General features: G+C 42.6%; 2 protein-coding genes across 6 annotated transcripts; both read right to left on the bottom strand.

Annotated features, from left to right (window-relative positions):
- Nucleotides 1-589: 589 nt before the first annotated feature.
- pkn1b (protein kinase N1b) lies at nucleotides 590-61,265 on the bottom strand. 3 transcript variants are annotated; one of them, XM_061711080.1, is made up of 22 exons: nucleotides 60,824-61,265; nucleotides 29,192-29,492; nucleotides 22,823-22,968; nucleotides 22,602-22,722; nucleotides 20,551-20,696; nucleotides 18,737-18,950; nucleotides 18,050-18,244; nucleotides 17,119-17,228; nucleotides 15,853-15,996; nucleotides 15,632-15,707; nucleotides 14,994-15,135; nucleotides 13,684-13,774; nucleotides 10,976-11,067; nucleotides 10,578-10,650; nucleotides 7,402-7,493; nucleotides 7,130-7,306; nucleotides 5,864-5,926; nucleotides 5,686-5,762; nucleotides 5,430-5,572; nucleotides 2,662-2,769; nucleotides 2,431-2,511; nucleotides 590-1,629 (listed from the first exon to the last, which is right to left on the bottom strand). In XM_061711080.1, exons 1-22 carry the CDS (start codon nucleotides 60,845-60,847, stop codon nucleotides 1,426-1,428), a joined length of 2,820 nt encoding a protein of 939 aa, XP_061567064.1. In that variant the 5' UTR covers nucleotides 60,848-61,265; the 3' UTR covers nucleotides 590-1,425. The 3 variants fall into 3 exon arrangements, with proteins under 3 accessions (XP_061567064.1, XP_061567063.1, XP_061567062.1); XM_061711079.1 differs by lacking the exon at nucleotides 60,824-61,265 and adding an exon at nucleotides 35,988-36,139; XM_061711078.1 differs by lacking the exon at nucleotides 60,824-61,265 and adding an exon at nucleotides 34,148-34,481.
- A 15,048-nt stretch (nucleotides 61,266-76,313) lies between these two features.
- Nucleotides 76,314-127,976, bottom strand: prr36b (proline rich 36b). Of its 3 annotated transcripts, none has more exons than XM_061712627.1 (6): nucleotides 127,716-127,976; nucleotides 104,663-105,400; nucleotides 103,693-103,780; nucleotides 92,483-92,682; nucleotides 81,959-85,360; nucleotides 76,314-77,332 (listed from the first exon to the last, which is right to left on the bottom strand). In XM_061712627.1, exons 2-6 carry the CDS (start codon nucleotides 105,291-105,293, stop codon nucleotides 76,344-76,346), a joined length of 5,310 nt encoding a protein of 1,769 aa, XP_061568611.1. In that variant the 5' UTR covers nucleotides 105,294-105,400; nucleotides 127,716-127,976; the 3' UTR covers nucleotides 76,314-76,343. The 3 variants fall into 3 exon arrangements, with proteins under 3 accessions (XP_061568611.1, XP_061568612.1, XP_061568613.1); XM_061712628.1 differs by lacking the exon at nucleotides 127,716-127,976 and adding an exon at nucleotides 122,207-122,439; XM_061712629.1 differs by lacking the exon at nucleotides 76,314-77,332 and having other exon boundaries at nucleotides 81,788-85,360.
- Between the last annotated feature and the right edge of the window lie 325 nt (nucleotides 127,977-128,301).

Below are 128,301 nucleotides of genomic sequence, written 5' to 3' on the forward strand. Positions count from 1 at the left end.
TGAATAATTTTGCAAAATACTGTATATGGTACAATCTGAACCGAGTTAGGGAAGTCTGGGCATTTCTGCTAAGACTTCCCCGGCAACCTGGTAACGGATGAGCGGAAGAAATGGATGGATGGATGGATGGATGAACAGAGTTAAAGCATATTACTACTCTGATGCCAGAAGCTAATTGTAAATGATCTATATACTGTATACAGGACTGTCTCAGAAAATTAGATTATTATGATAAAGTTCTTTATTTCCTGTAATGCAATTAAAAAAACAAAAATGTCATACATTCTGAATTCTTTACAAATCAACTGAAATATTGCAAGCCTTTTATTATTTTAATATCGCTGATTATGGTTTACAGTTTAAGATTAAGATTCCCAGAATATTAAAATTTTTTGAGATAGGATATTTGAGTTTTCTTAAGCTGTAAGCCATGATCAGCAATATTAAAATAATAAAAGGCTTGCAATATTTCAGTTGATTTGTAATGAATCCAGAATGTATGACATTTTTGCATTACAGAAAATAAAGGACTTTATCACAATATTCAAATTTTCTGAGACAGTCCTGTATATAAGAAAGGAATCAATGAAGACTATATTGTAATAAATGATTGATGCTTCAGTTGGTTTCACATCTTTACTGAGTCACAGTCACATATCACCAACCAATAACAGAAAAGGAAACACAAATGGGGAAAAAATAAAATCCATATCACAAAATTTGTAAAAGCTCTTGCCGCCGAAAAATGATTGGTCGTTTAAAAATATGTGATGTATCGAAAGACAGCAGAGAGAAAAGATGACGGTGTCCTGTGATGAGCGGGTGAATCCAGTGTTTGCTCTGCCTGTTGTTTGGCCTAATCAGCAGGCGACAGGTCACACACAGGCAGGGCTGCTCTCTCTCTGGCGCCCCCCGGCGGCCGCTCACACGTAATGCACCATTGCAACAGATTGGGCTATATTCATGACTGACACAGGGCAGATGGGTCACAAATAAAAGCACACATAGCAGCGACAAGCAGCAGGGATACAACGACGACAGCACGGAGAAAAATGAGGCGAGGAATAAGAAAAACTGCTTCCTGTCAGGAGAATCAACTCTCACTTTTTGCATCTGTGATTGTGAGGATTTCAAACAAAACAGCAGGATCCACCATCATAATCTGGGTGGTCTTTTCTCTAAAAGCCACATCAGAAAGTGTGTCTCTCGGTAGATATGTGGCACTGCAGGTTCAGGCCAGCCAGTGCTTCGTCCCATCAGTGACACGCAGAGATACGGAGATCAGAGCGTCACCGGTCCTCGTCTTTCATCCCCGTTAACTTCCTGTGTGTCTTTACGGCCCGGTAGTCAGCGTTCCCAGTCTCCTCTCAGAGTCTTGGGCTGTCTGTGGGCGGCTCGGGACCCTTTGAATCCCGACGCCGGACCCTAGCACAGGTCAGAGACATAGTCAAAATCCTGGAAGTAGTCCTGCTCCTTACGGGAGAGGGTGCGGCGCTCGCGCGGAGGCGTGAGGGCGGGCGGCTCGGCCGTGAACTCCGTGTCGAAGTTGCTGACGTCTTCTTTTCCTACGATGGTCGGGATGAAGGGGGGCAGGACTTTCCTCTGCAGAAGCGCCTCCCAGTCCATACCCTAAATGAACAATTTATCTTTAGTCTGTGGTACAATTAAGTCTCTGTTATTGTTATCATTTGCTATAGTCCTCTTACAAAAACAAGCCATACGTATTATTAATAGGGAGGGATACTATGAACATACAAATCCATTGTTTATAAAGTCCCATGTTATGAAATTTTATGATTTGGTTTATTATAAAATAATGCAAATAATGTATAAAGCTAGATTAAAGTTACTCCCTGTCTGTGTACAACGGTTTTTCTCAATACATGAGTCAAAATTTATATAATTTGCGTGATGTTTGTAAATTTGTTGTACAAAAAGCTAGAAAAGAGTCTAAAAGGAGATGTATATCTGTTGTGGGAGTTAAACTATGGAATGACGCTAACCTAGATTTACGAATGTGCAGCTCATTTTCGGTTTACAAAAAAAAAATTTGTAGAGCAATCTTGTTCTATGATATTTATATATATATATATATATATATATATATATATATATATGTATATATGAAAAAAAAGTCTTTACTATTATATATGTAAACCTTATTGGTCCTCCTTTTCTGGTTTAGTTTTGCTATTGTTTGTTTGTTTGTATGTAGGACAGGCATTAATATAAGCACTATGCTTCTGCCTGTGCCTTTTCAGTCGCTATTTTTTGATAATGTTTGTGTGTTTAATGTTTGTAGTGTGATGTGACTGAATAAAGAACTTCAATCAATCAATTTAGATGCATTGGAGAAGAGCTTGAAAAAATGAGAACGGAAGAAAATGTGATAATAACAGCCACCGAGCAGCAGAGAAAACTCACACTCACCTTGAAAAATGGTTGTTTCTTGACATCTTCTGCATCCTTTTCTCCAGAACCGAGACGCCTCTCAGGATTTCTTCTTAACAACTAGTAACGAGATCAAAACAAAACCACTATCAGAGTTCATTTCTTTCTTTAATGGAGCTTCCTCAGTAACATGAGGACATTTGGAAGAATTGCCTTTTCCAGCTTAATCACACAAACAAAAGAAGAGGAAATGAGGAGAGTCAGACGAACCCGTCTCATGATGGCGATGGCCTCGGTGGAGAGGTAGCGCGGGTAGCGCACCTCGTCGTTCACGATGCTGTCGAAAACCTCCTCCTCATCGTCACCTGGGAACGGAGACTGAAGCAGACACAGGGTTTATTGCCAATTACACTTCTGTGAAAGGACAAAGATGCAAGTTTCATAACAGATGTTTTTTAGTGACTGAGACACGTAAATGGCATCAACTCTTGAATCTTCTCTCGTGGGGTTTTTGGCCGATGTGACAAACATACGGCAGAAATGAAAGTGCATCCAGATGAAGTGAAACACATCATATTCATTACTGCAAAGGTACAATAAAACCTTAGGAGTCTGACACTTGGGGCCAAATGCATGAAAGGAAAACAACTACGGTAATAATGCAAATGCTTTTTTTTTCTAGCACAGTAACTCCTATTTATCTAACTTGGTTCAAAAACTGACAATTGTATATAGAATGGTGTAATGATTTTATTTTGATAGCATACTCTTATTTAAGTTGTGTGGTCCATATAGAACTGCAGAAACAAGGCTGCGTGAGAATAAAATGTTTTTACTTTCGGTTTTTTAGCATCACTGCATCTTTAAAAGGATTGTTTTTGACTGAACTGATTTACTTGTTTGTATTAAAACCATTTCTTTTCACTGTTGCAGGATCCCAACCTCTCGATAAAGTAATTTCTCTATTCTCTCAATTCAGTCATTTTAGTTTTCTGCAACTTGGAGAACCGACACAACAACTAAAACAGACTTCCTTGTTTCAGCTTCAGTGCTGACGTTTTCTTTTCACATATGGAAAAAGTCACTTCTTCTTTCCTGCTGCTGTCGTTGCTAAATGTATTTATTCTTGGAGCAAACATTGTTGCCATATTTAAATGATTAGTCAGCTTGGGCTCTGATGAAGGCGGAAGTAAACGCCGAAACATGTCAGGTATTTAAAAATCTAAATATTCTTGTCCGACGAAAAGAAACAGCAAGTTAAATTGTAAAGCCATGGACAAAATGAACTTTATTAAATCAGTCAGCACCAAGTGATGGCTAACGAAGCTGGCAGGAAAACAGGCTGCTGCTGTGCGTGCAACGTCACGATGGCGTCTCTGTAGACGCCTCCCTTTTATAAGGGTCAGTGAAAACTTATAAACATGTTGGTTTTGTGCAAACACGCAGTTTTAGTCACGAAAAGCACTGTGATTAGTTATATTAGTTATGTCCTGATCCAATCACGTGATCTCTGAACGATCAGCATCAGCTGGAAATGATCAGATTGTTTTCATCTTTATTTCTCTTAATTACATTATTTCAATAATAATTAAATATGTTATTTATTTACCAGTCTATTACCAATTTTCATCGTCAACAATTACAGATTACGTCAGGCGGAAGAGAGGCGTAACCTTCAACGTAGAGTAGCAGTTGTAGTAAATGAACTGACGTCAGTGTTGCCAACTTATCGACTTTGTTGCTTTAGCGAGTTTTCAGACCCATTTCTTCTTCAAAAAAGCGACCAGCAACAGATCTAGTGACTTTTTTCAGGTGTCACTGAACGACTTTTGCAGACTCTAACTTGAAGATTTGTATCGTTCTCACTCTGGCTGATCTTACACTGGACCAGCACCATGAATAATAAATAATAGTGATTATAAACATATAATTATAATGAATGTGATCATTCAATGGTGATGCACCGGCCTATAGTCAGGACAAAGGAGGAGGGTTGGACTTGTGACATAAAAAAATAAGGAATCGACAAAAGAACGTTAATTTGTAGTTCTTAACAAAGTTTGAGTGTTTTTTTACTCCCTTTTTACTTCAAACGACTTTATTCCCTCTCCAAAAGCTATGATTCACATAACAAGCCAATAGCTACCTCCCTCACTGAGGAGTTGACATCGCTGGGTGACGTAGACGTGGAGGAGACTTGGACAGCGACCACAGCGCTACAGCAGCTTCTACACTTTGGACATTTTTTTTGTTGTTTTCTCTTTTTTTCCCCTTTTTGTGGATTGCCAAAGTATCGTAGTACTGTAGGACTCAAATGAATCGGATTCAGGAGCAAAATAAATGTGATCAGGACATCCCTAATTGTAATATTTTCCAACAACCAAAGGTTGAAACTCTACAGGACTGTCTCAGAAAATTAGAATATTGTGATAAAGTTCTTTATTTTCTGTAATGCAATTAAAAAAACAAAAATGTCATACATTCTGGATATATTACAAATCAACTGAAATATTGCAAGCCTTTTATTATTTTAATATTGCTGATTATGGCTTACAGTTTAAGATTAAGATTCCCAGGCCAGAATATTCTAATTTTTTGAGATAGGATATTTGAGTTTTCTTAAGCTCTAAGCCATGATCAGCAATATTAAAATAATAAAGGGCTTGCAATATTTCAGTTGATTTGTAATGAATCCAGAATGTATGACATTTTTGTTTTTGTAATTGCATTACAGAAAATCACAATATTCTAATTTTCTGAGACAGTCCTGTAATAAAAACCATTTCACTGAGTGGCCTATAAAAGGTTAAAAGTGTAAGAAAAAACAAGCTATATTTGCAGCTTCTCCCGTCCATTAATGAGGTGGAGGGTTTATAAAAATCCATATTGTGTCTGAAAACAGCTGCTGATCCGTTACAAGATGCTGCTAAGCTAATTTAGTAACTTATGGACCCTCCAGCTCACCGGCTGGTGCTTTACAGTTGCAGAACTTTAACATCCTCTGCAAGAATATTGGGAATAAAGTCCTTTATTCTCACCTCTCCAACCAGCATCTCATAAATGAGCACCCCGAGGCCCCACCAGTCCACCGCTCTGGTGTAGGACGTGTCCGTCAGCACCTCCGGGGCCAGGAACTCCGGAGTACCACAGAACGTGCTGGTTCTGTCCCCATAGTCCATGCCTGGGCCAGAAAGGGAGGGAGAATTACTGATTGAGAGGATGAAGACACACATTAATGCTTCACATGCTGAGAAAAAGACACTAGTGTCTGTACTATTGTGGGTGAACACACACCTTCTTTACAGAGACCAAAGTCTGCTATCTTCACAAACCCCTCCGTGTCCAGGAGCAGGTTGTCCAATTTCAGGTCCCTGACGAGAACAGGAATGTGAATTACATCCAGTGCCAGGAAAAGAGAGGAAGTTTGTCGCTGATGTTTGTGTCATCAGTGGAATACGGTCCTGGTACTCACCGATACACGATCTTGTGATCGTGAAGGAACTGCAGGCCCAGCACCACACAGGCAGAGTAGAACCTAGCGATCATCACACAGACAAGTACAGGGCGTCATCTCTCTCCAAAAAACCGTCCATTTTCAACGCCGGTGACGGCTAGGGGTGTAACAATATATCATGCCACGAAATTTTGCGATACAAAAACGTCACGATACGTGTCGTGGAGGTGACAAACTGTATCGGGATATTGGATTATTAATATTAATAGCCTATATTGTGTTGACTAGTAACGCGGAGTGTATTGGTGCTGACCGAGGCTCGACCCGCAGACCAAAATCTGACTCCGCTCAGAAGAAACTAGTACCGTTTTGCGGTCCCGATCACGGGACTCTTGCAGGGTTTTGAGCTCTGAACTTTTACTTATGTAAGGCTGGTGTAGAGTTAAGCCTTACCTTATTAAATTAAACCTTTTTGGGGTCGTGAGTAGGATAAACACGGAGACAACTTCTGCTGAGTTCCAGTGTACTTTAATGTCCCTCAACAGTGTAGGATTTTAGAACATCAACACAGCACCTAGTGCCGTACTGTGGCGTATCACTCCGCCCAATCTAAAACAGACTAATCACTACAGATAAACTGACTAGTGTCATTATAGTCCCTGATTTACATCAGAATATAAAGAATATATTTATAAAATAATGAACCCTGAATTACCAAAATTACCTTCTTAACAAAAATAAATCTCCTCTTACACTTATAAGGTGAGCATGAATCAATCTTTTTTATGATGTAAAATTGTATGTGTTTATTTACTTTTATTTATTTATTTAATTTTAGTTGTTAAATTTCTGAAAAAGAAAAAAGTAAAATCATACATGAGAGAAACTATTCAGTTTGTGTCTAAATATTTGTGCTTGTATGAAACTGAAGATGCATAATGCAAACCTGACATTTACTTTTAGTTCAGTTTGTGGAAAATGGTTGGCCTGGCTTTCTCTTTAAAACTTAAACAGTTATAAAGCATTACAAACTGGAACAATAGGGCAAACGCACAGCATTGTTTTGTATTTTGTGTTTTTCAAATAAAAGACCATGTTTTCCAGTCATATGTTCCTCATTCAAGGTTGTTAAAAAAATACTGCTATAATATTGTATCGTATCGTTATCGTGACCTCAATATCGTGTATCGTACCGTATCGTGAGATTAGTGTATCGTTACACCCCTACTGACGGCACAGACGGAGCGTGGAGCGTTTTTGTCCGTCCCCCTCACACATACTCACATGGCACGAGGCTCAGAGAAGACGTCGGCATGTATGTGCATCATGAGGTCTCCTCCCGCCGTGTACTCCATGACGAAACACACGTGTTCCGGCGTCTGGAAGCACGCAAACAGGTTGACCAGGAAGGGGTGGTGGGAGCCGTTGACGGTCTCAAAGATCCGCTTCTCACACATCAGACTGCACACAGACGTGAACGAGACAGTCACCACACCAGGAGCAACGTGGAGGAACCAGCTGATTCTGTGCAGCAGAAATGTCGGAGACTCAGTTACCTCTCTACCTCGTCCCTGGACACAATATCGCCTTTCTTCAGGGCTTTGATGGCGTACAGGCTGCCCGTCCCTTTGTACTTTGACAGCAGCACCTGAACAGAGAACAGAAGTGTAAAATAGTCAAGAACGAACCAAAGACTGTTCGATCTGTGAGTTAAAGAATCTTTATCAGTGATGTGCAGCACATTAAGCTGGAAAGAGACATTTGAAAGATGAGCAACATCAGGGTTTTGTTTATCTTGTCTGGGAAACTAAACTGTAGTTTCCATTATCTCCAGATTTGCACAGAAACCTAAATATATAAACGTGTAATGGAAACGCCTGTAATAAAAAAAAAAAAACAGTTTCACAAGGTGGTTTTTCCGACCTGTCAATAACCCAGTTTATTGCAGAAGTGTAATGTTTCTGCATTTGCACGTCTCTGGCAGCACTGGATGTGACGTAGTCGTCAACATCTAGTTTCCAGCTGTTTTTGACCTTTTGCAAAAGTGTAATGGAAATCCTGCTCATGAATCACAGCACCTGTAGTTGTGGGGAGCTTTGCCTTGCATATCTTTATTGAATATACTGAAGTTTTTCTTACTCTTAAAGACGTATAAATCCACAATTTGAAAGCAATGACACCTCACTTCCTGGTTGATTATGTTCTATAGCAAATAAAAACACATCAGCTCCTCTGCTCGCCTCCACACAATCCTGAATGCTTTTTTTTTCTTCCTGTAAATTGTTTCACTGACGGGGTTGCCAGATTTGACTGACAGTTTCCAGCCCAAACACAATGTAAAACCTGCCCAACTGGATGAAAACAATCCCAAACCAGAACGTATCTACAAACCACAAAACCTGCATGTACTAAATAGCCGAAGACCAAACAACCAAATACCCAACAGAGATCGTCCCCCGGATTATGGCGTCATGGCAACCACAAAGATGGATCAGAGTCAATGACTCTACAGCGCATGGATTGCGTGCTCCCTACTTTTCACCAAATGAGCAACATCTTTTGATGGAGGCTTATGAAGATCCCCATGAGGGAACTTGTGAAATATCTGAGCCCAACACACATCACCTGTGTAACGGTGGGGGTGGCTTCACTCGCTGCAGCTGAGGTTTGGGACCAATAGTCTGCACAGGTAGTGGATTGTATCTGGCGCTCATGAGGGAAATTGTCTGGTAAAGCCAACGGGTCGGACCCGTCCCAAAACACTCCTCCTGGCCTGAAAGCCATTCTCAATATAAGTGCTTCATCATCGACAACGTCATTCAAAAATGGGACTTTGTTTTATTTTTAAAGCCCAAAACAGACAGATAAAAAAACTGAATTAATGAGAAAACACATGTGTTTCTGAACGGTGGGACGGCTGACTGAACCACTGAGGCCCCAGGCTTAACTCAGCCTGGTCTGGAGCAGGCTAGCTGCACAGGATATATCGCCATGGTAACCTATGTGTTACTGCCTTTGTGTAACTCAATCCAGGCTTAATTCAACCAGGATATCCGGAAAATCCCGGCTTAATCCGCAACCCTGGTTTTGTGAAACACTCCTGCTTTGTAGTGTTTTTTTTTAATAATAAGGGATTTTTGTTTATACTCCTGTCGCAGCACTTAGCTCCTGTAACGGCAACTCAAAACAGCAACTGTCTTAAAGAAGCTACTGTTGTGGAAAAGTGTATTAAAATCTTTCCAGAAGAATTTGGAGTTTTAACATTGTATAGTAAAAAGATAATTCCAAAGTGCATACAGTAGCATCCAAGACTCTCGATGGTGCAAAACTCAGAAGTACGTACATACACACACATATACATATATATATATATATATATATATATATATATATAGTAAGTATGACCCGAGAAGTGTCCCAGACTGTGACAAATACTCCATGAAGTCCATGACATCACAGAAAGACACATTTGTTTAACTTGGAAGCATTTGCAGAAGTGCATCTGAATAAATCACGAGACTACCGCGAAAATGTCCGATTACCAGACGAGACCAAGGTGGACTTGTTTGGCATTCATGTCCAGAACCGTGTCTGATGGAACCAAACACAGCACCATTTCAGCAGGAACACCTCACCCAACGGGCCACGATCCAAAACACACCAGCAAACCTACATCTGTGTGACTGGCAGCAGGAGAATACGGGTTTTAAGACTCTTCTGGTGTAAGACCAGACCTCAAACTGACTGAGATGCTGGACAGAACTGAAACAATGTTGTAAAGAAGTAAAGTCTTCCACAACCTTGCAGCAATGACGGTTCTGGGTCAATGACGAATAAGGATTTTCAACAGGTCAATCTTAAAATAATTTAAAAAAAGAATATCTATTGCAGTAGTGCAGTAGTTAAGAATGTTGTGTACACATAAATTCATATAAAACTTTTAAATTAATTGATTTTTGTCAAGATGAATTGGCACTAGCCTTAAAAAAAGTCATGTGGTGCAACCATGATTCATATTAAAATAAATGAATTTCCTTAACATCTTGACATCTTTTTTTTTTATTTTATTTTTTTACAAATTTTCAGTATTATACAGAAATGGTTATTTTAATGGTCGCGCCACATGATATTTCATAAAATGGACATCAGTCAAACTTTGTTTGTATATTATGATGGAAATATAAATATAAATGTGTATAAATCTTACACACATTTTGGAAATCATGCCAGATAGGGAAGAAGATTGATTTAAATACATTTAGAGTGATTTCAAAAAAGTTTTCAAAACAAGAGTCATGGTCGGACGGTCGCATCACATGACATTTTGACACTTAAAACAACAACAAAATCCCAAATAACTAGTATTTTTTGTAAAATTCAAGTGAGTCCATATGTTTTTTATCCATTTAAACCTTTTTTGAATTGAAAAAAAATCAGTTTTTCGGAAAATATAGGCGTCACATCATTGACCCTTGTACACTAACTGAATCAGGGGTTACTTATTATTTCCCATATGATCATTCTTCTGGTTTCATTTTTGGAAAATAAATAATGTTACAGTGAAAAAAGTCAAATGTTGCCAAATATTAAGATGATCGTTGCTATTTTACACGGTAAAGCACGGGACTGTGAAAGGGGACACGACTGTAACATGACTCGTGCTGCTCTGCAGACTGGGATGTGTGAATGTGTGACATTGTTTTAATCATTTGTTAATCACAAACACTCGTACCTTCCCAAAGTGGCCCCGGCCCAGAACCGCCAGGAGCCTGAAGTCCTGCAGGCTGAGAGGATCTCTGCTGGCTCTGAGAGAGATTATCAGATGATTATTCACATGTAACAACTTTAGTGATCATCCAAAATAAATAATGACTCCAGTCTGTTTCCACAGCAAAGCTCAACAGAGTGTTAACATATGCTGCAATCCCCAGTAGCAATGACTGGGCTTCATCTCCGTCCATATTGGCTGTGGGGGCGTGTTCCTGGTGTGTTCCTGGTGTGTTCCTGGTGTCGTGCTGGGACGGCCAGCTTGCATAAGGAATGCTTGGGTGTGCATTCACAGCACCAGTGTGTATGTAGGTGAGACAGAGAGAGAGACGGAGAGAGGGCTGCCCTCGTCTGCTTCCTCACCTCCTTAAAGAGTTCTGGGACACGGATCGGGGCGGCTGCTCGTGAGCAGGGGCGTCCGGCGTGGCCGGGGGTTCGATGACCGCCGTCTGCTCCTGAGGACACGGGGACAGAGAAGAAGAGTGAATGGAAGCACGCGGTAACGAGGATGAAGCGCCTGCTGACGTCATGGACAGCTGTCACTCATCATGCCTGACTGCCAGACCCCCCCCCCATATCCTCTCCACTCCCCCCTCACTGGTAATTAGTCAGCTCAAAAACATCATGTAATTAATCCCATAATACTTCTACCCCATTGAACGCGCCATCTGCCGCCGGCCCTCGGCCCCTCCAGCTCCCTCTCTGCTCCTCCTCTCCTGTCCTCTGATCGCATGTTTGAGCTCTAACGGTCAAAGTTGCAGATCATTAAAAAAACACTTTGAACCGACTCTTCCCAATGGTGGCTCAGTTTCCTCTCTGGTTCCTCTGCGCTCATCCTTTTTTTTATTATCATGATGTTGTGCTTATGCGGGGGAGAGGGGTTTGTGTGATGGGTGGTTGGGCCTTGTTTTAACTTTTTAAATTGAACAATTTTTAAACATGTAAAGCACTTTGTGCTTCATATAATGTATGAAAAGTGCTTCATAAATAAAGTTTGATTGACTGATTGATCGCACAAGCACAGAGGAGGCCTCCGCTCTCCAAACTAATTTAAAAAGAAGTTGGGAATTGAAATAAATGGGCTACTCGGTGGTGCAGTGGGTTAAGCAAGCGGCTCATATACTGAGCCTACAGACCTGCAGCGGTGGCAGGTTCAAATCCTAGCCTGTGCACCTTTACTTCATGTCATCCCCATTCTCTCTCTCTACCCCCTTCCTGTCTGCAACTTGAATAAAGGGCCACTAGAGCCACAAAAAAAATCTTTAAAAAAAAAGGTTTGAAATAAATACAAATTGATGTGGGTTTAAATTTTGTCAAAGAACACCTGAGCAAGCTTCAGCGCTGCCGGGGAAATGTTTTGTGCCCTGATGAAATGAAAGGTGAGAATACCCAGCAGTAAACCTGACAAAAACTCATTTATAGTCACATTTCATGTATTTATTTCTGGTGGAGGAAGCATTGTGACCTGGCATTGCTTTGCTTCCATCATTGAAGGGAAAATCAGTTCCCAAGTTCACCAAAACGCCCAGCTAGAGAATGTCAGGATGGCTGTGTGGCAGCTGAAGCTCGGGGGGGCCTTAACGTAAACCCACCACCGACTGACGGAGCCCGGGCCCGAACCTCTTCAAGGTGCTGCAGAGGGACGTCGGTAGAGCCGTTCGCTTCACACGGGTCTGAGCTGAAGCAGCTCTGCAACCAGGAACGCTCATGAACGCCATCTCTGAGGGCTCGCTTGTGTTTCTGTCTAGCGCCGTGAAAGTTAGACAGGGTTGCACAACAAAGATGTAGTGTTGTTTTTGGCTGCCTGTTTCAATTTTAGTCTCGTCTTAGGGTAAAGCTATCATTTTAGTTTTTATTAGTTTTAGTCACGTTCATTCTCCTTTTAGTCGTGTCAAGTTTCAGTCGACTAAAAGTCATTTTAGTCTTATTTTAGTCAGAATTCTCCAGGACCATTTTAGTCTAGTTTTAGGCAAAGATTGTATTTAGCCAAACCCATTTTACAATTCAAACAAGGTTATCTTATTATTATATTATTGTTACCTTATAGACTCAAGAATACATTCATTCCAGATACAGAAGACTCTAATTTACAAGTTTACAACATATTTATTTTTCCACATTTCTCCCCATCTTTGTCTTTTTCCACGACACATTTGGTTTTCTTTTCCACATCTATGTAGGAAAGTGTATCCAAAGGTAATCTCTTCTTCTTCTCCAGCCCCAGAGAAGATCCCTGCGTTTCTCTATGTAACTTTGTTTTTAATTGACGTGAACCTAGAGCTCTGCGTTAACGGCATCAGCCTCTAACTCTGCAGCTGCATCTTCTGGATCTGATTCCCCGCTGCAGCGACTGGGATTGAGGACTAACGTCACCCAGCAGAACTAAACCAGAGGAAACTACTGAAAACATGGACATTAAGGATCTTTCTTAGAACATTTCGTCTTGTCTCGGTCAATGAAAATGAAGACACATTTTAGCAGTTTTTATTTTGTAATCTATATTTTAGTTTCGTTTTTATTCGTCTATGATATTACATTATATATTTAATTATCGTTATCGTCACATGACCAGCATTTTCGTTGCGTCACGTCTCGTTTTCCTCAGGTGATAAAGGTTCATTGATGACGATATTTAAACATTATTTTCATTGACGAAACCAACTTTATAAAGATGCAGACATTAGTTTGTGTGTCATCAGCTCAAACAAACTGCTTTTTCAAACGCAATTTCCACGAAGTTCATACATTTTCTATTGCTACTCTATAAATACTCTGAATAAATGATGCCCTCAGAGTTGTGCACGGTCACCACGCCGTGTATATAAACCCTCTTTTGCATGTAACATACTTGTTACACAGCTGCAGTATGTTATATGCTTGTTATTTTGGCGCTGCTGCGTCTGCTGTGTTCCTGCTAGATTCCTCTGAGCGGCACAATAACTGGAGTGTTGTTTCCAGGACAGAGGCTGCAGGTTGGATGTGAGCCATGCAGTAACATGATAACTCCCCTCCCCGTCAGAAAATCCCCAGTCTGGTTCCCGTTCTCTCGGGCCTGTGTTCGTCCCACTCACCGAGGGCGTGGGCGCGTCCACCACGTCTCTCCTGACTTCTGCTTTGGGGAGAGAGTCGCAATCTATACTCAGCTTCTCCACCGAGATTTCTCTACGGAGGACACAAACAGAGGAGGTTTACAGTCGCAGAGCTACATCTGTGCAGACATCTGGGAAGCCAAAGTCGTATCTGGGAAAAAAAGAACACATTTACTGGCTGATCTAAAAGTTTGAGCTGGACTGTAAACCCCGCAGCGATACCCTGATACCCCGATACCCCGATGCCCTGCTGCAGACGGACGTGGAGAGACTGACATGAACGTCTACAACTGATTTACAGTTAGGAGAAGGAAATTAGTTAAATGCCTTTGTCTACTTTGTACAGATCAGGAAAAACTCTTTTTGATGAAATGCATAAAAGTTATAGACTTGCCACCCGTCCCTTGAAATACGGAATTGTTCCGTAATTGGGAATTAAAAGTTGCGTTCTGTATTGAACCAATAAGGACATATATTATGCTCTTATTTATTGATGTCATAATATACAGGTGAAGGTCGGAAAATTTGAATATATCGCAAAACTTCATTCGTAGTAAATTCAACTTAAGGTGAAACAAATATATTATTTCCCACTACATGCAAAGTGAGATATTTCAAGCCTTTATTAATTATAATTTTGGTGATTATGGCTCACAGTTTATGAAAACCCCAAATAAAAAATCTCTATATTATGAAATCAATAAACAATTCAATCATCATAATTATAACAAATAAAGGTTTAACATGTCTTGCTTTGCCTGTAATGAGACTATGTAATTTATTATTTTTTACCTTTTAAGTTGAATTATTGAAATAAATTAACTTTTTTTCATAACATTAACATATTCTTCACCTGTAGGCTATATTCTACATCTGGGCTGATGTGGACATACATAGCATAGGAGGATATTTTAGTTGCTATATGGTTGGCTGTCTGTACAGTAATGCAAGTTCAATGCTATTAAAGCACTTTAAACTTTAAATCAAAGCATTTAGTTTTTTCATATAAAATAAATACATTTCTATGCAGTTTAGAAGTTTTGGGGACGTCCCTTTTTTTGGCGCCTGCGCTGCTGAAATCAGGGCGTCCCTTATTTCTATTTCTGAAAAGTGGCAACCCTACAAAGTTACCAGCTTTGCATTACAATATAAACTTACTCATCTTTAATTCATCAAAAATTGTCAAAATATTGATGAATTCAGTTCTCAAAACTAGTTAATGACTCCAGGTTGTAATTTCTGTTTGTAACAGTGACGTGAATGTACAAACAGACTTTGAAACTTCCACGTACCCTGTGCTCTGTGTGAGCGTGTTGCTTGTGAAACTGGGAGAGAACGCAGACGTGTTGCTCCCGGTGGGGATGGCGTTCCTCAGCAGGCGGACCCAGGTGGCGATGTCCACGTTCATCTGACGAGCGCGCAGGAATGCTTTATCTGCAACAGCAAAACAGCGTGTGAACGCTGACCTGCCACATGACCTGCATGTCGGGACCGATACGTCCTCTCTCCGCCCCTCCGGGTTAGAAACCCTTTGGGGTGCAGAAAGCAGACTGTGAGCACCACCACTCCGAAGATGCAGATCAGGATGTGACAAACTGAGTATAAATCCTGTTCTGGGGCCACTGATGGCCCCAGAACGCTTTTCCGACAAGGAGATGGCGCTGTAGAGCAACGCTCTCGTAACATTTAAGGCCTTGTTTCATATTATTATTATTATATTTTTAAATATCACTCATCTGAAGATTTCTAAACACATTCAGGGTTCAGAAAAAGAAAATATAAAGAGTTAAACTTTATTTTTTTCCCTTTGCTGCTGTCTTTGACAATCTTTGAGCTGAAGGAATCTTTCCAGATTACAAAAACAAAGTTGTGAATTAATAAATAAATCGATAATTTGCACGTACATGGGTTTGGTGTCGGCTGAACGTACCGTGCTGTTTGGAAAAGACTTTCTTCTGCCGCTGCAGCCGCCGGCCTCGCTCTATAACCGGGTTGAAGAAGGTCACCTGATGCGTGAACACTCACATTAACACAACTGTAATCACACTGCACTTGTTTGTCTGCATGCAAACAAGCAGCAGGGGTGTGTGTGTGTGTGTGTGTGTGTGTGTGTGTGTGTGTGTGTGTGTGTGTGTGTGTGCGTGTGCGCACCTCAGCCAGCAGCAGCCCCTGCGGCTCCAGCTCCAGCTGGACCTGGTGTCTCTGGTTGTCCAGGAACTCCTCCAGCTTCAGGTACTTGAGAGCGCAGAGCGAGCGGTAATCCCTCCAGTGCACGGCGATCTCCATCTCCCGGGACTGAACACAACACACGGCAGAGTTCATCACTGTGAGCAGTCAGAGTAGCACGACTACAGCTCCATCTCTGGATCACTCTCTTAAAAAAAACAGATCCAAGCTGTTCCATGTTTATGAGGGACGTTTATTTGAAATTTAATGACAGTTAAACCGTTTCATCCATCCTTATATGTATTTATTTACAAGAGCTTTGGTGTATTCTGCATAATTATTAGCTCATTTGCATTTTCTCTCTGAATCTGCTCCAGTGGCGGGAAGTTACTGAGTGAGATGACCCGAAACTTTTAAAGAAAAGTAGGCCCATGACCCCATGGCCGGTAAAAACAAGGCAATGGCCTGGTGAATGGAGACCAGCGACCCGCTGAAAACAGGCCCACGACCTCCTAAAAACAGGCCGGTGACCCCTGAAAACAGGGCGGCAAACCTTTTGAAAACCTGCTGAGAGCAGCCCCCGACTCCTGAACGCAGGCCTGCGATCTGCTGAGCCAGCAGTTGAGAATCACTGCTTTACACCAGCCATGTACCTGTTTTTGTTTTGTTGCTCTTGGAGTGATTTAAGCAAATATCGAGGAGTGCAAATTCAATAATAGGCAGACAAATTAAACATAAACTTTTAAAAAAATTCCCAGTTTGACTATTGTTTTTTTTTATAAATGCATTTCCTTTAGTAGCAGGTTGTAACGCTTGTAAAGATTGTTTTAGAAAACAGCCTCCATTTGTGTCCTGATCACTTCTGAGCAAAGCTAACAGTCAGGTGCTTGTGGGCCTCATTGATTATAATCAAATCATTTCATTGATTTACTTCTGCAGAGACTTTTTCCCAGAGCTGAAACAGCTGACGCGTACACATCCATTCATGGCTTAAAGTGCGAGAGGAAATCAAGTTTGCATGTTGGATGTATGTTGCCACAACAAATGGGTTTCAATTACACAAACGGCAGCTTCGTAAATCTAGTTTCAGTCATCAGGCTACAGTTTCTCAGAACTTTTCACGCTGCAGACACACAGATCACCTGATGTAGTTGGAGCTGTGTTGTCATATACACAAAAACAGGAGGTTGCTTTTCTTTATTTTCCTATCCAACCACCCCCGTCTCCCAGTGAGCGTGTGCTGGATCTTACTCTCTCCAGCTCCACGGTGAAGGTCTGGTCCCAGGCCTGCTCCCCCACCATCCTCCAGGCCGTCTGCCCCACCACCGTGTTCTCCAGCTTCAGCACCGCGCTCACCTCCACTGTTGGTACACATGAATACTGGGGGAACCGCTCGTGCAGGGGGAAGTAAAACACACTCAACACGCTTGATTCTGGCTGTGAAATTAATAAATGAGGGTGAAGCAGGAATATTTTGCGTGCATGCCGTCAACTACAGAGAGACCCTATCAATCAATCAATCAAATTGTATTTGTATAGCACCTTTCATCCAGGTACATGAAATACAAGTGCTTTGACATTTTGACTGAAAAATAAGCATAATAAAAACTAAAATAAAAACTGGGAGAACAATGCACACTGACATACAATATAGTTAATTAAAATGAAATAATGATAAAAGTTTAAGTTTAATTAAGGCTAAAAAATAATCAGTCCACAACAATAAAATATAATAATGATAATAATAATAATAATAATAATAATAATAATAATAATAATAATAATAATAATAATAATAATAATAAAAAAAAACATTACAAGAAATAGATAAATAAATAAAACAAATACCTCTAAACAGAATAAAACTATAAAATGTAATGCTACATAAAAGCCAGACCAAAGAGATGAGTTTTTAGTCTATGTTTAAAAATGTCCACATTTCCAGCTCCTCTCAGATCCTCCGGCAGGCTGTTCCACAGTTTTGGAGCATAATAGTGGCTAAAAGCAGCATCACCAAATGTCTTAGTTCTACTTTGTGGAACAGTAAAAAAGGAAGAGCCAGAGGATCTGAGGGGCCTTCCTGGTTCATAGAATAAAAACATCTCTGAAATATACTCTGGTGCAAACCCATGTAGCGCTTTATAAACTAATAAAAGAACCGAGAGCGTGAGCAGAGACTCACAGGAGGGCTCGTCGTTCTTGCCGGGGATCTTGAGGCTCATGCTGCTGGTGCTGCGGCTGTAGAGGCCGCTCAGTTTGAAGGAGGAGCGTCCGTCTGCTGTGGAGTAGGACGGCAGAACCAGCGGGGTGCCCTTGTTTCGCCCGGGGACGACCTCCAGCAGCCCCACGCAGCCCATCAGATGCACCTGCAGAGTACCTGGACGCAGAGGAGCACATCATCACAATGCAAAAACTCAAAATCTTAACCAGAATATTTGTCTTATTTCTAGTTAAAATGTCTCATTCTTAGTCAAAAAAATCTCATTACACTTAAAACAAGACTCATCACTGGAAAAAAAGAACAATTTTCACCTGTTTCAAGTAGATTTTCACTTAAAAGTAGAAAAATCTGCCAGTGGAACAAGAATTTTTTGCTTGTAATGAGAAGATAAATCTTGTCCCACTGGCAGATTTTTCTACTTATTTCAAGGGAAAATTTACTTGAAACAGGTGAAAATTGTCAAATAAGTTATTTTTCTGGTAATTACTCTTGTTTTAAGTGTAATGAGATTTTGTGACTAAAAATTAGACATTTTAACTAGAAATAAGACAAATATTCCTGGTAAGATTTTGAGTTTTTGCAGTGCAGTCTCGCTCTGACAGGAACACGGTGGCGGCTGAGATGTTCTTCACCAACGTCTGCACGTACCGGTGAGCGGCGACGGCTTGCTCAGCGTGCTGTACTGGTTGTGCACGTAGGGGGTGCTGTGGCGGGAGCTGAAGGCCGAGGAGGAGGCCAGCACCAGCTCCTCCTTGATGAGGCAGGCCTTGGGGTGGTCCTCCGGCAGCTCCTGCAGCCGCTGCTCCAGAGCCAGGCGCAGCAGGTCCAGGCGCTGGCTGGACTCGCTCAGGCCGCACTGGGCCTGCGGGCGGAGAGGGTCACGTGACTCACGGGAAGATCAGGAAATACATTTACTGAACTTGATGGGTGAATTAAATTACTTCAAATGAAAAGGGAAGCTAAAAACAAAGAAATGAATGAATAACGTATCAGGACAACAACAACAAGGATAAAAAACTGCCTCCAGTTCTTTCATTTTCTTGAAGTTTGCTTTTGTTTATTAAATGCTGACTCATAAATTCCAGTCTCACATTTTTAGACAACAACACAAAAGTTTCTTTCTTATTTGACTTTCACTTCAGTTTGCACTGAAGTGAAAGTAAAGTTATTAGTCATATTTAAACTTGCAGACAGGAAACTTACTCTGAAATACGAACTACAAATAACATTTCTGAGTTTAGTCTAAAATTAAAATATGTCAAAGATGTGCATTAAAAACAGAAAGACAACTCATGGATAACGTATAACCTGGTCATGTTGAAGCATAAATATGGCACGCTGTCATTTATTGATTGATTAGTCAGCAGCAATAACATGTAACATGTTCAGTAACTGTCGATCAGTGATTTTCACTGAGTTGTAGCAACTTCTTCCTGCAGAAACGCTTCAGTTCTGATAAGTTGTTTGGTTGTCGCACGTGAACAAATCTCTGAAGATGAACATCGGTAATTAACCTTTTCTCTCGACTCCTCTCGTTTAGAACCCTATAGACAATAAAACCTTCATTCTTTTGAAATAATTAGAAGAGTAAAGCACCAAAAATAATAATAACACGCTGTGGCAGGGTGGAGGAGCTGCAGCCACTCAGGTTGATTAGGGCACAGGTGGCCCAATCAACCTCTCCACTCTGCCTGGCTTGATAAGTCATGGCTGCACAGCAGAAAGGGGCTGCTGCTGCTGGGAGAAGGTTCTGCACGTGTGTCTTGGGTGTGTCTGGAGAAAATAAACGGAGTTCCTGCACTGAAACCTGTGTCCTCTGTCCTGTCGGTCGGCCCCGTAGCACTCGCCGTGCTACACACGCCATGAACAGAAAGTTACTTCTGTTCAGTTACTTTTACACACAATTTGCCTCTTTTGATTTTACTATTTCAGCCAACTGGATCATTTTTCCACTGCTCGTCTTGGTTAATTATTACAAGCGTACTGAGAATCAGTTCCCATGACGCATCAGTGACGGTACGCCGTCTGGTTCTGGATGCAGCACAACAGCTGCGCTGGGACCTCAACGTCTGAACCAGAAAGTTCTGTCCTGGTCATTTTTAGCGAACTGCTGATCTGCAGCAGCGGTCTCCTTTGTGACTCTATTACAGCATCAGTGATATTAGCTGGTCGGCTGCTCCAGGGGAGAGAAACAGTTACCCTGAACTTCCCACGTTTGTTCTACAGCCCGATAAACATCAACAAGTGTTTTTCTGACGTCGCTGTGAAACATCTTTGTCTGAGTCATAGAAAATTAGACTTTGATATGTTCATGGTACGTAATGAAAAAGTCCTTTTTCTTGTGAAATTAAAGACCAGGTGACATACTTGTGTCTCAGGTGGGTCCTTTTTTTTTTTGTTGAGATTAAAAAAAAAAAAGATGACACTTGGTGTATAATCATGCAGAGAAGCAGCTCTCTGACCTCAGCGATGGCCTTCTTGTCCTGCACCTTCCCGGCCCCCAGCAGCCGCAGCATGTTCTTGGCTCCCTCGGCCATGGCGTGCTCCACGCGGTAGTGATGCCAGAGCTCCTCCACGCGCAGCTCCACCCCACACTGGTCCGGCTTGCCTGGGACACGGGTCACACTTAGCCCACAGCAACGAGTACAGTCACATGAACGCACCACAGAAACAAGCTGGGCAAATCAAAACTCAAAAATAATTAAAGCTGCAAGCAGCGATGAACGGGCCCTCGCGCATACAATTTTCACCAATAAAAGGTCAAGGACTCAAAACTAAGTCAAATGTGGACCAATCAGATGAAGGGGGGGCGCGCTTTTTGGCGTCTATCGTCGCCACGGTAACGCTTTTGACTGACAAAAGTAATGCCCATCAACGCAGGATTGAGACGCACATTTTGATGTATAACACACCTGGGTGCACGTTACGGTTCGGGCGAAGAAGCGGCCGAAGAAATGGCATAGATTGCGCCAAAATTACACATTAATTCAAAATGGACGACTTCCTGTTCTCAGTTCCAAGAGACTTTTCTTTAAGTTGCGACATGATACAGGTGTGTACCGATTTTCGTGCATGTACGTCAAACCGTATTGTGGGGCTTGAGGCACAAAGTTTTCTAGAGGACGCTGTTGAGCCATTTTGCCACGCCCATTAATGCAAACCATTAAATATCACATTTTTCGCCAGGCCTGACTTAAACATGTGTGTTAACTTTCATAAAGCTGTCTGCTCCACCTTCTCTTTTTCCAAGAGGATGATTGAAGTAACTGTCATATCACACTGCACATTTCATCTCCACTAACCTACGTTCATTTGTCAGGTGGTAAATGCATTCACTGGGTTTTAAAGTTATGTGTTCGTTCAGATAACTGGAAGGTAAACACGTATCGTGACTGTGTTTACTTGCAGTCAATAACCCTTTTAAAACCCGAATATTAGCAATAACCCGGTTTTGCATGGCCATGTAAACACCAATAACCCCTTTGAATAACCCGAATTTGCTCTTATTCCAGTTTTTAAAAACCTGAATATGACCCCTGGGTTACTCCTTTTAAAACCCGAATATTCGGTTATGTAATCACTTAACGGAATATCCCCATCAAACGGAACATAAATTTGTTTTCTGCACATGCTCTGTTCACAAGGAATCCTGGTCTTTTGAGTCCAGGAAGTTCTTATAAACACGGAGAAACCAAGACCAGGAGGAGACTAATCACTTCATAAATGTAATGAAGGATATGAACATTTTGGCATTTGATTTGATTTGGAATCATTCAGATTTACAAGAAGATGAGCAAAAAGTTGCGCGAAGCAGCATTTGTTTTGAATTTGGATACAGGAAGTAGAAGCGGAAATGACGGGAATTGTGTCATGATGTTCTCCGCGCGTCGCTGGTTTGATCCAGATATCCCGAATGATTTATTACCATGTAAACGGAATATTCTGAATGTTTCAGTAACCGGATTATTAGCAATAACCCGAATTTAGACTGCATGTAAACGTAGTCATAGTTTTTAGGTTATTACTCATTTATTACTACTACTAAGACATATGTGCAGATGTCTGTGAGCTGGGACTCTGCTGCAGCCCTGAGTTGTGTTCTCTCTTTCATCTCTGACTTCCTGGACCATGGACTGGCCTCGGTTGTCATCTCCCCCCCCGGCCCCCCGCGTGGGCCCTGCCCCCCGCGCGGGCCCTGCCCCCCGCGCGGGCCCTGCCCCCCGCGCGGGCCCTGCCCCCCGCGCGGGCCCTGCCTCAGCTCTACGCTCTGCCACGCCACGAGTGGCTTTTAGTAGTCGGGCAACATCAAGGGGAGGCAGGGACATCAATAAGGCTGTAACCTCAGAGGGCGAGAGGCCTGTAATGGACGCCGGGCGTGAGCGTCTGACCGGAAGACCCAACGCTGCCAAGCTCTGAAGCCAGAATTGATCCGATTACCACTGGCCTTATAAAATATGCAGCGTTATTGGGCTGGGAGGGTGACAGGTGGGAGGAGAGAGGGAACGGTAGCTACTTTGGTTGTCCTCGGACTGCTCCGTGGCCTGCATGGCCTTCCGGATCTGCATGCGGATGATGTCGATCTTGGTCTTGCTGTCCTGCAGCATCTGCTGGGCGGTCTGGAGAAGCTTCTTGTCCTGCAAACAGGAGATCAGAACAGAAACAAGTCGGTGTTGAGCGTGAGGATGAGGGTGGGTATGAGAGAGAGCTGCGGTCGTGGCGGTCATGCGTCCCCACCTTGGTGCCCCCGCTGGTGTATATGGGGATCATGTTCTCCGCCCCCTGCTTCACCTTCACCTCGATGTTCAGCTGCCGCTCCAGCGCGGCGATGCGCTGCTGCGTGGCCGACGTCCGGCCGACGGAGCCGGGAGACTTGGAGGAATCTGGACACAAGAGCAGAAATGTATTTTATTTATTTATTTTATTCATATGCACAATGATAAAACGGTAATTATATTAACAATACAAGGACAAATAATTGTGCAGGAGAGGAAAAGATACCCGAAGGGCTTATAAAAAATCCTCCCCCTCAATACAAAATCACAAAAACAAATCAATCAATAGAAAAAGAAAAAAGAAAAGGTAAAAGAAACAAAGAATAATACAATAAACACACAAACAAAAAATATCCATAAAATGGCAATTTCATTTCAATTAGAATAGCCTATTAATTTTTTTTTTTAGATAAGAGATTCCCCACCAAGCTGATCCTAAACATTTTTAAGGATGATACAAACTTAAGAGACCTATCTAAAGAGTTCCAGAGTTGAGGGTGTGAGGAAGTGAGCAACCCCTCCCCTTCTCACCGTCACCGGACTTTTTTAATGTGTGGCAGGGTGGAGGATTGGGCGTGGTCTGCGGGGGAGCAGCACACAGGTGTACCTGGTTCTGCTGATTGGGCCCACCTGTGCCCAATCAACCTCCCCACCCTGCCTGGCTTCATAACCAGTGGCTGCATACCAGAAAGGGGGCTGCTGAGTGGAGGTAGCTTGCTGAGAGGCTATGCTCAATGTGCCATTTTTTTAGAATACTGATTTTTGCCTTCGCCTGTATTTGTGCTTTTTTGCATACGACAAAAAGCCTTATTTTTTGGCATTCCACGCTCTGCGGGGTCTCTCCTTTACACCTCATCACCCAAGTCCAGTTTGCCTGATCCCCTTGTACGTGGGGAGGCCGCTCTGGTGCTTCACAGAGGGCCATGAAATTTGATAAAGAATTTGTGACTGCAGGTACGACAAAGGGGTAAATGAAAGTTCTTCCAACCTCTAACTGAATAAGAATGAATATCTGATGATAACAGAAAAAAAATATGAAAAGTGCCTGGAATGTCTTGTTTCGAATGAATGAACTTAAACATAAATAGGCATGTTTGAAACATATTAATAGAAAAAATTGATAATAATTTAAATTTGCTAAATAAGGCTGCAGAAGGTGCTTGATGAGTAGAATATGAAATCATTCTCAAAAATCTTTTCTGAATTAAAAATAATTTATTAAGGTACGAAGAATAAGAAGCGCCCCAAACAATGTTGCAATATGTCAAGTATGGATAAATTAGACTATAATATCATGAGACAGGACTGATTAACTAAGAAAGAAACTCTTCTAATAATGCCATAGGACTTCATATTTTTTTTGCATACATACTCAATATGTTTTCCCCAGGACAATCTTTCATCCACTAGTACACCAAGAAATTTTACACATGAAACTTGTTGGATTTCAATATTATTAATTTGGAGCTTAAATCCTGCTCAGAGAATACCATGGTCAACAGTGTCAAAAGGTCAGATTACCTTTGCTGCATTAGTTTATCACGCTTTAAAAAGATGAAGTTAATGGAAGTGATTTGTGTGTACTTTAGCCTATAAAGTGCAAATTATAACTGCGTCCAAAAGCAGCTGTTTTCAAATTGATTTCCTGTCTTTAAAAAAAGTTGCTTTTGTGGTTTGAGCTCACGCCAGTCTTGGATGGACTGTAAGAGACGGATTTAGTCATCGTTTGTCAGCTGGGGAGCAGAAAAGGGGGCGTAAAGGAGACGGATTCTAGGGGCCCATGATTGAGGGGGCCCAGAGAGGCCCCTAATGATGATGAAACGATATACAGAAAAAAAATAATGACACTCAGTTATTAACTAACATACAGGACTGTCTCAGAAAATTAGAATATTGTGATAAAGTTCTTTATTTTCTGTAATGCAATTTAAAAAAAAAAAGAAAAAAAAAGTCATACATTCTGGATTCATTACAAATCAACTGAAATATTACAAGCCTTTTATTATTTTAATATTGCTGATTATGGTTTACAGTTTAAGATTAAGATTCCCAGAATATTCAAATTTTTTGAGATAGGATATTTGAGTTTTCTTAAGCTGTAAACCATGATCAGCAATATTAGTAATGAATCCAGAATGTATGACATTTTTGTTTTTGTAATTACATTACAGAAAATCACAATATTCTAATTTTCTGAGACAGTCCTGTATATTCACAAATGTTTTATTTTCAATGTAACAATAACCTTGTTTGTTTTGGAAACATTAACCCCCCCTCTATTTATGTAAAATGGTTCAGTCCGACTGGATCATTGACGGTTTGTCACAGAGAGTATTCAGTTCCTCCCCTGCTGTACATGTAGACTGTCATGTTGTTTTTCTTCCACAAATATGGTAATGACAGTCAAAAATACCATTCAAATGGAGAATTTTATGTAAAATCCCATCAAAATGCCTGTAAAGATACTTTTCACGGGGCCCGAAATCCCTAGCGGCGCCCATGTTGTTCAGCAGGGAAACTATTGCAGAAGAAGCTTCACGTGCAACGTTCTGGATCCTGAACATCTCCTGCTCTCACACTCCACCCTCCAGAGAGAACTAACGTCTCTTATTAAACCCAGCGTAAAATGATATTTCACACCAGTTCTTATGGAGGAATGAGTTAGATTCCCTCCTTGTGACCAGTTCTCTGCTGGTTCATCAGAGAAACACACAGAAATCAGATCGTAACCTGCTCCATCTTCACCAAGAGGATCATTGAAGTAAGTGTCATATCACACTGAACATTTCATCTCCACTAACCTACGTTCATGGTGGTAAATGCTTTCACTGGGTTTTAAAGGTATTTGTTTGTTCAGATAACTGAAAGGTAAACAAGTGTCCCACATAAAACTGATGGAAAACTCTCCCAACTGACAGACTCTCACTCCAGATTACTATATAAACTCAGGGGATGTTTAAGGTTATTACTCAGTTATTACCACTACGGAAATTAGTATTATAATTTATTAGTCAATGTAGAGAAAAAATTATATTACGGGATTATTGAGCTAAATTAATCAGCAAAATATAAATGCTTCAGGCCGTCATCTCCAGCAGCATGTGACGCTCACACACACCTAGTGTCAATCCCATCCTGGGAAATTTGAAAAGGTGGGAACTTCCTGTTTGAATTTAAAGGGAATGCATATATATACATATACAGATATGGGTATGAATGGAAGCGGATTGGAAATTTAGGATTGGAAATGTGCTGAACTAGCTGTTAACATGTCTGGGATCACACTGTGTTGCGCAGAAATCTGCCACGTTGGCAGTGACGTGTTTGGTCGTGTACATCAGTGACAGAGAGTAGCTACACGTCAGTCTGTCCATCCGTGTTTTATGTACTATTTGTTTTTTGTACTATTTGTAACTTAATTGTGTTGTAAATTAATTGTGTTGAGATGCTGTTCTGTAAGACATTTCTGCCAAAAAATAGAAGACTTGTATAGAAGACGTGTAAATATCACTAAAAATTGGATGGTTAATTTACTTTCCTAAAGAGGAGCAGGATGGGGCTCAGACCGATGTCCCTCAGCAGCACCAGCGCTGTGTAATAATCAGTCAGTGAATGCCAGAGAGCCACATGAGTGAAAATGACAAATTAAGAGAAAATGTAAATATTTCGCAATGTGTATATAAACTGAAAATAGGTAAAAAAAATAAATAAATGTGCTTTAATCCCCCTCCGTGTTTTCATTTAGGCTCTATTTTAGGAATTACATACATAGGAATGTCCACAGCATTTCAGCGTCAACAAAGGTCGGATTATCAGATTCTGAGCTCATAATTGTAGTTTGTAAGTGGTTGACGGGTAGTTATTTTAGATTTCTTGTATGTACAATGTCATTCGCAGTGTAACACTGTATGTGACTGCACCAACTGTTCACTTAAACTCTTGATTTCAGTGAACAGTTAGGAGAAGCTCTTCCCCATCCTATATACATATGCAAATGAGAACACGGCAGGAGTTTGGACGACGACTTTGGCGCAGCGATGAATGACATCGCTTGAATTCTTCATCTTTCACCTCCCTGCAGTGTGAAGACGGCATGACATTCGAAAAAACTGCACAGGAAACTCTCAATCTGCTCGCCCGGTGATAAGAAAACCTGTCGGTGGACATAGCAGGTGGGATCAGCTGTCCGCTCTACCAGATCTGATGTAGATCTAATCCTTCAGAAGATCCATCTTCTCCAAACAGAGTTATGTCGCCTCGGCTGATAACTTGTCACGGAAAACCAATTTTCTTTTTCCCCGTCCCCTGTCTGTCTGTGTGTGTGTTTTAAAAAAAATACACATTTTAGCTTCTTGTGCTTCTTTCTTCTCTCAACTTGTTTTTTACCATCCACCTCTGTAGACATGGCAACCACACCCCACAATGCAACAGCAACCACAGCTCTATAACAGGAGCCTCAAATGTATTCAGAAAAAAAAAGCACAACTCGTAGTTGACACCAGATTTAATGCAGATGAAGGTGGATGTTCACGCTGTACTTTACCCTTCACACACCTCTGACTGCCACGTAGGACCAGGTCATTAAAGCCGCACTACTGGAGTTAGAGTTAAAGAGCTGCATCCAGTTAAGTAAGGTTTAATAATAATACTGGGGTAAGCTGTTAAAGGGCATCATGTGTTTATACCGTGCCCTCGTCCCCAGTAGATCAGATATGTGAAACGCAAGAACACTTGAGGAAACTAGCAACCCCGGTGCTGGTTATCTCTACATGGCGTTGCATCTCTATTTTTAGAAGCCTTTTTTTCCCCCCAATCTCACTCTCCAGCACAATGCTTCACCATTTTATTAGTTACACAACTGTAACTTCCCTTGTGGAAGGTCTCCAGGAAAAAAAAAAACAAAACAAAAGCACCCCTTTGCAACTAACTACAATTACACAACCTACAATTACACATTTACGCAACTGTGAGTTCATTAGTCAACTTGAGAAAAACAAAGCAGCGCCCTGGTGTGTCACTGATGCTGCTAAAGCTTTGCTGCAGCTAGAGAGCTGCACCACCACCACCACCACAGCAGCAGCTCCATCTGCAGACCCTAAGCCTAAGGATCAGTACGGGGGGATGGGGGGGACCAACATGGAAATGTAAGTCTAATCTGCAGTGAATAAGCCTAGAAGCCAAATTATAAGTATATGCAATAATAACTGCACCATATAATTATTGCATGACTTGATTGAAGTAATTTTTCTAGGTATTGCTCATTTAAAAAGGGTCGGAAACTAAATTGCATGACTTTACTTTGATTATAAAACCAAATTTTACCAAAATCTGTCTTTTGAATATTGTAAATGGCCCAACGTGCCATGTCATGTTTGCTGTGCACCTCCCGCTGCCAACACTAACACACAGCCAGACATGTAGGAGCTGCGGATGTCATGAACTTGAAACGAAAACAGAAAGTTACCAGCTCTACTCAGAGGAGGTCGGCTCCCCTTCGCCAGCCCTCGCCGCGGTGTGGGAGTTTCTGAGACGCGCTGCTCAGTTTCAAATAGATTCTGGTGATTCACAGAACCAGAGACGGTTTCCAGCGTAATTACTCTTACTTGTGTTTTTAAAGGTGACGGGAAAAAGAGATTTCTTGATTGTTTCACATATTCAATCAATGAAGCTGTAATTACTGTGTTATAATACTTTATAAAGGAAGGTTTGCTAATTATATATATATATATATATATATATATATATATATACATACATATATATATACACACATATATACAGATATATGTAGGTATGTATGGGTACATGCGTATGTATGGGTATACATATATATGTGTGGTGTGATTATGTGTGTAAGAAGATATATACATAGATATAGAGCAGATACAGTATAGTATAAATAAGTATATTTATATAAATATTTATATGGGCATGTGGTACAAATATATTGAAATATTCAACTATGTGTGTGTATGTATGCATGTATGTGTGTGAGTATAATTACAGTATATAATAATAATAATAATAATAATAATAATAATAATAATACTGTTAATTAGCAGTGTGAGTACAGTGTGTGAATATTTATAAATACAGGTTAAATGATCAGTGAATGGGGGTAGGACTAAATAAGTTTACACTTCTTCCTACTTCTTTTTTGGCACATTTAAATCAAGATAGCAAGTTTTAAAGGATGAAATTCTTCGTTTTGTTTTCTTAAACTTCTCATGAAGTGTTGTTTCTTTTTTTTTACATGTACAAAAATAAAATAAATAAAATCAAATCAAAAATTCCCAGTGAGCTTGTCAGTTGTGTCTCCATGCTGCGGTACCTTCGTTTTCATCGGGGCCCTTGACCACGATGTGAGCGTCCAGCTCCTGCAGCTGAGCCTGCAGGGACTCCAGCTTGCGCTTGGAGCTGCGCAGCTGCGAGTCCACCTGCTGGGCATTCCTCTTGTCGGTCGTGGCCCTGCGCAGATTCTCCGCGCCCTCCTTGATCTTCAGCTCCTTGCGGATCTCCCTGCGGATCCTCTCGCGGTGCTCGTCCAGACGCTGCTGCACGCTGGAGTCGGAGAAGTCAGAGTTCTGGTCCAGACCCAGCTGCTGGAGCACCGACAGCCCGTCTGCATCAGTCTGGGGGGGGGGCGAGAGAGGAAGGGGGTGATGGTTGAGCAAACCAGAGAAAACCAAAGGCAAAGGAAGCCCCCTTGAAAAAATGTGTTACTCTCTGCTCTGAGAAGTCAACACAAACAACCAGATCTGTTACCAGGGTGAGTGTCGTGGACCCCAATGCAAAACTGCATAGTTATCATTCTCCTGTATTGCAATGACTCAATGGAATACTCTGCCAGCAGACATTATTTCATGTACAAACTCAAAATCTTAACAAGAATATTTGTCTTATTTCTAGTTAAAATGTCTAATTCTTAGTCAAAAAATCTCATTACACTTAAAACAAGACTCATCACCAGAAAAATAACTTGTTATTTGACAATTTTCACCTGTTTCAAGTAAATTTTCACTTGAAATAAGTAGAAAAAAATCTGCCAGTGGAACAAGATTTATCTTCTCATTACAAGCAAAAAAATCTTGTTCCACTGGCAGATTTTTCTACTTATTTTAAGAGAAAATTTACTTGAAACAGGTGAAAATTGTGCTCTGTTGAATCTGCTTCCATGTTTCTATTTATCTATTTTTTCTATTGTCTTATGCTTTTTTCTGCTCTTTTACTTATTTTTTCTTTTTCTATACTAATTTTTATGTACTATTCCATCAACCTGCCCTGGGACTACAGGTGGAAAATAGCAAGCTCCTACAACCTGGCACAATGCATATTCTCTTGTACAAGATTAATGTCTTATTGTGCACTGTCCCTGTTTTGAAATAAATACATTACAGATTACAAGCCTGTAGGCTTTGTGAAGTAGTTGTTATGTGGGCAAAACATCAGATCGAGCTGGGAACTGTCACCTTGCACGGCGACGCTGTTTGGGACGGAGATCAATGGAGAACCTGGCGCGTTGGGGCCTCTGCTCCGACGCTGCACTTAAGTGGGTAAAGAGCTGAGTGCTCACATCAGCTCTCCAGCTGATCAACACTAACCAGATTACAGCCGATTAGAACGGTACGGGAACAGACCAAATCAATCAGGGTCTCGTCTGCTTCTGGACGGGTCCCGAGCAGGTAAACACAGCGCCAGCATTTGTTTAAAACCAAACCGTTAATGTGGAAAATATACATATCTTACATCATAGTAAGCTCAAAAGTCATATTCTTATGAAAAACAAAGAGGAAGTCTTTTACTTTGGTGGGGGTCGCGATGCCACCGGCCCGGCTGGAATGGCAACAGACCCGGGTCATTCTGCAAGTGAAACTTTCCGAGGAAGAAACTAACTCATTTATGTTTCTACAATGGCTGGGGGGAGGGGATGCTTTTGTTTGTGATGACACAATGATATTTTCCATTTGCTGTATTTCTTTTAGTGCCAACCACAACAGAGACGTTAACGTGTAATCTTTTGTTCTTACATAAGTAATCTCTTGCGGTTCAGTTTACCGTAGTTTTGTGTTCCCTTCACGATCTGATGGCCCGTTGATTGGGCCCAACCTCCCCCTCGCAGAAAAGCTTACAGAAAAGTCACCAATAATAAGAAACTTACCATCCTCTAGACAATTCACCCCTCTATACTTTCTTATTGCTCTGAAGTGATTACAAACTGTCTGATATTACGATGGGTGCTAAACAAACGTAGAAACATCCTTGATTGGTAAACAGAAACTGGACTTCTGCTGATATTGTAATCCTGTAGATGATCATGTGAAGGAGCATGTCTGCACCCTTAATATTGGACAGGTGGCTCTAAGTTTCTACCAAGAGACTCGCATTACACTGTAAAAACTCAAAATCTTACCAGGAATATTTGTCTTATTTCTTGTTAAAATATCTCCTTTTTAGTCAAAAAATCTCATTGCACTTAAAACAAGAGTCATTACCAGAAAAATTACTTGTTATTTGACAATTTTCACCTGTTTCAAGTAAATTTTCACTTGAAATAAGTAGAAAAATCTGCCAGTGGGACAAGATTTATCTTCTCATTACAAGCAAAAAAATCTTGTTCCACTGGCAGATTTTTCTACTAATTTTAAGTGAAAATCTACTTGAAACAGGTGAAAAATTTTGTTTTTTTCCAGTGATGAGTCTTGTTTTAAGTGTAATGAGATTTTTTTTTTACTAAAAATGAGGCATTTTAACTAGAAATAAGACGAATATTCTTGTTAAGATTTTGAGTTTTTGCAGTGTACCCGCCGATGCTGTTACACCATCTCTGTTGACCCCTGTCTTTCTCCTAATGATTACATTTCTGTAAAAAAAATATGAACAGAATTTGAAGTTTGTCTTTAATAGAGCTGAATATATAAAAATACATATTTTAAAGGAGCAATTCAAAGTTAAAACAACTCAAGGGCTATTATTAGATGGTAAAGAGAGTAAAGTTTGGGCCAAAACCAAAACAACTTGAATCTTTAGCTTTAAGGTTGAACTAAATATATTTTTGCAGGAAACTGGCAATTAATGTTACCACACGGGGTAATTTACTTCAATTCAATACTTATTGTCAATTGCAAAGTGCAATAAATTAGCAGCAGACATGAATGCACGGCAGCGTATATTCCCTCTGCTTTAACTTTCATCTATTTTGCCATAAATATATAAATATGATCCACTTCCATGGAAGCACAGGCCATGAACTCTCCTCCTTTTGCATCTGTCAACATACTTTGTGCAACATTGATGGTGGACAGACTGATGACAGCATAGCAGCGCAGGGAAGAAATTCCAGTATAAACATTTTTTGTGCAGATTTTGTAAACACACAAAGTTAAAATGACCTGGGTTTTTCTGCAGGAGCCTCTTCCACATGATCTCTTAAGTGGAATGACATTTTTGAGTCTTGTCAGAGGCTTTAAAGAGCAATCTTAATCTTATTTTCCATTTTGCTACAAACACATTTTCCATCTTAACTCAAAACTTATTTTATTTGTGTCCTTATTGGTCTTTAACATCTAACAATAGACCTGGAGTTGTTTTAACTTGGGAATGTTCCTTCAAAATCCAATTCATCATCATCAAACACCAATATGAATCTGAAACCCCCAAAACCACGGAGTTGAAGGTGTGAGGATATTCCTACTGACACATTACCTTTCAGACACCAAACATTAAAACATTTTCTCTCCAGCCTCTGATATTCGTGCATGTTCACATACTCTCCATCTTTCTACTGAAACATCCCCAAGGTCACAGGTGTCAAGTAACAAAGTACAAATACTTCGTTTCCTTACTTAAGTAGAAATTTTGGTTATCTATACTTCACTGGAGTCATTATTTTTCAGACGACTTTTTACTTTTACTTTACATTTTCATGCAATTATCTGTACTTCTTACTCCTTACATTTTAAAAACAGCCTCGTTACTCTATTTCATTTCGGCCTTTAAAAAAAAACTATCCAGTTAAATTGCTCCATCCGGATAGAGTGAATTTGGTTGTGGTTGTTTCAGATGTTCTTGTCCAGTTTTGTTCTTACATCCGTTCCCTCAGATTCCTGCAACTAAACTTGGATGTACATTCCAATAAAGGTTAGGATAAATGATAACATGCCTCTGAAGTTTGACTTTTTGCACCATTACAATACTTATAGGCAACTAGTCATCATATCTCCTGCTCTCTGAAACACATGTTAATGCTCAATAGTACACATATATGGTTCTTTAATATATTTGCATTATACTAAGATGCATCATTTTCAATGGCTTTTGTCCTTAATGGCTTTTTTCCCCCTTACATTACTTTTACTTTTATACTTTAAGTAGTTTTGAAACCAGTACTTTTATACTTTTACTTGAGTAAAAAACTTGAGTTGATACTTCAACTTCTACAGGAGTATTTTTAAACTCTAGTATCTATACTTCTACCTGAGTAATGAATGTGAATACTTTTGACACATCTGCCCAGGATTGTGAGATTTCATGCCTCCATTCACTGCCGTGACACCAGATCTCATCGGGTCCTTCTCCCCCGTCAGATACCCGGGCGAGGAGCGCTGTCCCCTCCCCTCGGCGGCAGCATAAAGGCAGCAAAATCGGGGCCTTTCCCTGCACCGTGCAGCCGGCAGATCTGATTACAACTTCTTAGACCTCTTTGTCCGTCCAGCGACATGTGGGCTCAGAACACAGTTGTGTTCTCAGCGAGGCCCGTAATCCACCGGCAGCACAAAGCGCTACAGCAGCCGGGCACAGGCCGAGCAGCCCGCCGGGCCTCACAACTATGCAGCCACGAAACCCGACGGGCTTCACGTGCTGATAGAGGGATATGTTCTTGAAGATAAATGTGCCTGCAAAACGTTGTTTTATCATGAGGTAGGTTGTGTAAAAGCGCCGTCGTTCGTGGCAGAAGAGAAGGTAGAGCCGGAGAACGCAGCATGTATGACAGGAAGGGAGAGTTTTTGGCTCTGACGCACTCCTGCTCAACACAATACAACTTAATCCCTGGTGTTTTCCAACAAAGACCCTCTGAAGCGAGGTGCAAGACAACACACACTGCAGGGTGAAATCACCACAGCACAGAAGCACCAAAACCCACAAGTGATTTGCTGTCTGAGAACAGATGATGGGTTTTTTTTAACAGGAAGTGAACTAGGAAGCTGACAGTAAAGGCTGCCATAGTTATGGTTAAGAAAAAGAAGAAAAAATGGCCGTGTGGAGGCCTGTCTGGCCACGGTTTGCCTACCGAAGACTCGGCGTCGCTCTGCTCGGCGGGCACCGGGGAGTCAATGTCCCCTAGTAGGTCCTCTAATACGTCCTCACTGGCCATTGTTGGCCTCCGGCTGGCCGACGTCCCCCACACACACACACACACACACACACACACACACACACTGTCACAGACAGACTCAGCACTGTCAGCAGCGCCAATCAGGAAGGCCCGATCTCTATTCCTGCCTCCTCAAAATCCAGGATGTCCTTCCCGCCAGGAATCAAAAGCCGGTCTAAATCTGGAGCGAGTGAACGAGGTGGAGGAGAGGAAGAGAGAACAGCAGAGGCTGCGCCCCACCTCGCTACTTCCTGTTCTGCTCTTTGCCAGATAGAGACCGAGGCGTCATGCACTTTGTACAGACGCGCGCGCACACATTTGGTTGGTTTTGCAAGCGAAGGGAGATCACAGTGGCCCTGCTTCCTGCTGCCGGGTCTCTGAGAGGCAGCAGCCCTGACAGGAGAGACCCCGTGACACGGACCGTCAGACGGGCCGCCTCGCGGATGCCGGTGTCACAAATACAGTTAGTGAAGCACCGATTATTCAAGCTAAGTGTGTATGCTCATATTTGAGAACACAGTGTGGAAAGATGTGGCCCAAGAGGATAAATTGCCCTGACAGATGAGGTCAAAAGGGGAAATCAGACCACAAAGACACATGAAATAAACAGTTACAAATAGTTTCACTGCAAAAACTCTAAATCTTACAAGGAATATTTGTCTTATTTCTAATTAAAATATCTAATTTTTAGTCAAAAGAAATCTCATTACACTTAAAACAAGAGTAATCACCAGATAAATAACTTGTTATTTGACCATTTTCTCCTGTTTCAAGTAAATTTTCACTTGAAATAAGTAGAAAAATCTGCCAGTGGGACAAGATTTATCTTCTTATTACAAGCAAAAAAATCTTGTTCCACTGGCAGATTTTTCTACTTATTTTAAGTGAAAATCTACTTGAAACAGGTGAAAATTGTTGTTTTTTCCAGTGATGAGTCTTGTTTTAAGTGTAGTGAGATTCTTTTTTACTAAAAATGAGACATTTTAACGAGAAATACGACAAATATTCTTGTTAAGATTTTGAATTTTTGCAGTGCACGTCTGTAGTCTAAGCTTGGATACTTGTTAGCTGTTGTTCCCTGTATGTTAAACACGGTGACAGAGCAAATTAAGCACATATTATTTGAGTTGGAGCTGGTAAATGTGGAGCATGTTTGTTCTGGAGATTTTTTTTGACTAAAAATTTGACATTTTAACTATAAATAAGACAAATATTCTTGTTAAGATTTAGAGTTTTTGCAGTATTCTGCTTTCAAGCATCAAAATAACAACTAAGAAACACCTGTTCACGATGTAACGTTCCCTACGAAGATGCAAACGAGCACCGGATCTACAAAGCCGTGTGGTCACTCCCAAGCTGAGATCCCACATCAGCAGAGCCGACTGACGGCAACATCCTGTGGTGAATTTCAGGGGTTGCAGACAGTCTCGTTCCTGCCTGACTTGCTCCCATTCCTGCCGGTGACAGACAGGCGGGTGGTGAGCTAGTCTGTGGGCCACGGACCCTGCGAGCCCTGGCTGTGCAGCAGATGGCCCTCCCCGCCTCCCAACGGCTACACAGATCGACACGCAGTTGCAGAGCGAGGATGGACAAGTACACACAGCGTGATGGGCTGGGAGGCAGAGAGCACATCCCGTTCTTCTCTGCGCTGCTAGAATAGGAAGTGAAATAACATGAAGTTGTTGCCAGTTTGTTACAAACACAACCAGTTGGTTTGGATTAGAACAAGTTAGACATAAATGTTGGATTTCCTTACCGGGCAGCTGTGACGCTTGATACTGGCTTTATAACGTGGGCCGGTGGCTGCAGAGATAGCAGCCCCCATGCATCCATACTGCCCCCCCACCTCCTGCAGAAAATGCTGTCCTCCACAATATCCACGATGACAAACTCAGTCCCGAAGCTTCACAACTGTCCAAGAACGGCTTTTATACCTGTAGTGACTGAAGCTGGCTCACACATATTGTACCAGCAGCTAAAACTGTGCTGACCACAGTACCAGGAACTAAGATCACTATCACTTTACAGCTCTTAAAGTCACAGTATTACACCACCACCTATTAGGATGGAACTGGAATAAACAGACATCTAACAATCAAGCAACAAACCCCTTTCTACTCCTGCTGCGCGTTGCCTGGTGCTGTGAATCAATCGGTCCCGGTCCCACTGACGGCTGCGCTGCAGGAGATAGTCAACCCCGGGCCGTCACGTGAACGATATGCAAATATGATAAACATTTACAACATAATACCTGACCACTGCAAACCCCTCCCACCCGTGAACGAGATGAGGAAGACACTAGGGCGAGCACCTGTTTGGTCCAAGCCTGTTTAGTCACAGCCGCTTAGAAAAGAAGGTTAACGCTACCTGGATTCATAGTCTTATTAAAATAGAGAGGAACTAAAATCATCCCAACAAGTTCACTTTGAGGTCAGATCGTCTTAATGCTCAGAAAAACAGCAAAAAAAACCCACAAAAGCTACATCTCTTTACAGACGTCAGTTAAATCGTCAGGTTAAAATACATGACGGCACAATTAGACAAGCAGGTGTTGGGAGGATTACCGAGATAAAGTCTCTCCTCTCTACAAAGAACATGGCAGCATGGCTTAGTTTTGCATATCAACTAACCACAAGAGTTGAAACATGGTTCAAATTAAGTCAGCAGTGTGTCCAATGTATTTCTGGAGGACGTCGGGCTCCACCAGATCTGTCCTTTTGTTCATAACCTTTATTGAAAGAATTTCCATAAGGTTGAGTTTCCAGTTCGGACAGTGCAAGTCTGCATCTGTAGCTGCTCTTTGCAGATGATGTGGTCTTGTTTACTTCCTTGAGTAGAGACCTTCAGCAATAACTAAGACAGTTTTTGGATGTTGTGCTGGTTGGTGAAAAGAGGCCGGAGTAAGTCACTTGGTTAATGTTAATGTGGTGGGCATCCTGGTCAGGATGAGGAGTTTCAAATATGTCTCATCAGTACTTGAGTTAAAAAATCAGGGGGGATGGTGGATTTTATCATATGGGGACAGATCATTTGTGCTGATTACAAATAATATAATATATTACAAATAATAGCAGTGACCAAAACACCTGCAGAAATACTGCAGGAATGACATAGCAGCAGTTAAATGCAGCCGTCTGTAAGCTTTAAATATCCACTGGGCTTACATCAAATACATCAAAACACAACAATAAAAAACACTTTTCTGAACTTATCAATATGACTCTGTCCTTCACAGGATAAGTAAAATGGATCACTGCAAAAACTCAAAATCTTAAGAATATTTGTCTTATTTCTAGTTAAAATGTCTCATTTTAGTAAAAAAAAAATCTCAAAAAGATTCACCTGTTTCAAGTTCTATTTCACTTGAAATAAGTAGAAAAATCTGCCAGTGGAACAAGATTTTTTTTGCTTGTAATAAGAAGATAAATATTGTCCCACTGGCAGATTTTTCTACTTATTTTAAGTGAAAATGTACTTGAAACAGGTGAAAATTGTCAAATAAATTATTTTTCTGGTGTTATTTTTCTAGTGATGACTCTAAATGTTGAAATAGCAGTAAAACCACATTCATTGATGAAATGACATAAGGGATGGAAAGGGGGGTGGCAGTTTTACAGGGGGGATGATTTGGACCATTTTTATTTAAGGGGGAATGCCATCCCCCCTCATCTCCCCTCAACTCGAGTACTGTGGCTTCGGGACAAACCCAGGACTCACTGGAGAGATTATATTTCCTGGCTGGCTTGGGAACAGCTCGCTGTGTCTCCTGCAGAGCTGGAAGAGGTGGCAGGGTGAGGGAGGTCTGGGGATCCCTCTGCAAAACCCTGGACCTTCCAACTGAGAGGATTTACTTTCCTTCATGCATGACTTCATCTCAGTCGCTTCTGTATTTCTGACTAATATTCATTTGTACCAAGAAAATCACAAAGGATGATTGTTTTGGTCTGAGCAGGAAATACAGTAATGCATTGTTCAAACATTAATAATATAGTTCAGTACAATGGAGGAGGAAGTATTCACAAATAGAGTAGGAGAGTTCCATTATTTAATAAAAAACCTCACTACTTCTGCAAAAGATGCTCTGTCAGGAAGAATCTATTAATCTATTAAAACTAAACTAAAAAACTAAAAACTAAAACTAAAATGTACTCTAAATAATGTATCTATAAAAAAGTATATTTCTTCTTGAAGAAATGTGGTAGAAATAAAGTGGCTTCAGTAAAGTCCTCATTTCGGATCATTTTTTATCTCTGACCTGGGCTCTGTTTTTACATCTTCAGGGCTCCAGGTTATCAATGCCAACAAAAATATTTAGAGCTGCCTCAAGACTGAGCGTAAACTTCCAAGTAAGACTTTGCAATGACGATTCTGGTTACGGTCAAACATGGGAAGAAGTCCCACACCGAAGCTCCCACTCCTGCAGCAGGATGCTTTTCTGAGAGAGGAGGTGGTTTTTATGTTAAACCCAAATCAGTACACAGAAACCCTTTTAGGATAACTGTAAAAACAAACACTTTTAATTTGATTTGGGCAACTGCCCCTGCCCCACTGCAGCTATTTCCTGGTTACTTTTCCCACTAAACACTGACCTGCTTCATTTTTACTCCAAAGGTTCAACCCTGAATAATGTGGGGAGCTGGCTTTACAAACAACCGTGTTTCATCAAATTGTCTGAGTATCATTCGTCTACTGGACAGGCTCGCCTCGCTTTTCACAACAAAAACCAAACAAGTCCACTAGGATTGTTGGTGGGTGTTTAAGACTTTCCTCAGTGTAGCTGTATCCAGTAGGACGTTCTGCTTCAGTGGTTCCTGAACCACACACACCCACAGACACAAACACAGACACAAACACAATCTCCACAATCTTATCGGCACTCCTTTCCAGAACAATCAAACGCACATTTGCTTCCATTAAAACGTTAACAGTCACCCCGGGGGTTGCATATCTCCGTATCTCTGTCTGGGACATTTGTGACAACCTGTTGCAGAATTTTTGTTTTTACGTTTGAGAAAAAGTTGAGGTGCATCTTCAGTGTATCCTAAGATGCTGGTGAGTACACCTGATTGACTCCTTCCAAGGGACGTCTTAAAATACAGGACTGTATCAGAAAATTTGAATATTGTGATAAAGTTCTTTATTTTCTGTAATGCAATTAAAAAAACAAAAATGTCATACATTCTGGATTCATTACAAATCAACTGAAATATTGAAAGCTTTATATTATTTTAATATTGCCGATTATGGCTTACATTTTAAGATTAAGATTCCCAGAATATTCTAATTTTTGGAGATTTGAGTTTTCTTAAGCTGTAAGCCATGATCAGCAATATTCAAATAATAAAAGGCTTGCAATATTTCAGTTGATTTGTAATGAATCCAGAATGTATGACATTTTTGTTTTTGTAATTGCATTACAGAAAATCACAATATTCAAATTTTCTAAAACAGTGTTGTCCTGAATGTCTCATTGGAAGTCGGCCTCAGGACAAACCCAGGACTCACTGGAGAGGTTATATTTCCTGGCAGTCTTGGGAACAGCTCGCTGTGTCTCCTGCAGAGCTGGAAGAGGTGTGCAGGGTGAGGGAGGTCTGGGGATCCCTGCTCAAGCCTGGACAGTAAAACTGAACTTTCTTTAACACATGACTTTACTTCATGTTTTCTTTTTCTTTTTTCCTTTTTTTAATAAAAATTCCATCAACAATTACAGTGTCAGGTTTTACATACTTCACAAAGCAATTGTCCAGTGGTGATGGCGGTGTCCTCTTGCTGTGCTCTATAAAACTGTCAATTTTTCCAATTTTTCCTGAAATTGTGTCTCTTGTAAATGGTAGTTTATATGTCATTTTTTCCATTACAAATATTTCTTCCACAGTGCTCAGCCACTGCCCCACAGTCGGCGGTTCTGCTTTATACCATAACCTTGTTATTGCTTTTTTACTTGCCAATAGCAGAACTTTAACAAGATATTCATCCTCCTTTTGTATTATATCTTGTGTCAAATTTCCCAAATAAAGTATCTTACAAGATTTGGGAATCTCATATCCTATTATTTTTCTTAAACACCAGCACATTTTATCCCAATATCCTATTAACTTCTGGCAAGACCAGAAAATATGCACATGTGCCACATCCATGTGTCCACATAGTCTCCAGCACGGCTGCTGGTTACATACAGGTTCCTTCCTGATGTTTGGAGTTATAAAATTACTTCATGTTTTCGTGCAAGTTTGTGTTAGAGCAGGGATTGATCACACAGACTAATCCGGTAAATGTGTCTGTATGGTCGGGAGAAATGTGGGGTGGCGATTCAGGATTCAGGAACAGTGTTAGAAGAGAGTAATCGTCACAGCTTCGGTAAATTCGTAATCTATCCGTGTTGTTTATACTTTTACAGCGGAGACTGACCATGTCACAAGAAGTTTTAGACAAAATGACCACTTCTAATCAAGTAGAATTCAAATGAGCATTAAATATGCCTAAATATGTTTGAAATCTAAAAATAGATACTATTAGTAATAAGGGTTAAATAGAGGCGAGTGTTTGCAGATCACAGTGAAAACCTGAGAGGCCTCAACATTCAGGATCAACTCTATTTATGCACCACAGTGTAAATTATTCAAAAATATTAAATAATACATTCAGAAGGAGGCTGTGGTCTGGTGTTAATAAGTTATTAGAAGAGATTCAACTTAGTTTATCTTTTTGACATGATACTATGTTTTAGTATCTCACTTAGTTTTTTTTTGTAATGGTCTACATTTGCACAGTTTGACCGTCAAAATGCTCAAGGAACCACATATAGCCACATATAACAACTTTTAACTTCAGTCCGTCTGAAATCTACAATATAAAGGTTTAAATATTACAGCATACTCGTGAATTACAGAGGGGGGAAATGGAGGAGTTTTGCAACACGACTGAATAAAACAGGGGTTTCCATAGGTACATACAGGACTGTCTATCAATATTGTGATAAAGTTCTTTATTTTCTGTAATGCAATTAAAAAGACAAAAATGTCATACATTCTGGATTCATTACAAATCAACTGAAATATTGCAAGCCTTTTATTATTTTAATATTGCTGATCATGGCTTACAGTTTAAGATTAAGATTCCCAGAATATTCTAATTTTTTGAGATAGGATATTTGAGTTTTCTTAAGCTGTAAACCCTGATCAGCAAATATTAGAATAATAAAAGGCTTGTAATATTTCAGTTGATTTGTAATGAATCCAGAATGTATGACATTTTTGTTTTTGTAATTGCATTACAGAAAATCACAATATTCTAATTTTCTGAGACAGTCCTGTAAATGGAAATATGGAAATGAGGTGTTTGATACAAATATTGTCTTTCTTGTCTGTATCACGTACAAACCATTACATTTTACAAAGTTGCTCCCTCTCTCCCATTGTTCTTAATCTGCTTTCCCACCTGTCAGGCACCAACCTGCTCACTATCACACATTCCTCCTAACAGAAGGCACCGCTGTGCTGACAGCGTGTGACGGAGAGCCTTCCCTGTGATTACATTTTAATGGTCTCCTGCTTCATCTTGACTCAGCCCAAATTAAAAATAAAGAACAGGTCCATTTTTTTAAAGCAGGAGGTGCAACGGCTCAGTTGTGAGTCCTCAATTATTTAGTTTTTTACAATCATTCACTTGGACATTAAAACCTAAAAATCATATGCAGTCACTAAAATTATGAAGCATAGAAGCATAGAAGATTTCTAAATGATCACTCTAATCCATCCATCCACCTGTCCATGCATCCATCCATCCATCCATCCATCCATCCATCCATCCATCCATGCATGCATGCATCCATCCATCCATCCATCCATCCATCCATCCATCCATGCATCCATCCATCCATCCATCCATCCATCCATGCATGCATGCATGCATGCATGCATCCATCCATCCATCCATCCATGCATCCATCCATCCATCCATCCATCCATGCATCCATCCATGCATCCATCCATCCATCCATCCATCCATCCATCCATCCATGCATCCATCCATCCATCCATCCATCCATGCATGCATGCATGCATGCATCCATCCATCCATCCATCCATGCATCCATCCATCCATCCATCCATCCATGCATGCATGCATGCATGCATCCATCCATCCATCCATCCATCCATCCATGCATCCATCCATGCATCCATCCATCCATCCATCCATCCATCCATCCATCCATGCATCCATCCATGCATCCATCCATCCATCCATCCATCCATCCATCCATGCATCCATCCATCCATCCATCCATCCATCCATCCATGCATCCATCCATCCATGCATCCATCCATGCATCCATCCATCCATCCATCCATCCCTGCATCCATCCATCCATCCATCCATCCATCCATCCATCCATCCATCCATCCATCCGTCCATCCATCCATCCATGCATCCATCCATGCATCCATGCATCCATCCATGCATCCATCCATCCATCCATCCATCCATCCATGCATCCATCCATCCCTGCATCCATCCATCCATCCATCCATCCATCCATCCATCCATCCATCCGTCCATCCATCCATCCATGCATCCATCCATGCATCCATGCATCCATCCATGCATCCATCCATCCATCCATCCCTGCATCCATCCATCCATCCATCCATCCCTGCATCCATCCCTGCATCCATCCATCCATCCATCCATCCCTGCATCCATCCATCCATCCATCCATTCATCCATCCATCCATCCATCCATCCATCCATCCACGCATCCATCCATGCATCCATCCATCCATCCATCCATCCATCCATCCCTGCATCCATCCATCCATCCATCCATCCATCCCTGCATCCATCCATCCATCCATCCATCCCTGCATCCATCCATCCATCCATCCATCCATCCCTGCATCCATCCATCCATCCATCCATCCATTCATCCATCCATCCATCCATCCATCCATCCACGCATCCATCCATGCATCCATCCATCCATCCATCCATGCATCCATCCATGCATCCATCCAGCCATTCATCCATCCGTCCATCTATCCATCCTTCATCCTCCATCCGTCTGTCCGTCCATCTGTCCATCCATCGATTCATTCCTGCATTCATTGATTGATCCATCCATCCATCCATCCATCCATCCATCCATCCATCCATCCATCCATCCATCATCCATCCATCCATCCATCATCCTTCCATCCATCATCCATCCATCCATCCATCCATCCATGTTTGTCTCCGTTCTGTCTCTGTTCAGACAGACACACACACGTGTCTTCTCCCAACGAGCACATGGATGATGGATACAAGATAAAATAAAAGAATAAAAAAACCTGGATAATACACTTTAACATGCAAGGCATCCACAACTTCACGTACTATAACAGGTCGATGATGAATACATCAGCTGGAGGTTTAAAGTACATACAGGAGGAAATGTTGCCAGCAGTGTTAAAGAGTGAAGCCTGCAGCTTCAGACAGCCAGAGTTGACTCGAGGACAAAGTGAGCAGACCGAGCTGACTCATAAGGGCCACTTTCACAGCAGAGCAGCTGATGAAACTGCAAAGCTGCCTTCAACAGGAGCGTCAGAAGAATACGCCCAGTAATCCACTTTAAATCTGCTGTTTGACATTTAGAGTTGCAGGATTGATACAACTCACATGCCTCTGCTAAATATACGGCCACGGCCTATAACTGGTTATCTTATTACAGAGAAAAGACTGGAAACAGCAGCAAATGCTATTAAGCTTGATAGCATTATGAGGTCCGGACTCTCCGCCAGCGCTGTGCAGGGATGGACTCGGCTCAATATTCCTCTTTTCATCTGCCTTTTTTAATTCACACAAAAAAGCAACTCTGGAACTCTGCAGGATCAACATCACAGCCTGATCAAGCCCTTTTCATGACCAGACCTCTGTTTCTGCCCCTCGGTGAACGGGTTAACAGTTTACACAATGTACCTTGGACTGTGTGTGTATGTGCGTGTGTGTGTGTTTCTGCTGGCCGGTAATCCCTACAATCCCTCACATTCTGAGAAATTCTGTTGCCAAATCTCCTTTTGCTATTTTACAAACTGCCGCGCCGCTTCGCGGATACGTGCCACCCGGCAAAAACGCTGGACGGAGGCGTCACATGCCCGAGTCTGTGCAAACAGCGGTGAGAAAGAGGGTCTTGTGAGTGCTGGAGTGCACATCTGTCTGTGCGCGTCTGAGTGTGTGATGCAGCAGTGTCCGCTCCACAGCTGGGGAGGAGCGGGCCGACATGAATGGCATCTTTGTGAGGGAGTCTATCTTCTCAAGAGACGGCGGTAAATGGCTGCGTGTTTGTGTACGCAGCTTTGTGCATTGTGAGGGCTCCTGTGACAAGCAGGCGCTCTGTTCAGCCGTCTGACGAATAGGAAAACATGAAACCCAGGGGAGAAGAGAGAAGCTCAGCTATTCACCTACTTAATCTGCCTCTGTCATGCACGTAAAAAGCAGCTTAAGAAAATAAATATTGAAACCAATGACGGCTGAAGTGACTGTGAGACAATCCCGGAATATCTTAGAGGAGATGTCTTCTCAAGCGGCAAAGTGGTTCCTCGGGCGGGAAAGTGATGGAAAACTAGAGAGCACCAGCCAGCTGAGAGGTAAAAAGGCTCTTTGGACTTTAATCCAACAGACGTAACCTACTTTGCTCTGAATGCTCCATCGAGCTCCACCTGCATACTTAAGAGCCAGAAAACTAAGTTGAAGACCTGCAACAGTCAACCTGCTCAAGAGTTATACAAACGAGCAGCTTCGTGGCTCTGCAGGCTCATCCTGGTTGAGACTGAGACTCCCAAAGAGCTGCCAAAGAGTTGAGGAATAAATGCAAATTAGAAAATGTTTAATCTGAATATTTTAATAAAACTCCTGCTGAGCAACCACAGAAAGGCTTTCATGCAGTGAACCAAGAAAAAAAAAAAACAAGACGTCGACTGGACATCATGACGAGATGGGATATCAATTAAATTAAAGATAAAAACAAACTCAGCTCTCCTAAATGTCCACTGTCCACATGTCACAGATTATTAAATAAATGATGGTTTAACTGGATTAAAAAGACTTTTTCCTTTACAAAGATGACGACAGCCAAACCAATCATCTGCGTGCGGAGCGTGCATGTTCCCACCACGTGCACTGCAAAAACTCAAAATCTTAAAGGAGCATGAGGCAGGATTGAGGCAGGATTTATGAAAAAAATTCGTATACGTTTTAAGTTTTCTAGTAATAATATCAGATGAAGCGTTCCAAACCAAAAAGAATGAGCCGTCTAGCGTATCTCTCCGTTGCCTTGAACAGGCTGTGTGCTGCAAAATGTGCTGCAATTCCGGGCCGGAGTTTCCCACGCTGTCCTGCGGATGTGACGTCACATGACGCTGCATGCGCATTCTCCCCGTTCTCCCGTGCCGGCTTCGCTGTTGGTCGCAGTACCCCCGGCGGCCGTCGTGGTGAAGGGTGGCGCTAATGAGTCTCATTTATTAAAAGGAGCCTCATGCTCCTTTAACAAGAATATTTGTCTCATTACACTTAAAACAAGACTCATCACTGGAAAAAACAACAATTTTCACCTGTTTCAAGTAAAATTTCACTTGAAATAAGTAGAAAAATCTGCCAGTGGAACAAGATTTTCTTGCTTGTAATGAGAATATAAATATTGTCCCACTGGCAGATTTTTCTACTTATTTCAAGTGAAAATTTACTTAAAACAGGTGAAAATTGTCAAATAACACATTATTTATCTGGTGATGACTCTTGTTTTAAGTGCAATGAGATTGTGTGACTAAAAATGAGACATTTTAACTAGAAATAAGACAAATATTCCTGGTAAGATTTTGAGTTTTTGCAGTGTGCTTTTATCCAAAGCGACTTAGACAGAGGAGAACAATCAAGCCAAAGCAAACCTGGTAAACTGTAGAGTCAGAGCCGTTAATGGCACTTTTCCACTAGCACCTACTCACTCTACTCATCATGAGCTCTTTCGGGCTGATTGGAGACCAGATGTGACACGCTGTCGCGGTTTGGATCTTTTATAGAGGGTTTAATGCACAAGCTGGTAGGTGGGTGAGGGGGACATTGCAGTAATCAAGGTGGGACACAACTACAGCCTGTAGTAAGAGTTGAGTTGCATATTGAGTCAGGTATGGGCTGATTTAAAGTATACTGTAAAGTGCAAAGTGGCACGGAATGGAATATTACCTCAAAATATTTTTGGACCGTGGGAAGAAGCCAGGTACTCAACATCCGGCTGGTTTGTGATTTTAAAGTGTGCATAGGTGTAAGGAAGCGTGCATTGTTGCTTGTCACGTTTGTCTCTTGGACAGGTGACCTGTCTAGGTTTTACTCAGCCACTTACCGGGTGAAAACTGGGAATCTAGCCTCAATGTACCCGTGAAGAGGATAACTAGGAAAACTAGAGAGTCACTGACTGACCGGTCAGCTTGAAAGCGTTTACTGACGTACTGTTGGACAGACGATTTATAGCCTACTGTTTCTATAATAATGAAAAAGGTTATACATAGCAGCAAAATTATTATACGACTACTATGTCTATCACAAATTGTACAATAACAATATAAAAAAAATCATATAATATGTTCTGCCCCCGCGACCGGGGAACGGACAAGCGGAAGAAGATGAGTGAGTGAGTGAGTGAATATGTGCCAAATAATAGAAACAAAAAACTTTAGGGCATTGGAGCAATGACAAAAGTGGATGTCAGCGAAATTGGCCAAGAAGATTGCATCGGTGCGTCTCCAGATAAACAGTTTTACACACATAAAGTTGTTCAGACGCTTCTGCTGGGAGTAATCTTAGTGACACAGATTTGCAAAAGGTTGGTTCACTTATCAATTAACACTTTGCAAACTTTAGTTTATGCGCAACCTTTAATGGCACTGCTGGAGATAAGCAGATCATTAGTACCTCTTTTCCACCAAACCGGTTCCAGAACTGGTTCCGGGCCAGGGCTGGTTCTGGTTCACAACTCGTTCAACTTGCCAACCAGCTGAGAACCGGTTTGCTTTTCCACAGCTCGGGTGCTTAGGGGAGCCACGTCATTACGTCGCTGCAAATGTCAGTTACGTCACTGCGTTTGCACTGGCGGGAAAATTGAAGCAACAACAACGTATTTCTCTAATAAGGACTTGGTCCGCGTAGTGCCCTCCGTGGACCATATCGCTCAAAGACAGGCTGTCTCCTCTTCAGACCACTGCTGCTTTGCTGCATCCAGATTCATTCATCACTTATTTGAAAATACCACTGTTTCCCAGTCTTGCTATTGCCGTTGGTCTTAATAACTCCGCCCCCTCCGCTTACGTAAGTGGTTCTTTCCTCTAGCCCAGCAAAGAGTTGGTGCTACCTTGGAACCGGTTTTTCTGACCCGGAGCCAGTTCTTTGTCATTGGAAACAGAAAGCCCGGTTCCAAACTCAGCCCTGGCCCAGAACCAGAACCAGCCCTGGAACCAGGTTTGGTGGGAAAGGGTTATAGTTGATGTTTAAAGCGCAGAGTGGCCGCTGTTTTCAGCATGAAACTAACCGAACATGGCAGGTTTACCAGGAACACCAGCAAATCCAGCTCAATAGTCCAGTGAAAGAAACGTCTAAAGAAATGTTTTAGTGAGATCTGTGCAACAAAAGAATGAAAAATCCTCTTTATTAAGTTATTGCTGCCAAAGGTGGCCCTGAAGGGCGTTGGTGGACAGTATGTACTAGGTGAAACCTGATTCTTTCTGTTTCTTTTAAGTAAACAATAGCCCCGTATTATATTTCATGTGTTGTTGTTTGGTTGTTGTTATATTTGAAGACTTTGTCTTGATTATGTACAACCTTAGAACGTGACCGTATGGGAGATCCGTATAGCAAAGAAGGAAAGTCATTTCAAGCAGAGACGTAAGATGGTTATTAAAGAGGGTTATAATGTAGAAAAAGATCAGGTTTCATATGAACCTGTTAGAGTAAGACGTGATATCTGCTGAGTGATAAATGAACCCAGCCATCCATCCCAGGCTCCTTCTGCACGCTTTTTTGACTTTATTTTATTAGAAACTAAGACAGAAAACCCACAAGGGAAACTTTTCACCGTAATAAAAAAGAATTCAGGTTTTTCTTTTCTTTTTCTGTCATGGATGTTTCATAACTGCTTTGAAACCTCAGTGGGAGCAGACAGACATCCTAAAACATGAATGAGCTCACATCTACTACAGGATTTGAGCGGTCCCTACACCCCCCTCCCCTCCCTTCCTGCTCCTTGGGACAAATCCAAACTCATATGTTGCATAAATCATGCATGGATGTTCAGGAGAGATTTCCCCGGAAAAATCAAACACATGCGTTTAAATCTGCAGTTATTAAGATGTCCTCCCACTGCGCCCGTCTGTGTATTCCTGCCCCCTCTAATAAGTCAGCGACCTACTTTAATGCAGACACTTTACGCTAATGCAACATCCCGGCGAGTGACGGACAGAGGTTGGTGCTGGACGCGCTGTGTGATGGAGCGATTGTGCAGCCACGACGCTAATGGACGAGGAAGATTAAAAATGATTATGGCAGAAAGGCTGGGGGGGGGGATAAGAGTCCACTCTAAAATGCAGGCGATTATCCCTCTTTACTGATTCTGTTGATTACGAGAGCGCTCGCAAGACGAGGAACAACACTCAGGCAGCATGAGCGCCGGCCGTTTGTTGTTATCTTCATGACAGTGTGACAATGACTTGAAAACAAGACCCTGCTAACGAGCAAGCTTCGGGTTTATCTAACTAGTCATCCAGGTTTACTAAACTTCTATTCACTTTTTTATTCTCGCTTTCTTCGCATCACACGCTCGCCTCCCACCACGTGGACAGAGCGGTTGTGAAGTTAATGCAGTCGCTCCACGCAGCACAGCTGCATGCAAGCTACTTAGGGGGTTACTTAGTGAACTTGTTGGGCTGTTGTACTGAAACGTAACACCACACTAGGGCTGGGCGATATGACTTCAAATCTTCAAATCTATAACACGATAAATTGGGCAGGTTTACCTTGATAATGATAAATGTACGATAACTCTTAGCTGGCAACAAAAATGTCTATTTTCAGATTGGTTGATTGGTCGGTAACTCCAGACAGCTGCTCTGAGTTTACAGCTCAGTTTGTACTCCTTTGTAAGATGGCCCGTTGGCGTTACTGTTACGCTAAAGTTAATTTCTCAGCGTGAGAAATGCTATGTCTGGCGTGAGAGTGTGTGAAGTTGTTGAAATGTGCGAGTCTCACACTACACAGCCCTGTTATGTCAGTCGCTTCTTCGTTTGAACCATTTTCATGGGTTTCCCTTCTCGTTCAGACTGGATGGGTGGAGTCACGTGATTACAGACACGCCGTCATAAATGGGAATGTAACTAGTCTATGAGCACACAGTCAAAAAGATCTTTATTTTCCTTATTTTACCAAAACACAGAATTTCGCAGTGAATGTGTCATCGCAGTGAATGTCGGTAACAGTACATTTTTGGTTTATCGCCCAGGCCTACACCACACAATGTACATCTGGCTTCTTTGGGATCGTTAATTCGTTTAAAATGGTCCCACACTACGCTTCGTTTGGACCATAGACTGTGTAGGTTTAGACCAAGCGCCAAACACCTTATTTCGCATTGAGGCTCCTGCAGAAGTAATGTCAGTTACAGTTCCTCAAATGTCTACTAGAGGGCAGCTGCAAAAACCGAGTCAATCGCCACCAACTCGCACTTTCAAACTTTAGAGCAAAAAACTGCAAAAAACTGTTCTGGTCTCAATAGTTTGATTCCACACCCATGACAATTCTGAAGGGGGTGGGGGTTTTCTTCTACCAGGCCAGAAGAGTTTAGATAAAGCATTAAGTTGATGTCTGAAATGATTGATTGACAGTCGGCTCAGCAAATGGCTAGCCGTTATCGCTTCCTCATCCGGCACGTTCGTATCAACTTCCCAACCCACACGGTTGCGGCCCCTATGAAGAAAAATGGGCTTCAAAACCGGTCTTCATTAGCCAGTGGGTCACGTGACCTAATGTTTTGTCCATTGTTTTATACAGTCAGGTTTTGACCACGTCATGTTTGTGGGCTGGGCGTCTTCTGGGCTTGACGAGGGAATTCCACTAGTAGAAAGGACAATTAACTGGCAATTAATTTAATTTAACCAAGCAACCTTTTATTCACAGTTAATTGTCATTTAATAGTTTAATTAAAATATGTTTGAACATTAATGTTTCCTTTCCAGATGACCAAGCTGCTCAGTCCATCTGCACTTACCCAACCACATCCCATAATGTATGGGTTATGAAGCTGCCAACAACTCCAGGAGGAGTGATTATTCCTCATGAAATGGCAACATTTCTCCCTTCTAGCACTTGGTATGCTTTCTGTGCTCTATGGTGAATATAATATGGGTTCATAAGATTTGAAAATTATAGTTTTTTCTATTTTCATTTACATTTAAAATAGTATCCCAACTTTTCCTGGGGTTCGAGGTTGTATATTTGTAAGGGGAGGCAACACACAGAAGATGCTTTTCCATTTTTGGTTGAGTTGAACACTGTTAGACTGTTCCTCATTATTGTTTATTTGGCCTATATGCTGGATATAATTGTCTCCCACCATGCTGCTCTTTGTGAATGATCAAGATGGTGATCCAAATGATCAAGAGACTTAGTAGCCAATAGAGCAGATGCCGCTAGGTAGAGAGTATTTTCCATTTTATCATGTCTACATGCCTAAATGCATTGAGCTGCTGCCATGTGATTGGCTGGTGTGAAATGTGCGTTAACGAGCAGTTGGACAGGTGTACTTAATAAAGTGGCCGGTAAGTGAAGGTCTGATCATAATGATAATTAAAGCTGCAAGCAGCGATGAACAGGCCCTCGCGCGTGCAATTTTCACCAATAAAAGGTCAAGGACTCAAAACTAAGTCTGATGACACCACCAATGACTCTATGTCAAACCATTGAATAGTTATGGCAGAAAGAAGTAACTATCAAATATGGACCAATCAGATGAAGGGGGGGTGCGCTTTTTGGCGTCTATCGTTGCCAAGGTAACGCTTTTGACTGAGAAAAGTAATGCGCATTGTCGCAGGATTGAGACAAACATTTTGATGTATAACACACCTGGGTGCACGTTACGGTTCGGGCCGTATTAACGGCCGAAGAAATGACATAAATTGCACCAAAATTACACGATTCTTTCAAAATGGCCGACTTCCTGTTGGGTTTCGGCCATAGCGCCAAGAGACTTTTCTTTAAGTTGCGACATGATACAGGTGTGTACCGATTTTCGTGCATGTAGGTCAAACCGTATTGTGGGGCTTGAGGCACAAAGTTTTCTAGGGGGCGCTTTTGAGCCATTAGGCCACACCCATTAATGCAAACCATTAAATATCACATTTTTCGCCAGGCCTGGCTTGCGTGCAAAATTTGGTGACTGTTGGGGCACGTTTAGGGGGCAAAAAGACCCTCATTTCGTCGGAAAAATAAAAACGAGAACAATTCCTACAGATACAATAGGGCCTTCGCACTGTCAGTGCTCGGGCCCTAATAAAGAGCCTGCAGACTTTGGGCAGATAATGCATGTGTATTGCTTTTTGTTGTTGTTGTCGATACAAAAAACAAAAGGAGGTCTTGAACAGAAGCTTGGCTGCAAATACGCCAAACTTAATCTAACAACACGTGAACATAATAGTTTGTAATCTAGTTTGTGAAGCAACAAAACAATGATTCTGGGAACCCTGGATTCTCCCTGACGAATCACAAATCAGCAGCAGGAAGCCGGAGCAGGAGTAGCTCCTCACAACTTTCCCCTTCTTTGCTTTTATCTGGAATTCCCCCTGGTAGAGGCTTCTTTCTGCTCTTTAATGACTATTTATTCTCCTCCGGTTACAGCCCATCATATCCCGTACATTGTTAACAGTGGGAGAAAAACCCAGAGCTCATTATATCACTGTTCCAGTAATTCAGCCTCAGACTTAATATTAACAAAAGCAGCAGCTTGGGTTACAGCTTGAAGAGTGCGCTTGTACCCGGGCTGCCCCACGACTATCCCTGTCCCTGCTGCAGCGGGTAATAATAGCTGGGTTTTTTAAAACTTTTATTGCCTCTGGGTTGACAGAACAGACCGTGCACTGTTGAGGGCGACATCATGGGCAAACATGCCGCTTTTCCCCAAGAAGCCTCGGCTCTGGGTGTCCTCTTAAACCCAACGCTGCCTCTGCAGCAGAACACCAGTGGGTGTCACATGACCCGCCAATGGAGGTGGGGTAACTCGTAGCAAGGCCTCGCGTAACCACAATCGGGTCACACAGCTCGTTCTCCTCTTTCTGGCTCGAGTCAAACAGAGAATGTCGACCTGCAGGTTTGTTCTTTTATCCGACACAAACAGCTCTGCAGAGCTGTGGTAAAGCAGCGGCACAGGTTCAAGACAACCCAACCAATGTTAGTCTGTAAAAAAACAACCTTTTTGTCGTCTATGTTGATGCAAGAGCCGCTGGCGATACTGTAACTATGTAGTACCTTGTATTACCACCGGAGGGGATATAAATCACTGTGGGGTTCAGTCTACCTGCCATACACTCAATTACGCTACGCTGCCTGAAGGCTACGCGGCCAGTATATCTCAAATCATGTTGAGATACTGGCCGGAGTGACCAGTCGGACCAGGGCCGAGCTACTCAGGTCCTCGAGGGCCGCTGTCCAGTATGCTTCAGATGTTTCCCCGCTTCAACAAACCCTCGTACAGATGGCTGCGTTATTAACTATTGTGCACTATTGTGACCTAAAGAATAGACTGTCGAAAGCGAGAGCAGCATTTGTCAGACTTGGGAAGACCTGGAGCTCTAACAGCATCACCAGAAGAACAAAGCTGAGGTTGTACAAGACACTAGTAGTACCAGTATTACTATACAGATGTGAGACCTGGAAAATGAACAAAGAAGACAACAAGGCTGTCGACGTATTTCACAATAGATGCCTAGGAAGAATACTCTGAATAAGTTGGCAGGATCACATCAGTAATATACAACTGCTGGAAAGAGCTGATATGAGACCACTCAGCAATGAGGTGAAGTTGCGCAGATGGAAGATGATTGGGCACATACTGCGGCAGGACCACAACAACGACTGCAACACAGCAATGACTTGGGCACCAGAAGGGAAGAGAAGACAGGGAAGACCAAAGACCACCTGGAGACGCACCGTCGAGAAGGAGAAAAGGGAATAGGATGGAAATCATGGCTGGAAGTGAGGACTGCAGCAGCCGACCGTCAGAAGTGGAGTTGAGGCCTTATGTGCCACAAGGCACGAAGTGGATAGGTAACAGGTAACAGACTTTTATGACAAGCTGATGATGATCTGTTCATTTGGCCCCTCATCGACACACGTGGACATCGAAAAGCCCCTGAGCCGTCTCTGATCCTGACAAATATTTTCAAATGTTGAGATGAGTTGAAGAATGAGCAAGAAAAACGGCGAGATAGGAAAGAAAAGGCTGACGTGGAAGGTAACTATGGTTTCATTACAAATGATTTCGACCTGTCTGCTCCCCGCTTGCACTGGTGACCTGTCCAGGGTGTAACCCCTGTCTTTCACCTGTGAAGAGCTGGGATAGGCTCCAGCAGACCCCCCCGTGGTTCAGGTCAAAAACACATTAAAAGGCTAAAAGGAGGGACTGCAGTGGCGCTGCTTTCCCCCAACAGAGATCAGTAAGACACGTAATATAACGCCGGACTGACAACCTTTACTCTGGATTAGTAAAAAGTGGGTGTTTTTATTTCTATGGTTCAGAATCAGACAGCAAGTTACTGAGGGGAGTATTTTAAACTAAAATATATTTTTTCTTGCACCTGTAGCATGTTTTTAGTTACTTGACAGAGATGCAGGACAAAACCGCCTCTTCCACCTATAACTTTGCACATATGTTCATAGCAGCCAGTTTTTCAGCGGTGAAGCCTTTTTTGCTTAAACATCTCTCTAAACATCTCTTTTGAAATCATTTGTCAACATAAATCAAAGACAACGCAGCTAAGTGTCAGAGTGTGACAATTAAACTACCTAACAAGGGCTAACCATGAAGAGCCGTCACACGTCTCGGTGCAGCAGCTGTTGCATAACTCCTGCAGATCATCTCAGATTTCCTTTAATTACAAATAATCCATTCTAGACCCTTTATACCAGGCGTCCCAAATACATTTACCCGACAGGAGGAACCATTTCTCCACATGGTCGCTCCTCCTGCATGGGGGTTTTCGTAACATCTTTGTGACTTCGGGACAATAAATGGTTAAAAAAACTATACAATATTACAATTCATCTTTTGAAATAAATACTTAATAATCCAAACTCTGAGACTAAATTCAGTATATTAGTGTCTCAGCAAAGCTGCTAAATCAAAATGTCATTTCTAACCCAATATAAAGCCTTTGTTTGTTCTTCCCTTTTTTTTCTTGCTGTGTCAAACACGGGCCTCAAAAAAACTCCAGTCTAAGCTATTTCACAACGCCGCTCGCTCGGCCTCGGTAGCCTCTGACATTACCAAACTGCTTCGGTGACCAATCAAAGGCCAACTTCTCAGGGCAGCACACTGAGCTCCCTTCCCGTGTGCTTTCCTATCCCCGAAACCGCAGCGACAGATTCAGAGTTTCCAGATTAAATTTAACTGCAAATGTCAAACCACGGCTTTCCTGGGCAGCTCATTCTTCAATGGTATAACATCACACATACGCTGAGACTAAAGGGCAACATAAGGGGACGCAAGTAGGGAGGATATCAGCAGTTTGAGCCACCAGGACCTCATAGTATTTCCGTCTTGTTCCATCTTTTGGCATCAGTGATGGATAATCCTCTGGCGGGCTAACGGGGGGGACAGCTTGTGTTTTGGGCTGGTCAGCTGAATAAAGGTAGACGGAGCCACGATGATAAAAGTCCTGGAGATTTCCTTTGCTCCACTGACATCTACGAGGTCTGCATCCGTCACCGAGACACTAGGGCTGGGGATCGATTCAAATGTCAAGAATCGATTCGATTCCAATTCTTAAGATTCAGAATCGATTATCAAGATTTGATTCGATCTGATTCGATTCCGATATTGATATTGGTTTTTTGAGCTGTTGCATGAATTATATGACTGTAGTTATGCAAAATATTACTACTAGTATTATATTGAGATTAAACAGCAAGTATTGGCAGCTAATGATGCTGTAAGGACCAATCAGCTCCCAGAATGCTGATAGAACTGCTTTCAGAAACATCATGTGGGTCAGAATTACCAAACAGATCCAGCGCAGCAAACAGAGACGGATGAAATCGTTTTTTTTTCCCACATTCCGTTTTTATTTGTTCCATTTTCGGTCTATTTTGGTTTTTAATTTTTTAACATTTGGTTTTTAGCATTTTTTGCAAATGTAACCCCAACACAGTATATAAAGTAATGAAATATAGACAATTTATGCAATTATAACCTAACACGTTAATGTTTTCATACCTTTAAACATATTTAAAGGCAAAAACATGGCACCAGTTATTCTCGTGTCCAACAAAACATTCCTTTTTTGGGGATAAACAAAAAAAATAACCAAAAGTTGTAACCAAAAGTTGTAATTATGAAAAAAAAAATACATAAATAAATAAATAAAAAAATAAAAATAACCCCCCCCCAAAAAAAAATATCGATCTTTAGACATATGAATCGATTTTTAGGAATTAATATGAGAATCAATTTAGAAATGGGGAATCGATTTTTTCAACACAGGCCTACGAGACACAGCTGCTTGTTTTCCAGACTAACCCCGTCAAGACGTCTCAGATTCATCAAAGCTCTGATGCAGCAGTCATAAGCTCGTCTCCCGGGGTGTCCATGGGACAGACAGATTTGTGCACATACAGTGTAATCCTGGCTCCAGGCGGGAGGTACTGGGTGGTATATGTGAGCGTGAGCACTAATGCCACCCTCCTAGGAGGTCAGACACACACTGAAGGCCGGTCTCCTAATCCTATTATCCGTTACAGCGGCAGCTGGAGACGCAAATTATTGCATGCGCCGTGTAAAGACACCACTGCTCAGCGTAACGCGTTTGCGAGGCAAACCGTGAGTTGCCTCCATTCTCTTGGAGGATCGATAAAAAAGTCATTTGGATTCTCAGCTGAGCGCAGAAAACAACTCCTCTGATGCACCTCTTACACATAATAACTACAGGAAACCAGCAGGAATTAAGAATTCATGAGCGTGCGGGGCTCCCACTGAGTGGATCTCGTGTTATGCATCGACACAGAGTACGAAACCCTCGGCTGGGGGCCCAATTTACAGCCTGATGGAGGGCCTGACCCACACATAAACAGGCTGCAAATCAATGAGCGCAGGAGGAGCAGCCAGACAGAGCAGACAGGCTTCACTCCGTGCACCAGGGGGTAGGAATGGGTGATATTTTACCGTTCACGATATACCGTCAAAAAAATTCCCCACGGTAAGAATTTGTCATCTCGCGGTAAAAATGATAAATTCCCGTTGATGACGTTTTTGTGTAAAGCTGATTTATGGTTCTGCGTTAAATCCACGCACAACGTACGTGAAGGAAGGAAGGAAGGAAGGAAGGAAGGAAGGAAGGAAGGAAGGAAGGAAGGAAGGAAGGAAATGAGCCAGAAAGAAAGAAAGAAAGAAAGAAAGAAAGAAAGAAAGAAAGAAAGAAAGAAAGAAAGAAAGAAATAAATAAAGAAAGAAAGAAATGAGCCTGAAAGAAAGAAAGAAAGAAAGAAAGAAAGAAAGAAAGAAAGAAAGAAAGAAAGAAAGAAAGAAAGAAAGAAAGAAAGAAATGAGCCTGAAAGAAAGAAAGAAAGAAAGAAAGAAAGAAAGAAAGAAAGAAAGAAAGAAAGAAAGAAAGAAAGAAAGAAAGAAAGAAAGAAAGAAAGAAAGAAAGAAAGAAAGAAAGAAAGAAAGAAAGAAATGAGCCTGAAAGAAAGAAAGAAAGAAAGAAAGAAAGAAAGAAAGAAAGAAAGAAACAAAGAAACAAAAGAAAGAAAGAAAGAAATGAGCCTGAAAGAAAGAAACAAAGAAACAAAAGAAAGAAAGAAAGAAATGAGCCTGAAAGAAAGAAAGAAAGAAAGAAAGAAAGAAAGAAAGAAAGAAAGAAAGAAAGAAAGAAAGAAAGAAAGAAAGAAAGAAAGAAAGAAAGAAAGAAAGAAAGAAAGAAAGAAAGAAAGAAAGAAAGAAAGAAAGAAAGAAAGAAAGAAAGAACTAATAATTTAATTTAATTGGTTTTTATTAATTCAATTTAATTGGTGTAGTTTAGTAGTATTCAGTATTCTTTTAGAGCAGTTTTTTGGGAGCTCCAAAGACTGAATGTGGTGATAGATTTATAGTTACAAAGGTGGAGTTGAATTGGTATTTTTTTTATCGTCATTTTTATTGTTATCGGGATAAATGCCAGAAATTATCGTGATACATTTTTTAGTCCATACCGCCCATCCCTAGCAAGGGGTAATGGCTTCTTAACAGACGGCAAGGGAGAACTGGGTCATTTCAGTTCTTTTCCCCGACAGGTCCAGCCGGCGTGGGCCTCAGCGAGGCGACGCCGGGCCTCAGCTCCGCGGTGATGAGGCATCAAGGAGGCACAAATGAAGCAGAACGCCATCAAGTGAGTGCAATCAGCGCACTCACTTCTTCACAGGTCACTGTGAAGATTCCTCCCGTCATCACCGGCCATGGCCCCCGATCTGAGCCAGCCTCCCTCCCTCCCTCGCTCCCTGCCTACCTGCCGGCCTGCAGGGATGATGACTGAGGCTCTACCGGCACGGGAGGAGGCCGCGCTCAACGTTCTGGGCAGAAACTGTTCACAAGGAGCTCTCGTCTGTATAGATTCAGTCAGGCGGCTGCAGACAATAAAAGGTGCCATCAACCCAGCGGGGCGAGAGGTCCCCACTGCCCGCTGTGCTGCCAATGGCTCCTCGACTATTGTGCAAAGTGCTTACAGGAAAGCTTCGAAACTGGAACCCTGAACAAAGATTTGAAATAAAATAAACCCCGCAGTGCCACTTCAGCACTTCAGGAAGGTTTTTAGTTCATGTTCCCTGAAGGAAACTGGAGTTGCTGCTTCATCCTTTTATCCTTTGATCATACATACATACATTATATATACTGTATAGGACGCCTTGATAAACAAAGCTGTTTAAGGATATATGCTGTAATGTGTTCGGCTGCTGTTATAACCGCAGTGTACTAATGGTACGCACATGGTGGAAATGTAATGTCATTAAAACTATCAGCTTCAGCTGAAGTAAGCATGATGTGTCTCTAACTGAGTTAAACTCCCTGTCAGGAACATTTGAACTCAAACACTAAAACAACAGCACATCCTCTGCAGAAAGTGTCAGAGTTCCAGAGGACTCCTACGCACCAGGTTAAATTTAAAATAAATAAATAAATTTTTATAATTTTTAAATCATTGAAGAGGAACTGAGCCAAAGCCTTCCGAGCCAGTTAAGGCCTCCACCTAGACAGCAGGCAGCAGCAGCGCTGGTCAATCTCTGGCACCTGATGAACTGATCATTACACCTCCGTAAAAGCAGATGTTTTGGCAGTACGCTGGTCCTGAGCACTCAAGAGATAAGACAACGCCGAGAGGGAACGACATAAGCAGCGGTCTTAGAGAATCAGCTGTCGCCGTCCATCAATCAATCAGAGAAAGGTTTGCAATCGGTTTGTAAATATTACGGAGTTCATTATTCTACAGTTGAAATATTAAAATCAGTTTGCAGTTTTCTCAGGCGTGGACATGCTAGCGAGTTCACCTCCATGCTTAAAAGGAAAAAAGAGCTGCATCTGAGGCGTGACAGGACTCATGTTATACACTGAAGTTCACGACAGTCTAGCTGGAAATAAGCTTCACAAACATGGCAGGACAGGAGCCCAGGAAGCTCTGAACGGGGGGGGGCGGGGCCTCAACCTGTCGACAAAATGACTTAATGTTCCGATACCACTTTATCTTTCCGATACTGATACTGATACTTGGGCTTTGGGCATCGGTCGATACAGAGTACTGTTTTGAGACCAGTGTTGGTTTGAATTTTTTGCAGAAATAGCATCAGATAACAAAATAACTATTAAATACGGAGCAGTTAAGAGTCGTACTTGTGGCCACGGCTCCAGATGTTCAGTCACACAACGACCAGCAGGGGCTGGTCATCAAGATCAACCAATTCTTGTTTCAGTCTGGAAACCACAGCCTTGCACAACGTCCCATTTTTCCTGGTGGGACTTTTCAGTTTAAAATAACGAATTATGGGATGGTGCATGGACGTAAATACTCACCGATACGCTCATTTTTGGCGGCATCTGCCAGTATTTCTGATACTGGCGTCAGTGTGGGAACAACTCTAGTTGGAGCCTCGCTCCCATCAGAAGTAGAGAGAAGTTCAGTAAGTCTGATTGGTGGTTTATTGGTAGGATTGTCAAGAGTTACCACGTGGTGCTCCTGCACCGCTGGACGTCCAGGCGTCCACTGCTACCATTTCACCAGATAATATCTGTTATTAGGGTTAGGGTTAGGGTTAGGGTTAGCATCGGCCCAGGCCCACATCGGCCCTGACCAGCATCGGACCGTGTTGATCGTCAGGCACATAGACAGCAGCTTTCCAAGAAGCCCTACAGGAACCGTCCTCATTCAGGGAAACACCCCACCACCCAAGACCTGGGTTGTCATTGACAACAAGTCATTAAGCAGTGTTTTCTGACCAATGGAGTCCGACTGAAGCAAGTTCTGAGGAAAGCGCTTAAACAGCTTCCCATTTCCAGCTCGCTGGCCACAGGAAGCCAATAGATGTGAAACCCAATCAGAAAATAGTTTGTGGTCATCATGATCGACTGGCACAGATCGATCAGAAGCCTTTCTCTTAACTTCTCTAATCTGTATGCAGGCCAAAGTGTTTTATATTTACTAAACAAACCCTGCTGCTCGTGACCCGGGTTTCCACCAGCTCCTGCCGTGATCTGACCTGAACCACCGCTTTAATTTTTAACACCTCTCTCCTCCAGTGAGTCCAGCGTTGATCTGACACCGGGGTAACTGAGCACCAGCCGTGGCCCCGGCCCCACAAACACCCCCCTCCATGGCTCCTGGAGGACAGGATACTCATCCTCAAATGGGATGCATTGAGATTAAATTTGGCAAACCTGATTTGCTGCCAGACTTTTGCGGAAGAGCAGATGCGGTTATTTCATCTCTGGTTATTTTTACCCGACAGCCACTTCTCGAGTGGGACGTGCTGAGAAGTCCCATGAATAATGTAAACGCAGCCTTTGGTCCAAGAAAGGTCGATCACGTGATGGCACTAAGTGAACTGATCGTTAGGATGATGCAGTATCACGGCCCACTGAGGTGACATCTGTCAGATTTACAGGTGGAAACGCTCTTTAATGAAAAATGTCATTATGAGATGATAATAAGACCGAATTTGCAGGAATGCCCCCTCCCTCATTACATCGTTTCATCCATGCATACTGTATATACATAAAAGACAGTTCAATCGTTAAGTTTAGATAAACACAGCAGCTTTAAGGCGGGTGGGAAAAGTTGTGGAACTCACTTGTAGCTCGTTGTTATTGGCCATGGCAGCAGCAGCTTTACTGATGTGTCGCTGCGTTACAGCCGTCGGGTCATCGCTCAACTCCAGCTTAAGTCTCCAGGTGATGCTATGAAAATACAGGTAAGATGCAACAGGAATCAAAGAAAGAGTCCCGGTGGATGTTGTGGATGCGTCATGAGGTCCTGCAGGATGACAGGAGGTTCAGCAGGTGAGCAGAGACGGAGCATCAGCAACTCCTGCAGCGCGGCGCGCCCGCGCAGCGCAGCCTGGGGCGTGCACGGGGCTTCCTCCTCATAGTCCGCTGGGGGAGAGCAGGGAGAGCAGGGGGACCAGGGACCGAGACAAGAGCCGACACCAGCCCGGGCTCACAGCTGCTCCCCGGAGGCCATGTTCCCCCGCCGGCGGTGAAGCGCGTCCTCGGCTCCAGTGAGCCGGTGAGTGATGCTGGCGCCGGGAGCGCGCAGGGGACCGGCGCGCTGCTTCCGCATCACCCCTTCAAAATAAAATCACACACTTGTTGCTTCTACTTCCCTCTGGAAGAGTATTTAGGGCCAGGCAGGAGAAAAATAAAAATAATATTTTAGTGGAGGAAGGTTTTTTTTTCATTATGCACTTGCATTTATTATGCACAATGTCGAAAAAAGGTCGAAATGTCGAGATTAATGTTGAAGTACAATTTCGAGAAAAAAGTCGAAATGTCGAGATTAATGTTGAAGTACAATTTCGAGAAAAAAGTCGAAATGTTGAGAAAAAAGTCGAAATGTTGAGAAAAAAGTCGAAATGTTGAGAAAAAAGTAAAAGATTTGTGAATATATATAATTATATATATTTTTTCTGTTACTTTTAAGCCCGTAGTTTATCGTTACTATTATTTCACAATCCATTACATTGTGTTCATAACATAAGATGTGCAATAATCATGTGTGCAATATCTGCCAATCTGCCAGTCTACCTCACAACACTCTACCTGCTTTTTTTGCAATTTTCTTTTCTTTCAATCGACTGTATATAGTGCTCATATTTCTGTAATTATACATATTTTTTGTATTTTATATATATTTTTTACTTTTTAAGTCCCTTTTTACCCCTCCCCTGCATGTGTGTGCTAAGTGTACTGCTGCCAACAAAATAAGTTTCCCCACTGAGGGAGAAAATAAAGGATTATCTTATTTTATCTTAATCTGTCTAATACAGTATCTTGCAAAAGTATTTGGTCCCCTTGAACTTTGTGACCTTTTGCCACATTTCAGGCTTCAAACAAAGATATTAAACTTGGCTGCATCTCTGATCAGTCTTCTCCTTGTATGAGCTGAAAGTGTAGAGGGACGGCCAGGTCTTGGTAGATTTGCAGTGGTCTGATGCTCCTTCCATTTCAATATTATCGCTTGCACACTGCTCCTTGGGATGTTTAAAGCTTGGGAAATCTTTTTGTATCCAAATCCAGCTTTTAACTTCTCCACAACAGTATCTTGGACCTGCCTGGTGTGTTCCTTGTTCTTCATGATGCTCTCTGCGCTTTAAACAGACCTCTGAGACGATCACAGTGCAGGTGCATTTATACGGAGACGTGATTACACACAGGTGGATTCCATTTATCATCATTAGTCATTTAGGTCAACACTGGATCATTCAGAGATCCTCACTGAACGTCTGGACAGAGTTTGCTGCACTGAAAGTAAAGGGGCTGAATAATTTTGTACGCCCACTTTTTCAGTTTTTTATTTGTTAAAAAAGTTTGAAATATCCAATACATTTCGTTCCACTTCATGATTGTGTCCCACTTGTTGTTAATTCTTCACAAAAAGTTACAGTTTTATATCTTTACGTTTGAAGCCTGAAATGTGGCAAAAGGTCACAAAGTTCAAGGGGGCCAAATACCTTCGCAAGGCACTGTAACAAGAGAAGCATATTGTTCATTCTGTGTTTTTATTGTGATTGTTTTGTTTTAAACTGTGTTTTTGCTATATTTGGCAGCTAATCTATAAGAAATGACATATGGCCGTGACTAGGCTATACATATCATGATTGTTTGTACTGTGATTATTTTGTGCTGCTATAAAACTCAAATAAAGATATTGTGGAAAAAATAAATCGTGAATAAAGTTGAAATGTTGAGAAAAAAAAGGCGAAATCTCGATTTTATTCACGAAATTTCGACTTTATTCTTGAAATTGTATTTCAACATTAATCTTGACATTTCAACTTTTTTCTCGACATTTCGACTTTTTTCTCGAAGTGCATAATAAAATAAAATTTCCCAGATATTTTTTCTCCTGCATGGCCCTAATACTCTTCCGTAAATCACAACTTTAGCTCTGGATGGAAAGACATCCTCCTGATAGGGTGTCGTCACAAGAATAGAATAGAAAGATTTTATTGGCATTGGATGTCAGACATAAAATGAAATTTGGAACGCGTCTCCATTTTGTAACACAATAAATAAAATGCCATAAATACAAATACAATAAGATAAGACTTAAGACAAGCTTTTCTACCATTATTCTGAAGTAAGCTCTGGGAAAAAAATCATAAAACAAACATTTTTAATAATATTATTATTGTGTACAATAATATAATTGATCAATTTTAACTGTAGAATTATTTGGTAAGTTTGGATTTCATTTTTGTAAAGATTACAAGTTATAGGATTTGTGTCTTGTGAAATTAATTACTTCACCGAGTGGTTTATTTTGAAATGTCCACTGAGATCCTGTGTTGTGATTGGAGGATTCCTTGTGCAGCTTGATGGAGCTGGATGTTACTGCGGTGGCGGAGCGCCCTCCTGCTTCAACTGCCTCAACCTGTTGATCTCCATTTAAAGGGGACATTACTTTTCTTTAGTTTATTTTATTCTCTGGTGATTAAGTGCAAAAGTTAGCGGTATGCGATTAAAACATTAAAAGCGTGAGTTTTGCACTGCATTGCAATGGTTTTTGTATTTGGCAAATATTCCCTCAGATGAACAAAAGTATAACTTTTTTTTTACTGTGCCATAATTTGTTCAAAATGAAGCCAAAATAAGGACAAACGTGATGTTTCGTTTATTTGTGTGATGTTTTGCTTATTGTTTTTTTGTTTATTTGTGTAGCAAACAACGACAGACCCATTTTAATTCTCAAGGAAGAGACAGTGCAGGTGGAAGAGGAAGAGATGGTGGAAGAGGAAGAGACGGTGCAGGTGGGAGAGGAAGAGACGGTGCAGGTGGAAGAGGAAGAGACGGTGCAGGTGGAAGAGGAAGAGGCGGTGCAGGTGGAAGAGGAAGAGACGGTGCAGGTGGAAGAGGAAGAGACGGTGCAGGTGGAAGAGGAAGAGACGGTGCAGGTGGAAGAGGAAGAGGCGGTGCAGGTGGAAGAGGAAGAGACGGTGCAGGTGGAAGAGGAAGAGACGGTGCAGGTGGAAGAGGAAGAGACGGTGCAGGTGGAAGAGGCGGTACAGGTGGAAGAGGAAGAGGAAGTGAAGGTGGAAGAGGAAGAGACGGTGCAGGTGGAAGAGGAAGAGACGGTGCAAGTGGAAGAGGAAGAGGCGGTGCAGGTGGAAGAGGAAGAGACGGTGCAGGTGGAAGAGGAAGAGACGGTGCAGGTGGAAGAGGAAGAGACGGTGCAAGTGGAAGAGGAAGAGACGGTGCAGCTGGAAGAGGCGGTGCAGGTGGAAGAGGAAGAGACGGTGCAGGTGGAGGAGGAAGAGACGGTGCAGGTGGAAGAGGAAGAGACGGTGCAGGTGGAAGAGGAAGAGACGGTGCAGGTGGAAGAGGAAGAGACGGTGCAGGTGGAGGAGGAAGAGACGGTGCAGGTGGAAGAGGAAGAGACGGTGCAGGTGGAAGAGGAAGAGACGGTGCAGGTGGAAGAGGAAGAGACGGTGCAGGTGGAAGAGGAAGAGGCAGTGCAGGTGGAAGAGGAAGAGACGGTGCAGGTGGAAGAGGAAGAGACGGTGCAGGTGGAAGAGGCGGTGCAGGTGGAAGAGGAAGAGACGGTGCAGGTGGAAGAGGAAGAGATGGTGCAGGTGGAAGAGGAAGAGATGGTGCAGGTGGAGGAGGATGAGACAGTGCAGGTGGAGGAGGAAGAGACGGTGCAGGTGGAAGAGGAAGAGACGGTGCAGGTGGAAGAGGAAGAGACGGTGCAGGTGGAAGAGGAAGAGATGGTGCAGGTGGAAGAGGAAGAGATGGTGCAGGTGGAAGAGGAAGAGATGGTGCAGGTGGAGGAGGAAGAGACGGTGCAGGTGGAAGAGGAAGAGACGGTGCAGGTGGAGGAGGAAGAGACGGTGCAGGTGGAGGAGGAAGAGACGGTGCAGGTGGAAGAGGAAGAGACGGTGCAGGTGGAAGAGGAAGAGACGGTGCAGGTGGAAGAGGAAGAGACGGTGCAGGTGGAAGAGGAAGAGACGGTGCAGATGGAAGAGACGGTGCAGGTGGAAGAGGAAGAGACGGTGCAGGTGGAAGAGGAAGAGGCAGTGCAGTTGGAAGAGGAAGAGACGGTGCAGGTGGAAGAGGAAGAGACGGTGCAGGTGGAAGAGGCGGTGCAGGTGGAAGAGGAAGAGACGGTGCAGGTGGAGGAGGAAGAGGCGGTGCAGGTGGAAGAGGAAGAGATGGTGCAGGTGGAAGAGGAAGAGATGGTGCAGATGGAGGAGGATGAGACAGTGCAGGTGGAGGAGGAAGAGACGGTGCAGGTGGAGGAGGAAGAGACGGTGCAGGTGGAAGAGGAAGAGACGGTGCAGGTGGAAGAGAAAGAGACGGTGCAGGTGGAAGAGGAAGAGACGGTGCAGGTGGAAGAGACGGTGCAGGTGGAAGAGGAAGAGACGGTGCAGGTGGAAGAGGAAGAGACGGTGCAGGTGGAAGAGGAAGAGACGGTGCAGGTGGAAGAGGAAGAGACGGTGCAGGTGGAAGAGGAAGAGGCAGTGCAGGTGGAAGAGGAAGAGACGGTGCAGGTGGAGGAGGAAGAGACGGTGCAGGTGGAAGAGGAAGAGGCAGTGCAGGTGGAAGAGGAAGAGACGGTGCAGGTGGAGGAGGAAGAGACGGTGCAGGTGGAAGAGGAAGAGATGGTGCAGGTGGAAGAGGAAGAGATGGTGCAGGTGGAAGAGGAAGAGATGGTGCAGGTGGGAGAGGAAGAGATGGTGCAGGTGGAGGAGGATGAGACAGTGGAAGAGATGGTGGAAGAAACAGTGGAGGAAATGGCTAGAACATAAGGGAGAAAAGTCCCAGGAGCAGCCACCTACAAGACCTCTTTTAATAATGAATGGACCTCTAATGTCCATTTATAACTGTAAGAAGCACCAGCTCATATTATTGGTGCTCTATCTGCCGCCAAGAGAACTCCTGTGCCCATCAAGGCCCATCAAATCCCCTGACGGAAGTTTACTGTACCCCCTGTTCCTTCAGGCCACTTTCCCTGTGGTCACAACAGTCAACCTCCTTCTCCAGAGAGAGAAATCTTTCATTTTCCAGCTGCATGAAGAGGTAAATGGGAAGGTTTTTTGATGTCTCCTTTCTTAAGTGCAACACCCATGTGAAATATAGGTTGTGCTACTTTGTCAAGGAAGACAATTAAATTATCCAAAGCTATCTAATTTAAAAACAGATGGCATATTTATTGATTCTGTGCATTAGATGTGTTCCTTGATACATTATTTCTACAGAGAGATACAATAAATGAATGATCTAAACTTAAGTCTACTCATAGTCATTTAACTGAGTAGCAATTGCATTTCATAATGCATTTGAATCTTTTTGGACATTACATTTTGCAGATGACGAAATTCATCAGGAAGCTGTGTTGGAGGTTCATGGCACCAGCAGCACTTGGAGGAGACGTCCTGGACATCCCTACAGGATCCACAACACCAACTGCCAGGTATTGCTTTGAACTAACCTGCATACTTATTATTGACAAGTACACCTTGTATATGGATTGAGTGGTCTTTTTGATGATGGGAAAATGAATACAGAATTGTAAAAAGTATGGTATCCCAGTTATTCACCCCTCTGCCATCTACACGATTCAGAGACAGCTTTTATTTTCAAGCCACCAGGAGGATTCATTCAAAAGTTGAATGCTTCAACTTAAATTAATCCTTTTTTATTATTATTTCACCTCTACTATTTATCTACTTTCTGTTTAAATTCTATTCTGTAAAGTTGATTACTTCGAGCACAACACATATGAGTATTCAATGTTATTCATGAGTATATGACAATAAACTTGAAACTTGCATAACTCTGAGTTATCCTAAGAGATCATAGGTGCCTGTATTTGACTAGCTTAGTTTATGTCTCACTGATTAAGAGAAAAACTCAATGTGGGTTTCACCACCAGAGGGACAGTAAACAGGTTCCTTGAGGCTGGAGATGCTCCTTCAGACCAGGCACAACAATTTATTCAGGCAGCACTGGCCTTTTTGGTCGGAGCTGTGGAGTATGCCATGGCAAAGCTCCAAGTTTTGTTGAAAGTTTAGTTTTCTTTTTGACGGCAGTTTTGTTTCTTGTGTTTTTACCAGCTGGAGGACAGACCTTTGCAACAGTCTGTCTCTTATTGCAGCATGGACGGTTGGAGCATTTACCAACTAACTCTAATTTTGACTCCTTTTGATGACACATCTTCATGGTCTTGTGAGTTTTGTTTGAGTCTAAATGTTTTTTTTTATTTTTATTTAATAACATACAGTGCAAACAACTACAAAAGACGACATCAGTTTGTGTGTGTGTGTGTGTGTGTGTGTGTGTGTGTGTGTGTGTGTGTGTGTGTGTGTGTGTGTGTGTGTGTGTAAATAAGATGATGAAAGTAGATACATAAGTTAATAATTATCATATAGAGTGGTGTAGCACGATATAATATATATATAGCATAATAATATAGTAATATCCTAATATAACATAATTTTTATAAAATATTATAACATATAACCAAATGATATCACCATACTATAATATATAACAATATAATAATACTATAGTTTAACATCCCATGAGATTTCATAACTTAATATAATAAAACACTATGAAACAATATATCATGATAATGCCAGGAATGATTATTAGAGTTAGAATGTTTTTTCACTTTGATGGAAGGAACATCTTTACTACTTTCAGGAAATTGTTGACATGTTCTAGTTGCTGTTGTGCTTTTATCGACTTTAATTGCTACCTTTTCTTTTTTATTAGATCTTTCTTTATTATTTAGATTAGATCTGTCAAAATTTCCTTCGGCTGGTTCGATACCTGAACAACGTGGCTTCACAATTATAAAAGTCCCATTCTACTCTGCAGCATTTGAACATTTTCCTGCCAACTTTCATTTTGACTCCTTGTGATGACACATCTTCGTGGTCTTGTGAGTTTTGTTTGAATCTAAACATGTTTCCACTTTGATGGAAGGAGCATCTTTACTACTTTCAGGAAGTTGTTGACATGTTCCAGCTGCTGTGGTGCTTTTATCAACTTGTATTGATGTTTTTTTCCTTTTTGTTGGATGTAGATCTGTCAAAAGTTCCTTCGGGTGGTTCAACACATGAATAACGCGTCTTCACAATTATACAAGTCCCTTTCCACTCTGCATCATTTAAACATTTTCTTGTTATCCTTTCTTTTACCTTCTTGTGATCACATATTTTCTTAGACGTGTGCGTTAACCTTTGATCAGAAGCTCCTTCCTCTTTGGATTCAGTAACTTCATTTGTTTCAAGAAGTTCTTCAGAGATTGCAGAACTTTTTGTGTTGTTAGCTACTGTTTGTGATGATTTATCTTTACTTTCTGTTGTTATTTTTTCTTTTTTTTCTCTCAGGGGATTTTACAAACGGCTCATCTGCAGACTTCCTAAGCTCTGCCAGTTCCATAGTTTCATGAGCTGATTTTGCATAGGGGCCATTACAACCAGAGAGGTGTTTCATTGTAACAAAACTGTGATTGAGAGCTTCTCCGGGGGTGATCCGTTCCCTCGGATCCACAAACAGCATCTTCTTTATCAGGTCTATAAATGCCTGTGTATCCTGCGATTCATCTGGATCCTTAATAGCATGTGGATCCTTAATAAATGGTCTTATCTTTGGCAGGTCATCAAGACTGTTGATGAACTGATAAATGCTCTTAGAGGTATTTGGATTAAGGTACGATCTTTTATAATCCTCGTCTGATGGTTTTAGTATAAAGTTAAAGTTTGGAGGCACTTGACACTTGTAAAAAAAACGGTTTGTTTTAATTCCTCTTTCCAGTACATCATCTGGAAGCATTCCTTGCATCTGTACTATGGCCTTAATGATCTCATATTCAGAACCTTTTGGGTAAAGATGGTTTCTAATGTACATGAAAACCAAAACGCATCCAAGAGACCACATGTCCACACTTTCATCCAATGGAAGACCCAGGATCACCTCAGGGGCCCTATAACGAAGAGGCTGAATGGCTTTTCCCAAGTATAGCTGTAGCTCAGATGAATTTAAAGCCAATCCAAAATCGATCAGTTTCACCCTGAAGGGCTGTGACCGATGGTTTACCAGCATGACGTTGTCTGGCTTGATGTCAGTATGAACTAAACCTACACTTTTCAGGGCATCCAAAGCCACCAGCATCTGTCGAGCAACGACTCTTATTCCAGACACAGAGACTGATTTATTTTCTATCATAAACATATGAAGAGTTGTATCTAGCATTTCAGAGACCAAACAAAGGTTGTTTTCGTATTCAAAGTCTTCTATAAACGTTAACAGGTTTTTCTTGTCAGAGTCAAACTGGTTTAGTTTCTTCAGGATTTCAGCCTCTTTATATCCTTTGCCATCTTGCTGTCTCAGAACCTTGACTGCAACACTTTGGTTTGTGTCCTTCTTTGTGCATTGGAACACTTCTCCAAAACATCCCTCACCTAAAACTTTTACCGTTGTGTACTTATCTGAAAACTGAAGTAGAGTTTTACTTCTGTTGGACTTTTTTGAATTTTCCATTTCCAAATATTAAAAGTAAGAAAAAACAAACAAACAAACATAAAAAACAAGGAATAAACAGATGTTGCTACTTCGGAGAACAATTGTAAAATGTTTCTTGCCGTAGATAACAGAGACTATGATGTCATCAAAGCCAAAACCACGCCCACCTCCTATGACGTCAAACCCAGAGCAGTGGAGAAAAAAGAGTGGCGACACCATGTAACGATTAGAACAAAGCCAAAAGAAACATTTATTATTAATTTGTTGATTATCCTTGCAAAATTCCACATCCACAAATCCAAATTCTTACACAAAAAACCCTCTTTTTTAACTTTTAATTGTGAATTCAATCAGTATCTGGACTCTATTAAGTTTTCTACGAATTCAAAAGCAATCAAAACCGTAAATGTATGTAAATGTTTTGGCTTTCTGTTATAATTTAACCCCCCCTGGCTGGTTATAATGTGTTGTGCTTTTTGTTTAGTTTTTTATTTGATTTATACTCTTTATATGTTATAATTCAACTTGAAATTGAATAATGTGAAGATTTGTAATCATTGTACTTTTTGCAAATGTTAAATAAAAATAAAACAGAGTGGCGACACTTCCATAGGACTCCGTTGTAAACCGCACTTCCGGGTTATGGAGCCTCTGTAGTTCCACAAGTGGCGTTGATCCCGTTAGATCCATGGTTGGATCCCGTTGATTTCAGGTAAGGCGATGAAATACCGACCAATTTTAAGTCATTATGTGTAGTTATTATATCGGAGGCGCTTTTTATGTTAGATGTGATTTTTTTCCATTTTTAAAATTCATACATTTAATAGCCCAACACATTGCACAGTAGATCACTGGTTACCACTGAATGAATTATATTGTTAACCTCTGATTTAAAATAAATATTACATGTTTATATGAGATGTTGAGTTTAATTATTTTAAAGATAATCCCGGAAAGAGCCTTGTGAAGTTTCTGCTGTCAATAGACTCCACAAGTGGGGTAGCTATAAATTACATGAGCAGCAAAATCATTTTGTGGCTGTTCCTTTTCTTAGTTGTGTATGTGAGTCATGTTTTCTTCTTGCAGGGTTTGCTGTTCCTAAAGCGATACCTTTTCCATCTCCAGGAATGGGAACAAAGTCACCACCCTTTTCTGAGTCACCTTTTGATTTAAAAGCATATGTCATCATCTGCTTGCCTTGCTTTTCTTTTATCAGAGTACAGTGGATGTATTTGAATGTGTGTGTCTCCCTCACAGGTCCCAGGTTCTCCGGCCCAAGATTTCTTGTCATTCAATTCAATTCAATTTATTTGAACAGACAAAAATCAACAGATTATTAAAGTCAGTTTCCGCAGATACTCCTTGGAAAGATGAGGATCCTGCATGTCAGACCTCACCTTGATTATTATTAATATTTCGGATTGACTGAGAGCACTGGAGTTGTTAAATAATACAATTAAACCTCAAAAATACAACTTGCCTAATAAATTGTGCACACAGTGTAGATGAATACTTTGTAGTGGTGTATATATTTAGTTGACACTTTTATTTTGTTGCCATTGATGAATATATAGACATTAAGATAGTGAATGCTCAGATGCTAGATTACTTTTTCTCACTCTTCCTTCTGTTTCCCACAGGTTTGGTTGATGTGCACAGATGATATTGCTAGAGGATATTGTAATAAAGCCAACTTTTACATCAGATACGCCTCTTTTTTTCAAATTGTTCCCCTTTGGAGAAGTCAGTGGGTCAAACACTACACTGATGAGCAGGATGTGGCATCAGGCACTTTTCAGAGTATTCTAATAAAATATATGCTCATATTCTCTGTAAGTGTGTAAAAGGAGCTTGTGTTCCACTTTAAGAAATGTAAGACATTTCGTAGCCCCACCTTTGTTCTGCTGTCCTAATGCTGGAATACAGTCTCTGTTAAATAAAATTGTTCTTCCGTAATGCCAAACATATTTTTCTGTGATTTAAGAGCCTTCATACATTGTCTTTTAATTACAGTATTTTACTTGTTATCAAAGACAGACACTTGCTCTTATTGTCACATTCATCATTAAAATACATAAGACTGTATTTGTGTCTGATTCCTCCCCAGCAGATGCAGCATAAAACAACACACTGACCACAGACTGATAAACATCTGCAGCATCGTACTACAGATGTCAATAGATCTGGATCATAAAATATTTAACTGAAAACCATAATTTATCATTGTCCAATGTAAGGGAGTATTAATAAATCGTTTACATTAATCTTTAATTAATCTTTAAATTTTTGACAATACGTCACATTCATAATGGGCCCTTCTGTTAAAGGACACATGGACACGTGAACAAGGAAAGTTGGGGATCAAACTAGCAGGGTCTGATTGAAATATAACCACTTTTCCTCCTCGTCCGCCGTGCTATCATCAGTTATTTATATCCTCCCTCCTTTCCTATCTATTCAGGGCCACAGACGTCCCCAGACACATCACAGCAGATGACAGGAGATAAAGGGATGAATGAAAACATTACCTGTATATTTGCTGGATTGATTCGCTGCGCGTGAGGTTCCCCCCGTATCAATATGACCACTGGGTCACTAAACCCTCAAGTCACATGTAGACAAGGGAAATGTAACTCACTCGGTTTAATTTATTTATTCCTCGTTCTGTGGGGGAAACGTTTCACATTTCTGTGTAGAAAGCCAAGTTTAATAGCTGGAAGTGGTCGTTAATGTCTAACTCCAGGCCTGTTCGTCACAATTATGGGTTTAAGTTTGGTAGCGACTCTTTATTATCATCGTGATCATCACTGAACATCATGCATTTCTATAATGGACTCTTAATATTAAAGTTGAAAAAAGAAAGAAGGAAATGGGACCGACTAATTGAGATGGATGATGAATGTATATCCTGTGGAAGTGAAAACAGAGAGCTCTGTGACTTCACATCTGCAGCCTTGAAGATGCCACGTCCCAATAAAACATCTGCAAGTGTCTCACTATGTTTTGTTTAAAGAGTCAAATGAGTGTTTTTGAACAATTGGTGCTAAAGGCTAACCATTAAAACACAAATGTATACAACAGGGTTTCAGATAAATTTATTTTAAATGAGATACAGATCTTTGTTTTTAACTGCATACTGAAAACGGTTTGAGCACTGACACGACGTACAAACTCAGAGAAACATGACTAAAATACTTCAAATGTAAACAGTGACTTTGCATTCTCACTACATTAAATGATATTTGAAGGTAAATAAAACATAGTAAGACCTGTGTAAAGGAGCTCCAGGCACTGTGGACGGAATTAAAACAACATACAGGAGGTGCACATGTACATCATAGTTGCATGCATGAGAACTGTGTTGTGATAAACTGGTAAAAACTCTTAATAATATGAAATGGAGCAGCAAACATAGGAGCTACATGATTTATATAAACATAATGCGATATGTCATGCATAGTCCATCTACAGGACTGTCTCAGAAAATTAGAATATTGTGGATAAAATTCTTTATTTTCTGTAATGCAATTAAAAAAACAAAAATGTCATACATTCTGGATTCATAAAAAATCAACTGAAATATTGCAAGCCTTTTATTATTTTAATATTGCTGATCATGGCTTATAGTTTAAGATTAAGATTCCCAGAATATTCTAATTTTGTGAGATAGGATATTTGAGTTTTCTTAAACTGTAAGCCATGATCAGCAATATTAAAATAATAAAAGTCTTGCAATATTTCAGTTGATTTGTAATGAATCCAGAATGTATGAAATTTTTGTTTTTATAATTGCATTACAGAAAATCACAATATTCTAATTTTGACTGAGACAGTCCTGTATAGCATAAATACTTTAGAAAACTAGAATCTATTCTCAGATATTCCTTTGTGAATAATGTAAATCATCACTCTCATAAAAAGTGCTTTTAACTAAAACGAACAGCAGCTACATGATATGATTAAAACATATTGAAACATATTATAGATACCAAACAGACATGTCATAGAGATATTTGTCTTTAAATCGGGTTGTAGTTCTCTCGTGTGGCCGACAGGCGGCAGTGTTGTTCACTCCTATAATCTCAGACTGCCATTATCTATCTGGTCCAGACACAAAGAGAAAAACAGGTGCTTTTTTTTTCCACTAGTGACATAAAAATATCACATTCTGCTGATTTTTTTACCGACACAAGTACCAAAGCATTTAGAACATATTGCACAAATGACAAAATATGAAACGAAACAGGAAAATCTTCATAAAAATGACAACCTGTAGAATAAGATTCACTTAAAGAAATGTATTATTAAGCCCCCCCCCCCCCCGGCCCCCTACACCCTCAGCTCCACCCTGGTGTGCCCATCCAGACTGGTGCGTTGCCTCATCCTCTCTTCCGCACCATGACATCATCCGTAACCTCGGCGACTCCCTGGATGCTGGCTGACCCGGGAAGTGAGGCAACTATCCTGGAATGTGAGAGGGTGAAGGCTAAATCTGCACCCCCTCACCCTCTCATCCCCCCCACGCCAGTTCACCACCCTCAAAGTCTTTCCTCAAAGCTCAACAAGGAGGCCCTTCTCCTCTGCATCCCCCTCCTCCTCTGCAATGACCAATGGCTCCATTGAGTCCATGAAAACCTGGGGCCGGATTCACAAAACATTCTTAAGAAAAAAAATCTTAAGTGTCTTTTATTTCTTAAGTTCAGTCTTAAGAAGAAAAAAGAGAAGTCATATTCTCCAAAAAAGTTCTAAGTATTTTCTCAACTTTCTTCTTAAGTTTCTTTTTAAGAAAAAACTTAAGAATAAATGGTATTCTTGAAATAAAAGTTCTCAAATTTGTTCTTGACTTTTTTCTTAACTTTAAGACAACCTTGACCTGTCTTAAAATTTCTTCCGTGAAAAGGTAAAACTCTAATATCACCTTTTTCAACACGTTTTAGACAAGTTTAGACTAGTAGGTCATAGTTTGAGGATATACTTTGTAATTAATTACACAAAGAGCCTGTTAACTGTTTGTTAATAAGTTAGTTAGCGTGGTAGTTAATTATTATTAATTTTCCCCAATAGTATTTTGTTTCGCACATTAATCTCTTCCACCATAACCTCAAGCTCCTGCCTTGAAAAGTTCCTTTTTTTCTCCTTCTCCATGTTTAGTGAGTGACTGACGGTTAAGACACAAACTACCTGTATAAATGTTGTTTGTTGGCACCTGCAATGCAATGACATATTTTAAGAAGTTCTTAACTAGGAAAAATAAGAAATTCGTAAGAAATGACAGTTCTTAAGACGGTTCTTAAGAAAATATTGAGGAATTGCACTTAAGAATTTTCTTATGAACTTCTTAATTTTAGATCTTAAGACATTTCTTAAGATTGTTCTTAAGAACATATTGGTGAATCTGGCCCCTGGTTGTCCAGGATGTCACACCAACACTGGTGAGGGGGGGTGTTTCTTTTTCTTTTCATCATATTAAAGTACACAAACATATTCCACTTACCTGCAAAAATACTTCCCACATAATAAATAAATAAATAAGTATAAATAAGTGCAATTTTGTCATAGCTTGACCCCTCGTTCAGGAGGGCGGCCGGCGTTTGGCCGGTTCCTCAGAGCGATGGGTAGAATACCGGCCCACTCAGCACATGACAGCTACAGACCATTAACGCTGCATTTCAGACCATGATGGATGGGGAGTACAGTACTAGCAAGTGTTTCTGGGAAGGAAACAGTGAAATGTGAGTGCACGGTACAAGAGAAGCACGTCTGACAGACAGTAATCAATCACACCGGGGAGTTGGTCTGAAATCAATCATGCAGTGACCAAACTGTGATAAAACTAAACAATACTTTTTTGAGTCTGATCCTTTTAGATTCACGTATGTTAATATTGATTTTAAATATATTTACACACTTTGGGATGAATTCAGTGTTGAGACATTAAGCTTATTGATGATAAAAAGATTAGATGGCCATTTTGAAGCTATGTAATGTGCTGCACTGCAAAAACTCAGTCTTAACAAGAATATTTGTCTTATTTCTTGTTAAAATGTCTCATTTTTAGTAAAAAAAAAGAATCTAATTACACTTAAAACAAGACTTGTCACTGGAAAAAAAAACAATTTTCATCTGTTTTAAGTAGATTTTCATTTAAAATAAGTAGAAAAATCTGCCAGTAGAACAAGATTTTTTTGCTTGTAATGAGAAGATAAATCTTGTCCCACTGGCAGATTTTTCTACTTATTTCAAGTGAAAATGTATTTGAAACAGGGGAAACTTGTCAAATAAATTATTTTTCTGGTAATGACTCTTCTTGTTTTAGAGAAACAAGAAAAATACAATTTTCACCCGTTTCAAATACATTTTCACTTGAAATAAGTAGAAAAAAAATCTGCCAGTGGGACAAGATTTATCTTCTCATTACATGCAAAAAAATCTTGTTCCACCAGCAGATTTTTCTACTTATTTTAAGTGAAAATCTACTTGAAACAGGTGAAAATGGTTGTTTTTTCCAGTGATGACTCTTGTTTTAAGTGTAATTAGATTCTTTGATTAAAAATGAGACATTTTAACTAGAAATAAGACAAATCTTCCTGGTAAGATTGAGTTTTTGCAGTGTGGTGTCTAGTGCTGGGTCTCCACCTCCACCACGGTCCAGTCCCCGGAGGGGGAGCTGCCCCGGCTGTCCGGGGAGTAGCTGCTGACGGAGGTGACGGTGGCGGAGGGGGGGCTGAACTGTGCCGGCAGATGGGGCCACATGCTGCTCTCCAAGGGGCTCAGGGTGCCCCCCGTCCCCACGGGCAGCAGCAGCAGGGGCGGGCAGCTCCCGTCTCCGGACAGGATCAGGGTCTGATTGATGAGCTGCTGGACCATGTCCACCTTCTGGTTCCACTGCAGCTCCTGCGGGGGTACGGGCCTCAGCTGCCTCTGGAGGCCCTGCACGTCTAGAGGGGGTCGGCTCTTCCTCCGGGCCAAGCGTGCATTCCTGTTCCGCTCCCCTCCGACCTCGTCGTCCTCCTCCTCGCTGGTTTCCATGGCTTCGTAGATGGTGCAGAGCCCGGATGACGGGGACAGCATGACTCCGGTGGGGCTCCTCCTCAGCTGCTGCTGCTGCTGCTGGATGTGTTTCTGCTGCAGCCGGTACTGGTGCTCCAGCTCCAGCTGCCACTGCAGGACGTGCCGGCGGTGGCGCTGCTCCTGCTGCTGCTGCTGCATCTGCAGCTGCAGGAGCTCCCGCCGCTGCTGTTCCAGCTGCTTCTGCTGCTCCAGCCTGAGCCGCTCTTCCTCCAGCCACTGCCTCTTCTGCCTCTCCTGCTCCTGCCGATGCTGGGCCGCCCTCAGCTGGTCCTGATGCTGCTGCAGCCTCCTCATCTGTTCCTCAGTGGGACGGCTGCATTGCACGGCGTCGGCCTCCGTCAGAGCCAGAGGGGGCGCCATCGTGGCAAAGTGCTCGGCCAGAGTGGGATCAATGGGCCTCCTGTTGCCCGGAACCAAGGCCAGGTAATGGCCGCAGGCTACGGGAGAGGTGGCGGCCTGGTTCTGGTTCCGGTTGTCTTCCTGGGAGTGGGTTTGCCACGTGTAATCTTCGGCCTCTTCAGAGCTCTTCTCGTCTCCTGTGAGACAGTGAAGGTCACTTGGAGCATCCATCAGATGCAGAGATGCATGCATGAAACAGAACGGGGCCAACAAGGAGAAGTTTAACACGAAGGGGGAAAAAGAAAAAAGAAAAAAAGGGGGCAGAGTACCATAAACTACATCTACAAAACAGCCAAAAGAAAAACAAAAAAAACTCAAAAATATTTAGGCCCGGACACCTACTGTGAGATATTAAAGTTATAGTATGCAATGTTTGAGAGCTAGCAAGATTTGAAAGTGGCACCTCCTCTAAGCCCCGCCCCCTCCTCCCGCTCCCAGGTTAAATCATGTAAAAACTCTAACCAATCCGTTTCATTCGGTCCGAATGAAACGGATTGGTCCAGGACCAGAGGCTTGGCAGCGGGGGAAAGAACCAATGAGATGCCTTCATGCTGCCCACGCTCCCCCTCCCCTTCCCATGCGCGCACTCGCTTCCAGCCCGACGTGTCCACTTCCCACGGATCCTCCTGGGCTCACAGTGTCCCAGTGTAACCCCCTCTCCCTCCCCTCTGCCACGGACCCCCAGTATGTAGTTATTATGTAGTTATTTCCATAGCGGCTTGGTCCCCGCTGTGTGTGTGTGAGAGCGGGGAGCAGAGCGGTCCGGGCTGCTGCTGCAGGACTCTCCGCCCAGCAGCAGCAGCCCGCGGGGACACGTGAAGCCGCAATGAAGCTCTGCAGCAGCTCCGGCTCGGAAGCTGTATGGGGGTCCGTGGGGATGTAGGCGTCTCCATCCCGGCGAGAGCGGAGAGCGCCGGTGCGGCTGGCGGAGCGCTGCGGTGCCGTGCAGGCTCTGTTGCCACAGCTACGCCGTAGGGTACGCCGTAGGGTACACCGTAGCTCTAGAGCCTGCAGCGCACCGCCAGCCGTTCTCTGCTCTCCACTCTCGCCGGGATGGAGACGCCGGTGGGCAGGATGCACGTTTGGGCGGGCACAGCCCACCCCTGCCCCCCCTAAAACCGGCCTCGCTTACAGGTGAATGAGACATGGGGTAGTTTTGTTGAAAATATGCTGTCCAAAATGTCCTGGAAAACTCGACTCCCGCAAATGCGCGTTCCCCAAAGTTTGTGGGGGCGTGGCTTTGGACGGAGCGCTGACGGGAGGGGGAGGAGGGGGCGGGGCTTAGATGAGGGGGCGGGGCTTAGAGGAGGGGCCACTTTCAAATCTTGCTAGCTCTTTAAAATCATGGATAATACCTTTAACACTCTCAGGTGACATTTGTCCTAGTAGAGAGCGATATTCTGGTGTTTCGATCATTCAAACTAAACTATGGAGGCCATGACTGTAGTTTTATGCACTGTACTATGATTGGTACCAAAATAAATATAAAAACAAGGTACTTGAGGAGACAAATGAACACATGAGGGATAAAACCGACAAAAAGATCACAGAAAATACTCACAGGCCACTTTATTAGGTAAACCAGGTGTACCCAATAATGTGGCCAGTGAGCTACTTTGAAGATGTGAAAAATATTATGGTGTTTTATATCTGTTTTTATATCAGTTTAATGCACATGGACATTACATGGATGGTCCCACTTGTGTTTGTGGAACAGATAAAGTAAAGTGTTATCGTCATTTAAAGGTAGATTTAGTTTTTTTTAAACCACTTTCAGTCTTATGGATGAATATTTTCAGGCAGTGGTTAACGAGTGTCGATCAGACTGATCTGGATCCAAACATGTCAGGAAGCATCAGTGTGCTGGATAACACACCGCTTTCTCCTTTCATTTGAACAAATACCTCCTTAAGACACAACACCATCGTACAATGTTGCATCACTTCCTGTTTCCCAGTCGTTCCCACGGTGAAGATGAAGGGACGTCGGGGGAAATATTGTTGGAAAAACCAGATATTGATCGATGAGAACTTCTCTGAGGCTGATGCTCATTTTCAGCTTATATCTTTGTTTTTCTCCAAATGATAAGTTATAACAGTTTGAAAATAGCAAATTGTGCAAAAATAGACTTAATATGTATGGCTAAGCCTTATCAAATAAATGTTATAATTATGAGTTTTAAATAAAGCAAAGGGCAGTGTCAGGCTTTAACAGAGCTGCCGGGAGATATACCTGCTTCATGTATCAAAGCTGACGCCAATTTTTGAAGAAAACGGACAATAATATGCTCGGTTAATTGGTATATCTCAATCATAGACATAAATACACAAACACACAGCAACAGGAACACAAAGACAACAAATTCAGGCATGCTGGATCCATTGGGAAAGTAAGAAACAGGAACAAAATGCCTTGCAATGATGTTTTAATGGAATTTTGAAAGGTAACCTAGTGTGAACCATTCAACTCTGAACATGTCTACTGTCAAACTGCTTCAAATTTCAGGTAGTACACAGTCTTTTTGTTAGTTAAACATGCAATATACTGTTGGAATATTAAACCAAAAAACCTGCTACGAAAGAATATTCAAAGTGTAAAGCTGAAACTGTAATAACCAGTGGGATTATGTTTGGTCTTCTTAAATAATAGGCTTGTTGTTATTCTCTTCTGGAGCACAAACGATCAGCTAACTGAGGCCTGAAGCTCGGCCATATGCTTTAAATACTCAGAACCAAATGCTTGAAACACATACTGTACGTTACTGCACGGTTTATACCTTAACAATCTATGCAAAGTAAGCAGAACCTCTTGAAGCGCACATTAAAAACGTCATCAACTGCAATCTATTAGGGCTGCCCCAAATACTGGTTTTTGGGAGGCTTCAAAGCTTCGGGTGGGGCTGGAACGTAAAAGCTGGATGCATTTACGAGCACAGAAATAAGCAACAGGATGTGACCTTGTGTAATGCTTCGTTAGCGTTAGCGAGGGACCTGGAGATTTGGAAAGTTTGGTACGTCCCCAAAAATTCTGAAGCGACTCGACTTCCTACTGAAAACTGATGACAGTAATTATGGTAATATACTTGTCATTAAGTGTTTGGGACATTGTGGTGTTAATACACAGTTTTAATCATGCACGTGCAGAGGGGGGGCTCAGATGCCCAAAGTGCCCTTCCGTCAAAGGCCTTTTTTTTTTCCAAAGGCCTTTAAAAAAAGATTTTTTCATTTTTCCATTTCCATTTCCATTTTCCATTTTCAAATGTGGACCTATCATGCCATTTATTCACCAATATCATCTAACAAATAATAATAATTCAGCTAAATAAAATGATATGATGAACATGCGCCTACAGGCCCTCATCACGTGACCTGCCCCGCACTTTAAATTACTTTGCAGAAGGTTGACGCTTCAACTAAGGAGATATTTTCACTTCCCGGTCTGGTTTGCAGCAGTAGCATTAAGTGCACATTACTTGTGAGTGTTGTTGTTGTTGTTGTAAGGCACTTGGCGAATTTCACTTACTACAGCAACAACAATGCTTTGCAACTGCGCAACATGTATATTATTAATAATTAGTCGCCATTAACCGCTTGCTAACAGAGAGAGAGGGATGGCAATGCAGCTACTCGTCTCTCTAGGTCTATTTGCCCACCGTTTTAGAGATCATGTCATTTTAATTTAAAGTAATTTAAATTAAGTTGCAATCCCCCACTTGGCTGCGTGTGTGCGTTGTTCAGAGCAGGTATTACAATACAACACACAACAGTGTTTTGTATTGTAATGTAACAAAGTCACAAATGTAACTTATTTTTGAAAAGTATTAAATTCGTGTTCCGTGTGTCCCTTTCTAAATTTCAGCACCTGCCTCTCCAAAGGTCTCTGCATGTCCCTGGTTTTAATAGACGAGAAAAGCAAGAAAGAAAGAAACAAACAAAAAAACCCCAGTGGTAATGTTCTTGGTCACCATGGCGACGACTGAAGCGTAGAAGCTTTGAAGCATTTGGGTCAGCCCTAAATCTAATCCTCCCAGTCCTACCTCAACGAACTTGTTAAGACAAAAACAGCTGTATTAATATCTAGCCTTTATTTTGAAAGCTAAAAAACGTCCTGCAACAAGAACATAAACCCCTAAAAGGAAATCGTGTGACTAGCGCTATGGTTGGTGCTGAGCGTGGAGCGTTGTGTACACGGGGTAGGGAGGACCAGGTCTGAACGGAAACAAACAAAATAACAAGCAAATACAAAAAACAAAAAAAAAATCATAATTTGACATTTGTTCGGTAAAAACAGTAGGATAAATACACAATGAGTCCATTTCATTCAATCAGTGTTTTTTTTTGTTTTCTTTTTTTCCTCCTTTTCAGTTTAAAGGCTCAGTCACGTCGGACCAATCAGTCAATACCCCCCCGGGGGCGACAGAATATGCAGTGTTACTGGAGAAGAACATTCGACTACAAAACGGTAGTAGCTATTGTACATAACAGAGTTTAGCCAAACACTCAACCATGACCAGAACAGTAAGAAAGAGGAAGGCTTAATTTAAAAATTGCTACAGTCAATTTTCCCATCTCCTTTGTTTATTTTTAAAAATCTTTTTCTACAATCTTGCGCTCCTTTTTTTTTCTTCTTCTTTTTTCCTTTTTTTCTCCTTTCTTTGCTAAGACATCTAACCCAAGTGGGGAGAAAAACGAACGACGGGGCGAAGGGGGTGGTTGCGGGGAAAAGGTGCATTCCAGGGAAAGTGGGAGGGGCTTATACGTTACCTTCCAGGAAACTATCAGTCTTATCACATATGGTGGAGTAGTAGGCCGGCTGGCTCTCCGCGGCCTCCTGGGAGTCGTGGCCGGCCCCCAGGGGGTCCGCCTCCTCCAGCTTCCCCCCCAGCAGGTAGCGGTGGTCGTCCCAGCTGGCATAGCTGTCCTCGGGGTGGCCCAGGGGCATCAGGTCCACGGAGCTGCCCAGCAGGTCCTCGGCCTGCGCGGCGGCGGCCGACGGCAGCGTCAGCTCCTTGATGAGCGACGGGTCTTTGGCCTCCTCTGGAAGCTGCTCCTCGTTCTCCAGGGAGAAGATGCCGGGGCTCTTCCCGCAGCTTTCGGCCATGGAGTGGGCGTTGGAGTTGGAGTTGGTGCAGTCGAAGCCGTAGGATGCCACCGAGTTGGCCGACTGGGGCGTGGCCCCGCCTCCGTCCTCCTCGCAGTCTCCGGCGAGAGCGTCCCCGACCTCCTCGTCCTCGTCCAGAGCCGCCAGGCCGCTGGTGGGGGTGGTGCTCTCGAATCCGGCACCGTCATCCACCACCATGGGAGCCTCCGGGTCGTTGATCTGCATCTCGCCCTCCGTGTCGCTGGCCTCGTCGCCCGAAGTGGACGGGGAGGAAGGATTGGAGGCCGGAGCGGTCGGGGGTCCCGTCCCCAGGACCTCGTCGGCGGGCAGGGTCTCCGCCTCCTCCTCCTCTCCGTCCCCCTTCTCCAGGTGGATGCCCAGGTCCTGCTCCATGTCCGGCTGCAGGGGGGCGGGCACCGGGGTCTGCTGCTTGTCCGAGTGGGACTCCACCCCGGAGCTGCTGTCGTAGTCGCGCAGCTCCTCGGGCGTGCTGGTCTCGCTGCTGCTGTGGGCGGCCAGGGCCGTGCCGCTCAGGGTGCTGGACTGGGACATGCCCACGGCTGGGGCGGCCAGCAGCTCGCCGCCATCTCCGGGGGCCGCGCCCTGAGCGAGCTGCGGCTCGTGCTCCGACTCGGGGGCAAAGGGGGGGGCGCTGCCGTCCAAACGCGCCTGGGCGGGGGGCTGGGTGGGCGTCTCGGAGTCGGCGGCGCCGTGGTCCGACATGGGGCTGGGGGAGGAGCCCGACAGCAGGGAGGCTGTCTGGGCCCACGGGTCGGAGAAGGGGTTGCTCTGACCCCAGGAAGAGGCCGGGGGCATGAACGCTGCAGGACCAGCGTGACTAAGGTTTAAATTCTCCTCCTGAGTAAAGTCTTCTTCTACATTCCCACAGGCCTCCGTCACTCCCTCGCTGTGCATCTCAACATCCTCGTCCTCCTCATCATCCTGCTCCTCCCCGCGGAACACCTTGTGATGCTCCTCCACTCGCTCCGAGCTCATGTCCATGTCATCCACCCGCTCTTCATCTTCGTCCTCATCCTCCTCCTCGTTGGCCAGGGTCTCCACGTTGGGGGAGCCCATGAGGTTGCAGTCCCCCTCCGAGCCCCGGAGGCTGGAGTCCACCAGGGCGTCCGAGCTCTGGGTGCCCTCCAGGATGGCGGTGTGCTGCGTGCTGCTGACGTCCGACACGCCCTGCTGCCGGCTGCTGGTGCAGCTGCTGATGTCCTCCGAGTCCATCCCGGAGAGCACGTCGTCGCCGTGCCACCCGGCCGAGCCCCCGAAGCCCGAGGACCGGGCCTGCAGCTCGTCGGAGGGCTGAGACATGCTCATGTCCGTGATCATGGAGGACAGCTGATGGCCCAGCCTCCTCTGTTCGTCCTCTTCGTCGTAATCCTCGTCGTAGTCAACGTCCTCGTTGATCTCCTGGTCCGCCTTCTCCACCGCCTCCTCTTTGTCGTGAGGGGAAATCAGGCCTTGAGGGGTGAAATCCTCCAGAGGTGAAGTCCCCAGAAAGTGAGGTTGGGCAGCGGCATCGAACGCCCTCGGAGCGGCTGTTGGCAGAAACATGTTCTCCTTATCCTCCTCTTCCTCCTCTTCTTTCTGCCATGTCTCCTGTGCTTGATACCCCTCGTCGCTTTTCACATCCATCTCCAACAGATAAGAGGCATTGTGTGGTTGTCTGACGGGGGAGGCGGGGCCTGTGGGGGAGCAGGGCGGAGACATGACGGTGGTTCCCAGGGAAGGAACCGAGTCGTTGCCAGACTCTTCAAATCTGTAACAATCCATCTGGGATGACATCTGTACCCTGGAGGCGGGGTGGTGGACTAGATCGGCTCCCAGTTCGGCATCTACGGAGGGCTGAGAAAGTTCTGCTGGGGACTCTGGAGACGTTTCCCAGGACTGCTGGGAACTTGGCTCATGAGCAGGTTCTGCTGCATGGAACGGCTTCACTTCCGTGGTTAGTTCTCGCAGGTATTCTGGTTCCTGCAGAAATCCGGCTGTTGGTCGACACACTGGTTCTGGGCTTAGTTCCCGTAAGGGTTCTGGGCTTGGTTCCCTTAAATATTCTGGGCTTGGTTCCCTTAAGGGTTCTGGGCTTGGTTCCCTTAAGGGTTCTGGGCTTAGTTCCCTTAAGGGTTCTGGGCTTGGTTGCCACATGGGTTCAGGTGTTGGTTCCCTTAAGGATTCTGGGGTTGGTTCCCGTAGTGATTCTGGGGTTGGTACCCGCATGGGTTCAGGTGTTGGTACCCGCATGGGTTCAGGTGTTGGTACCCGCATGGGTTCAGGTGTTGGTACCCGCATGGGTTCAGGTGTCGGTTCCCGCGGGGGTTCAGGTGTCGGTTCCCGCGGGGGTTCAGGTGTCGGTTCCCGCGGGGGTTCAGGTGTCGGTTCCCGGACGGGTTCAGGTGTCGGTTCCCGTGGGGGTTCAGGTGTCGGTTCCCGGACGGGTTCAGGTGTCGGTTCCCGTGGGGGTTCAGGTGTCGGTTCCCGGACGGGTTCAGGTGTCGGTTCCCGTACTGATTGCACAGTTACCTGCTGTACAAGTTCTTGTTCGGGCTCACGTACAGATTCTGGTTTAGGACCGGGCTCTCCTGAGGTCTCTGGTACCTTATCCTGCACCGCTTCAAGCATTGGGACCGATGGCTCCACAGGTACCTCCCCTGGTCCAGCGATGGCCGCTGCCGCAGTAGCGATGGCCGCCGCAGCGGCAACTGATGCCGCGATTTCCTTAGCAGGCTCAGCCGCGGTGCTGGGTTTGGGGCCGCGCTTCACAGGGGTGGGGGTGCTGCTCCCCACCGTCTTCTTGGGGCTGGACTTGGTTGCAGCTGTTTTGGTGCTAGTGGTCTTGGAGGCATCCTTGGACGGTGTGGGCCTACTGTCCTGGGTTTTGGAGCGGGTGGGCGTCTTTGTCTCTGCACCCTTAGTTGCAGAAGGCTTTTTGGCAGCGGTTTCTGTTTTCGAAGATGATTTAGGCGTTTCAGGTTTAGCCGACTTCGTTGTGGAGGAAGGACGGGAAAGGGGGGAGTCTGTGGGCTTCTTGGCTCCTGGAGTGGATGGTTTGGTGACATCTAGAAAAACAGAAGGACTAATTAAACACTGCAAATGAACAAAACTGGAGCATACTACCTTCATAGTGCCAAAACTGAAAATGTCACATATACAAGTTTTCTTTGTTTAGCCCCTTGTTCTTGTAGTGGAAACAGAGGGGCACGAGGGGCTGAAGATGTCACCACTCTATTTTTTAGGCTATTTTTTTAAATCAGCTTTTTGTGGCTCTAGTGGCCCTTTATTCAAGTTGCAGACAGGAAGGGGGTAAAGAGAGAGAGAATGGGGATGACATGCAGCAAAGGTGCGCAGGCCGGGATTTGAACCTGCGACCGCTGCAGGAGGACTGTAGCCTCAGTATATGAGGCGCTTGCTTAACCCACTGCACCACCGAGCAGCCCTTTGTCACCACTTGTTACGTGTACGTGAATACAACAGTCCTCGTCAGGTTCTTCATCAAACCCTTCACAACCAAAAGCTGTGAGTCTGATTAGAACTGTTCCAGGGTCCTCTACAGAGGCTCCTCCCCCTCATCAGGCATTAGATGCTTGTTTCAGGCCTTTCATCTTTAAAGGTTTGGTCTCTCTTACTGGGGATACTAAAGACCAGAAGCCAGTTAGAATTTTGAGGGATACTGGAGGGTCACAGTCCTTTATCCTCGCTGATGTTTTGCCACTGTCTGAAGGTTCCTCTTGCCAGTCTAATGCAATTGTGCAAGGTATTGAAATGGGGTTTGTTCCAGTACCCCTGCATAATGTCCATATTCAATCTGCTTTGGTGAGTGGAGTTTTCAACGTTGCAGTCTGCCATGCTTTACCTGTGAAAGGTGTAGACTTCATAATGTCTAACGATATTGGTGGGGGTAAAGTAGTACCAGTGCCAGAGGTGATAGACAAGCCAGCCCTTGATTCACTGTCTGATGTGTTTCAGCAATGCCCTGATGGTGTCTTTCCGGCATGTGTAGTTACCAGAGCTCAGAGAAAGAAATTTGGTGTGGATTTGTCTGAGTCTTTCCTATTGTCTGACCCAGAGGAGGCCATGGTAGAAAAAACACAGACCACAGTTAATGTTGAGCCTGAAGGAGCGGGAGCTCAAGATGTCCGTGATTTAAACCTGCCTGTTGACCGTGCACAGTACATAGCAGAGCAACAGTGGGATGTCACCCTTGCAAAGTGTCTGGCTGCCGTGCTAGGCAAAGAGGAAGCAAAAGCCAAGAAAATAGCTTACTATCTGGAAGATGGTTTGCTAATGCGTGCCTGGTCTAACCCTGCTGCAGAAGGAATGGACTGGGGTGTATGCCACCAAGTGGTGGTACCTCAACAACATTGTCAGCAAGTGCTGTTCCTGGCTCACGAGCACCCCTGGTCCGGTCATCTTGGTGTCACCAAGACATATGATTGGGTCCTGAAAAACTTCTACTGGCCAAGGTTGAAACGTGATGTTGCTCAGTACTGTCGTGCTTGCCATGCCTGTCAACTTGTGGGTAAGCCAAACCAAGTTATTCCGCCTGCTCCTCTCCACCCTATCCCGGTGATGGGAGAACCGTTTGAGTCTGTCATAGTTGACTGTGTGGGTCCTTTACCCAAAACCAAGTCGGGGAATCAGTTTCTCTTGACTATTGTGTGTGCCGCAACCAGGTTTCTAGAAGCCATTCCCTTGCGCACCATTACTGCTAAAGGGGTCATTAAAGCTTTAGTTAAGTTCTTTACTACTTTCGGCCTGGATCAAGAAGTGCGAACACCAGGGCACTCATTTCAAATCGAGACTGTTTGCACAAGTCCTAAAAACCTTAGGCATTAAACATAGGGTGTCCAGTGCCTACCACCCTCAGACACAAGGGGCATTAGAGAGATTTCATCAGACACTGAAATCAATGCTGTGTAAACATTGCTTTGAGTCTAGAACAAGTTGGGATGAGAGTGTTCCTCTTGTTAGGGCCCGAGCACTTACAGTGCTAAGGCCCTATTGTATCTGTAGGAATTATTCTTTATTCTTTATCCTTCTTTCTTTCTTCTGACAAAAGGAGGGCCTTTTTGCCCCCCTAAACGTGCCCCAAAAGTCACCAAATTTTGCACGCAAGCCAGGCCTGTCAGTTCCTGAGTATGTTACCCAGTTTAATGAGCGTTTAAAGCAGGCTTGTGCCTTAGCCAAGAAGGCATTAGTCTCTTCTCAGGTGACCATGAAACAACATTATGATAAGAAGGGTTCTGAGAATGTTATGGCAGATGCTCTGTCTCGCTGTTGGGGCTAATTTTGGTTTAATTTGTGATTAATTGTGGAGTCACAAACATTTTGTTTGTGTCTTTTGGGTGGGAGGTGTTACGTGTACTAGTATGGGGGGGCAGTTTGGTGTTTTCTGCTCTTTGCTCCTGCTCCCCTCTCTCTCTCCACCCCTCTCCACCGGTTGGGCCACCACTCAGCGGTCCCACCAATCATCTCAGCTCGTCACAATATATAAAGCACCTGTGTCCTAGCCATCAGGCTCTTCTCCTCCAGCTGCAACCCTCCTGTGCTCCAAACAGCCAACAGTCTCAGTACTTTGTTCAGTTTTCAGTTCTTAGTTTGTTCAGTCCTCAGTTAAACTTCCCCAGCAGTACATTTTCAGTTTGCTGCCTTTTCCACTCAGTTCTTTACGGGAAGGGACAGGGTAAGATGGGGTACCCTGTACACCTAGCATCACGTAAGTAACATTCTGTTATATACACCAGGTTAGAGGTGAGTGCCACATGTTGCAACTTCTTTTTTTAGGTAGATTAGGAAGTTTTGTTTTCGCTAGGTAGGTTAGATTTTGTTGATTATTAGAATAGCATTGTTTGATTGTACTCTTTATTTGGCACCACCAGTCCCTTCCCTTAACCTTTTGTGTTGTTGGATTTTCAGTTGTTTTAGTTAATCAAGTCTTTTCTGTTCACTTTAACCATTTGTCAGTATTCCATTTCTTTCATTTTTGGGTATACACATGTTATGTCCCTATTGAGCTAATTACCACCACCATGGGACATTACACCACTCTTTAAGGATGTTAATTTAAGTGTTGTAGAATAAAAAACCTTTTGATACACAAAAATAAACTGATGACAAAATGTAAGGAAATTAATGTTTGGAAGATTATTTCTTTGTTGTAGCTGCTCTGCAATAAATCGTACACAACTGGAAAACCTGTTTATGTCCCTTTTTAAATGGAGCCACATTTGTAAGGAACCTGATGAGCAGCAGAGCAAGTTTGTGGGTTGCACCAGTGGAAAATGTTACCAAATCTTCTCTGCCAGTGCCAACCAACCTATTTTGCTGTAGCTATTGACTCTTGTGTTGAGCTTCTGGTTGCTGCAAAACAGGCACTTGCACACTGTACCATAGGCCAGTAGTCTTCAACCCTGGTCCTTGGGCCCACTGTCCTGCATGTTGCCTTGCCTCAACACAGGTTATTCTAATTACTGGTCATCATCAGTGGGTCAGTAAGGTCTGCCCAAGGCTGTTAACGACACAGCCACGTCTATCAGTGTCTGCTGGAGTTGAGGAACATCTAAAACATGCAGTGGGTCCTGGGGGCCCACCTTTTACATATTTACAGTCAAGGTTTGCAGGACTATATGGGCGATGGCTCTGTCCACGCCCATTATTGGAGGCAATCCCAATGCAGAGAGACGTCGAGATGAGGTTCTGCAACTAGTGGCAATCCCAGATCTCCTCAGTCTGGGACTGAACTCTATCCTCCAAGATGACAACCCTCACACCCACAGAGCAGGTTTATCAGAGACCACCTCCAGAATTGGAGAGTGGAGAGGATGGAGACCTGCCAGCAGTTCTGACCTCAACCTCATTGAACTCTTGGGATCAGCTTGGGTGTGATGTTCGTACCAGAGTGACCAACACAACAACGATGGTTGAAGAACGGGATCCATCCCACAGCAGTGTGAGACCAGCGTGATGAGGAGCCAGGCTGTTGTGGTTCTTCCACTCACTACTGAGGGCCGTGTTAGTTAAATGGATCAATTGTCAAATTACCAATGCGTCATCTTCAAATTTGAATCATCTAATCCATCAAACAAGAGACAATGGTAAAATAAGTGGTTTGGCATTAGCAATTTTTTCACTGGTGCAACCCACAAACTCAGCTCTGCTGCTCATCACACAAATACTGGTTCCTTACAGATGAGGCTCCATTTAAAAAGGGAAATAAACAGGCTTTTTAACGGTATAAGATTTATTGCAGAGAAGCATTGTTAAAACAAGAAAATCTACCAAACACAAATTTCCTTTTTTGCGTTAAGTTTATTTTATTTAAAAGTGAAACATTCTGGCTTTTGCAAATATCAAAAGTGTCTTAGGGTGCTTTTCCACTAGCACCTACTCAGGCTGGCTCGGCTTGCCTGCACTCGGTTTGGCGTTTTCCCACTAGGGGTCTAGCCATGCCGAGTAGATGTATCTATTCTGCCGAGGTTCTAAGTGGCTGAGTCGGCTGTATCTGACATCATCACACTACAGGCCACCGATTGGTCGGGGGGGTTGGAGTCAGACGTCTGAGTCAGGATGTGACATCAGCGAAAGAGCGACTCTGACGGCTTCTTGTTCATTTTACTCGACCAGCAACGGCAGCAAAAGTCTGTTTCCTGATCCAACTCTGAGGTGCAGATGTTTATAAACCTGGTGCTGAGGAGAGAATTAAAAAGGGATCTAGACCAGTGATTCTTAACCATAGGGCTGCGGCCCACACTTGGGCCGCGAGCGCCATCTAGTGGGCCGCCAAAAAAAATTCAGTTTTGTACATGTGGGCCGCGAGGGCCGCGGGACTGCATAGCAACTCCCAACCAAATGAGGAGAAGAAGACACTCAGCTAGCTGTACGTGTAATAGTAAGAGAAATGGTGTGTATTTACAGAGTAAATCCTTCATTTTGCACAGAGTAGGTTTAGATCCGCCAGGATTAGGGATCGATTAATTGGGTCTGCGCCCAGAGCGAGCGAGCGCGGCGTGCTCATTTATCCCGGCGCGTGCCCGCGGCCGGGGAGGTCGGCTGAGGCTGCCGCTCGGGCGGTGGGCTCCGTCGTTACTGCTGAAGGATGGTAGATGTAGATGCGTGGGCTGTCGTGTCTGCTGGACTGGACTGTTCGGGCTTTCGAAAAAGCATCGGAAAGTAACTGCTGCAGCGCGACCAGAGAGCTGCGGTGCGGGCTGTGCCCGTCGCAGCTGATCAGGCTCGGATGAACCCGACACACTGAGTCCTGACAACTTATTAATGTAAATAACTTAAAGTAAAATCAAACTAAGTTTTGTCCTCGCTGTATTTTTAAATATGCAACCCGGAATGGACAAATTCATCCTGTTCAGTCTTCCCACTGGGACAAAACCAGTGTCTCATACGTTCAGAGACCGTGGCGTTCAAAGTGCGAAAGTGAAACGCCACTGAAACAAAACACAACGTTTTTCATCAAACATATCCACTCAAGTCTGAACTGAAGTCACAGAAAATAAACTGACCATCTTAAAACATCCTGCCCATGTTTGGGTCCAGATACAGCTGTGAAGCAGCTTTCTCCACAGTGAACATAATTAAAACTAAATATCGTTTCAGGCTCATCAATGAGCACCTCCACATGCATATGAGAACCTGAACCTGAACCTTAAATTGTTAAGATGTGTTTATATTAATTTAGTATAAAAATGTGTTGAGACAATTAACAAAGAAAAGGGGAAATTCAAACTGCTGGTAGAGAAATAAAATAAGATAGCATTTGAAAAATAAAATAAAATCTACTTTATTTTTAAGAGAAAAAAATATGTTTAATTCAAGTTAAACATGTTAATTGGCAAATATGTACTTTTTTAATATAACAGTCAGATGCAGATGTTGATACAACTATGAGGCTACTTGAATATATATACACACACACACATATATATATATATATATATATATATATATATATATATATATATATATATATATATATTATGATGTTCTGGACCTTCGCTTGAGTAAATTTTCTCTAAATGGACCTCTTAAAGTTGAATACCCCTGCTATACAGTGTTTATATTTAATGGGCCCCGGGCCACTCTGTACTGAAAAAATTGGGCCCCAAGGTCAGAAAGGTTAAGAACCCCTGATCTAGACGATAAGGAACGACCAGATCCACCAGGAGCTCTGTCACTTCATAGCGGCTCCAGCTGACTTTTCAGCAGCGCAGAGACAAACGCGACAAAAGATAAAAAGTGCCACCGCTTGAAGCTTCTCTCGCTCTCAATTTTTAACTTGGTATCAAACACAAGCCACAGACCCAGCAGCACATCTATCATCTCCTCCAGGTTCTACATCTTTAGTGTTGTTGTCTTCTTCGTTTAGATCACACAATCAAATACGTCACAGCAGCTTTGCTCCAACCTCCTACTTCTGCTCCAGGTGATGAATGTTATGGAAAAGAAACCAGGCCGAGCTGAGATGAGTAGAGCCGAGTAGGTACTAGTGGAAAAGTGCCATTAATCACGACAAAAGATTCTTTTATGTACATCCTCCGGCTTTTATGAGGGCCTGGATTCTTTGAGACACAGACTTTACTTGTGAAAAACAACCTTCTTAATCAATGGACTCATTTTCTCACATAGCCATTGAAATATATCAGTTCTGAAGAATGGAGCCTTGACATGTGCCCTCTTCTTTGCTGGCCATGTCATTAATATGTTTTAGTTTTAATGCTCTTTGCTCTGTACCAACATATGTCATCCTAACAAATCTGTTTGGATTTTTTTCTGCCATCTGCTCAGATGTACATTTATGTTTCCTTTGTACATTCTTTCCATTTTGCTTGTACTTCCTCCAAATTCTGCACACAGCTAACTGGAAACAAGTATCTTTGCCACACTACGTGTTGAATAAATTTCCCGAGGGAGTTTTATAATCTTTTCCATTATTTCTACTCATAGCCGCCTTGCTGCATCATATGTCCCCATCATTCCAGGTGCAATAGCTTTAAGGTCGGCAAACACTCTTAACTGCAGATTCATTTTCATATTATGACTTATGCAAATCCTCCAAGGGTGGCGAGTCCATCATTTTACCAGGACTTGTAGCCCAGGCTTTTATCATCTTTCGTGCGTCTTTAATCCATCGTTGAATTCTTATCTAGTCATTTCATTATTTACTAGCTTACCTTTTTTCACGGGGGTCGTGGTCCTGGAAGTCTGTGATGCTGGAGCTTTGCCACCAGAGGGGGTGGTGGAGGAGGATTTGGGAGTAGGAGGCTTGGCAGCGCTGGTTTTTGGGGCCGCAGGTCTTGATGTAGCTGAGGTTTTGGCTGCCAGAGACGATCCAGTTGCAGGACGAGACGGTGCCGATGTGCCCGTCGTGGGTCTGGAACAACACGACACAGAAAAGTGAGATGCTGCAGAGCTCTGCTGAGAGCACATGACACCTTTACATTACAATTACCAGCCAGTGATGTATCAGGGTTCAGACTGCTGTGCAATTACTTGATATCTCACTGTGACGAACATATAAAAGTATCTCTGGGGGAAGGTCACTCTTCTTCTAGGCAACATGATGAATTAAGTGAAACTGACTTAATTCTCACCATGGCACCAACAACTGACATCTTTCCTTGACCATGCGATGATCAACACCACACTGTTAGTGCCTCAGAGTGGCCGTGATAAGGCAGGATTTCACAAGTGTTATCACAAGTCACTTCCATTGCTGGGAGGGAGGATAAGAAGCTGGACAAACACAGCCGATACTGAGCAGATTGCTGGGCAAACAGGTCGGTCAGTATAAGATCATGTTTCCATCTTCTGCAGTATCAGTGACTTCCAAGTCACCTCACAAGATTACTTTGTTGCTTTTTCATTCCTGTTTTCTCTACATTTGTCTCACTCTGCTTTATGCATTCAGGCATTGTGACCTAGAATTGTCAAATTGAACCGATTCACCGCACGAATCAGCAGAGATTACTTTTGTAATACTGTATTTGACCCGTTCTTTGTACGCTTTGACCGTATAGAAATGTAATTCTCTTCAGTTGTGTGAAATAAGACCTGGAAACAGGCATTGTGGCATAGAACTGTCAAATTGGTTTAATTCACCGTACGAATTGTTACAGATTACTTTTTTAATACTGTATTTGACCCGGTCTTTGTACGTTTTGACCGTTTTAAACGTAATTCTTGCCATTGTAAGAATTAGATGTACCTGCTGTACTCTACTGCCCTTACTTTTTAACAACTTGTGCTTTTTATTATTTTACCTCTTTTCTTATCATTTTATTTGTTATTTACTGTTTAATTGTGTATTGCTGCTTTTAATGTTGATGTAATTCACATTAAATGACCTTGTGTTGAATTGTGCTCTACAAATAAACTTGCCGTGCCTTTATAGACCAACAATCAGGTTGTTTTGTCATCTATAAAGCCTTTTATATTCAAACCACAGTTTGAGAGATTGCTTGGAGCGAACTACAACACGTCATGAGGAATTCTGTCTCAAGTTTAAAAGCATCCGAAATACTAATAAAAACAGGTCAAGCAGTAGTCCAAAGAAAGTCATCGTAACCCCAAGTCACTCTCCATCTTTCATGTATTTGTCCGCTGCTCCGGCCCGTGAGAGAAGGACACCGGGGCGAGCATGCATCACCCGGCCTGCTCGCGCTGCTCCGGCCCAGAAGCGGCTTTATGTGTCACATCTGAAGGAAAGTGAAGTGAATAACCTACATCGAGTCATCCTGACAGGGCTGTGGTGTGCAATCTCCAGGGTCCACGCTACACTAACTGCCTGATTCTAAATAAAGAATTGAGTTAGTAGTGGCAGAAAGAGAACAAGCAACGGGGGTAAAAGGTACGGAGGGAGTGATAACGACTGGAACCACGTTCATTTTTAATACTGAGATGAGAACAAAAATAACTTCTCCAAATCCCTCCAGCTGGAAACACAAGCGGAGATGAAAGCGCACGCATCGGGGCGAGGGCACGGAAGCAGTTACTGCTATTCACGGTCGGGCGAAAGAAAGCAGTCAAATACACTTTTCAACTTGAAGTATTGAACTCAGAGAACAAAATAGAGCTGCGTTTATTTCAGGGGGTTCAAACAAGCTTCCACAGCTGAGCCAAATCCTTCAGTATTGGGGTTTCCACGTTGCGTCACTGACACTGAGACTGCTGGATCTGCTGAAATCTGGCCGTGCAAAAGCAAAGATAAACTGTCCTGTGACACATGATTTTAGCGTGTTTGAAACAGACTTGTTACTGCAAAGTCACTGCGTTTGAAAGATGCTGACGGGAAACCTTGAAAGCTTCTCAAAAGCTCTCGCAGTTCCCGTTAACTTTGAATCAAATGCAAATTCCCATGCGGCGAGAGAGTAAGACGTTTAGATTACGAACTCGAGAGTGAAGCTAAATTTTGAATTAGTGACATCTGATTAGACTGTAAAAGACAGGAATTAGGAGGGAGGGAGAATGAGGAGAATTGAAAGATAAAGAGTGGCATGAGAAATGAAGTTAGTTAATGGGATATTCAGACAGAGCGTAATCTGTCTGATAGGAAGAATACAGATAATCCATAAAGGCAGGAGGAGCGTAGCAAGCGTTGGAAATTAACCAGGTCACAGACAAAGAAAGAGCCGAGAGGCTTGCGAGAGGGAACCACAAAAGAGAAGTTCTGTCCTTTAAATCGGCATAAATACTGTAGCTGTTCATTTGTATACTTGCTTTGCTTGTTCCTTTTTACTGCATTCGTTAGGCAGAATTTCCAATTATAATCACAGAAAACGGATCATAGAAACGGAAAAATAAACTGTACTTTGTTTTGTTTTCTAAACGAAGACCAGCGCTGCAATCAAGTGAACTTAAATTTAAAAAAAAAAGAGAGATGGCTGGCAAAGAAAATCCATGTTTTCTTCATGATTACCCAGAAAAAGAGGCCATGGAGGTCCTGGCTGTGACGTTTCATTGGCTTTAATGCGTTACAGAGAAGCCTGTAAGAATAATGGGCCTTCTGTTTACTCAAGGAGAACATAATAAACTTATTACACTTCAGGCTTTGCTTATAAAAACACTACGAATTAGGGTTAAAGCTAATAATGTTACACAGAACACCCAGATATGCACTGGAGCTGAAGAATCAGATGACTCTGACAGCAAGTTGCTGCGAGCGCAGTGATGCGGGCGGCAGAACAGTGAACGTTGGCCCGCGCCGCCGGAGGATCATCAGACAACATTTTAGCTTCGTTACGGATGCATGTGTCCTCAATTAGAGCCGTGGATGAATTTCTGATTTTATACATGGCTGCCTGCTGGTGCTCCTTTGTTGTGTCGAAACAAGACCCAGGCTATAATTTAAAAGACGTGACCCCCCGAAAAGGCCAAATGAGTGGTTAAAGAGACCAGCAGGCGTGAAGGGTGACGTCTTCCCTGCAGCTACAAGTTATGATGACGGACATCCGTGCTCTAAAGTCAAATATAACTCGCTAAGCTTTGAAAGCTTTAGTGATTCATGTTTTCTCAAATTAATTTTTAAGTGTATAAACCACTTAGCACCTGAGCCACTTTGTCGATTTGTTGAGAGACAAAACAGCAACCGAGTCACCAGAACCTCCTCAAACCACTGTTGCAAAATCCCGTTCTGCAGGACAACTTTGGGACAGTCAGTCTTCTCCTATCAGAGCTGTGAACTCTGGAACTCACTGCCATCAGGAGTTTAACATGTTCATCACCAAAACTAAAACCTGGTTAAAGAAAAATCCAAACTGTACTCATCTGTAAATAGTGTGTATATTTGTGAGGGAGAGTGAGTGAGGGAAGGTTTTATATCATGTAAATGCAATATTGCATCATTGTATTATTGAATTGTATGGTCTTTTTAATTGATGTACATGAATTCTATATTGTACTGCAATGTTGTGGAAGAACTGGGGACTGGAGTTGAGAATTAGCACTAGCTATAAACTCTACATGGATCACATCAGCTGCAAGCTTTTATCTACACTGCAAAAACTCAAAATCTTAACAAGAATATTCGTCTTATTTCTAGTTAAAATGTCTCATTTTTAGTCAAAAAAATCTCATTACACTTAAAACAAGACTCATCACTGGAAAAAAACAACAATTTTCACCTGTTTCAAGTAGATTTTCACTTAAAATAAGCAGAAAAATCTGCCAGTGGAACAAAATTCTTTTGCTTGTAATGAGAAAATAAATCTTGTCCCACTGGCAGATTTTTCTACTTATTTCAAGTGAAAATTTACTTGAAACAGGTGAAAATTGTCAAATAACAAGTTATTTCTCTGGTAATGACTCTTGTTTTAAGTGTAATGAGATTGATTTGACTAAAAATGAGACATTTTAACTAGAAATAAGACAAATATTCCTGGTAAGCTTTTGAGTTTTTGCAGTGTATGTTTGACTGCATTATCCCTGTCAAATAAATACAAATACAAAAGAAAAGCACAACAGTAAAGATGATGCTGCCTTCATTCAGTTAATTAATTAATGCTGCTCAAGCTGTCAAATGAGGCCGATCAGAGTCTCAGTGATGGGGAGTGTTAGGGCTGACCACAGTGGCGTACTCTCACTGCTCTGTAAGAAAATATCTGCAGCAAAGTGCCCTGACCAATTTCCATCTGGTACAGAAGCGATGCAGTGGGCATCTACAGAACCAGTGACACGCCCACGTACATTTTTGTCTGGCAGTCACACGTGTCTCCCTCCCTCCCTCCCTCCCTCCCTCCCTCCCTCCAACTCCTTCCCACCAAACCCATTTAGTAATTGGCTCTGCAGCTGCACCCCAATATAATCATGCCGTCGGAAGACTGCATCAGTGTTGGCCACACCCACGGCAGGACGGATGATTTACAGCCTGCGCAACATGTCGTCTGCTTTGTGCCCGAGCCGCTCAAACGTCCGTCTGGTACGAGGGCTCCACTTAACGGCAGCTCGCCCTGCACTCACCAGGATTGGGCAGTTACGTCAGCTGTCATTCGCTAGATCACGGGGGCTGCATCCAATTCACTGCTATAAAAACCTATCATCCCTGAGGGGCCATCACCGGGAGAAATAGCTTGACTAATGTGGGAACACGGGCGGCTATGTTTGTCAATTAAGGGCCGAATAAACCCACAATCTACAACTGGGGAATAAAATCCTCCTTTTTCACACGGAGGTTCACTCAGGTTTTCACTTTGCTTCTTCCAGCTCTTTGTGCCTTTGTGTCTGGTGTCTGCGCTCGCAGCGCCAACACCAACTCTGGCAGCAGTGATGCGGCTCAGCAGGGACTTGATAACTTATTCAACTATGCAGCTTCCACTCTCCCCTGCAACCATTTTGGGTTCCAGTTACTCTCCCGTATCCACATGAAACCCACTCAGTGTCACGTCCAGTGAGTCAGTGTGTATTTACCTGCACATCATATTAAATATTATGTTAGCAAATGAACACATGCCCTGCATGCTAATAGGCTTCTGCTGCTCCAGAGCAGCGTATGTACATAGAATAATGTCTGCATACACGAAATACACGCTTTGCATGTTGTGTATCAGCACTGTGTTGTATTTTATGGCCACAAAACATCAAAAACTGATCAACAGTCACGTAAATGCTTGAATCACTAGCATACACAGCTGCACATGCTGACTGATGCAATATCACACAAAAGAACAGTCTCACAAATAACCTTTACTTCTGGATCTGGACCCCTATCAGGCTAAAAACAAATAAATATGTATTTTCATTTATAATGGAGTCTTAACATAATTTAAATGGACAAGGAATATGTGCTTAAAGCATATGTTTGAATTTTTGAAGCAGCCGTCAACTGAAAAGGCTGCTTTTGTACTGGATCTGAGGGGAATTTCAATCAGAACAGTCACAGGTATTTCCTTCAAGACATAAAGACTCAGCTTTAAAAGAAATGCACAACACGTAAGTAATTGGAGATGTATTAAGGTATAAATCCATACTTTTGCTGTTTTTGTACGTCAAATTACCATTGAAGTGCTCTGTACACAATGGTGCTAGCAGGTTTGTTGTTAAATGTGTCAATGGAAATAGCAATCGCTGTGTGTTCATTTAAAAAAAAGTATCATAGGAAATGAAGTTCAGTGTATTTCTTAAAAGATAGTACACAAAGAAAATCACTGGTTAGGATATTTCAGACAAAAAAAAGGTGTTGGGATTATTTATATGGAAACCTTTGGCTTGTTAAGAGGCCATGTTTCATTATTCCTTGTTTCACCAATAACAACATCTACAACGATAATGATGTAACAACGCTGCTGTGACAACAGGCCAGTGAAGAGTGAAGCCTTGATACAGCTCAACATTTTAACAAGAAATCTCTACCACCGTCTTTGTGGATCCAGGCAATCTTTAAAAATTATTTTTGACCTTTAATCATGTTTCCTGTTATTAGTGTGCAGAAGTGGCAGCGTAGATCTGAGTTGGGATAGTATCAGTTGGAGCTGTCCATGTTTCAGCACCACAGCTCGTCTCCAGTAGCTTTGACCCAGACGGTATCGTTTCACAATCTTTGTTCATGTTTTACTTTGGACCAAGTGACATATCTCTTGGCTTGAATGTTTATTTTATTTAAATAAAGCAGCAGGATTGACTAGATTAATTTGGTAGATTACATCGCTGATAGGCAACTGTTTACAGTTACAACCGATATCCCATGTGTCGTTTATCTTTTTAATGAGGCTTATCAGATTAAACAAGCTCCTGTCAGGAAGAAAAATATTTTTAAAAATCCCCCTCCAAAAAATCAGCAGAAGTCTGAATCTTGCAATGAAAGTTCAAGTATGAAGACTAGTTCAGCACTGATGAGTTTCCCTAATATTTGAGAAGGTTTATCAGTATTTTCTGTGCTAGTTTTTTTTCTTTTCTTCCCCTGTACTGTATTATCTCAAATGCTATCGGTTCTTGCAGTGACAGTTTAATTAAACTAAACCAAATAAACATGTTTTTTTATTCCACTGAGAAGAAAAGCGGCCTGTTTATTTTGTGTACGGTGGCAAAGTGCACATATGTGAGCGTTTAACCTAGATGTCTGTGCTTTACTATAAACACTGAATAACTATGAGATAGTTGAGAAAACAACAATCGTCATTTTCAAAAGATGCTGGAAGATCTTGTGGTCACACTGCAGTTGTTCTGTTGTGGGAGAGTCGTTGAGGCTTTTCGTTTCAGTGTACCGTTACTTTTACACCAGTAAGGCATGAATGTGAGTCATCTTTCCCTCATTTCTGGCTCTATAGACTCATTTCTGTGTTCTGGTGCAATACAGGAGATCCGCTTTGGTTTGCATGGATTGATTTCACACCGATTCCCCGATCATCTCTGCTGTCACTAGATAACTCATGTGAACCAAAGCTCAGCTCTGTAGCCAACAAACCACATGACTTTAACACTGACGGAGCTAAACTTGACGGCTTATTATTTAAACCCAGTTTCTCTGACTGTCCGGTCACTGTAAGGATACTTGAGAGCCCAGCTCACAAAATACTTCATGTAGTGTTTCATTTCATCTCTAAAAAGGAACAAATGAACAAAAGAAAAAAACTTAAGACAAAGAGCCACTTCGAGCGTCAACTATAAACGCATAATTACATTTTGCTAAAACGACTGGCCAAATAGGAAGAACATTTGTGTCACTTTAAATCAGACTGATGCCACTTAGTGAACCTGCGTCTGCTCTGCACTTTCATTCGTCTAATAACCGGAACGTGCTTTGACTGAGTAAATTAAGAAACACAATGAATGCAAATTTAGATAGGAAAAAGGCTAAATCTAATTAAAGCAGAAATCTTTGGCTCCACCGGAGCTCGTGCCGGATACAAACGCATGCAGGACTCCTGCAGCCAATCCTTCTTTGGGTCGTGTATTCACTCAATGGAAGAAAACTGTTAATGTTAGAGGGATCTTAGCAGGTGTTGTGGCTTCTAAACGCTGCATGACTTTGGGCTGCCGCAGACAAGTCTGGTTGTGAAAGCATCATGTCTAAACGGTAGGTCCAAATCCGTTGTCCCACTTTGCCGAATATAACTTTCCAAAAGTGCCAGATAGCCTACAACTGTCTCCCGATTAGTCTATTCAAACTTGAAATGACGTCTTCATGCGACCCAGCGCGATTCCTCAGAGGAAAGAACGAAAAAGCAAGTTTCATGGGACTGAGAGAAAGTATTGATGAAGTGGTGGAGTTGTGGGAACGGAGGTCAACACCATGAAGGCGTTGCGCGTTACGCACATCATGATTGTACGTGCAGCCCGAGTTATATTACAGTTATTGTGATTATTTACCTCAGACTGCAAAAGAGGCATCCTAACCTATCATGACTGGGATGACGTCCTCCTCCTCTGCTTTTATTTAAAGCATTACTGCCAATTAAAAGCGGGTCATTATGAAGTTTTGCTGATGACACAGTCCTACGCCCGTCCTCGTCAGGTCGTAGCTACAGCTCACGGCACGCATCACGCCAACACTCCATTTCTTCTCCAAGATCAAGCAGATCCAAGTCTAGCGGCGTGAGGTGTATACGACTATAGAAATGATGCCGTGTATAGATACGCACCAACAATCTGATCTAGATTTGATAACAATAATTACCTGAGCAACAGTTTACTTGTATTACGTACTTCTTGTTCAATTACCATAACAAACCTGGTTGCTTTCCTCATTCTGTTTATCTGTTTTTTAGAAGGTTTAACCCTTGTACTGTCTTTGGGTCAAAATGACCCAATTCTTCCTTCCTTCTTTCCTCCTGCTCTCTCCTTCCTTCTTCCTTTCCTCTTTTCCTCCTTTTTTACCCTCCTTTACTCCTTTTTCTTCCTACCTCCCTTCCGCCATTCGTTCCTTTATTACCTTATTTGCCCTTCCTTCCTTCCTTCCTTCCTTCCTTCCTTCCTTCCTTCCTTCCTTCCTTCCTTCCTTCCTTCCTTCCTTCCTTCCTTCCTTCCTTCCTTCCTTCCTTCCTTCCTTCCTTCCTTCCTTCCTTCCTTCCTTCCTTCCTTCCTTCCTTCCTTCCTTCCTTCCTTCCTTCCTTCCTTCCTTCCTTCCTTCCTTCCTTCCTTCCTTCCTTCCTTCCTTCCTTCCTTCCTTCCTTCCTTCCTTCCTTCCTTCCTTCCTTCCTTCCTTCCTTCCTTCCTTCCTTCCTTCCTTCCTTCCTTCCTTCCTTCCTTCCTTCCTTCCTTCCTTCCTTCCCCCCCCCCAAAGACAGCACAAGGGTTAAGATGTTTGGAAAATCAACCGGTTCTGCTCTCTGATGCACCTTTTATATTTTGAAATAGCAATAAAAAAGCCTCAACCCTTTGGCTATAAAATACATATTTTATTAACTCAGCTCAGTTGGACTGAACTGATTTGAATTTATCTGAAATTCATTTTAGGAAATGATGAACCTCCCCAGTCAGTCGGAGTAACGTAAAGACGACGGTTCGGAGTTTGTTTCGTCAGCGTTCAACCGTACGCCGGTGATTACCCACATGACCTTCGATAATTCTTTTTAATGAGATGTTTGCACATCAACCATAAAGCTGTAATCTGAGTGTAATCTCCACAATCCAGCTGCTACGCAGGCACATGGAGGCTGGAGGGGGGAGGGGACAGAAACACCTTGCTCATGCTGACCGGCTCGTCATAGTGTGATATCATCATGTGATATCACTGGCTGAAACATTATCAAATTAAAACAATCTAGTCCTAATGCCCTTTACAGTAAACGGTGCTTTCAGGCTGATATCAATCATGATATTCGAAAAAGGAAAACCAAGTGCCCATTATATTTTAGTAGTTACAATGTATTGTTCAAATCTGGCTTTGAAGAAATGTGATGAAGAAATATTCTGACTTTTATTTTTTTTAAAGAAAAAAGCCTAAGTATCTGGAAAAAAAAACGTAATGTATGTTGTCCTACTGTTTTGATAAATCTGTTTTATTAAGAGTTTGATGTTTTTGCACTATTAGTATTTTGCATGATTTAAAACTACAAAATCCAGCTAGTTGCTAGTTTATTTTTTAGCTTTGGGTATGCTGGGAGACATTTATCTATTTTATTTGTCATGGAGACGACACAGCGTGGGGATACCTGTAACTTTAGTTTATGATGCGAGCTATACTAATGAGCTGCTGGTGGCAACTACAGGACTGTCTCAGAAAAATAGAATATTGTGATAGTCCTTTATTTTGTGTAATGTAAAAAATGACATTCTGGATTAATTACAAATCAACTGAAATATTGCAAGCCTTTTATTATTTTAATATTGCTGATCATGGCTTACAGTTTAAGAAAACTCAAATATCCTATCTCAAAAAATTAGAATATTCTAGGAATCTTAATCTTAAACTGTAAACCATAATCAGCAATATTAAAATAATAAAAGGCTTGCAATATCTCAGTTGATTTGTAATGAATCCAGAATGTATGACATTGTTGTTTTTTTTAAATTGCATTACAGAAAATAAAGAACTGTATCACAATATTCTAATTTTCTGAGACAGTCCTGTACCGGTATATGTAATTATTTTATATTTCCAACACAGGCAACTTCCTAGGATTCTTGTACTGTGCAGTCAATAGCTAATTGATCTACAATTTGATCCAAACAATCAGGTTTCTATCTTACACACAGGGATATCAACAAGCTGGCATAACAATGAGGGAAAAAGATGCCATTGCTTTCCCAAATAAACAAGGAAGAGGCTCCTCAAGGCTGTCTGATCAGAATCATCTCTGTCTCAGACAAAGGCCTATTTCAGAAAACTCTCCTGCCCTACAGCCCAGTCACCTCAGGAGCCGACGTCATGAACGCAGCATGACTCAGGTGAGGTAAACTTTTCTGTTTATCTGGTCCCACACGAAAACATAACCCATGCTGCCCTGCAGAAACACAAGTTCTCTCAGAGGAGGCAAAACCACTGAAAGCATTCTCTTAATCTCGCTGCACTCTTCTCTCTCCGGAGACCTCCCGGTCGGTGTTTTATTTATAAAGCTGAATAATGCTTGCTCTGATGAAACTGCAAGGCATTCCTCTAAGGCTTGTTCCGACATTGGCGGCTTTCTGGCCTACTTATGCCCGGCTTCAGGCCTCCGTGTGCAGGATCATTGTCCCCTCATTCCTCTGGGGGTGTTCTGCTTTTAACAACGTCCTCTTTCAACCTGTTGCCAAGCAAAACCTTTTTAACTCATTACTTTTCAGTTGGCACTGAGAGAATTTATACTGCAATCGATTGGCATTGCGTTTGTTTTGCCACTTTCCTGGAAAAAAGGTTAAAAAAAATGTAAAGGTCATGTCATAAATGAACCGTGAGACCCGAGCTGTCTAAAAGTGCACACCACATCCTTTTGTACGTGTATGGGTGGGGCTTTGCGTGTGCCACCCTTACCTGGTTGTCTTAGCAACAGGGGGCTTGTCAGATTTGGCTGAGGCGGCGGAGCTAGGCTTGGTGGGAGCTGCAGAGCCAGGCCTGGAAGCTGGAGAACAGAGGAGAACAAAAAAAAACATTAAAATTGCAGCATTTTCCTAATAAGTATTGTATAGTTTAAAGGGGACCTATTATGGCATCTAATACCTATTTTAAACAGGCCTTGAATGTCTTAAAAACAAGCTTTTGATTGTTTTTGCTAAATAAATTAGAAATTCAGCCTCTAAACCATGTCTTTATCATCTCATTCTCTAACCTCATTATCTATGCGGGATTCTGAGTGGGCGGGGCTATGATAATGAGGCTCTGTGCTGATTGGCTGCCTGAATGACGCGATACACCGCTACGAAAAAATGGTGGAAGCTCCAGCCGGTGGAGTTAGTTGTGGGCGTGGTTTCACGCATCGGAGGCCAACCTAATCGCTCCCATCGTTACGTAACGACAAGAGCAGAATCTGAACGGATCGTAGAAGCCACATCACATTGGATGGCCATCTGGGCGGCTGTACAGACACTGCAGAATTTAGCTGCTTTCCTCCTTCTCTGAGTTGGCAGGCTGAGGGGAGACCACTTTATATATGTTAAAGCAAGAAAAAAACGTGTTTTTCCATAATAGGTCCCCTTTAATGAAAGAGAGATCACAGATATAGGTCAAAAAGTTCGGCCTTTTGTACATTGTCTTACGAGGATCTGGGGCAAATGCATTTGTAGTTTAGCAGCAGCCACTCCGGCATGTCTAATATGCGTGCCGAATTTATCCACTGAGCATCTATGTGCATGTTATCACACTACAGCAAACACAACTCACTAGAGCTGGGGGAGTGAAAACATCTAATTCTGGACCTACTGCTGTGTTTCCTCCAAGCTGCACCTATTCTGAATGAACTACTGTCATCAGAAAGCTACACGTTGACAACAGTGACATCACCAACCTGGGGGCTTTTTGGCAGCTGCGGCGGTGCTGGGTTTCACACCATTAACAGCTGTGGATGTTGTCTTTTTGGCTGCCAGTGCTCCGGTTGTTGACTTTGCAGCGTTGGTAGCCGGGGCGGGCCCCGTAGCTTTCTTCTCACCCACTTTACTGGTGCTCTTGGAGATCGGGGCCCCGGCTGTGCCCGCTGGCTTTTTGGAAGGAGCTGAGGTCGGGGTGCTCTTCTTTTCCGCTGCGGGAGCAGCCTTCTTCGCCACGCCGTTAGTCTGAGGTTTAGACGTGCCGTTGGAGATACGGCTCTGGATTGTGTTTGACCGCGGGCCAGCGAGGGTCTTGGGAGAGCTGGTGGCGCTGGGTTTCGTCTTGGCCGGGCCTTTGTTGGTCGCCTTGGCTTTGGGGTCTCCTGAGGTCTTGCTGCCGGTCTTGGCAGCCGGAGACCCCTTGGCCGGGTTGGCCTGCGGCTCCCCTTGACCCGTCTCTCCCACAGGCTGCTGTGGCATCTCCTCCTCCGCCGCTGCAGCGGCAGCCTGGTTTGGCTGCTGCTCTGTGGGCGGCGCCGCTTCGTTTACTGGGTTGGATTCCAAAGTTTCCATTGGCTCCAGCGCTGCCGTGGCAACCCCATCGGGCTTCATCTCCCCTTGAATGGTAGTGTTCTGTCTCTGCGAGGCAGGCCTGATGGACTTGGATCTGTCAGGATGGCCACAGCTCTCGAGGCTTTCTGGAGACGGTGAGGCTTAGTCTGCAGGGAGAGAGAGCAGGAACCAACGCAGTTAGCCGACAGCAAGACCGGGCACGAAAGACTGAGGAATGCTGGTAGCCTTAGGTATCAGATCAAATGTTATCCTTCATCTTTATCCAGCATTACTATCATGAACGCATAAAACACTTATAAATCAGACATTTTTAAACCCATTCACTTCTTTTCTATATTTTCTATAGCTTAGGGCTTGAAGTTTAGCACAGCGTCGTGGATATTTTTGCATAATTTCACAGAATCCTGCAAAATTAGTGGTCTACAATGCTGGAAATTCCTGCACACATTATATAATTTGATGATTTAAAGACAACTTTGGCAGTGGTGCAAAACACAGGAAGAGTGCACAGCAATGCAGCGAGACAGACCGCCTTCCTTCCTGGAGAGCGAGCTTCACCTTCACCTCCTGTAAACAAGGCTGCGAGCTCCCGCTGCTGCACTCTCTCTCTGAAACATTTATATAAGCAGGTTTGATAGATGTGGACTTGAAGGCACCGTTAGGACACCGTCTCTTATTCCCCATAACAGACAAGCTGCATTTTGGATTCTCTACGTTATACAAAAGCAGGACGCGTCTCTCTACATGGTAGCATAGACTCGGCTTGCGAGGTGCAAGCACCTCAACTGGGAGGGAGTGCTAATGTTGCTGTGGTGGAGATGAGACACATAAGTGCTGCTGCTACAGTCATCCAAAAAGGTGAAGGATGGAGCTCCGTGCTCATTATCTAAAGTAGACTAGATGAGGCAGAGCTCAGTTAGCGGCAGCTCAGTCAAGAGCCTTATAGCATCTTCTGACCAGGACTCATCCAGGAGCACATTACCTGCAGACCACGATCTGTTAGAGAAATTCTGTTCCATCTTAGGGAAGACAGAGCTGCTGATCTCGCAAACTTCTCACAACTTTGGGTCCTTGAGACTTTGCAAAACCCCATTCTTGTGTATTTCATAAACAGCCTCTGTTAGGACGTATGCACATCTAATGTTCTAACCCAGTCATGTGTAAGACGGTAAGTCATGGTAATAACATTGTAAATAAGTTGAAAACAAAAACAACTTAATATTGTTCCTATGAAATGTTTGAAGTAACAACACAGTAGTTTAACCCTTGTACTGTCTTTGGGTCAAAATTACCTAATTCTCCTGTTCCTTCTTTCCTCCTGCTCTCTCCTTCCCGTCCTCTTTTCTCACTTCCTTCCTTCCTTCCTTCCTTCCTTCCTTCTTTCCTTCCTTCTTTCCTCCCTTCCTTCCTTCCTTCTTTCCTCCATTCCTTCCTCCCTCCCTTCCTTCCTCCCTCCCTTCCTTCTTTCCTCCCTTCCTTCCTCCCTCCCTTCCTTCCTCCCTCCCTTCCTTCTTTCCTTCTTTCCTTCCTCCCTTCTTTCCTCCATTCCTCCCTTCCTCCCTTCCTCCCTTCCTCCCTTCCTCCCTTCCTTCCTTCCTTCCTCCCTTCCTTCCTTCCTTCCTTCCTTCCTTCCTTCCTTCCTTCCTTCCTTCCTTCCTTCCTTCCTTCCTTCCTTCCCCCGAAGACAACACAAAGGTTAAGATAAGGTCTCACGTGTAAACTTTATAATCCCCCAATGTTTATAAACCCCTTCACGACTGGCATGTAAAAAACAAACTCCCTCTCATTTTAGAAAACTAGGTTCAGACTCTGAATCGTCCCATTCCCCCTGGAAACCCGACTGCTCGGGACCAGCAGGAGAATAATCTGCAACACAAACACAGATGTGTGGCAGCTGAGCAAAGTTACATTCATGCCTGGAGTCAAGTCTTTGAATCAGCTTTATCAATATTGTTCGTGATCATATCCCTGTGATGTCTCACGACCCACAGTGGAGAACGTATTCTACTAAAAGCCTGTTTAAACTTCTACATCCTCAGTCCTGCCAATGCAAATTAACCCTTCAGTGAAACATAAAAGCTCCGTGACACGCTCGGCCTGAACGGTTGCCATGGGTTGGTTTTTGGTTGTTTTTTTAGTCACAATACAAAGTGGCACCAGAGTTACTGGAGTGGAAGACTGGTTTCCTAGAGGTAAGCTAGTGCACAAACGTTTTGCATGCAACCTGCACTCACACTCACACACGCACACGCAAATGTAAATCACACTAATATTTAGACACATGTTTAGTGGATGAGAAAAGTCAACAAATTCTGCATCCACGATAGGCCTGTGTTGAAAAAAAAATTTAAAAAAATCGATTCTCATATTAATTCCAAAAAATCAATTCGTATGTCTAGATCGATTTTTTTTCATCATTAAATTACAACTTTTGGTTATTTTTTTGTTGATCCCCAAAAAAAAGAATGTTTTGTTGGACATGAGAATAACTGGTGCCATGTCTTTGCCTTTAAATATGTTTAAAGGTATGAAAACATTAAAGTTTTCAGTTATAATTGCATACATTGTCTATTTCATTACTTTATATACTGTTTTGGGAGTTACATTTGCATAAAATGCTAAAAACCAAATTCTCAAAAATGAAAAACCGAAATACACCAAAAATGGAAAAAATTTAAACGGAATTTGGGAAAAAATAAAAGCGATTTCATACGGGCTCTGTTTGCTGCCCTGGATCTGTTCGGTAATTCTGACACGATGTTTCTTAAAGCAGTTCTATCAGCATTCTGGGAGGTGATGGGTCCTTACAGTCATCATTAGTTGCCAATACTGTTGAATCTCAATTTAATACTAGTATTAATAAGTTGCATAACTACAGCATCATATAGTTCATGCAACAGCTCAAAAAACTTGTTTAATAACACTAACCCAAATCAATATTGGAATCGAATCAAATCTTGATAATCGATTCTGAATCTTGGAATTGAATCAATTCTTGACATTTGAATGGATCCCCAGCCCTAATCCAGGACTGGGCTAGAGTGGTCGTAAACAGAGAAGGACACGGCTCGGGGGCTTTAACTAACTGGGCCAACATGAGTTGTAGTAGAGTTAGTAGTTTCATAGAAGAGTGCACACAGCATCTACATTAACAGTGAATAACCGTTTCTTATTTTCCTTTTCCTGACACTTTAATATGAACATCTGAGTGGAGAACAGAGGGAAGGGGAAGGGGGGCGAGTGGGGGAGTTAGCAGGAAGCCGGCCTGTTAAAGTTTACAAACATAGTGTGGGGCTGGCTGTGCAGGAGCGTGAGCGCTGAGACAAATGCTGGGCCGAAGCAGAGGCCAGCCCAGAGGAAGACGCTTGGCCTACGGAGCATGGGAACAGAAGAAAAAAACAAGATGTAAAATGAGCTCACTGTTGGCTGCGCTTTACTCCTTCTCCTACTTTAAAATCCAGACATTGCTCGTCATCCTAGTTTCCACTGACCTAAACGTGTGCGCGCACTTAACCCTCCTACTCGTAGGAGAGGACAGACATCATCTTTAGGCTTCTTGGAAACAATTTCTGCTCACACTTCATCATGTTTCTCTCCCTCCTCGGCCCCACTCCGCCCATCCTTCAGAGTCAAAACCTTCTACGTCCAAAGACGCTCTTTCATTCTCCACCGATCCGTCTTTCCTCCCAACCGTTCCCCCCCCCCCCCCCCCTCCTTGTTTTCCTTCCTCTCCCGATGCTCCCGCCTTCCTTCCATCCCTCTGTTCTCTGTTTGCCATTGCACAGATGGCTGGAGCAGCTGAGCAGGGCCAGAGGGGGAACGGAGGAGACTGAGAAATATAAAAAAAAGGATCCAAACCCCCCGCGTAAGAGCAGATACGCACAGCTAGAGCAGCGGGCCGCGGCCCAGCACGGCCTGATGGGTCGCTGCTAAAAGTGACTCATGCTGCACCCAGAAGTCACAAGTGGTTTTAAAATACCAGCAAGGCCAGAAAATGTGGTGCTTGCGGCTCATTTATTCACTAGTTGCAGTTCTTCCTGGAAGGGCAGGGTTACTAATGGCACCAGACACAGAAACACTAAGTAGCATATCAACTTCTGTTTATATTACATGTTGTTTATCTTCTGCACACTTTTCACTTGAAAGAAGTGGAAAAGATACTTGTTTAAAAGTTAAGCTTTGCTGTATCAAGTGCTGATTCATCTCAAGCGTATGAAACTGTTTAAAACCCCGAATGTAAATGAAAGTACTGCTGAATGACATGCAGAGGTGGGTAGTAACGAGTTACATTTACTCCGTTACAATTACTTGAGTAAGTTTTGGGAAATTTTGTACTTTTAGGAGTAGTTTTGAATCACTATACTTTTTACTTTTACTTGAGTAGATTTGTGAAGAAGAAACTGTTACTCTTACTCCGCTACATTAGGCTACGTTGAGCTGTTACTTTTCTTTTATCCCTTTTATCCACGTACGTGTCAATCTCATGACATCACTGGGTGATTCTTTGGGAAAAATGTTTGTTTTTGCATGTTTTGTCACATATACACAGACTCAAACACACACAGAGTTTCTATGAGTTCATGTTTGTTCTAGTTCTGCCTGGTTAAAAAAGAAAAGTACAAAGGCTTGAAATTTTGTGCTATTTTTGCTTAATTTATTTTTTTATTCTGTTATTATTTTATTATTTATTAAAGTACTTGAATTTACTTTGAGATTATTTTAATTTAAGCTATTTTTTATTAATTTTAATTTATTTTATTATTTTATTGATTTAATTTGCCTGAAGATGATTATTTTGTACTTTTGTCTGTTTGAATGGTTGTGTTAAAAAAATAAATCAGACGTTACTCAACAGTTACTCAGTACTTGAGTAGTTTTTTCACCAAGTACTTTTTTACTTTTACTCAAGTAATTATTTGGATGACTACTTTTTACTTCTACTTGAGTCATATTATTCTGAAGTAACAGTACTTTTACTTGAGTACAATTTTTGGCTACTCTACCAGCTCTGATGACTGTCATATGTTTCTGACATTAATGGAGCAAAAGCTTAGTTAGACATTTAATCTCGATGACATAAATCAGTCGGGCTATTTTAAGCACTTCAAGGTCAGCTGGTGAAAATATAAAACAATGAGAGCCAAACAACAAGGAACTTGAAATAAAACGAGGGGAAAAAGACAAACCCTGCAGCCCCCCAGTTATAGAAATCTACAATATCTTAAGTTTTTATCCAACTTGACTGATGATGGTTCAGCTGAGGACACCGGTGTTTACAGCCATCAGCACCGTGACCTGACGCAACCCCGGAGCGGATCCTCTCTGCTAAAGACTGTGTTTGGCTCCTGTCTGATCTTCCCACAGGAGGCTCGACTGTCTCAACTAACTACTCGTTTCTCAGCTCCTTCTCAAACGGACCCCGCGCTGCCGGTGTACTGGTGTTTAGCAGGAGCGATAAATCCTGCCTGCGTATCCGCAGCCAGGGGAACATTTCTATTTCTACTGCCAGTCTCCAGACAGCTGTGAGGCTGGACTTCTCTCCAGCGCCGTGGCTCATACCGCCAGAACTGCGTCATCGGGACGAGATCAGTCAATGGTTAGCAGAAACAAGACGGCAAAGTGGAGCAGGAACGGATGTCTTTCATTTATCCTGCACAGAAACTGAAGGAGAGCAGGATAACATCCGACATTAAGACGCAAACGCTGTTTCTGAGAAGCCCAACAAGCTAGAGAATGCAGTAAAATTAAATAAAGAATAATCTACAGGACTGTCTCAGAAAATTTGAATATTGTGATAAAGTTCTTTATTTTCTGTAATGCAATTAAAAAAAAAACAAAAATGTCATACATTCTGGATTCATTACAAATCAACTGAAATATTGCAAGCCTTTTATTATTTTAATATTGCTGATTATGGTTTACAGCTTAAGATTAAGATTCCCAGAATATTCTAATTTTTTTAGATAGTTTTCTTAAGCTGTAAGCCATGATCAGCAATATTAAAATAATAAAAGTCTTGCAATATTTCAGTTGATTTGTAATGAATCCAGAATGTATGACATTTTTGTTTTTGTAATTGCATTACAGAAAATCACAATATTCAAATTTTCTGAGACAGTCCTGCAATGTTAAAAACAAAAATTAAATACACTAAGACCTGGAAGTAGCATCATAGCCTTTAATTTTTCAACTTAACTCAGGTTTAAATAATATCAGATATTGTTTCCTGATTTCAGCTGCACTTCTAGATGAAAGTTGATTTGTTTTGTTTGTTCATGAAGTTTATTATATACACATTATGTTCCTTATTCCTTTCAAACTAACCCAATTAGATGTTCTTATGAGGTCTTATTTTAAGCGCTTCAAAAAGCTTCTTCTTCTTTTTTCATGACTCATAAAAATGCAAATTTTTAAAAGCAATAAAGTAAGTAAACTCCATAAAACTGAACCACATTTCTAAAAGCTCTCACAAAAGTTAATTCCCTCTGTTTTTATGTACTAATGTGTGGGTAATTTTGCAAGATTTTTTTCTTTCCTTCCGTTTCAGTGACTTGGGTTTTTCTAAGTGGAGCTTGTTGTCTCAAAACTGCCTTAAGGAATCAACCAGGTGTCAAATGTTTTCTGATCCACCTTAAAACTAAAGCTGGAGGAGGTTGTTTCAGATTGTGAGGGCTACAATGGGATGATGTTATTTTGTTCTGATTTATACTACTTTTGCATCTCCTTAAATCTTTAATCTACCACTCTCACGTGAATTAACCTAAATATTTAACCAGGAAAGTAAAGTGTGGATATGGACAATCCAGCCAACATAAACTGTTTCTACACTAAAATAATATGCAAGCACGAAGCGAAACGTCCGTTTGGGGAATTACACACGCTGACACTTCCAACCCATGAGGACTAGCGTGCATCCTAGTGCAAACCCAGACTTAATGTCTTATGATTCCAAACAGATGGATTGGTCAGCCTCATTAGTCACATTGGACCATATTTAGTTCCAAACATTGTGCAAAATCTGCAAAAAAAACTAAACAAAATTAAAAAAAACAAACACTAAATCATTTCATCTGAAAATAAAGCTTCTGGTCAAAGCTCAGAAAAGCCATCTGCACATTATGAGAAGATTAAGGACAAACCACACCAAGAAGTTCTGATTCACTTCAAATGAGTTGGTTGTTTCACTTGTTGCACGTCAGGTAGTTAAAAGGACATAATTTTTAGAAATGTTATTTTTGTGTCAGCGATGCCGACTGCTATGTATCATAACGAACAGATTTATTGATTTAAAGTCTGATTTAATGGCTTTTTAATTCATTTAATTTGCAGAAGAAGGAGAATAAACTGGACACAGTATGAAAACAGCTGAAACAAGATGTAAACGCCCACACACAAAGTTCAGTCAGAGTTGGAACCGTGACACTGATTACAGTTATCTGACATGCAGGTGAGGTCTGCTCGACACTGAAGACGCCTCCTGCCCACAGACGCAGACACAGACACACAGCAGCTTCATTAACTCATAGATATACTGAAGGAAAACAAGCAGCAAAGTTCAGGTCTGGAGGCGATGGTGGGTGTTGACATGAGAGCCTGAGGTCATCGCTCTGGTGGGAGAAGTGAGGAGGAACATCATGTTCCCAAACAGCAGGACTTTTGGGCTGTGGCATGTTCCCCACATTGAAACATTAGATGTATTTCTGGAATATCAGTCCTTCAAAAATGGAGGAAAATGGGATTTTAGAAAGGCAGAAGAGTCCTTTGGGCTGGTGGGGCTTTGATGTACAACTGTATGGGGAATAGGGATGGGCGGTATGGACTAAAAAATGTATCATGATAATTTCTGGCATTTATCCCAATAACGATAATAATGACAATAAAAAAAAACATAAAACAATTCAACTCCACCTTTGTAACTATAAATCTATCACCACATTCAGTCTTTGGAGCCCCCGAAACACTGCTCTAAAAGAATGGTAAATGCTACTAAACTACACCAATTACATTGAATTGATAAAAACCAATTAAATGAGTTACACCTGTACTGCAAAACTGGAATGACTCAAGCTCCTTGCTCTCAGATCCCTTCCTTCCTTCCTTCCTTCCTTCCTTCCTTCCTTCCTTCCTTCCTTCCTTCCTTCCTTCCTTCCTTCCTTCCTTCCTTCCTTCCTTCCTTCCTTCCTTCCTTCCTTCCTTCCTTCCTTCCTTCCTTCCTTCCTTCCTTCCTTCCTTCCTTCCTTCCTTCCTTCCTTCCTTCCTTCCTTCCTTCCTTCCTTCCTTCCTTCCAACACAGAACCATAAATCAGCTTTACACAAAAACATCATCAACGGGAATTTATCGTTTTTACCGCGAGATGACAAATTCTTACCGTGGGGAATTTTTTTTGACGGTACATCGTGAACGGTAAAATATTGCCCATTCCTAATGGGGAAACTGAGCTTTATTATTATTGATAAGGCTGCTGTTGGTGACTAATCAAAATTAACTGTGGGTGTGGCTGGATAGACTCCATTAGACCCCTGACCCTGAACAGGAGGGAGCATTGGATGGATGGATGGGTAGATGCATTTGCACAGTGTTAATAATTCACAAAGCTGGCTCATTTTGGGCAGGTCTAAAACCAATGACTAAAGCACGACAGGTTCTAGAGTACATAACCACTGCAGGCTGCAGCCGAGATCTCCACACAACAGCCGCATGGACCTCAAGTGGGTTTTTCTCTACCAAAGTTAAATCACAATCTGGTTCTAGAACTGAAAGAGTTATTCTGAGTTTACGGGAGCTTTCTAAACAAGTTTGTTACTGGAGAGCCAATCCAAATAGTCTCGCATTTTAAATATCTTGGCATTATCCTTGACTCTACACTATCTTTCAAAAAGCAGGTAAAAAGAGTAATACACACTGCCAGATACAACTTGTCAAATTTCAGATACATGAGGAATTGTTTAACATCTACTGCTGCGATTCTCTATATGAACGCAATGATCATCTCCCATCTCATGTACTGTATGACTAGCTGGACCAATGCAAAAAACACAACCATGAAACCCATTCTCTCTCTGTACAAGCAGACTCTCAAGGTGCTGGACCGAAAACCATATACTTACCACCACTGTTACATCCTCAGCAAGTACAGAATCCTCAGCTGGGAAAACCTGACAAAATACACTGATGCCTGCCTACTGTTTAAAATTTTAAATGGTAAGGCCCCTCCACCTCTCAGTACTTTTGTGAAACAAAAAACATCTCATAATAGGTCCACAAGATCTTCCCAGAGGGGGGACTGTACTGTGCCGTTTAGGTCCAGCTCCTTCAGTCAATCCTGTTTTTCAGTCAGAGCCACTCAGTTTTGGAACATCATACCAACTGATATAAGATACTGTGCTACCTACCACACCTTTACAAAAAAACTATTAACAAATCAAACATGTGACCACATGTAATCAGTTAATTGTGTATTGTATTATTGTTTATACTATTATTTTGGATTGTACATCTTGCCAAAAGGACTACAGTTGCGAATTAGCCAGTTGGCTAAAACTGGCGCATTTACAGTAATGTTGATTAATGTGTACTGTCCTTTTTTAAATAAACTGAAACTGGAAGTGAAAGGTGGCGTGTATCCATTTAGCTGTGGCTGTTTCTTCAATGTAAACATGGGACTTCCTCCCTCTGTCCTGGTTGTCAACTTTGCAAAAATGTGTTTGTCTGCCTCGACAATGCGTCCAAGGGTTGTGTTGACGGCGTCAGAGCGGCATCCCACTCCAAATTCTCTGCGAGCCTCAGTGATGACCTACACGGCCAGTGTAAGCAAAAGGAAACCCACGCAAAACAACCACAAAAGGACGATTGTTAAAGCACATGATGGGGAGAGATCATTAACTCCACTCTTTTGTTTCTGTGGGGTTTGTTAGGTCATGGTCTGCGGGTTTTGGTCGGTTTGGGCCATCATTTAGATGCAGGTTTTGTTATTTTTTGTGTCTGTGTTTCCTCTACCTCGATTCCTTTAGGCAAATGTGTTTTCATTTCTGTTACGAACATTGCATCAGGCGGTCGGCTAATAATGGGCGAGCTAACTCTCAAGGTGAGATCATCCTCCCAGGCATCATCCCCTCCTAATACCCACACCGGGGCATAAACAGAACATGTTGATGCTCCCTCTCCAGCGAGTATCCTAGTAACCGCACTAAAACATTTTCGGTCAGTACTCTCCATACCTGGAAGGCATCCAGTTCTTCTGAGAGATCTGAGCTTTCTCTTTTTTCAACGATTGTCTAGACATGAACACGCAGTTCTTGAATAATCAGCTCATCAGCATTTTTAGGCAGCAACGCTTTGGCCCCGTTTCAGCATTTAGTACCATCTATAAATCTGAGCAGGGAGGGCTCTTGTTAGAAGTTAGAAAGTAGGATTTTTCAGTGCCTGATGAAACAATAAAATGATATCACAGCGACTGAGCTAAATATGAACTTGCCGTCCCGTCTGCTCCTGGGCTGTGATGCCTGTTCACGACTAACCGCATCAGCTAAAAATAAGAAACTCACACAAAGGCCCAGATCAAAGCACCTCCGCTTCGCTCCCTCGCTAAAGCCGGGCCAACTGTCCGAGGGCGTGCACGGATCGCTGCTGGAGAAAGACAACTCCGCTTTGACACCGCACACACGTGCGTGCACACTGCACAAATGCATATGCAGTCGGTGAGCCTTTTCTCTATCCCCGGGCCCTTGTGTCTAAATAAGGGAGGGATTGTGGGGGAAGGAAGCGTTGCTGATAGTAGTGGGGGTTGGGAGACACCGGGAAAGATGCACAGAGGAAGGGCCTGTGTGCACAATGACAGCAGAAACGTATATATTCCCCTTAACTGAGTCACGGTTGACTGAGACACTGAAGACAGATCGACTCCCTAGGCGAGTTGAGAGAGGATTTGAGCATAAGAACAGGATGTTGGTGGGTTTGATGTGATTTTTGAGGCGTTTTTAACAAGTGCGGTGGCCTCTGACCCTGTAATTGGCTTGTTTTTATCTCCACACAAGATCTTGCTGCAGTTTACCCTTTAACACGGCTAATAAACCGGCCTACTTCCTGTGCTCGCCGGGGTTGGCTGCAGTGCACCTTCCCTCCGATGTCTCAGACATATTCTCAATTTCTTAGATAAAGTACAACTATATTCTTGTTTTTGTTCTTATTGTAGACTATTTATGTATTCAATTTGATAGATGTATCTATCATTTTCAAGTTTATATCACCACTGAGTTCTTTTTCCATCACATAATACAGCACAAAGGCTCCAAACATGTTTCAGCAGCAGCAGCAGTCTCAATAATTCACTGCTGAGTCTGACTTGTGCGGCTCCACTCAACATCAACAAGTTGGTTCATCCAAGAGCCCTTAAATTTAATGCAGTTTCTCTTTCTTTCTGAGGCCATAAGTGATTAAATAAGCTGGAATGTGTCCATGCATCACTCCTCCTCTCGGAAAGGAAATATAAAAGTTGCATTCAAGATGCCACACGCTGGCCCGAAGCCTCACATTGTCCATTCAGCCCACACTGCATTACAACAATTGTCTCAGTCACTTCTTCACCCCATTCAGAGCTATTATGCCGCATGGTTTCCATTTGTTCAAAACAGCCCTTGAAATGGATAGTTGTGCCATTACCACATTTTTAAAATGTCAACAATTTTGGGGGAAAAATATCTTGACTATTGCAAAAGAGATGTGATTTCAGACCTCTGACATGTACTGGAGGCGTTACCACGACGACGCGTGTGGTGAACAGGATGCTGGGCAGCGATTACAGTGCGTACAGCGTGACGCTCGTATGGCTCAATAAACCGACTTGACCACAAATCAGCTGTAGTGGCATGAAACCCACTTTTCAGCTCCATCTCAACGTTTTTCAGACATTCAGTTTAAAACTAGGGAAGGAATACTTGACTATTTACTTTGTACTTTACTTCATTGGGACTACTGCTTCATCTGTGCTCTAGGGCTGTTCGATTTTGCCCAAAAATAAAATCTCGATTTTTTTCTCTCAAAATCCGATTACGATTATTTTGTGAATTGACAAAAGGCAAAGAAATGATTTCAAATATGCTGTTTTTTTATTGAACATTTGCCCCATTGGGCTTTAAGTGCAAACTTTGCTCTTATTAAACCAAAAATTAATGAATAAAGTGCAAAACTCTGTAAAATAAGTTGAAAAAAAGTTTTAAAAAATATAATAAAATATAAAGTTTTATCTCTGAAAAAAAAATCAGCAAATCAGCACTTGCAAACATACAGTAAGTTATATTTCCAATTAAATAAAACAAGACATTTTCTAATTAAACTAAACTGGGTCTTTGCATGCTAAATAATAATGCAACCCATGAAGGAGGTAGAGGTGTGTAATGTCACTCATTACATTTGCTATTCACATTTGCAAGTTCTTTGCAAGGAACACGAGCCGGTCTACCGCATCTGGCTTGAGGGATGCCCGGTGGCATGTTACAACGCCCCCTCCTACACTAAAGAGCCTCTCCGATGGGGCACTTGTCGCAGGTATTGAGAGGTATTTCCATCAATCATTAATATGGTATCAATCATTAATATGTGTGCAGACAAGGTAAAAAAAAAAAAAAAAAAAATTAAAAATCGATTTTACGATTTTCACGTTTTAACATCGTTCTAATTACATAATCGCGATTACGATTTAAAATCGATTAATTGAGGGCCGCTCGGTGGCGCAGTGGGTTAAGCAGCGGGCCATATACTGAGGCTACAGTCCTCCTCCTGCAGCGGTCGCAGGGTTCGAATCCAGCCCGCGCACCTTTGCTGCGTGTCTTCCCCGTTCTCTCTCTCTACCCCTTTCCAGTCTGCATCTTCAATAAAGGGCCACTAGAGCCCAAAAAAACCTTTAAAATCGATTAATCGAACAGCCCTACTGTGCTCTCAAGTTGAACCATGGCCATTTTTCTAATGATTCAAATTAAATGTTTGGACATTGGACCATTATTGATTGCATGATCTGAGTATGGTGGGCATGACTCAAAACCAGTGAGCAGCTATGCTTTTAATCCTTTATCAAATATCCTGCGCTATGTCACATATAATTACAGCCTTTGTGATATACAGGTTGTTCATCCTTAAAGTGTCATGAAAAATAGGACTTTTTTAAGGCCCACCGTTGGCCCATTTTAATATAAGATTGAGTGTGCCGTGCCATCGTGAAAAAAGAGAAAAGAAACTAACAAAATGATGCAGCTCAGAGATGAGGGGAGGAGGAGAGCGACAAGAAGTTACATCGCTGTGAATAATTCAAATACACCCTGCATTTGAAGGAAAGCAATGAAAGGTTATGTAAGGACAGCAGAAGACCCTTCAGATGAAGTGACATGTACTATCACGCCTAGTATGTTTTTAAAAATGCTACTAACGTGAAGCAGTTAAGCAGGGAAATAAAAATGAAAGATGTCCAGAAACCACAATTTCCTCTCCCATCCCAACTAGATGCCCCGTGTGTCAGTAATCACTCTTCCTTACTGACTGCTATATTTTAGCCAAGGGAAGCCCAGTAGCAGAAATATATATATATATGTATATATATATATATATATATGTATATATATATATATATATATATATATATGTGTATATATATATATATATATATGTATATATATGTGTATATATATATATATATATATATATATATATAGCACATAAATAGAGCAGTAGCAGAAAAAATATTTTGACTAATAAGTTATTTGACATAGAAAACATACCTCCTTGATGGGGAATAGCTGAGTAATGAAAGATCTCTTGCTTAGCTAATAATTTAAGAAAACTTTGTATTTTTCATTGATCATAAAATCAACATGGAGAAGATGAAACTGGTGTTGCAGCCTGATTCATTGAAAAAATAAATTTTATCCAGGTTTTTGCCTTCTGCTCCCTGACCCTACACCGATCGCTTGCACACGTGCCACAAGTGCTTAATGCCCAACCACTGAATGTTTCAGTAACGCTCAGCCAAATCTGGGCACAAAACCAAAAGATACAGCATCGTTTTATAAACCTCAAGAAATAAAACTAATGTAAACAGGGTCTCGTTGCGCCTCCATGGGCTTTCCACTCCAGCTTCATGTTTAAAACAACAAATGTTGGGCTGATAGTGACTCTGCCTTCTCCATAGGAGTGACTGAGTGTGGGCATTCATAATCGTTTCTGGGCCCTATGATGAACCGGTGGCTTGTCCGGGGTCTAACCCCGCCTCTCGGGTGTCGGAAATAAATGAACGATTGAAGTGCGGCTAGCTGCTGACCCCAGCTGAAAACAGTAGAACGGAGGATGAGATTAAAAAGCTGATTCTCATCAAGCTGATGCCTGATGAGAATGAGGAATAGACGTAATTGGTGCATGTTTCAGGAGTTGGAGGAAGCATGACTCTCATTTCAGTCCGGCTGAAGGACGTGGACTGTTGGCTCCATGAAGTTAAAACGCTAATCATCTCTCACACATTTCCCAAACACCCCCCGAGCTGAGGTCAGGAAACTGCCTCAGTCCTGAGCAGAAAAACAAGCTGTAAACAAAGCCTGCTGCTCTCTGTGGACCAGGGGAAGGATGAGAGGGAGGGAGGGAGCAATATTATTCTCACTACAGAAACACAAGAAAAATACATGTCAAAATCCAATATATGAGAGCAAAGATAGGAAAAACACAGAGATGTTGAAGCTGATAACCGTTGACTGTAAGAAAAAGGGAAATACCCCTCGTTCTATAGCCACATACTTAATACTAGCCGGCATCGGTTTTCCACTGGGTGCCATTCCAGACACAACCCTCCTATTTCTCAGGCTTGAGGCCGAACTGTGAGTGGATGTACAGTTTCCTGTCACATGACACGACTGACGATCCATCTGCAGCTGACGAGAAATACAGAGATATCACTTTCTGCCTTCATTGCCTAACCCAATTCAACATCATGTTTTATTGGATATAAAGAAACAAGAGCTCTGTTCAGATATAAGTAACGTAATGGCTTCACACAACCGCTGACTCGTTTTTCAGATATTGGTCACTGTTTTTCCATAACGTTAATGAAGCCTTCCTTCAGACTCTCCTATGAAAGTGATGAGGTTGTGGTGCCGACACCATTTCTGCTCTGTTGCAGGATTAAAAGAGCAAATCATGGTTTTCTCACTGCATCATAATTCATATCAGTCCACAGCCAGTTCACTGCATGGAAGTGGATAAAAGCAGCTGAAAAAAATCCCTTTTCTATCCATTTATGTTCATTTAACAGTTGTTAATAATAACAATAATAAAAACTCTCGTTAATAAGAGATCTCTGTTCACATGAGAAACCGCACCACCAAACAACATTCTGCAAACGCTCAGTTTCTCATAACGCCATGTAATTCTGTTAGTGGTGGGAGGGAAAAAAACAAAAAAAAAAACTCGATATTGCAATATATTGTTGCGCTCTCTGTCGCAATAAATAATTGATAAACTGACGGCAAATATCGATATTTTATTACAACACACATGGATTTACATGGTTGTAACTGCACTATTGTTCATGCACTTCAATTTGTCCAGCTGTACAGTGTTTATATTTACAAGACTAGGAGGCAGTGAGGCACTATGCAAAATTAAGTTGCTTACTGACTTTTCAGTATTAGAAACAAAGCAGTGCACTGTCCTGGTTTATATAAAACATGTTATCAATGTTCATGCACTTTAATTTTTCCAGCTTTACAGTGTTTCCTTTTTATGGGTATTTTTTCTTTTTCAGTCACATAAATCGTGATATATCGTTGATGAAATTTCTTACAATATATTGAATATCGTAGATATCGTGTATCGTGATATTATCGTTATCTTGGGCCACATATTGCCACAGTATTGAATAGGGGTGGGTTAAAAATATCGATATCGATATTTTATCGATATGCATGTGTAGGAACATTTATCGATACATAAATCCAAGTATCGATTTAAAAAAAATATATATATATTTTTTTTTTATCACGATTTTTTCCCCCATTTTATCACCCAGTGCTCCTACCTAAGTCAATCCTGGGCATTGCTCCATCTACCAACCCCGGGAGGCCCTGCAATGAGCTCAAGTCTCCTCCTTACTTGAGGAGTGAGCAGGCTGCTTCTTTTCACCAGGCAGGGTGGGGTTTCTCTGGCCGGACGTGGCGCGTGGAAGGATCATGTTATTCCCTTATTGTAACCAGATTATCGATATCTAATCGTATCGTATCGGAAATCGTATCGTCTTGGGACCTAGTGTATCGGAATCGTATCGTATCGGGAGGTCAGTGATGATACCCAGCTCTAGTATTGAATCGTGAGTTACCCGTATCGTCCCACCCCTAAATTCTGTCACAAAAATGTGTTTATAAAATTTCACAAATGCAATGTATCGTTTGTAAGATCAGATATGAAGGTGAGCTGAAGGTGAGCTGGACAGTCCGACCAGTGTCGGTCTTTTCCAGCTCAGACACTGTGAAAATGTGACTCAGTTCTGCAGTTTATTACCGCAGTTAACACTGTGGAGCGAGAACGTTTACGGATCACTATCCTTTATGGATTTTACTAAATGATCTGTCAGACTCCTCGTAACCGCCGATTTTATGTGTGATTAAGACCTATTGCTATTTCTATTTAATCTGGCAGCTACAGTCCAGACTTGTACCACGTTAAAAGTCATACTTGATTACTTGTAACCTAGTCAGATCACGTCAAAAAGAAAAGAACCAAAGAGGTCATGATTCAGAAATGTCACCAATATCTTCAGCTGCCTCTAAATTAACAGAAAGTGGTCCATGAGTGGCTAAAAACCCCATGGCCTTAATACTATACATCCGCCGTCATCCTCCTACCCTCGAATTAAGACTCCAAACAATTATTAGTTACATAGAAAATGGAAAAAAAAGGCTCAAATATGGTACAAACCTACCTTTTGCAGAGAAGTGGGCCATGTAAATACTAACACCTGTCTCCTCCTTTGCTTGTTGTCAGCTTAAACGAGTAACGGCGTACAGTACAGTCATTCATACCGATTGATTTCTGGCGGTTCTGTGCACGGCCGTGCCGCTCAGTAAGATAAAGTAAAGCAGAACTAAAGCCCCGTTGAGCGGAGGAGACAAGCCTTTATCTGTCCCCGAGTCTCCTCGGCTGCTGGCTCGGGAGGGAGAGCGGCAGATTGTGTGACAGTCACCTGGATCACTGAAACATGTGATCAGACCGGCTGGCACTAATCCTCCAAACTCTTCACAGACTACAGCTAAGATCTCACATCCTACAGTCGCAACCTAAGAGAAATAAGAGTTACAAGACGTAAGAAAAAGCCTCTTGCGGGGATTAATAAAAGAAAAAGCATTAATAAATCAACCAAAAGAAATGCTTTTATGGTGATGAACGGCAGACAATGACAAAGCCTGCTATAGTTTTACTCCTATATTCATACTTCCCCCCTTTCTTCCCACAAATGTCAGAGCTGATGCACATAAACACATACACAACATTCAAACCGTGCTTCCCATGGAGCGCCCGTTCTCGGGGAAAAACGGCCCCCTGGGGACGCGCAGATTAACACGACAGAGCTTGTTAACCCTGGACAAAGAGAGATGCTAATCTTGTACAGTCTGCCTGGACTGTCCTCGGACAGAATAGAAAGACACAGAGACAGAGAGACACAGAGAGAAGCGTAAAAGGGAAAAAAAACGAGTTAACAAGGGAGGTATATGTTGCAGAACTAGAGGCCTCGGTCGGTATGTCCCAGAAACAAGACAATACTGTGAAGGGGCAGGACGAGAGGGTCCATCACCCCCGAAACAATAGGTGGTTGAAGGCTGAACCCAGTGACAAACGGGGCCCCAACCCAACTGCCGGGGCCGTACTACAGCCTGGCTGAGCTCCACCGCCTGCAGGGACGAGCAGCAGGGCTCTGCAAAGCTGCTCTCCGTGGATATTGATCAGAGTGGAGAAAGTGGGGAAGGAGGCAGGCAGATCCACAGATGGCAGAGAGAGACAGACAGAGGAAGTGCATTAGCAAGGCAGGTTCCTCTGATGCTGTTAGACCTGTCCCCTGGGAGATAAGGGAGGCAGGGATGACACGGATTTAGGAGTAGGGGGGGGTAAGTGGGTAAAATAGACAAGGGTATGGGCAAGGATAGCCCGTTTATGGAAAAAAAGAGAAGACAGCAAAACAAGAAGGGAAAATAGAGAAACTAAGGCTAATTTGTAACTTGAAGAGCTGCTGGATCATCTCCATAATGGGCTGCCTGCCCACAAACAAGCTCCTCTCTGGGGGTAAATGAGATCAGGCCGTCCCAGGACCAGCTGGTGGCTTGGATCAATGACACCAGATCCAGCAGATATAGAGGAGGCGGGCAAGAACCGGAGCATCTGGACAGGGACAGGGCAGCAGAAATGACCAGAATGGCTCCAGAGCCCCGTTGTAGATTGTGCCGGGGGTTTGGGACAACCACACACAGAGTACAAGTGGAACGACTGAGTCCATAAGAGGATTAGATCCTGCTTGAAGAGGAACACGGCACGTTCCAGATGGAATCTGATCTGAGGTCGGCATCGCAGATTGGGCTGGTTGACCAGGTCAGCGCCCGAGGAAGTGCCGCTTTTCAAGAAATAAATCATGCATCACAACTAGGCCTGTGTTGAAAAAAATCGATTTCCCAATTCTAAATCGATTCTCATATTAATTCCTAAAAATCGATTCATATGTCTAAAGATCGATTTTTTTTTTAATTTCTTTTTTTTTGGGGGGGGGGGGGGGGGTTTATTTTCTTTTATTTATTTATGTATTTTTTTTTTCATCATTACATTACAACTTTTGGTTATTTTTTGTTTATCCCCAAAAAAAGAATGTTTTGTTGGACACGAGAATAACTGGTGCCATGTTTTTGCCTTTAAATATGTTTAAAGGTATGAAGTGTTCGGTTATAATTAAATAAATTGTCTATATTTCATTACTTTATATACAGTCTTGGGGTTACATTTGCAAAAAATGCTAAAAACCAAATTCTCAAAAATGTAAAACCAAAATAGACCAAAAAAGGAACAAATAAAAATGGAATGTGGGAAAAAATAAAACCGATTTCATCCGTCTCTGTTTCCTCTTCTGTTTCCTCCTCTCCTGTTTGGTAATTCTGACCCACATAATGTTTCTGAAAGCAGTTCTATCAGCATTCTTGGAGCTGATTGGTCCTTACAGCATCATTAGCTGCCAATACTTGCTATTGAATCTCAATATAACACTAGTAGTAATATTTTGCATAACTACAGTCATATAATTCATGCAACAGCTCAAAAAACAGTTTTAATAACACTAACCCAAATCAATATCGGAATCGAAACTAATCGAATCAAATCTTGATAATCGATTCTGAATCTTAAGAATCGGAATCGAATCGATTCTTGACATTTGAATAGATCCCCAGCCCTAACCACAACATCTGGATGAAAAAAAAACGATTTACAACAAATAAAATGCTTACAGTCATCACTTTTACGGGAGAGCAGCAAAACAAATACAATGAACGCCAGTGTCCAATGGCAGAAATACCCATCATTCCAGACATGGCTGCTTGTGGCAAGTGCCAGCCTGGCATTATCTGGCTTTATCTGACCTCATCATTCACAGACTATCAACATAAAGAAGCACCCACTTCATCTGTGACCTAAAATTGACCGTCCATCCGCCCACCAGAGGAATTAAGTGACCAAACCAAATTACCGCAGCTGCTGGTAAATAGAGGTGGCCAGCTGCATGCACGGACAACTGCGATACCGCCGACCCCGGCTGGGATCAAGACTCCGAGCGCAGGCAGCAGCCAACTTTATCTTTGCTCTATCTTCACTCTGCAAATTGACTGTAGCGCTCACGGCGGTTTCCTTCAGCCTCAATCACCCAGACAACAGAAGGAAATTGGGCCCAACGCGCTGTTACTTGTTGGTGTTGTGGTAATCTCAAAACAAGAAACTATTGTGCACTTGTTTCCACGGATTAAGAGAGCCGCAGAGAATGGGGGTAATTTTTAATGACGCCAACCAGCGCAAAAAGGCCCGGGGGGGGGAGGAGGTTTGGGCTTTAAAAAAAGTCGGATGACCAGAGGCACAGGCTTGCCCTTGTCACTATTGAGAAGTTGAGAGTGGAGGGGAATTTCTTTGTGAGTCACACTCCCGCCAACACCAGTCCCGAGGCAAAGAGCAAGACACACAGGTCTATTAATGCAACAAACATCTCCCCTCTCTCCGGGCTCTCCGGGCTGAGGCACGGGTCGAAAGGCCAGCCGGGGGGGCAACGGGGCTCATTTGAATAACCCCAAAATAAAACCTTACAAAGACCAGTTTAAAAAACACAGAATAGAAGGAGCCGTGATCCCTTTAGAGTCATCTGAAAACTAGTTTCTTCACTTTTTCCATCATAGCTGATTTTTTTTTTTTTTTTTTTTTTTTTTTTTTTAAGTGCAAGTTATCGCTGTGACGTGTGTGGAAATGCACATATTGATTCAGGAGCAGTGTGATGAGTCAGAACCACATTTTTAAATGCATGCAGACTAAAGAGAACGCCAGTCAGGGGCAGGAATCTTTCATCCACAGCGCAGTGGGCGTCTAAAACCGAAAAAGACCTCCACCCCCGTTGTTCAGGCTCTTCTGACAGAGACAAGAGACTTCAGACAATGAAGAAAAGATCCAACTAGAGTCCACTCTGCTATGAAAAGGAGATTACTGCATCCAAATTTAATATTTTTTAAAGCCTCACAATAAAAAATGACGACCACTGCATCTCATTCCCACTGCATTTTTTTTTTTTTTTTTTTTTTTTTTCAATTGACAACGATCAGCTTTGGTTTATTGAGGTTTAGATTCTGACAAATCCTTCCCCACTCACAGAACGGCCCCTGGGCCATAATCCACATCCTCCGACTAATAATCCTTCAAAGTCCAACTCGAGTAACTTCATTGAAACAGAGCACGCCTTTTAACGGCAAACCAAATTTAATTTCACATGATTGCATTAGGCCTGCCTGTCATTTCCCTGCCTCATCCTCCGGCCCTGTGAGTCAGCCGTTCGCTCATCCGTGCACCAGGAGGGGCGGGAGGAGGAAAGGGGGCTACTTGCTGATGGCTTAGCCCACCTCTGGCTTAAGGAGTCTCCAAGCCCCAGCGTGGCTCAGCCTTTAAAAGGGCTCTTATTAGTTGCCTTGGGATGGCATTCACTCAAAATGACATCAACGTCGTGGTGGACCACCACATATTAATGGCCGAGCCATTTCCCACTGAGGCCACAAAGCTTTTTACAATGTATGCCTCTCCGTCTTCTGCACCTCAGGGGAAAAGGAGCGGGGAACAGAGGGCTTTTTAAGCCATTTATTATGTGTTTTTTTTTTTCTTTCTATCAGATTTTGGGAACTGACTGCGTTTCCTTTTCTTTTCTTCAGACTGTGTCTGAAAGACACATCATTTATCTTCACGTATTCACAGTCAAGAGGGAGTAAAGGAGCCCCTGCAGCCCTTTTAACCACAATAGCTGATCATGATTAGGGGGTTGAAATTAATCACCTAGATTACAAGCCCGGCTGTGAACAACTCTTCTGAGACATTTCAGCTTTACAGCCCCCCTGGAAACAGGTTGTTGTCGACACGCAATGAAAACACCCCAAACTTATAACGTAATATATGTTTAAAATAAAACACCGAGTGAGCATCTGCAGATTTGCGATCTCCGGGAGGCGACTGAGGGCTGATTTATGGTCCCTCGTCAGAGCCTACGCCGTAGGATAAGCGGCGACGCGCACCTTAACGCAGAACCATAAATGCTTGAGGCATTTCTCATCTCTCTCTCTTCACCATCAGAACAATGGCGGGGAGGATGGAGGAGGGGAGCCGGGAGGAGAAAGTTCACGGTGACAAGGCAGACAAAATGGCCACACAAAAGAGAAAAAACACCTTTTCCTAAATTAAAACAAGCTCACATTGGTAGTATTTAAGTGTGGCGGTGGAAGCCGGCGGGCGAGCACGCCGCCTGCCACCGCCCCATCCCGGCTCTACATCCCGGCTCTGCCTCTCCCTCATCCCCAGAGGGACGATAGGGGACGTGACACCCAGACCAGACCCTCCCAAAACCATTGTACTTCTGCCTTTAACAGATATCGGTTCCCTAAAGCAGCAGCCACAAGTCCCGCGGTGTTTCTGCAGGAAACGTGGAAACCCGAGTATAGCCTGGTTTATGGTCCCGCGTTAAATCGACGCAGAGTGTTAAACCGTACGGTGTGCGTACCCTGCGCCGTAACCTTTGCGTTAGTGTAACGCGGAAGCATAAATCAGCCTTAATGGCGAGGTTCAGCCGACATGCTGATTAATTCATTATTCACTCAGTTAATTAAGGCTGAATAATTAACCAGAGGCGGGAAAATGGTCCTAACGACCGGGCCGGACCTTACCAGTCACAGGTCCTGTCCAGCTACGCCCAGTCAGTCTCAGGCGGTCCACGGAGCCGGGGCGGCGGGGATCCGGGGGAGGAGGCACCGGCACCGGGGAGAGGCGAGGCGGCGGCGGGGTCGCGGTGCGGGGGTCGCGGGTCGAGCTGATCCGAGGACCAGCTGCAAAACTTCTGCGTCTCAGGCGCCGGGTTCACTCACAAGTGATGCGAGATCCCTGCGAGGAAGAAAGGAGGAGACGCTCCAGCACACACACACACACATGCATGCAAACACACACACACACACGCCCCTGAATGGATGGATGAGCAGGCGGAGGAGAGCCTGCGCCGCCTTCAGGGCCCATCGGAAATTTGGGTACTGACAGAGATTGTATTGATCTCCAATAACAACATCCAGACCTGACACCAGAATGCTGTTGTCATGTCAGAAACACACGTTTTTATTAGCTGTTTGCCACAAATTACAACCTAAAATAGATGTAACTGAGAGGGTTGCATTAGTTCACCCCTGTCTATGTAGAAATACAAACTTTCGTGAGAGTGTTTATGTAATTTCTATATTTAGAGAATCTAAAAATAAATGTATT

Source organism: Cololabis saira, chromosome 21 (assembly GCF_033807715.1).
Source record: "Cololabis saira isolate AMF1-May2022 chromosome 21, fColSai1.1, whole genome shotgun sequence".
Taxonomy (NCBI): domain Eukaryota; kingdom Metazoa; phylum Chordata; class Actinopteri; order Beloniformes; family Belonidae; genus Cololabis; species Cololabis saira.

Coding starts and splice junctions, on each gene's coding strand:
- pkn1b (XM_061711078.1), bottom strand. CDS start 34,231: ATGGCCAGTGAGGACGTATTAGAGGACCTACTAGGGGACATTGACTCC. Junction 29,493..34,147: donor AGAGCGACGCCGAGTCTTCG/GTAGGCAAACCG, acceptor CCCCCCCCCCAG/ACTGATGCAGACGGGCTGTC. Junction 13,775..14,993: donor ACGCTCACACAGAGCACAGG/GTACGTGGAAGT, acceptor TGTCCTCCGTAG/AGAAATCTCGGTGGAGAAGC.
- prr36b (XM_061712627.1), bottom strand. CDS start 105,293: ATGAAGCCCGATGGGGTTGCCACGGCAGCGCTGGAGCCAATGGAAACT. Junction 92,683..103,692: donor CCTGTTGCTAAGACAACCAG/GTAAGGGTGGCA, acceptor GTGTTGTTCCAG/ACCCACGACGGGCACATCGG. Junction 85,361..92,482: donor CACGACCCCCGTGAAAAAAG/GTAAGCTAGTAA, acceptor CTGTTTTTCTAG/ATGTCACCAAACCATCCACT.